This window comes from Hydra vulgaris, chromosome 04, assembly GCF_038396675.1.
Source record: "Hydra vulgaris chromosome 04, alternate assembly HydraT2T_AEP".
In the NCBI taxonomy this organism is placed as follows: domain Eukaryota; kingdom Metazoa; phylum Cnidaria; class Hydrozoa; order Anthoathecata; family Hydridae; genus Hydra; species Hydra vulgaris.
In genome coordinates, this window is record NC_088923.1 from 10,556,736 (window position 1) to 10,675,000 (window position 118,265).

At 27.8% G+C, this 118,265-nt stretch overlaps 2 protein-coding genes and 1 long non-coding RNA gene across 5 annotated transcripts in view; 2 read left to right on the top strand and 1 right to left on the bottom strand.

Moving 5' to 3' along the window:
- Positions 1–16,645: 16,645 nt before the first annotated feature.
- Positions 16,646–51,542, top strand: LOC100210084 (survival of motor neuron-related-splicing factor 30). The gene is made up of 10 exons (XR_010638023.1): positions 16,646–16,864; positions 17,541–17,606; positions 30,972–31,013; positions 31,624–31,712; positions 33,369–33,459; positions 33,552–33,628; positions 33,736–33,802; positions 37,267–37,335; positions 51,081–51,149; positions 51,224–51,542. It is a non-coding gene; the product is annotated as a survival of motor neuron-related-splicing factor 30 (long non-coding RNA).
- Positions 51,543–51,601: 59 nt separating this feature from the next.
- On the bottom strand, positions 51,602–80,477 carry LOC100211421 (dual specificity tyrosine-phosphorylation-regulated kinase 4). Of its 3 annotated transcripts, XM_065795416.1 has the most exons (20): positions 80,183–80,320; positions 67,471–67,508; positions 64,465–64,536; positions 61,760–61,804; positions 58,400–58,468; positions 57,544–57,584; positions 57,383–57,444; positions 56,943–57,074; positions 56,701–56,869; positions 55,644–55,698; positions 55,473–55,525; positions 54,703–54,735; positions 54,559–54,624; positions 53,997–54,151; positions 53,732–53,782; positions 53,532–53,653; positions 53,317–53,377; positions 52,919–53,048; positions 52,690–52,750; positions 51,602–52,209 (listed from the first exon to the last, which is right to left on the bottom strand). In XM_065795416.1, the coding sequence occupies exons 2-20, from the start codon at positions 67,498–67,500 to the stop codon at positions 51,784–51,786; spliced, it is 1,833 nt and encodes a 610-aa protein (XP_065651488.1). In that variant the 5' UTR covers positions 67,501–67,508; positions 80,183–80,320; the 3' UTR covers positions 51,602–51,783. The 3 variants fall into 3 exon arrangements, with proteins under 3 accessions (XP_065651488.1, XP_065651489.1, XP_065651490.1); XM_065795417.1 differs by lacking the exon at positions 61,760–61,804 and having other exon boundaries at positions 80,183–80,477; XM_065795418.1 differs by lacking the exons at positions 58,400–58,468; positions 61,760–61,804; positions 64,465–64,536; positions 67,471–67,508; positions 80,183–80,320 and adding an exon at positions 57,716–58,258.
- Positions 80,478–113,286: 32,809 nt separating this feature from the next.
- The window catches only part of LOC100200102 (E3 ubiquitin-protein ligase RNF19A), a 12,128-nt gene continuing 7,149 nt past the window's right edge, over positions 113,287–118,265 (top strand). Inside the window, exons 1-2 of the mRNA XM_065795422.1 lie at positions 113,287–113,545; positions 115,526–115,699. The gene's annotated coding sequence lies outside the window, so the exon portion shown is untranslated. The remainder of the gene's footprint in view (positions 113,546–115,525; positions 115,700–118,265) is intronic.

Below are 118,265 nucleotides of genomic sequence, written 5' to 3' on the forward strand. Positions count from 1 at the left end.
TTGTTGATTTTAGGTGCTCGATGATCAGCAACTAATTTATCATAATTACTACTCATAAATTCAACAGATTTTTTACGCTCGCCTGCTTTCTTTTTTAATTCCTTATTCTCGTCAATTACTGTATTTAATTTGTTTTCAAGTTTATCCATCCTATCATTAAATATCTTCATAAGAGTATTGTCATGAATTACCAATATGTCTTTTAATTGCGCAGATGAAAATATATATATATATGTATGTATATATATATATATATATATATATATATATATATATATATATATATATATATATATATATATATATATATATATATATATATATATATGTATATATATATATATATATATATATATATATATATATATATATAAATTACTTTAATTTAATTTATTATTGCTCTGTTCTTTTAGAACATCGAGCACTCTGTTTGTAGAAAACACTAACATAATTTATATATATATATATATATATATATATATATATATATATATATATATATATATATATATATATATATATATATATATATATATATATATATATAATATAGCCTGCTGCTACAAAGGAGTGCTACTACGTCCATTATCTTATAGCCTGCTGTTACAAGGGAGTGTTGTTACATCGATTATCTTATAGCCTGCTTCAACAAGGAAGTGCTACATTGACTGATACATTGACTGAGGATTTGGCATAGGGCAACAATCTTTTTTATTTTATTATTTCAATTAAAATTTCTCCCAAAACACTCCACTAACGAGAGCACAACAAGCAAAAAAATGAAATTATTTTGAGCGCTAAACTGTAGCTTAACCTAAAATTACATTGTATTTGTTAAGGATTTTGTATTTTTTACCTAAGTTTACCGATAGTTCTTCATTGCCCTGTAGGACAATGATTTTTTGATTTAATTTACACAGTCTGTGTCACATGTCTTAAATAAATAAAGTAAAAAATAAATTCCGGCATTCCGGCCTGAGATATTATAATTCAGACAGGAACCAGAATGGCCTGAAAGTCACAAATTCCGGTCGGAATTCAAACCGAAACGGAATTCCGGTATATCCTTATCACAAACTGACTTTAAAATATCTTTTCAAATAGGGCACTGGTTGTAGCCGAATACAAAACACCTTCCTTAACATTGACATTGATCTTTGAATTTGATAAATTGTTTTTTTATTATTCACCTGCTTCTTCTTTTTTCTTTTTCTCGTTTTCTTTTTCAGCTACCGCTTCTAAGACCTTTTCCCTCTCCATTGATCCATGAGTTACTTTTATGGTTTTTTTAAAGGTGTTTTTTGGGTAACCTTTGAATATGGTAGCAAATACGGAACATCTTTAATAGGTAATGGAGATTCAGTAAGATCATGGATAACTCAATATGGATTTTCAAGTTTTTTTCTGCAATATTCACGATCTTAGAACTTGTTCTAACATCGTGAGGGAAGAAAATAATTGGGACTTTTTGTACAGAGCATCGTTTTGGGGTCTGAGAAGAATGAATAGTTGCTATTCATCTTGCTATACTTCTTGCTGCTTGTTCAAATTTATCATTTTGCATCCAGTTAACATTTAGACCTGATTTTGCAATATTTCCAATTTTGTTTTTTGGTTAAAAAGTCTTTTGTTGTCCATGATGATCATATCTCTTCTAATATTTGCATAAACCCAGAACGATTAATTTTCATCATACTAGAAAATAGTTTACATTTACATCGGCGATAATGGTTGTGTAAACTATGATTTACGTAATCAAACATTTGTGTTACACCTGTTGTGTCTTGTGGACCAACAAAAACTTGTTTTTCACGACAATAATGAATAACACTTACGTCAAACTTTAAAGAATGACCATCTGTTAGTACTACCACAGTTCTCTCAACATTTTTCTCTGTTAATTTGCTATCAAAGAATTTATAGAAATTGAGTAGAGAATTGTGATCTTGTACTCTATGTTTTGTAGTTGATATAAGCAAATTCGTAATCTTTTCCACAGTGGATTTTGATGCCATTTTGCTTGTTATTTTCCATTACATGACAAATAAGTACATTCCCATAATATTACATGACAAATAAGTATATTCGTGGATCGTTTGTTCTATTTTTGTGGATCATTTGATAGCAACTGTCACCCTTTCCAGCAAACACCAATCCTGTTGCACTACAATCAACTCTAAAGTTTACAAACTGCGGAGTTTCATCATGATTAAACATCCGTTTAGTATCAAATATACCGTACCACACTTCTTCTGATTTTTTTCACTACCCTTCATTATACCTTCAATTTATATTTTTAGGATCAATATTATAACCACCTTGTTTAACAGATTTGTATCCTCGACAGTTTTTTTTTTTATAATAATCCACAGCATTTGCTAAAATGTTTTCGTTCAATTCTATTTCGTCTCTGTAAAAAGCTGCTTGATATTTTATTTTAGGTTTTAACCTAAGATTGAACTTTGGTCTCATTTTAATATACTTTGACTGTAAAAACAAAATTAAAAGGTATTATGAACAACTTAAAATATAACTTTTTAGTTCTTTAAAAAATCTTACCTGCATTTTAAGCGTAAATGTAACAAGTAGCCAAAGGGAATTTAAATGACTATAAGGTATGTTTAAATTCTGAAGATTAGTTTCAGCTATTGTAACAAAATAGCTGATTATGGCGATATGGGGAGACCGGGGCTAATTGGCTCGGTTTTTACTCTATGAGCTCTGTAGCCCTAACAGTCCATTTTTTTAAAAATATTAAAGTGTAGTCTTAAAGAGTATGGATTAGGGTATCTTATAAAATTTGCATTCATTTACAAAAAAAAAAATTCGTGGGGCCTTTCCGAACCCTCAAAAAAAAAAAAAAAATTGCGCCAACTTACCCCACCACGGGGTAAGTCGGCGCAAACTATAAAAATGATTATTAATGCACTATTAAGTGCAAAATTAATAGAAATTTTTTTTAAATTAATTTTTGCAATAATTTTATCCCAAAATTTAATATTACTTTTAGCTGGTACCAAATATTAGTCCGTATAAAAGCCAAACAGTAGCCCACCTTTTATCTGTGGAAAAAAAAACTAAAAATTTTTTTTTTTTAATTTTTTTGTAAGAATAAATATTTTCAATATTGTTAAAAATTAAAAAAATAATAATAATATTATAAAAATAAATATTTTTTTCCATAGTAAATGCTATGAGCCAACTTACCCCGTTAAAAATTTGTCAACTTACCCCGAAAACTTTTTTTTTTAAAAAAACAGTCTATAGATCCTGAAAAACGGCAGCTTTAAAAAAAAAGTCTGACTGGATATAGTAAACCAATTGTGACTGGAACTTTTACAATTTTTTTTTCATACGACTAAATATTTTCTTTGTAAAGTAAAAAGGAAGCGATGTTCTAAAAGTTACGTTTTTGTCCAAAAAACGCATAAATCTCAATATCTCCCATGCGCATGCACGAATCCTGACATTACTACAGTGAATGATAAAATGGTCAATGAGGAAGTTTCTGAGTAATTTTTGTCACTTTCTGATGAAAGGCTCTAAAGATAAACGCAGTTCGTCAACTTACCCCTGCGGCCAACTAGCCCCGGTCTCCCCTACACTGCCACCAGCAAATAATAAGGAAAATTTAGAAAGTTCTGTTAGGAAAACGTATTGCGACATTATGAAAGGAAATGAAGACATCATGTAAGGGTTTAATGTCCAATTTGAGCAAACAGCTTCATGTAAAAACTAATTTCATTTGCAATTTAACTTTGATTTTAAAGTTGATTTCTATCAAGCATCAAAATCTTTTTTTAATTAATCCCTTAAAATTAGTTTTGGTTCGTGCATCAATAAAAAAAACCAACCGTATAATTGACATTCTCAATAAACTTAAACCATGCTTTAAGTTCAGGTTCAAGTTCAAATGTAACAGGTTTAGAGCTTTGTGCAACATTTTTTTACAACAATTTTTGTGTCTTAGAGTTTTATGTTCTTTTGTGCTATATTTATTTACAGCAACTTCTGAAATTACCTAAGAAATGCAAGATATATCTTAGTATATACCGAATATTCAGTATTCGGCAAAATCACTATTTGTGATATCTCTAATAAAAACGTTCTTATTAAAAATATGCATTACCCCCAAAATTTAAGAAAATAAGAATTTAGTCATACTTATGCATACTTATGTTTACAAAAAATTCAGTAAACTTCTGAAATCCAGTGAACTTTGAGTAAAACAAATGAGTGCCGCAATGGAGTGCTGCAACATCGACTGGGCTGCGGCAGCAATTTTTTTTTTTTATTACTCTTCGTTTTTTTCTTCTTTTTTTAAAATCTAAATTTCGATTAAGCTATTTCGAGTTTATTTTTCTTACCAAATTTCGAAAAGATTTCTTCTTCAATGATTTTGAGATAAATCCCTAATTTCAAAACTGTTATCTAAATCAATGATTCGAGATAAATTATTATTGTAATTTTGAGAGGGAATGCTATAGCATTTATGCTATAGCACTATTATCATAAACGGTATAAAAGTTGCTACGTTTATACCGTTTATGATAATAGTATTACCATTTACAACGTTTATAAAATAATGGTGGTATACAAACGAATGGAATAGTTTACAAATGTTCATAACTTTTGTTTTAACATTTTTAGTATTAATACTTCAGGAATTGTTAAAATTTTAAATCTTTTTAAATAATAGTTAAAAAAAATTTTTTCAAAAATGTCTTCTCTATAATTCAAAAAAAAAATAAAGAGAAAATTTTTTTTTTTAATTTAAAAAAAAAAAACTATTTGGATAAATTCTAAAAACAAATAAGAGTGCGTAAATGATATTAAACTTGAAGTTGTAAAGTAGTCTCTGATATTATTGAAAAACCTCTTTTATTTTAAAAAAAAAACAATGTCTTTCCTAACTAATGAAAATTAACACAAATAATTCCTATATGTAAATGCACCATTGACTCATTAATCAATTTACAGACCAATATTTTCCAGCTTTTCCAAAATAGTAGAGCGTATTATGTATAACAGGCTGTATAACTATATTTAAAAAAAAATCTTTATTATAAACGTTTGCAATTAAAAAAAAAATATTACCGCGGAACATGAAATCAGGCCCGCAGGAAGCTTTTTTTGATGTTTTCGATAGCTAACTTCTAGACGTAGAGCGAATCCCAAACATTTCTATTTTTGTGTTTATGTCAAATTAAGTTGATTTGCAAAAAATTGCTATGATTGAAGTCTGGGAACAAGGTAAGCTCTAAATGCTTTACCCTCTTCTGCCCTTAACTTGTTAACGATTGGTTGCAATGACGTAAAAAATGATTTATATATGTCATTGCAATCTGTCCAGTTATATTTTAGACAAACAGTTGAGAAATTTTTTGTTTTTTTCTCAGAGTTTGCAGAATTAATAAAAAAAATCAGTAATTAAAAACTTAGTAACAATAGTTTTGATAGAAAACACAATTTAAAAAAAAAAAAAAATTTTAGGTTGTTAATCTTGGGAAATTTTTATTTATATCTCTTATAAAACTCCTAATAAAAGATTCTCAGTATTCAGAAGATTCATATTCAAATCATCTTATAAGTAAACAAATTTTTTTACGAGCCTTGTTTTTAAACAGAGGTTATCAAATGGAGTTTAATTACTATTTGGTGTTTTATATAAAGTTGAAACAAATGCAATTTTAGTTGTTTTATTAATTATTTCGATAAATGACTCACAATCCACGTCATTCGCTCGAGGTTTCAAGCTTAAAAGTCAGAGTTTTGAAAAAAATAGATACGCTCCAATCAATACCGTTTTCTCAATGCTGATGGATATATATCTTAATAACTAAAGGTTTAAATTTATCGTGTCTCTATGACACCATAAAATAAATTAATATTTTTTTATTAATTTATAGTAACTCCATAAGATAATTTTAAATTATCTTATACAATTACTATCAATTTATTTTATGAAATATATACATTCCATAAAATAAACTGATAGTAACTCTATAAGATAGTATATATTGATAGCATATAAATATATTGTATTGCATACTTTCTCGAATTGAGATTCAAAATTGCCGCAAAATGGCTTTTATGCTGCATATAGATAGTATTGCATACAAATAATATTGCATACAGATAGTATTGCATATAGATAGTATTGCATTTAGATAGAACTGCATATAGATAGTATTGATATATATAGTATTGCATATAGATAGTATTGCATATAGATAGTATTGCATATAGATATTATTGCATTTAGATAATATTGCATATAGATAGATATTGGTGTTATTTGAATAGCCGGTTAAGTATTTATTCTTATTTATTTAAAATTACAAGTAAAAAATTTTAGGAAATAAACTTTTGTTAATTTTGAATATAAAAATTGGAAGATGATAAATATTTATTTGGTAAATATTCAATATATATTTAATATTCAGAAATATAGAGTTCTTTCATATTATTTTTGGTTGATAATTTAATTCCTGCGCAGTAAGAACATCCCAGTTTTTTATAATTTGCGAAAAGACCATCATATTTTATTTGAATGATTCATGTTTCATTTTATTCCAACAATCATTAAAATTGTTTCCAGGAATATTGAATAATTTTGGTATCGATTATGTGACTATTATGGTATTTGAGACTAATAGTTGCTGCGAACTTGAGCTCAACTTTGCATTATTTTTAACTTTTTACAAAGAATGTAGAAGCTCATTCTTGCATGAAAAATTAAAAAATTCAACGTTTAAATTCAATCTTTAGTTGTAAAGATTTTGTTTGTGGGAAGTTTCATTTAATTCCTATATTATAAATAAAATCATATATTCTGATTTTATCTATAAATTACCATAGTTAATAAAATAGTGGTTGGGAACGTGTAAAACGGGTTCTATTGGATTTAATTTTTATTTGCGTGTTAATATATTAAAATTTTTTTTTTAATTTATTTTTATTGGTTTTGCACCAAGCATTTTTAGCGTTATTATGATAACAATGAGTAAAGAAGGAAGAGTTTTAAACAAAATGGATTTACAAGAGGTTTCGTTTTTCGTTTTTTTTTTAAAGATCGGCAAAAAAAAATTTTCTACACCTTACTTCGGCAAAAGACAAACAACCCCCCCCCCCTTCCGTCCCTCCTTTTAAGATCTCTTTTCATAAACTCTCCACATTACATTTTTGTCACGGAGTGATATATATCATATGTAATATGGTACGCCAAGTAATTTTAGTAAAGCTTCTCTTTCTATTTTGCAAATACAATACAAAGTTTTTGAACTTTTAAGGGAATATTGTTTTGTTCAAAATAGCGATGAAAAAAAGTGGGGTTCATTTTCGAAAATACAATTTTCAAAAATTTTCGACTAAAATTTTATAAAAAAAAAAAAATTATTTCGAATTCGATAAAAACTTTCGAAAAATATTGAATAGCCAAATTAAATTCGAAATATTAAGTTGAATTTTGAAAAGTGAAATTTTTTTTTTTTTCAGTGATCAAAAAAACAAATACAATAAATTTATTTATAGTTTGATAAAAAGGTGCTACAGCAGGCTCCTCATTGCTGACGAAAATAAAAATACAGAAGCTACAGACAAAGCAGCAATTGTGTCTCTAAAAGTTACTTTGTTATGCTGTCTTAGAAAGCATTAATTGATGGAGCGTTCACTGCTGCTTGGGAAAGTGCATTCCATGAGACAACAACTCTTTATGAAAAAAGGTTATGTCGTTCTTTTTAAGGTTATGTCGTTCTTTTTAAGGTTATGTCGTTCTTTTTAAGGTTATGTCGTTCTTTTTAAGGTTATGTCGTTCTTCCCAATTTCGTGCTAGCTGGCGTTCTAGTTTATGGTTTCGGGACAAAAAAATTGATTTTCATTGGACAGGTGTTTAATAGATTTTTTTTTTTGTTGCTCTATGTTGGATTTGCTCAAAGATGGCAATGTTGGACTTTAAATGCGGCGAGTACAGCAAACTGAAGATGGGGGGAATGTAAATGAGATACAGTGTTCGCCATTAATAAAAACTGTGACTGTGAAATATTTTTTGAGTCACTCTAGCATTCTATTTGCTATTGATATAACTGACTTTACTTGTGGTTGGAAGTTAAGGTCATTGGGGACCATCACACTAAAGTTTTGTTCGACTACAGTCTTTTCGAGTTAACAATGCATGCCGTCCACTATAGCCATTGAGCATTCGTGCGTCGACTTGTTATAAACGCGGCCATTATGCATAACTTTTCATATTTCAAAGATGAATGCATAACCAAATATGTGACCACTCCACTGCTCTGTCAATGTCAGCTTGGAGAGTGATGCAGTCCGATTCATTTTTACTGTCGTCGGCACAGTTTCCACTCATCTTAAGAAGCTGTCGTGCAGCTTCTTAAGATGAGTGGAACTTTTTGGAACCTGACAACTAATTTCGAAAAAAAAGTAATTTCAGTTTATCGAAATTAATTTAACTTTTTGATTTTTTGACTTTATTATTTATCAATTAATTTTTAATTTACTTTAACTTTTTTGTTATTTATTATTCATTAATTAGTTTTTAATTTAATAATTGATTTAATTTTTGGATTTATCAAAAAAATGATATTGGAAATATAATCATATAATTCAGTTATTCAGTATAATTGAAAATTATATTGAATTTAGAAAAGTTAAATTAGTTTTGAAAAAAAAAAAACTCTGAAAGTTTCGTAAAAAAATGTTCCCATAAACAACTTTTATTCAAAGTGAAAAGTAAATGCATCAACTTTCTGTGGGGGAGAATATGCAGGGAGTTTTCCTAAATCCATTTAATTTTTCGGCTTCGGTCGTTTTTTAGTCTTTATTTTAATCTTAAAAATAGTTCTAAATCTACAACAACTAATTTACTTGATTTAATAGAATTATGGGCTCAGATCTGAGCCCATAATTTAAGTGAAATAGTAAAATTAAAAAAAAAAGTAAAAGAGTTTTATTTTTAATTTAAATAAAATAAAGCGCTTTTAATTATTTCGGTGTAAAAAAGTTACTTTATAATGAAAAGTATTAAATATTTTATTAGAATTAAAAAAATTTTTAAAATATTGCATGCTTACATTTAAAAGCAAATTGTTTTTTTGAAAAATTATATATTACATCTAAAACTTAATGGCTTAAAGTAATTTTTAAAATTGCGTGAGTTTTATTTATCTAAGTAATTTATTTTAATGATTGAAAGTAAATAAAATATAGTTTTAATAAACAATTTCAATTTTTTTTACTTTAATACATTTTCATTAGTACTTATTTTTGGATTCGTATTGATTTTATTAGTTCTAATGTAATGTTACATTTAAATGCAGTGCCGTGGCTAGTGGGTCAGAGTTAGGGATGTACCGGGGTCTACTTTTAGATCAATTTGCTTCTGGCTGGAATTAATTTTTTTTTTTTTTTTTTTTTTATGACATGTTACACAGGCTGTGTAAATAAATCTAAAAATCATTATCCTACAGTGCAATAAAAAACTATCGGTAAACCTAGGTAAAAAATACACATGTAATTTTATTTGCAGAAATATTAGTACTGCAAATTCATCTGCAAAAACTACATTTGTATTTTTTACCTAGGTTTACATATAGTTCTTCATTGCTCTGTAGGATAATGATTTTTTGGTTTGTTTACACAGCCTGTGTCACGTCATAAAAAGAAAGTAAAAAAAAATTTAAAGTCAGAAGCGAATTGATCTAAAAGACATAAATTCCGGCCGGAATTCCGGTACATCCCTAGTCAGAGGCTCCCTCTGACTAGGAATGTACCGTAATCTTCCACTAGATATTAAAAAAAAAAAATGAAAAAAGATAAAAATAAAACAAGCTCTTTAAATTTGCAAAAGCTCCCTAAATTTAACCCCCCTTCCTCCTTCCCCTCTTAATTGGGGAGCGGGGTATTAAATGATTTAGTTTCAAAACTTTTTGTTATTACCGGAAAGCTTTTTTATTATAATTTTGATATATCTGAAGAAAACTTTTAAAGGTGTTTTGAATTTGAACTGTTTCTTCACAGTTTGTAGAATTAGAAACCCGGATATTAGAAAACCGAATTACGGATTTTAGAATTACGGATATTAGAAAAACGGAATTAGAAAACCCGTCTGTAGAAAACTATTATCCGCGTTTTGAATTTGTACAATTTTTTCACTGTTTGTAGAATTATTGAAAAATATTGAGAATTATTGAAAGATTTGTTTGTCACATACTAATTAGCTTCTCTTATGGGTAAAAAACATCCCGCCTTACCGGGATAGAAAAACAACCGAGTTCCCCCTCTCTTATAAATCTCATTTAATTTCAAAACTGCGTTTGGATGTAAAATTATTTACATCGTCTAAGCATGATCTTCCTTATGGACAACCGGGATCCCTCTCAGACGGAGTGAAAATTCTTCATACAAACGCAAGATAAAAACTAGCCCCCCTAGACTTGGCAGTTTGTTACTTTAATAAGAATTAATAAATTTAATAGAATGAAGCGATAATATTTTGTCTAAATGCTTTTTTCGCATTTATACTTATTTATAATTAACTACGAAAAAAAAAGTTAATTTTAAAATTTACACATAAGACAAGTTGAAAATTTTTTTATTACTGGTATTAGCTTTATCCCAGTTTTTTATTTGATACAAAGTTTATGCAACAAAATGAGTATTTATACTAAAAATAATATTGAATAATTAAAACTAACAAACAACAAGTTTTCTGCAAAAAGCTAATATAAACACAAGACGCTAGTTTGCGAAAAAACTAGAAAGTTAGTTAAAATAGTAGAAAATGATGTTGTCAGTTTTTGGCAGGTTTTACCTGGTGAAATAAAAATAAATTTTTGAAAAAAAAAATTTAGTGAAAAAGTAAATGTAGAAACTTATATTAAATTTATAACGCAAAACGAAGCGCCAATTGACAACTATTTTAACAGTAAATGAACCAATTATTAGCGAATGGACTCCAAAATTTTTTGCAATTTAAGTGAAGACGTTACCAAAAGTTCTAACAAAATAACACTAAAAACAGTAGGAGAAAAAAGGAACTTTAGTTAAACTAAATCTAGTCATCATATTCGATTCTGAAGAGCGTATTTAAAAAGGTGGTGGAGTGGACTAGTTTTTAGTATAATGTACATATCCGACATCTTTAATAAAAACCATTCATGATTTGCATAGGCATTGCTTGGGAACCCAGTTTTTTATTTAAAGTTTAAATTTTTTCAAAGATGAAGATGTTTTACAATCAATTGGGATGTATAGGCGCAATTTGTAATTTTACTTTGAAAATCTCACTGACTAAACAATGCAGATTTTTTGGTGTATAGTTAAAGTACTTTTTAATAAGAGAGTTTTAAAATGGGGATTCATAGTCTCTGTTGATAACTCTTAAAGCTCTCTCATTAATTCAAGTTATGCGCTTATTTAATTTCTAACTGTGAAGTATCCATATAAGTGGGCAGTATGTGAAGTTTGAAGTTATAAGTGCAGAAAGTATAAGTTTACGTTGGTTGAAAGACATATATGATGCAATTCTTGAAAGTCCATTTACTTTTCTGCAGGCATATTTGCATAAAGTGTTCACATGCTCTTCTAAAGAAAGTTTGTTGTTGAGTTTTATACCGAGTAATTTAACATTTTCAGATGTTTTTATTGTTAAATTAGAAATAGTAACTTCAAAGTTACTATGTTTGCTAATAGTAAGATGATTATTTTCAGGATTTGCCTTCATTCCATTATTTTTGAACCATATTAACAATTGATTTACAACTTTTTTGAGTTTAGTAGTTACAGAACTAACGTCTTTTCTTGTGCAGTATGGAGTATTGTTATCTGCATATCCAACAACTTCAACGTTAGGAAGGAAAATGAATAAATCACATAAAAAATGTTAAATAACAGAGATCCGAGAATCGAACCTTGCAGAAATCTGCATAGCATATCAGTGTAACAGCTAAATTCATAGTTTATTCTTACTCTTTGTTTTCTATTCATTAGGTAGGAAGTCATAAATATTATACTGTTTCGGCTAAAGCCAAAAGCATCTAGTTTGGCGGTTAGTAACGTATGATATATGCAATCAAAGGCTTTAGAGAGATTAGTTAGTAAAGCGCCAAAGCATGACTTGTGATCTAAGGCTTTTCTCCATTTTTCGGTCATTGCAACCAAACATTGTTGAGCACTATAAACTTTAAGAAACCCATATTGATGTCTAGATAAAATTGTTTCAAAGAAGCTAGCTATATCCCCATATATACATCTTTCATATACCTTAGATAGTTTGGATAGAATACTGATTGACCTGTAATTGCTTTTATCTGATTTGGAGTCTTTTTTGTGCATTTGAGTAATATCCGCGTTTTTTAATAGGTCTGGAAAGATGTTCTTTGAAATCGCGTAGTTATAGTCTTTACATATAAAATCAGAAAAAAAAAGTAATGCTATCTTTGACTATTCTAGTTGGTATATCGTTCTTTTGTTGTGCTTTAGATTTATTTGTCTAGAAATATGGTTAGCTTTTTGACGGTTGTTTGTTGAAAAGAAAAGGGTATTGAATTTTTATTAAAGGGTATTAAATTCTCAATCGAAATAATACTTGGATGTGATTTGTATTTAAATATTGAATTTTCTATGATCATGGATAAATGTTTTGATACTTTCAGGAATCAGTTTGATGCACGATTGCATTATAATGTCTTTATAGTATGCGTTAAAAATATCGGCCATAAGTTTATTATCTGATATCATAGAATAATTTCTCCTTAAAACATGGCTTCACAGTTTTCCAAAAAATTTTATTGTTGGTAACATTTTTAGTTTAAAGATTTTCAAAAAATAACGTTTTAGTATTTTTTAGGAGTCCTACACAATAATTTCTTTGACGGTTGTATGATTTTTTACTAGATTCCGTTCTATTCAAATGATAACGGTTTAGTAGTCTTGACCGATTTATTATAGAACTTTGAAACAAACGAAAATATAAATTAGTCTAGTGAGGAAGTTCACAGCCTTAATAAGTTTCTGAGCGATAAGACACTGCTAGAAAATGAATCAGTTAATTTTCAAGGGCGTAAGAATCGTGATTAAAGTATAATCAAAGAACACAGTACACAAAAATGTAAGGATCTAAAAGTTTGGTACACAAATGGAGAGTCATTGAATATTAAGATTGATAAATAAAGATTACAAATTGAAAATTATTAACCGAATGTTATTGTGTAACAAAAACTTGGTTTAAAGCAGAACCAGATGTAAACATTTTCAGAAACGATAGAAAGACTCATAAAGGAGGTATTTTTATTTATGTCATTTATATTCAATTGTTTTTTAGTTAGAGAATGGTTTAAACAACACAAATAAAAAGTATATATATATATATATTAATTTACATTTAAAAGCAATAACAGTTTCTAAAATTACACATATATAGTATAATATATTTGGTCTTAAAGTAAAACTGTTTTAAAAAAGGTATCTGGGGAGTTGCACGTAATCGTGACTTTAAGCAGGTTTTGTGGATAATCTTTAATGCTACTAAAAGCTTTGTATTCACTCTAGCAAAACTGTTTAAAATCATAATGTACAAATTTAGAAACCTGCGTAGACCAAAAATTTCATCTTTAAGTTTGAATTGGAATTTGACATAAGTAAAAGAAATTCACATGCATTTTTGATAAAAGTGTACATTTTCGGTAACACTCTTAGACCACTCTTAAACCATTTTCAATTCTATAAAATATATTGACCAAATTCATATTAAATATATAAATTCATATCTTTTAGTAGAGTACCGAAGAATGCTTTTTAAAGAGTGCTTTTTAGCTTAGAAGATGATGTGACGTCACATAATCTTCAAAACTAACGATAAACAACTTGTTTACGTCTCCATCTTTGTATTTTTCATTGCTTATTCTCCCCATAGCTAAAACTTTTATTTTGATTTGTCGCTTTTTCTATGTTATTTAAACAAATTTTTAAAATCCGCCTCCAACGTCAATCTCCACATTTAGAATTCACCATTAGAACCTTGACAATTTTATCTCTTTTATTACTGAAGTTTTTTTTAAAATGATTTTCGTTACATCAAAATAATCATCTAAAAACCTATTTTCTTAACTTAATTTACCTTTTACATAACATTCAAATAAGTCTCTTTTCTTTCAGTTTCTAAATATGTTGAGAACTTTGGCTCCGTGTCTGTTTCAATCCTCAAGTATTTGTAAACTTATTTATTTCCGAGATAGAAATTATTTCAACTGGAAAAAGCGCTTTTGCATAGCTTTTTGAGTGTTCAACAGCATGTGCTGCAACCCCGACCTAATATATGTCGTTATACCCATGCCTTGCCTGAAACTAATGACCTGCACTTTTACTAATTGATGGCTAACTTGCAGCTTGTAGCTAGCGATATTATTACTATATATCGATAGCTACAAATTGTACGTTTGTAGCTAACTACAAAATTACGACAAGTCTAAAGCTAGTTGATGGCTACATATTGTAGCTTTGTCCCTAATCACTACATAACGACAACTCTATGGCTACTATGTGACTATAACCACCAATCGCCAATGCAATATGTATATAGATTTTGTGAGTTTTTAGTTAGCCATTTTTAAACAATATGTTGGTAGCTATATATCGTTATTAAACTCTCTCAGCTATGGTAATGCAATCATTGACTTTGTATCCTTAAAAACATGGAAAGTACATTTTGTGCAAAAAGAATTGTAGATAAGCATTGTAGAAAATAATTTTAATTGAATAAACAGTAGATTTCAAGGGTTTGTAATTTTCAATGAATATGCGTGAATAAGATCAGTGGCGCAACGACACATTTGGTCGCCAGTAGACAAAACTCATCCTTTAAGCAACTTTTCTGTTATTTCTGCAACCTTTTTATAAAACCAGCTGGCCTAAATTTAGGGCTACCATATGAAATTTTGGAAAAATCAGGACATCATGTCTTTTTTAACCTGTCAAATCAGGACAAATATAAATAAGCAGAAAGTCTAAATCAGGACAAAAGCTCGTCACACTAAAAGTGAAAATGAAAAAAAATACAACATTAAAAACCAGCTTTATTTTACATTTTTGTAATGACTACAAGAATAATTTCTTTTCTTTGCTTTTAAACCAGTCATACTTTTCACTAGAGTGTACTTTTTTCAGGAACAACTGTCATTTTTTATCTTTTCATAGAACTGTGAGCAATTGAGATCAATATTTAACTTACAAAAAAGCAAACTTTTCACAGTAGAAACTAGCAAAGAACCTCTTTCAGGAGACCAAATATTGTTCATCATTGAAAACACCCTTTCCACAGCAGTGGAAGTTCCAGGAAGACTGAAAATGTATTCCAACACCAGTGAAAAATTTGCTACTGAAATGCCCTTTTCTCCAAAATGTTTCATCATCAGGACCCATTTTTCTTCACAACTCATATCATCAGATTTCCAAGTTTCAGAATTAGTTGACAAGTATACCTTGACCAAAACAACTTCATCAAATAGTTCATCAGTATTTATTGCTGTACGTCCAATTTTTCGGTTAATTCTTTCTGCAGCTTCTTCCAACTCTGGAAATGTTATTGCACTATTTTGAATCCACATAAACTTTTCAGCATCAGTAAAGCTATCTTTCCAAAGGTCAATATAAGAAAGACATCTCTCGTAAAAACCAGTAAATTCTTTTTTGACAGCAATTTCGTCAATAATTCCGTCTTCAAATAGTTTTGCAAATATCTTTTTAGCTTCCAGTGGAAAAAACTTATTCTCAAATCTCTCCTTCAGATTATTCTGCAATACTTTTATCTCATTAACAATATCACATGCACTTGCTCTTGTTTTTTCAATTCTCAGAATTGTTTTGTTGAATGTCTGAAGCATGCCTTATCATGTCTGCTACCACTGCCATCAGGACATTTTGGCACCTGATCAGGACAGTCAGGACAGACCCTTCAAATCAGGACAGTCCTGATGAAAATCAGGACTATGGTAGCCCTACCTAAATTCTATTATAGACTCTATAGCCCTCTGGACTTTGCCTACCATGTCTACCCTATTGCGACGCCTCTGAATAAGATGAAGAAACTCAATTAGTACTGCAGTCTTTAAATTGTTCAACATTGAAATAACTTGATATTAAAAACTGGGTTTTCTCATTGAAAGTAATTTGTTTAAATAATAAAACTTACCAAAACTAAAAGATAGTTTTGCTTTAGTTAAAGTACTCATTTGTTAAGTAATACTGACGTAACTTTTTTTTTTTCAAAAATTAATATTGTTTTTGTGCGAATAATAGATCAGCCCAAAAAAGCCATATATTCAGGTATTTCTCAAATATGTAGTATGTATATATATGCTCAAATATTGTCTTAGCATCAGCAAAACCAATGTAAAGACTTTAAAAGTAAATTGATTTGTTATTCATAAAAAAAAAAGTTAAAAGTTTCTCTTCCTCTAATATCAAGTTAACTCTATTATTTCTCAAAGTTAATATATTTTTCATTGGAGATTTAAGTAAATTGATTCATTATTCATTAAAAAAAGGTTGGAAGTTTTACCTCCTCTAATATTAAATTAACTAAATTATTTATCAAAGTTAATACATTTTTCATTAGAGAATTGAGTCCACTGGATTTAACCTCGTTTGGTCCCGTTAGTTTGTCCCGTTTATACGCCGCCATGTTAGTTCAAAAGCAGATTTGATTTTTATATAATTATAACTTATACTAGCACATCCAACACATATTTACTAAAAAATTTTAGCAGAGGGAGCAAATTAGATTTGGAAATAAAAAATGGACGACAATTTGTTAGAAAATCTAGAAAATTATAAAGCACAACTTAGTCAGGTCTTGAAACCAAAACTATACATTGTTTAGTATTATTGTTTAGTGTATATATATATAGTATATATAGTATATATATATATATATATATATATATATATATATATATATATATATATATATATATATATATATATATATATATAGTATATATATATATATATATATATAGTATATATATATATATATTAGTATATATATATATATATATATATATATATATATATATATATATATATATATATATATATATATATATATATATATATATATATATATGTATATATATATATATATATATATATATATATATATATATATATGTATATATATAGTATATATATATATATGTATATATATATATATATATATATATATATATATATATATATATATACATATATATACACACACACACACACACACACACACACACACACACACACACACACACACACACACACACACACACACACACACACACACACACACACACATATATATATATACATATATATGCATATATATATATATATATATATATATATATATATATATATATATATATATATATATATATATATATATATAGCTTTATTGGTATATATAAAAAAACAAGAAGTTTAGTAAATAAATTCTGCTTTGCATTTTATAAAAAAAGTTACATTTTTAATTTTAGGTAGAAGCTGCTCTTTTAATTGATTCTAGTGATGAGGATTTACTAAGGCTTCAAAAAGATCTTGAGGTTTTTTGTTTAAATTTTACTTTTCATTTTAAAAATAATTTTTTTTTTGTTATACTGAAAACTTTACTATATAAAATATAATAAAGCTTAAATTAACTTAAAACAGTGTTTTTTTAAATGGGTCAGAATTTATGGAAAATAATTTTTACATGTTTAAATATGTTTAAAGACATTATTTCAAAATATTATATCGCATTTAAATAAGAACTATGATTTTTATATGCACGAAGCATCTTTAAAATTATTGATTAGATTTTTGATGAAACTCAATGGATTGGTTTACATTAATAAGAAAAGCAATTCCTGGTAATCTCATCATTTAATTTTTTGTGGATCATGATATACAGTTATTTATTCTGATTTTTCTAAAAATAGAAACCAGTCGTAAAAATATATCATTTATACTTTAAAAAAATATTTTTAATACAAAACTTCGAAAAAGAAAACCTTGCTTTTTTATTAAATATCTCTAGACTTATGTTAAATATTTTATCCATTATGGCTACCCAAAAAAACTTAAAAAGTTAACTGCAAATCTAAAACTATATATATTATGTATTAATATACAAAATTAGCAATTAAAGTGACAAAATTCTTTTTTTTAATTTATATATATGTTAGGTTGGCTAATTTACTGACAATATACAATTCAGTAAGTAATTGTGGAGTTAAAATAACTCCAGCTCAAACTTATAAATTTATATTTACTTTAAAACACCTAAATCTAAGATTAACACTCACTTTATTATAGTGATATCAGGAGAAAAAAATTAGGCTGTTGATTTATATTTTGAAATTAAAAGTAATTTAAGTTTTATAAAAAAAAATTTTAACTAACAAAACATTAAATTGGTATTACAATGTTTGGTTTTTGACTTGATTTTGGTTGATTTTGAGTTTTGTGTAATTTGTGTTGTTAGTAATGTGTGAATTTTGTTTTACTTGTGCTCTGAATTATTAGCAATTTATCAATTATAAAATACAATAAAAAAAAAATAATCAATAATATTTTTAGATAAAAAAAAATTTGAATAAATAATGCTTAAATTACAATTTTTAGATTAACTAAAGTTATATTTGTGTATTGCATTGAAACAATAAGGCTTTAAGTCATTACTGCTTCTTTATTTGTGCTCTTGTCTAGTATAGTGTCCAGATCAGGGAAAGGGCAGCCATAAATACCTTTAGTTTTTCGAGAAATGACATAATTGGTTGCATCCTTACATGGGTCAGTAGGCAGGTTAAATTGACACTTTATATTCTTTAATAATTCTTTCAACCCTGATAGTTGAAAAATAGGGCTATTTAAAAATGCTGCTAATGTTGTTGTGATTATAACAAGTTTAATATGTTTGCATTTTCAGATAGTTAGAACTAATGGTCTTATATTGTTGTTAAACTTAGTTTAATACAGATCTCAAAATGACTGAAAATTGGACTCTGGAAAGCTCTATTGTGCATTAGATGGAAGCAGCGAGGCAAGGGCTATTGCTCTTAACATATTAAAGGCTTTTGATAAAGTCTGCCAAGGCAGTCTTCTCCGTAAACTCTTTATAATGTTTATCTGGGAAGTTTTTATTTCAGGAATTGTAAAATAGAAATTTAAAATGTAAAAAAATTGTTAAAGACAAGTTGTGAAAGTATAGTAGTATTAAACAAATTGTAAAAAAAAATCTTATTAAGAATGAAAGTCAATATCTTTTTTTTTGTCAACTTTTAACAAATAAAATGTAAAAAGCAACTTTTAACAAAGCTGATATAGATAACTTATAATAAATGAAATGTAGACACATGAAAGTTTCTTTAAAATATTTATTTAATGATAAAACTTTGAGTTTATAAAATGATTTTGTTACTTACTAGATGTATACTTACGATTTTTTTTCTCAAGGTGTTTAAAATACTTTTTAAATATTGTTTTTTTAAAGGTATGGCTGTTTACGAGAAGAAAGTTGTTTTTCATTGCAATTTAAATAAGTTTAAATAAATTATTTGTTGCTGTGGTCAAGTTGTTAACAGTAGAAATTATAGATTTTTTCAATTCCAACTGACTTTTTTTCATGGAAACGTATTTTAAAGTAGCTTTAATTCCATCAACAACTTCTTTTCCATGTATTGCAGTAAAGTAATGCCAGTGCATTTTGTACACTTTTCTTCCAAAATTTTCATTGATGTTAAAACATACTTTTTAAATTAGGATAATGAATTTTCACTAAAATTCACTAAAAGCTTTTGTTACATTTTCTGATAAGAGCTCAATAATAAATGTTTGCTATGACTTAATTTTGTATGATCATTTGAATTAGGCTTTTGCAAGAGATTTAATATGATGGTGTTGAATTGCACATATCAAAGTAGAAATTTGATTTTGACCAAAATGAGCTGCTTGTTTTTTCTGTTTTTTTTTTTAAAAAAACATAATTTTTTGCCAGTCAACAGCTTTAGTGGAGTCTTGAATTGCTGATTGTATATTAAACTTTGTTACAGACGTTTGAATGCTTTTGAAAATAGAAATAATAAAACTATGCACGCATTTTTTTAATGTGTGATAATAAAATTGAGATTGTTCCTTTTTTGTTTATGTATGGATTTGCTTAATGTTTCTGATATTGGCTATATAAAATCATATAATATGAAATATTGTATGATTTAAATTAGATTAATCATTTATCAAACAGAATTTTTTTTTTTAAAGTTGTTAAGGTGTTTCAAGGAGGTCTAATGATCTTATCACACAGCTCTAGGGAAAAGAATTTCACTAGGAAATTCATGCCCCCTTCTTAACCAATATTGTTTATCTAGCCAGAGCTGATATCAAACCTTAGATTTCTTAATTTGGAGCCAGAAGCTGCTTAAATCTAACCACTACACCATAGCAGCATTAATTAGATGCTAAACTAAATACTAACTGAATGGAAGTTGTATGGAGACTCTTTGAAGCTTAGTTTGAATGTTGTGCTGCTTCCATTTGATCCATCTGAAAATCCATCTGAACTGTGCAAAAGTGATTAAAGAGGGTAACAAATATTTTCGTATAACATGAATTTTTATGATACACATTGAACATAAGTTGATCTTGTTTTTATATCTGTTTACTTTGAATTAAACTCAAAAGCTTGTTTTAACGTATAAAGCAATTCGGATTTGAACTTTTTGCCTCCTATTATTGCAGAAGTATATTTGCAGTTCTGGGGCAACTGGACTTACTTCATCATCACAATAAAAGTTTTTAATAATCACAAAGTTGTTCTTTCTGAGACTTTTATTCAGTAAACAACACAAAAGTTCATTCTTCTGAAATGGACTTATACTAGAGAACTATTTAATTTTTTTCATAAACTTTCTTTTAACTTGAACATTTCTAAATGAAGACTAATTTGATTTGTCAGAAGAAATTGTTTTGCTGCTGTCAAGACTTCTTTCTAAACTTTGTATTCTTTCAGCTGCAATTTTTAGGAAATCTTGTTTTCATCTTTAGGATTTTTTTTTGATTCAAAGGTTTTCTTTTTTTAAACTTTGCTTTGATAAAAAGTAAGTACACATATATTTTATTAAATATTACATAAATATTTACACTATGCAAACATTTTTTTTTTAATTGGGTGAACATTTGTGGAGAGATTCCATAATTTTAAATTTGCTTTAATAATTTGCTACGCAATAGGAAGATTAGATGAATTCTATTGAACTATTTGATGCCTTTTTTTTTTTTTTTTTTGATTAGGGATCTTCCATAAATTACACATCGCTAAGTTTATTTTAAAAAAAGAAGTAAGAGATCTTAAGTTCTCTTACCCAGGAATTTTTATTAAATTTCATGCCCTTATTTGATTTTGATGTAACTTAAGGCTCTGTGAGGGAAAAATTTTGATCTTTTTTGTTTTATTTATTAGTAAAATTTAGCGTTGCGTTATTTATGGACAATAAGTAAAAATTAAAAATAAGTTAAAAATTAGATTTTTAAAAAAATTTAATTTTGAATTTTAAAAATATTTAAAAAAAAAGTGATAAAAAAATTTTGAATTCTTGATTTCACTTTTTTAAAACAAGATTTGTTTAATTAGAACTCTAGATATTATTTTTTCAAAGTTTCAGAAATTTTTTGAAGTGTAAGATCAGCGATGTATCCAGGTCGATTTTGATACTGGTATGGGCCCCCAAATTTCTGCCCAAACTCAATTTAAAACAGTTTTGTATTAGGGTAATTCCATGTCAATTGAGCCAGGCCATGTCACCATACATCTCAGATTTTGCTGAATTTTATACAGTTGAGAGTACTTAGTAAAACAAGAAATTCTTGAAAATTTTAGCTTCTAGCTTCAAGAGGATCCTGAAATATGATCATTTTACTTTCAAATGATCTTGGCCAGGCCCCTCTTGTCCTCTCAGAATTGAGAACTTAGTTTAAAGGTTCCAAGTCACATAGCTTTAAAAATATTTGATATTTTGACTTAAAAATTTGTACCTGACTATTTTCAGGGTTGAAGAATCCAATAAAATAATCAAAAATATAAAAAAATATTTTTAAGTACCTATTATTATCAATTAAAATAAATTTAGGCAATTTTTTATATACCTGATTTTGATGCTCAAGAAACCCATGTGGCCTTGATGATATCAAAAAATTTTTTTTACACATTATTCTAAATTTTATGATTTTTCACAAAACATAAGAATTTTGATCTGCAAGTATATGGATTTCCAAATATGAATAACGGGGCACAGGCCCCACTTTTTTGTAGCGGAATCTTGCAATACATTTTCCACTACCTTTCAGACTAGCTAGAGCTATGAAAATTTCTGTATTTTTTTAGTGTCGATAAATGAGCATTTTAAAATTAAAAAAGAGCCCAAGAAACTAGGGGAGGGGGGTGGGGGCATGTGCCCACTTTTTTGAGCAGAATCTTGAGATGGACTTTTCACTATCTTCCAGACAAGCTGCAGCTCTGAAACATTCAGCATTTGTGTAGTCCTGATGAACATGCGTTAAAATTGTTTCAGGTCAGACGACCAGATTGTCCATGGGGCTCGGGCACTTGGGACCATGCCCCTTTTTTTTTCTTAAAAAAATTTTTTTTAAAAAAAAAACTTATTTAAGATAACTTTAAAACTATGGTCTTCAAATTTATTTTTTAGATTTTCATTTTTAACAGCGTTAAACATTTCATATGTTTAACAATGTTATCAATGTTTCCTAAATTTTTGGGAAATATTGATAACATTGCTTCCCAAATTTTTGGGAAGCAATGTTATCAATATTGCTATAGAGAAGATGCCAGAGAAGAATTTATTTGGAGATCTGGAATAACAGATGATAAAATTTTAAAAATCTGTCTTCATCATGCAAAGATTTTTGGTACACACTTTGAAAAGAAGCACACAAAATGTTGTAATTTATTGGACAAGCATAAATCAAAAAGAAAAGCAATCAAAGGTAAATATTGTTGATAAAAAATTATTTTAAAATCTTTTTTGAATAATGAAATTAAAATCTACTAGTTTATAAAAGTTTGAAAAAAAGCTGATCTGGTTATGCATTATATATTGAAATAAGTACAAATAATTTTCATATTGATAGGTAATTACTAACATCAAATTGTTCTTTTCATTTCAGGGAGTCATGTAATAACATTAGACATGGCAAAACAATTAAGAATTAATTTTCCAAATGTTGTGCCTGGATATCAACTTTGTCGGAGCTGCTTTGATGCTATAATCAGTAAATTTCATGAACAAGATAATTGTGAACTTGAAGAAACTATTTCATGTGGTACTTCTGAAAAGTTACGAGAGGAATTAAATGTTAGTTTGGAAACAGTAGGTGTATCCCCATAAAACTTCATAGCATTCCAAAGCATCAACGGTTATCTGTTGCTAAACGTAAAGTTATAAAAACAATGTCAAAGTATGAAGAGCATATTTCAAAAGTATATAATGTTTGGGAAGAAGAACTGAAACATAAAATTCCTCATACGAAAATTATTGACAAAAGTAAATGCGATGATCTAGACAAACTAACAGCAGAAATAAAAGAAAAGTTAATTGTTTCTGACCAAAAAACTAAAATTCAGTTGTTAACATTTACACCCGAGTCTTGGTCAAGAAATTTTCCTGCAAGATATTTCAACGTCACTATATACCAAATTAAAGAAGCGCGCAAACTAAAGAAAATAAGTGGGATTTTTTCAGTTCCAGGCACTAAGAAAGGAAAAATATTTTCAGAAATAACATTAAATAGAGTCAACAATGTATACCATGATGACGAATTTACGAGACAAATGCCTGGTAAAAAAGATTACATAAGTATTGGTAGAAAACAACACATGCAAAAGCGCCTTATTTTATGTAATCTTAAAGAACTTTATATTTCTTTTAAAATTAAATATCCTCAAGAAGTTATTGGATTTTCTAAGTTTTGCAGTTTAAGACCAAAATGGTGTATAACTGTTGGAGCATCAGGCACTCATTCTGTTTGTGTATGTACCCTCCATCAAAATGCAATACTCTTGACCAATGCTATACAAATAAAATGTACTTACAAAGATCTGATGATAAAAGTTGTTTGTGATGTGACAAGTAATAAGTGCATGGTTCATCGATGTCCAAACTGTCCAGGTATAGTTTCTTTAAAGAAGTTTCTGGATGCACAACTAATTGACAATGACGAGGAGGTGTCATTCAATCAGTGGCAGAAAACAGACAGAACAACATTGATCTATCAGACAACAACAATGGAAAAATAAAAATTGATGCTATCAGAGGCAATAAACAAGTTAACAGCTCATTCCTACATTGCAAAATGTCAAGTAAGATATCTAAAGCAACAAAAGGAAAATTTAGCAAAAGACTGCTGTATTGTCTTAGGTGACTTTGCAGAAAACTTCACTTTTGTTATTCAAGATGAAATCCAAAGTTACCATTGGTGCAAAAGTCAATGCACATTGCACCTCGTTGCCGTCTATTTATTAAATGAAAATGACCAACTTGAAGAAAAATTGTTTTGCTTCATGTCAGAAGAGAATGAGCATGACACTGGTTTTGTGTATGAAGTTCAAACACAAATAGTTAACTATTTATAAGAATATCATTCTAAAATTTCAAAGATTCTTTATTTTTCTGATGGTTGTACTGCACAGTATAAAAATCACAAAAACCTTTATAATATCTGTCTCCATAAAAATGATTTTGACATTGATGCAGAGTGGACATTTTTTGCTACAAGGCATGGTAAGTCACCATATGATGGTATTGGTGGCACTGTAAAACGATTAACTACAAATGCAAGTCTACAAAGGCCCATAAATGACCAGATATTGAATTGTAACAAAATGTTTGACTACTGTACTAACAATATTAAAGGAATTATTTTTTTCAAGATTGAAAAAGAAAGACTGACAGAATAGCGCACCATTTTGAAAACACGTTTTGAGCTAAGTAGAACAATTCCTGGAACTAGGAGCTATCATCAATTTAAACCAGAATCTATAGATACTATTAGCTTTAAACGAACAAGTGAAGATGTTCATATAACAGGCATTTTTCTTTTTCTGGAATTCAAAGTTCTCAAAATGATCAGCAAATTAACATTGATGCCTTGAAATTGGGTGAATTCATTATGTGTAAATATGATATGTTTGATTGAATTGGTATGATCAATGAAATTGATAATATAGAGCAAGATGGTAACGTTCATGCACCCGCATGGTCCTTTTAATAAACTTTTCTGGCCATCTAGAGTAAATGAGTGTTGGGTGCCAATTACCAACATAACTTGTATAATTGATGCACCTGTAACAACAAATAGACGTTTTTATACTTTGACCGTCGATGCATCTAATCTAATCTTAACATTATCTTGACTTATTTTGTAAATAATGAAGTAAAACGGAACAAGTATAAAGCAATAAAAATTTTTGAATACAATATTTTCAAAGTTATCTTAAATTTAAGACACATTAATGTGTTTTTAAAAAAAAAAAAAAAATTTTTTGAGAAAAAAAGTGGGGCATGGTCCCAGTGCCCCAGCCCCATGGACAATCTGGTCGTCTGACCTGAAACAATTTTAACGCATGTTCATCAGGACTACACAAATGCTGAAAGTTTCAGAGCTGCAGCTTGTCTGGAAGATAGTGAAAAGTCCATCTCAAGATTCTGCTCAAAAAAGTGGGCACATGCCCCCACCCCCCTCCCCTAGTTTCTTGGGCTCTTTTTTAATTTTAAAATGCTCATTTATCGACACTAAAAAAATACAGAAATTTTCATAGCTCTAGCTAGTCTGAAAGGTAGTGGAAAATGTATTGCAAGATTCCGCTACAAAAAAGTGGGGCCTGTGCCCCGTTATTCATATTTGGAAATCCATATACTTGCAGATCAAAATTCTTATGTTTTGTGAAAAATCATAAAATTTAGAATAATGTGTAAAAAAAATTTTTTGATATCATCAAGGCCACATGGGTTTCTTGAGCATCAAAATCAGGTATATAAAAAATTGCCTAAATTTATTTTAATTGATAATAATAGGTACTTAAAAATATTTTTTTATATTTTTGATTATTTTATTGGATTCTTCAACCCTGAAAATAGTCAGGTACAAATTTTTAAGTCAAAATATCAAATATTTTTAAAGCTATGTGACTTGGAACCTTTAAACTAAGTTCTCAATTCTGAGAGGACAAGAGGGGCCTGGCCAAGATCATTTGAAAGTAAAATGATCATATTTCAGGATCCTCTTGAAGCTAGAAGCTAAAATTTTCAAGAATTTCTTGTTTTACTAAGTACTCTCAACTGTATAAAATTCAGCAAAATCTGAGATGTATGGTGACATGGCCTGGCTCAATTGACATGGAATACCCATTAGCATCAAGTTTGTGATAAAAAAGTTAAATAAAAAAATTCTTTATTGCTTATTGTGTTGCTATTTTGTAATATTAAAATTTTTTGTCATAATTACAAATATTCTGCAAAAGATCAAGGTTGGTTATGTAGTATTTGTGAAGAATATGGGGATATTGGAGAAGTGTGGAGAACTAAAGGCACGAAGCTTTTTGAACATCCACAAAGGACTTTTACTGCACATCAAAACTCAGAGAGACACTAGGATGCTGCCGAAAAACGTCAACAGGTCAAAAAAATACTTTTAACAAAAGAAACTATATAATCAGATGGTTGATGGCAGCTTGCAATACAGAATTGTGGGTAAATAGCGCAACTGTAATGCTATAAAAAAGTTTTTTAAAACTGTCTTTGTAATTAAAAAGAACTGGGTAGTCCGAGAAAACTTTAGTGATATTGTTGAATTTATTTGAGATCTTGGCGATAAGGAGATAGATTCACACTTTTAAATTGCTAGCAAACAAGCAACATACACATCGGCAACTAGTGTGGATCAGTTCGTCAAAATAATAAGTGATAAATTAGACATTGAGGCTTGCACAAAAATTATTTTGGTCCATGACTTTAGTGTTCTTGCTAATAAGACAAGCGATGTGGTGGATAGGACTGTCTTTTCTGTTTTAATTAGATATGTCAATTCTGATTCTCATACTATTGAAGAAATATTTTACTAGTTTTAAAATCTAAATCGATAGATATTCAGTAACTGCGCTTCCATGGCTTTGATGGAACTAACACTATGAGTGGGGTACGTAATGGTTTACAAGCTAAGCTAAAAAAAAATTCTCCCCACTCAATTTACATTAACTGTCATTGTTTAGCTCTTGTGTGTGTACACTTAATGAAAGAATTTAATGTCCTAGTTAGCATTGATGCTAATATCTTAGGAGTTTGGAAAGCTATGAAATATTCCAGCATAAAGGCCTCAATATTCGATGCAGCGCAAAATGCTGGCTGTTTAAAACCAGCAAAGTTACTTAAATCTGCTCCAACTCGTTATCTCATGGTGCTTCTTAAGTATGACTTGTTTCAAGATTTGAACAAGTTATAAACAGCCTTAATGCTATTGTTAATGAGAAGTATGATGCGGTCTAACATATCACATGCTTGTTCCTTATAATATACTATTTTTGCTTTTACTGGCTGATATTTTAGTCCCAATAAATAAATTTACAAAGTTTTTACAAATGTGAAACCTAGTATGCTCAAAGATAAACTTAAAATTAGACCTCTTAGAAAATGCGCTTAGCGATATAGCCAACAGTAAAAGTTCATTATTTAACACTCTTATTCAAATTAATTTTTCATTTTATCTAAAGAGCGTCAAGGACTAGTACGTTGATTAAGAAAAAATTTGTTTAATGCTATGTCAACAGCAAAAACAATTGATGAGTTTTTAAAGAAAATAAAAATTTATGAGGAGATTAAAAGAGGAAATTGATGCAGCAATGCGAATTAATGACGATGTATTTTTAGTGTTTTATGCATTTAATGCTACTGGTAAAAATCAAGATCCCAACAAATTTTCAGCTAACATTAGTAAACTTTCCCAATTTTATGGCTGTGCAAAACCTGTTTTCAATTGACGGGGGGAAAAATATTGCACCACCATTGATTAATCAAGATAATGAAGACAATATCCATCATTTTCTCTCTGATTATAGAGAAATCTTATTTAACCTTGAAATAAAAAGGAACCTAAAAATTCAAACTTGAGTAAAAGAAGGCAAGTTAAAGAGTAGTAACATCGATGTATATATAAGCATGAACACCCGATAACAAGCGATGCTATCTATACTGTTTTCCAAATGAGTTTGCATGTGAACAGTACTATGATATAATGAAGTTATTCAAATTGTCACTACTCATATAATCTAGCATTGCAAACGTTGAAAGAGGGTTCTCCATGATAAACTTAATACATTCTAAACAAAGAAATTGGTCTAGTATAATATCACTTGATCGCCATATGCAAATTTCTTTGGTTGGCCCAGGAAATTTAACAAATCAAACTTATGAACTGACATTTATCAAGACTCGGGCGAGAGACATTGATTTATAAAATGTCTACTCTTTCTATTATGCTTTAAATAAACTTGTTAGTTCATTTAAAAGAAATATATATGTATATATATATATATATATATATATATATATATATATATATATATATATAAATCTATTGTTTATTAAATGTTGCAGTTATAAAGCTTTTCTCGCAGGAGAAGCAGTAAGGAAATAAATTTGATCTCATTCTTTACATTAGTTAGCAAATATTTATAAGGTATTTGCTGACTAATATGTTAATAACGTATAAAGGAAAATATAGTATATGAATAACGTATAAAGGAAAATTAGCGGCAAATCGATGTTGGTGTTAAAGCCATTAATGTAACATTTCTAATTATGTTGGTTAGTTATTTCTATTTCTACTATTTAGAAAAACCAAAGTTAATTTTAAGATATTAAGTTATTAATATTGCTATATATTAAAAAAAAAAAAAAAGTCCTCAAAATGCAGACAGACTAGAATGCCCAAAAAACTTCTGGATACGTCACTGAAGATTAGCTTTATTGAAATGCCACTAAAATGTGTAAATTTAGTGAATTCTGTTATTTATATGTAGTGCAATAATATTTTCATTACAGAAGAGCAATCTAAGACTGAACAAAGGAAAGACTGTTTAAAAATGGCTGAAATATCAAAAACGATTTATTTATGGCTTTTGCTGTGTTTATGATTTAGTGAGAATCTTTAAACCATTTTGATGACTAGTATATCTGCTTGACTTCTATAAAAGCGGGATTGTCAATAAAAATGAATTTAGTTCAATAACTAAACCCTCTATCTGCTATTTAATCTAGTCTTTTTTTCAGATAGTTTACTATTACATTGTTATTTTATCTTAACACAATGAAGGAAGTGTAATATTTTTACATAATGACAGTGTGGAAGAAAAACCCAAAAAGGCTTCCACATCCCATGCATTGGATAAAAGGTTATATATCACACCAGCTGTGTCAAGTGATCTCATTTGAGAACTGGGCTTATCAAAGGAGAAAGTTGAACCTCTGGGTTCAAGATCACAACAAAAAAATCTTCAGCATGATGTCAAGGTCTCACATTACAGAGAGAGTCAGAGTTATCAGATTTTTTATTTATTTAAGATCTAACCACTCTTAAAGTGATCTAATTGTTTAATATGATGATAATGGCTTAATAAAATTTTGGAATTTGAACTAAGTTCTAACTGAATGGAGGCTATTTATAGACTTCTTGAAGCTCACTTTGAATGTTGTGTTGCATTACAATGGTAACTGTCTTTATTTCATGCAGTTGACATAAAGGAGACTTATATAAACATAATAAAAACATTGGATTTGATTGAGTTTTGGAAAGAAAAGAAATGCAAGCTTAGGAAACCATAAATGGAGTTATAGATGGGTTTTTAAAGGGAGTTACAGATAGATTTTCAGGAAACCTTTGAAGAGATTTATAGATGGATTTTTAGGCAAGTAGTAGATATAAGAACTGCAATCAGTTGGCAATTATGTTTCTAGAAAAAATCTATTAGGCTTTCCGCAATAGATAACAAAGGTATTAAACTTGAAGGAACCTACTTTTAATATCTTTGCTAAAATGCCTTGATGTTTATTTATAAGAAAATAAACACAAACTTTTTGCAACTAACTACCTTATAAGTATTCAGCGATCTAGAGCTTTTAGTGTTTAACTGACATCATGGTAGTTATAATTATCTTTATAAATGGTGTGTTAAGTTTTTGCTAATTAATTATTTATAATACTATTTATTTATTTTTTTACTAAATGAATTCATACGTTAATGTGTTGAGATAAATTCATTTATTTAATCATATTTAGTGGTAGGTGCTCAACTCGTTTCTCAGAAACTTGTTTAGACTTGTGTTAACGATTTAAAAAAATAAATAAGTAGCCTCCTCAGCTGTATTGAAGATGAATACAGTTAAAAGAAATATGTATATTCCAAAAATGTAAAATTTAACTAATGAAATAAAGAAATCCTAAAGTTCTTTTTTGTTTGCTAGCATTCCTAAAATTAGAATAAATGTTCCTTAACCTTGCATGAAAAGTAAAGCCTCCCTGCTTATTGTGGTCAATTTTGTGTTGACAAGACAATTTTTAACAGATAATTAAGTGAGAGCGCAAAATCTTTGAATAATGAAAAATAAAAAAGTAATCTTGGTTACAAAAATTATTTATTTCAAGTATTGCTACTATTTTAAAAAAATTTATGGTTTTAATTAATTTAAGCTAATAGGTTTATTAGCTATATTATAAGCTGATAGGTTTATCTTAAATTTATTGAAAAGTATTATTAACTGCAGTAAATATGTGTAAAATCTTTATCAAAATGTATATTCTTATCAAATTGTATATTTTATTTTCTTTCCTGTTAAAACAAATATATATATATTTTTTTATATGTTTAGGAGGTAATAGCTCTAACCAATGACCTAATCCAAATAAATGAGGTGAGTTAATCAAATAAATTATAAATTTTTTGTATTGTATTTTTATATTTGATTAATAAATATTTTCTTCTCGCATGTACTCATCACATTAACAAATATTTTTTTCTTGCAAACACACATCATTGTGTGTATACTGAATTGAGCATTATACAATTAAAATAATAGACATCTAAAATAAATTTATCATGGTATAACACAATTAGTATAAAATAAATTTGTCATGGTATAACACAATTAGTATAAAATAAATTTGTCATAGTATAACACAATTAGTATAAAATAAATTTGTCATAGTATAATAAAATTAGTATAAAATAAATTTGTCATGGTTATACAATTAGTATAAAATAAATTTGTCATAATATGACACAATTAGTATAAAATAAATTTGTCATAGTATAACACAATTAGTATAAAATAAATTTGTCATGGTTATACAATTAGTATAAAATAAATTCATCATGGTTACATCATTAGTATAAAATTAATTAAAATAATAGATATCTAAAATAAATTTATTATGGTTATACAATTAGTATAAAATAAATTTGTCAGGGTTACAGAAATAGTGTACATATAAAATAAAACAATGAGATTTTTTTAAAATCAGGCAGAGGGTATACCTGAGAAAGAAGCTACCTCAAAAGCAATATGGAAAGTTGGAGATCGTGTTCAAGTATATCGAAAAATTGATGGAATGTAAGTAACCTTTTCAGATTAAAATAAAAACATAATGCACGAAAAATTCTTCATGAAATCATTATTATCACTCCCCATTTTTACATCCTTCATGTTAAAGTTGGATAGTTTTCATTGCCTAAATCTCAGATGGTCTTGAGTCCTTTTTTAATATTTTTACTTTCCACTATAGTAATACAATAGAGGGTTCAATTTTCATTAAAATGTTTTAAATTTTTGCATAAAAATTTCAATAAATTTATGATGCTCCCCCTTTACTTGAAAGGTGTTTTCACCCATTCAAATTTATTTTTTGACCTTGAGTACTTTTGTAGTAATTGGTACATATTTTAATAAATCTTTAATTAAACACATGTGGTGTATATATATATATATATATATATATATATATATATATATATATATATATATATATATATATATATATATATATATATAATTGATGCTTAAATAATGACATTGTCACATTACATGCTTAAATAATACATTAGGATTAATAATATTTTTTTATCTGTTAGACCAGCATCAGTAATATTGCTAAAAAGTAATATTGGTTATTATTCATTGCTCATACATTTTCTAATCATTTTTTATCCATTCATTATTCTTGTATAATTTTTCTTATAAAGATATGATCTTTTAAAATGAAAAGAAAAAGTTTAAAAAAAAAATCCCAAATTTTTTAATAACAACATTAATTCAAGACTATAATAAAAAATGACATAAATTCAAGACATTAATCAAAATATCTGTTCATGTACATAGTAATATTAAATTTGCTTATATATTTTTGTCACTGATTTTTTTTTATTTCTAAATTGATCGTTTGGAAAGATATTTATATAAGGTAATAAATTTAGATTTAGTTTTTTTTTAAGTTAATTGCATTTAGTTATTTTTTGTAATTTTTTAATAAAATTTTAGTTTTTCCTTAAAATATTTTGCTTCCATTATATAAATTTTTAGGAAATTTAACCAAAATTTTCCCCAACCAAGTGTTTGCAAATGAAGTTTTTTTTTTTAAACATTTTTCATGAGTTTTCTTAGTTTTTATTTTAGGCTGAGTTGTGATAAAACTCGTTGAAACTCCGTAAGTAAAATCGTCAGAGTTTTTTTTTCAGGACAAATTATTTTAAAATCTTAACTCTTCCATTCCTTTTAAATTTCATTTTATTTTAAACTAAAAAGGTATAAAGTTTTATGGAATTTACTTCAATTATAATAACAGGCTAAATGAATTATGATAAATAAGTTATTTTCAGCAAAGCAGGCATTAGGACCACTGAACTTTGCGGTTGAAGATTTCATTGTTATTACAGTCCTGACAGAAATATAATTGTATTTTTAAGAACATATTTTAACATAGTTTAGGGTTTTTTAGAACTGGTGGTGTCTAAAAGCATGGCTTCAGAGAAATCTCCCATGATAAAGCTTATTATATTTTAATCAACATAAAAGGCAACATAATGGGTTGTATGTTGGAACTATTCTATTAGGTCAGTGTTCAATATTGAATTATTCTAATTATTCAATATTTACATAAATTATGTAACATTGACCATTGACCTAATAGAGATTTTTTTTAGGAAAATGTATTTTCATGTTTATAACAGTTTTAAAATATGATTCTTTTGACTGGTAATATTGTTTTACTAGGCTTCATACTGCAACTATTGATATGATTTCTGAGGATGGAGTTTCATGTACTGTAAAGTTTGACAACAGTGGATTGGTTGATTTAGTTAAAGTACTTCATCTTATTCAAACTTTAAAATTGTAAATCATGCAACATTGAAAGTTGGTTATAGAATAAATATTTGATATTTTATAAAAATTTAGGTATCATTGTTATCACGAATTGAAAAAGAAGATAAAAAAATTACAATAGGGACTAAGCCAGTAAATAAATTAACCAGGTAGGTCTTTAAATTATTAAATAAATTAACCAGGTAGGACCTTAAATATTACTTTGTTACTGTTTACTAATTTTTGATATTTTATATTGTTATTTTTGTTTATTAAGGGAAGAATTAGAAAAACGAAAAGAAATAAAAAAAAAAAAACTTATGAAAAAGAAGCAAAGAATGAAGGTTGAGCTTTTTATTTCCTTTTATTATTTTATGGTATAATATATTTTATTTTTCTTGTTCTATATAGTTTTAGTTATTTTATATACTTATTATTGTATTGTATATCAGCCCTCAGAATTAGGGTTGGCATTTACCAATGCTAACCTAATATTGTTTGAAGTTGGCTAAAAATTGCCAACCTTGTTTCTGTGCTTTATGATAAGACCTTTGTATCAACTTTTTTTTGCCAACCTGATGCAGACCAATCAAAAGATTGAGGTTGGCAAATTATTGCCAAAAATTTTTCTTAATTCCGAGGGTTAATATATTGTATTTACGTTCTTTATTTCTACTTTACCCATTATTATTTAATTTTACCATTTGTATTATATGAAAATTATTTTATTCACTTTACATGAAAATTATTTTATTCGTGTTCCATGAAATTTTTTAAAACAACTCATGGTTAATATATATAACAGATTGAAAATGATTTATAATTTTGTCAAAAAAGCAAACATTTTATAACATATTCAAACATTTATCAAAAATAGTTTAAATGCAGAAAACATAAAATTAGTAAATATTTTTTATATGATAGTCGATTAGAATTAGTAGATAACATAAAGAACATTGGTATTTATTATATGTAAAACAATTTATCAATTAATTTTGGACCTATTTAACTTAAGATTATTCATAATTAAAAATAAATTTGTAAAACAGTTTGTTAAAATTTATATGAGTATAAATTGTAAGTAAAAAATTCTGAATAACAAGTAGGAGCTGTACTAATAAATTATATTAATTATTAATATTTTATAGTGTGAAATTGTTAGTTGTTTGAATATTTTAAACCTAATACAGTGTTTTAAAATAATAAATGGCTTAGATATTATAAACTAGTGCAATAAAAAATTTTTTTTCTTTTCCAGATAAACAAAATAACTTCAACCTAGTTAAAAATCTAGAATAATGATAACTTCGAGAGTTTGGAGAGTTAACAAGGTCGTAACTTCAAGCTAGTTAGAGTTAGTTACAATAAACAGTATCATCAATTTTTTACAAGTTTGGTGAATAAATGGAATAAATACATTTTCAATGCATCATACATCTTAAAGTCATCTTTAAAACATCCTCAACTGTTTTACAGAACATTAAATAAATTTTTATAATCTAAAAAAATTTAAGCTACAAATCAAAAATGATTAGAAATGGTTTTAATTTTGTTCTTAATCAAGTAACTATGTTGGCTACTAAAACCAGAGAAAATAAGCTCTTGTTTGTTGTGGCAACTAATACTACTTCTAACACAAGCAAAAAATAACTGTTAATTAAAAACATATAAGAAAACTAAGGATAAATCAATTATAGTAAATAAAGAGTACATAAACTATGGATAAAAACATAAAAAAACACTAAAGAAAAGATGGTTGAAAAAAAACATTTTTTTAATCATTAATAATAATAATAGTAATTGCTGACTCAGACTGAATAAATTAAACGAAATACAATCAAATTCTATATATTTTATATTATTTTTTATTTTATTGTTTTCACATTAGAAACTTGTTACATAAGCTGAATAATTCTCAGTTGTTGTTTTGAAAATGAAAGTGTTCTCTTTAGACAGTTTTTTTTCAATGACAACCTAATGTGGCATCTCAAAACAAAACAAAATAAAAAATTAAAATATTAAGTTAATTTATCTAAAAGTTGAATCTAATTAAACATTAATTAATTCAAAGCTAAGTTATTTAATATAAATAAACTAAAAACAAATATCCGAGGATTAAGAGGTGGTGAATGGTTTAGCAATAGAGAGGTAGAAGATACATTTAAATGTTCACCACCACTTCAGGTATTAGGAAAGGTGAAATTGCTATCTCCATGTTCTGCTAAAACATTTGAATATTTTTTATAATGGAAAAGTCAAAAGAATTTGACTTAGTGAAGATATTGCAATTAAAACTATGAATGACTGTAGGTGGATGCTGAAATTGTGTACCATAATTAAGTTTCCGCATCAGATCTGCCAGACCATGAAGAAACTGAATTGGATATTGAAACAGAAACTGATGGGGAGACTAAAAGAGAATTGTTTATTAATTATTTGGAGGAAAAGATTGAATGTGAAGAAAATAACAAAAAAATTCTAAGAAACTTTAAATACTAATTAAGTTCTTGAAATATTCATTGTTTCAATATGAAGTTCTAAAAGAAACAAACATGAAATTCATGGATCTTTACATGACAAAAAACTCCTCAACAACTGCACAGTGTTTTGAAAAAAAGATTTTTGGATGTGTTTTTTTTATACAGCTTAAAAGATGTTAAAAAAAAAAAAATAAAACACTCAAGGAACTAAACATTTTAAATGACATTGACTTGGATTTGTTGAAATCACTGTCTGATTTATTGAAAGTCATTGCTGCTGATGCAGTTTGCTTGTAAAAATAAAATACAACATTTTTGGAGTGTGATATTGTTATGGAAGCATTAGTTAGCAAATTGAAAATTGTAGAAACTGACATCAGTTCTAAATATGTTGAGGCGTTAATCTCCAGATATGAAAGTCAAAAAAACATGTTAGTATCCGATTTTAAAAAATAAAAAAACCGTACATTTTTTAAAGCTTTTAAAAAAGTTATTCAGGTTTCTGCTGCAAAATTGTTTGATCAAATATTTTCAAAAAAAGAAAATTGTCTCCGACCAAAATTAGATGATCGCGCTAAAGGTAAACAAGGACAACCATCACAATCAGCATCCTTTTTTGCTAAAATTCACAAAGCTCTGAATCAAAATTAATCAACAGCTAAAAAGCCACAAAAAAATTAAAACCTTCACCGATCAGTTAAAAGAATGAAACAGCTGGTGTGAAATCTGTACAATTTTGAAATTTGAACTGTCCACAGAATTTGGATCCTTTATATATATATATATATATATATATATATATATATATATATATATATATATATATATATATATATATATATATATATATATATATATATATATATATATATATATATGTATATATATATATATGTATATATATATATATATATATATATATATATATATATATATATATATATATATATATATATATATATATATATATATATATATATATAGAGGCAATGAATAACATTCTGTAAATTTAATATATGTAAGAAATTAATTTTTAGAAGCATCTTTATGAGAGTTTGATCATTATCTTTTTGCACTTTTACAAGTTGAAAAAACACAATATACAGCATCAAGAATGCATATTACAACTTATGACTATATATAAGAATGCATATTACTACTTATAACTATATATAAGTGTGCATGTTACAACTTATAACTATATATAGGAATGTATATTACAACTTAAAACTATATTTAAGAGTGCCTTTTACAACTTATAACTATATAAGAGTGCATATTACAACTTATATCCATAACTGTGTAATAAGCATAATAATTATATTTAGGATTTTGAAGAAGCACGAGAAACTGGAAAACAAAAATGGCAGACATTCTTTAAAAAAGGAAACCTTAAAGTGAGTATTTAACACCATTAAAACACATATTTATTGTATATATTTAACAATAACATTTATTTATATAAAAAATAAGAAATCAATATAAAAGGACTGAGTCAGGTAAGGCATTTATGATACCTCGTCATCAAGTAAAAGTCAATTATTCAGCACCAGACCCTTCAATTTCAGGATACCTTTGAATATATCATCGCATATTTAATTGATATGGACTTTGAAATCTATCTAAAAATAACTTTGGTTACAAACTAGGGAGGTGGCTCAATAGTGTTATGTTCACTTGAGGAATACAGACTAAGTATGTATTCCTCAAGTGAAAACTATGTAAGTTAAAAACTTGAATAAACTCAAAAACAAAATGTTTAATCAAAGTTTAATTTAAAATTAATTTGTATTTAAAAATAAAGTAAAATCAACCAATATAAGCAAAATGAATAGCATAGCAAATGAAAAATAAAACATTTGCATTACTAATGGTGGTTTATTAAAGTTTAAACATCTTAAAAGTTAAAATACACTCTAAAAAACTTATAATTGTTCCTTCCTTCCTTGGATGTTCTATAAAATAATTCTCAAATTGTTGTTGGGATCCTTGACGAGCATGTACCTTTCACTTATAAAATATTATACATAACTAGAAAAGTTTTGTTATTTTTTGTGAAAAATGCAGGCATGATTCAAAATGATAATGTAAAGAAATCTTCCCTCAGTGTATTGGGATATAGGATTATGAGGGATATAAAATTTCTTTAAATTATCATTTTGAATCATGTCTGTGTTTTTCAAAAATACTATTTTAGTTATGTATGATAATTTTTTAGAGTTTCATTTTTTTTTATTAATAGTACCTAATTTTTTAGTAACATACAAACTTGTATTACCATATCTCATGTAAACTTAGCAATATACAAATATAATATAACTTGACAAATAATTTTTTGTGATAAAATGGTTGAAAGAGCTAACCTTCTATTTGTCAGACCTTCAGTCTTTGTGAAGACTGAATGAATTTTATAATTATTCATTAAACTCATATACCATGAAATCTGAAAAATTCTAAACACAGCTTATGGTGTGAACTTATCTTCGCCTTCAAATGTCAAGTAAAAATAACAATTAATATTTGGTCTAAAAGAAGGTTTTATATCAATCCTCTGTTTACAAACTGTAAATAACGCATCACTTCCAAATGTTTTGGAAAATTATAAAAGTAATGTCTGTTTTTGGAAAGACTTTTAATTATTTATTTAGTACATTTAAAAAATATCAATACAAAGTTTGGTACCCTTTACAAAATATAGTACTTTAAATATTGATTGTTTTAACAGAATCAGTATAAAAAAATGAAATAAAAAGAAATAGTGACACATTGGTAATTAATCACTATATTGTCCTTTTTCTCTTTTAGAGTGTGAAGAGATTCTATTGTATTCATGTTAAAAATTCAGTCAACTAATCAGAAATTGTATTTGTGAAGCTGAAAGCAGTTTTTTACTAAAACTGATAGTGGGAGAGGTACTTGACTTGGTTTTAAGATGGTTGCAAGATTTTTTTATCTTAGGTTTATAAGGTCTACATCCATCAGCTGAATTATCAGTGCAAAATGGTCTTTAATCGATATTGATTATTGATAATTTTCATTAATATTGGCTATTACAAATACTGTTATTTGAAATATTACGGACATTTTTCACATATGCTTTTGTTTGATACATTAGAAATGTCTTTTACAGATGCTATCATTTGATTTATTAAGAATGTTTTTCACAATTACTATTATTTGGTTCATTAAGAATGTCTTTCACAAATACTTTCATTTGATTTATTAAGAATGTTTTTCACAATTACTATTATTTGGTTCATTAAGAATGTCTTTCACAAATACTTTCATTTGATTTATTAAGAATGTTTTTCACAGGTACTATTGTTCAAATTGTTAGGAAGCACATATTTTAAGTTCAAATATCAGTTTTTCATCAAAAATGTTTTTATTATTTAGAATAAATATTGAGGTAATTACAGCATGTTGGGACAAAATGGTAAATTAATGCAATCAAAAGTCAAAATGTAAAATTATATATATATATATATATATATATATATATATATATATATTCATATTTATATTTATATATATATATATATATATATATATTATATATATATATATATATATATATATATATATATATATATATATATATATATATATATATATATATATATATATATATATATAACTGTTACAGATGTAATTCAATAGCTTAACTTTTAGAAACAGTCAATACTATAAAAATATATATACATGTATACACTAAGAAGATTTTCACTCATTGTGTTCATAAAATTATAAAGAAAATGTACATTTACAAAAATGAAGTTTTTTTATGGAATAGGTGAAAATCTTGATTGTTTTTGTTAACGTGACACTACACTTCTCACATTTAGAGCGTGAATATTCTGTTGGGTAAAAATAGCAACGTTTTTTTTTTCTTGCACATTCTGGAAAGTGGTCATAACCACCATAACAAGTATCACTTATGCACAAATGTATAGCTGCTGCATGACGTCTAATAGCTACTGGAGAAGGTGGGTCACTTTCTTCATTTAATGATAGTCTATCATGTTTTTTGCTAAAGAATTCAGGAACTTATAATAGTAAGTGCTGCTGATTGAAACTAACAGTTTAAAATCAAGGAGAGAGAGAACTTTTTTTTCTACTGCTCTGTCTATGTTACCCTGATATAAAAGCCAAGTATTTGTAAAGTCAAATCAAGCCAATAATCACTAGTCTGAGGTCTTTTTGATCTGATAAATAAAATGTTTGCTTATGCAAAATGTGAGTTTCTGAGTAAAAATTAGCCTAGAGTGGTAATTATAGCGTCAAATTTTTTTCAAAATTTTTTATTTCTCTGAAACAGTAAATTTAATTTGAGATAGAAAGATGATCTGATGCTGAGTGAGATTTTTTCTCAGGTTATAAATTAGTTAAGCAACGAATGTAATTTTAGATAAAAGTGAAATGAAAATATTTTTAGCATGGAACTAGTGGTTTTGTTGATTTTCATGACTTGTTAAATTTATGGAACATTTGAAGGAAAAGATATTTGTTTCGTTCTCCAACACTAGTTGTGGCTGATGATACAGATGTGGGTGTAATGCTTCTGTGGCTCTGATGATACAGATGTGGCTATAATGCTTCTGTGCCTCTGATGATACAGAAATGACTCTAATGTTTCTGTACCTCTCAAATAAGTGGCTATGCAATGATTTTTTTCAGGAACACTATAAGAAATAATGCAGAATAGAAAAAGCCAATAGAAGTTAAAAGTTGCAAAATATAAGGGTCATTTGCTTTTTATTCATATATGGAGTGGATGGATCTCCACCTCAGCAATACTTGGCATAAGAAAAGTTTTTAAATTCCATCAGGAAGTTAGAAAGTATGAGGAAGATATCTGACACTTTCATAGACTACTCAGTCAAAGCGTTCAAAGAAGTATAAAATGGACATCAAGAAGCATCATTATCCAAATTTAAAATTCTAAAAGTCTCAGCTTTCTCGATCTTTCGTTTTTTGCACATATAAAGTATTATGTAGCTCATGTAAGGTATTATAAGATTAGGTATATATACTACAAGATTTTAGCAAAATAAAAGTTTCAAAGCAATATTTAATTATTTGCCATTCTGAGACAACAGGGTACATCTTTCACCAGAAGTGTCTTTCCATTGCTTTTAAAGCTGCATTTGCAACTTGTGAATCATGTTTACAGTAATTCTTTTGAACATAGAAAGGTGCATTAAGTTTGCATATTGCTTCTAGTTTTTTGATCATGTTCTGGTCATGTCCTGTTAGGGAACTGAAAGCTAACATCTTTGTAGAATACGAAATTGATGGCATTCATCGACCATAATCCTGGTTTCATCCAATGCATTTTCTTTCAGATCTTTCACGGAGAAGTATCAATATCAGTTCAGCATATTCCTGATAATCAGCAGCAACAACAACAACAAGCTATTTAATTTCCATAAATCATTTTTACAATAGTTTTAATAATAATAATGATAACAATGAAAAAAAAAGAAAAGTAAAATAAATATTATAATGTTAGTTATAAGCATAATATTATTTATAACAATAAGTTAATGATTTATTAGGATGTTGTCACTCATACAGAAGTCTGATCAAAGAAGTGACACCAATTTTTAAATATAAGTATTAATTATATTTAATATAATAATAAATACAAAGACATTAAATCGTATAGAGCATACATTAAAAGTATTTTAGATTGTAGTTTTTTGAACTCATTCAAAACGCATACAAGGCTCCTGTTCCATTCACAGAGGCACTGATAGACAACCGTATACTTACCATACTTCTGGGTTTTATAAGATGGTACACATAAATTCCATTATATTTATTTATAATAGAGTAGAAATACACTAGTCTACTTTCTATGAACAAGCACAAGTTAGCATGTTCTTTTTTGTTAGAAAGTATTGTCTTCAGTGACTGTAAAAATTGTTTCGTATTTATTGTATTGGATAGTGTATGGATTTATTGTATTGGATAGTGTATGGGTTTATTGTATTGGATAGTGTATGGATTTATTGTATTGGATAGTGTATGGATTTGCAAACTTTTGTTTTTGAATTTCGTCCAAAAACAAGTTTCTGTATTAATATTAATGATATAAACACATATTATTGTAGTATTAATACTGGGCCATATCGAATCTCTGAATTCAATAAAGTTGGTGTTTTCAGGACCCGATGTTGCATCAAACAATTCTTTGTGAACAGAACTCTTTGATATATGTGATTTTGACCAGCCAGTATAAATAAATTTTTTGAACACTTTTTTTCAGTCGAATACTTTTATAAAAAAAAAGCTCCTTTTTTATACCCAGAGTTACTAAATGTCAAAAGCGATCTTATATTACCTGAAATGTGTAACTGAAATACTTCTTTCACGTTCACATGTGTGTAAAAAGTCAGTTATACAATCTCAGTTATACATTTTAGGTAAGATTTCACAATTCACGTAAGTTGAATTGTTCCTAATATTAAAAATTCTGCCCTTTTATTTGGAAAATCTCTCCTGTCAATATCTGTTTAAGTATCTGCAACAGTAGTAATATTTGACTGTTTTTTTTTTTTAAATAATTCCATAAATCTAACTCTGCATGTAGTGAAGTAAAATAACAGATAAGTAAAGATTTAAACATGAAAATCTGAACATAGTTTTCACTTGAATTCGTGTACAGTTAATTGAACTGCGACTAAACATTTTTTTATATTTTTATATAAAAAAAAACACTTTCTGGAAATCATTATCTTGCTCATTAATGATATATATATAAAAAGTTGTGTTTGAAATACTTACAATCTTAGAGATAATTATCCTGTTAAACCTGGGCATTGCACATACTAGGTCTCACCTCTAGGATATCAAGACTTGGCTAAATTCAGAGTAAAAGTGCACCATTCAGTGTGATATATATCAATTTAAAAACACTCTTGATAATAAATCAAAAGATTTATTATGAAGAGTTAAAGTGACGGCTGTAAAAAATCCATTTATTATTTTGTTTTAAAACTATACTTACAATAATAGAAAAATCTGTTATCAATTTAAAGAAAAAAGAGCATTTGGAAGCATTTTCACTGATGTATTACTTTTTGATTCATTTAATCTCATTTCTTCTATACCATGAAAGACATCTATGGCATATATATATCTTCATCTATAGCATGAAGGTATAAGATTTCAAAATAAACATTTAGACCTTCAGTTAACTTATTTTTAATGCCCGAATATTAAGTAAATGGGCTAGCCTTAGTTGCATTTAAAGCTAAAAAATTTGTTTCTATTTTAATTATATTTACATACACTGTAATATTATAATTACGTACACTGTAAAAACACTGATTTAGGACCCCCATCTCCTTGAACGCATCTGTATGCTTTCAACAACCACTCCCCCTTTGCGTACGTACGCATTCGCAATATTTATTACAAAATCACCCCGCATTAAATTTTCAAAAAAACAAAAAAACTTTTAGCTAATTCGACATTTCTGTTACATAAAATAATATTAATTTTTTAAATTCGTGAAATTCAACGATTTTGTTTTTAAAAAAAATCTAGTTTTACGAGAGATAATCAAACTGCGTTCTCAAGTCCTTTATACAGGGGGGGGGGGGGGAAATAAAAGAGTAGTTGGGAATTTTAGTCCAAATCTAATAAACCAGGGGGGGGGGATTTTTTTGTATTACAATATAAGTATTTTTTATAAAAAATTTCAGTTAATAAATCCAAAATAATATTTTTTACAAAACACGCATTAAACTATTTAAATCTACAGCTTGCGGTCAAACGCGCACTTTCTAACAACTTTTTTATAATAATTTCAATTGGATTTAATCACTGATCTCAAAATATAACTGGATAGCGGATTCTATTGTTTTTTCCGAAAAAAGTTGAAGCCAAAATCGGCCTCCCAAGATGGCGGCGATTTTGGTAGATTTACCTAGCGGTGAAGCCGATATACATTTTATATGGCTTTATCAAACTGCGAAAGAAAATAATTAAATGAGCTAATAAATTTGTTAAAAATAAAAGAAAACAAATGAATTTTATAAATGTTAGAGAAAAATAAAAAATTATTTTTTTGAATAATTGAATTTATTATTAAATGGCATTTACAAATTTTGTTAAGTCTTATGTATAATTTATGTACCTTTTAGTTCTTAGTTACCCAATGCTGTATGCTAGAAGGTTAATAACATAACAGCATGGTAAGCGGCAATCATTTCTACCTACAATTTTATATTCTCTATTTTTTGTAGCAAGATCCCATTTTGTACAAATGCTGCATTAATTGTTAACTGAGTGCTGTCAGTATACAAAAACTCAGGGGTTCCTTCTAAAATTATATTATACTTAAATTCTATTATTGCATAGACTATTTGAATAAAATATTCTAAAGTGTCACTTGTAGGGTAGGGTGGGGCAAGATGCCCCCCTTAACAAACTTTGGCGTATATAACATATACTTTTACATTTTCTAGTAATTTTTCTTTTTAATATCAAAGTTTACTTATAAGAGAAGATATTGGTAAGATAAAATAACTACTTTATTACTGGTGATAAACTTTAAAATTAAAAAAACTAATAATTGCGCAAGGAGACATCTTGCCCCAGCCGTGGGGCAAGATGCTCCAAAGAGTGCATCTTGCCCCAAACCTTTAAAACAGTGGTTAAAAATAACTATCAGTTAAAATAAAAGCTATTAATAGTTCTTTATAAAAACTCTTTACATTTTATTAAAATAACTGAAATATAAACACTGCAATTATTCTATGCAATTGTCTTGAAGATAAATAACTTTTTTTAATTTATATCACTAACATAAATGTTCAAATAACATATACATGATTATGATTCACAGTAGTAGCATAAGTCTGAATCATCTGGACAACATGAAAAGTGGTACCAAGGTGTACATTTACTACATTGTGTCCAATCATCAAATGGTGGCACATTGTATGGACAAGTGCATATGGTGCATAGAGTTGTATCAGTGATAAAACTTTTAGAGGCAGAAACCATATCTTTCTTCCTTTTCATTAGTTTCTTTATGCCATTAGGTCTTTCTGCTTTCTGCTTTTCAGGCTTTTTCACCTTTTTTGTCTTCAAACTTATTGATTTCATTTTTTGCTTGATCACCTTATTAAGTGCAGCTTTTTCTTTACGCAATATGACTGCTTGTTGCTTTTTTTTACATTGTTTTCATGCTCTTCTAGTCGCTTCTTGAAAGGTGAAGAAGTAAGGTTTTCAGCTGACTCTGTCTTTCTCTTTCGTTGTCTTAAAACAGGAATTTTAAGACGCGGAGAAATCTTTTCCAAAATATTTAAGGGAGAATTAAGGGCAAGATACTCATCAACAATTGGCAAAACTGCATCATCAACAGCCTTCAATTTTGCAGCAGTTGTTGTGCTCATGACATTTGCCAACTGTATAGGTGCAACAAGAGGCAAATTAGGCAATTCACTAGATTGCTGACAGATTTTCAATGGCTCAGCTTCATTAGTGAGCAAAGCTGCTTCAAAGGCTTCATCATTAAAAATAAGGTCATTTATTGGGTATAAACCAGAGCATCTAAAACCATTGATTGCTTTGTCAATGTTTGCAGTAAAGTTGTAGGCAGTTGCAAAAATACCTGCCATGTCAAAAAATGAAATTCTATGCCCCTGAAGTGATAACATCCAGTTGCTTGCTGCTGTATTGTAGCCAACTTTCAATGGTTTAAAAAATGTATGATCTAAAGGTTGCATCTTGTGTGTACAATGAGCTTGAAGGGTTATGAGATGGATCCCATTGTCATGACAAAAGTTAATGGCCTCAAGTGTTTTGTGACTGTGATGATCATCAAGTACAATTAATTGCTCATTAGTTTTAGATGCATGAGTCACAGCAACAAAATGTGTTAACCATTCAATGAATAAAGATGAATCAGTCCATCCACTAGAGCTAACTCTAATAATTGAGCCTGAAGGTGCACAAACAGCCAGCCTATCAGTCATTCGATTATGGGGAAATATAAATAAGGGTGGGACATAAGTGCCAGTTGCACTCATTGCACACACAACTGTCACAGTAGCACCTCTTTCTCCACTAGTTATTTTCGAAACTTGTCCTTTGCCTTTCGTTGCAATTATTTTTCCTGGCTTATGGACATTTGTGATTCCAGTTTCATCCATATTCCAGAGCTGTTTGGCTGAAAACTTATGTTCCTCAAATAATGACTTGTATACTGAAAAAAACTGATTTACTTTTGGTTTATTGAAGCAATGGCTCTGCTTATACTGGTGGCTTGTGGAGTTCGAATAGAAAGTTGTGGATTGCGAGACATGAATCCTCGCAGCCAATCCACTGCTGCCATTTTCGACTCTTTATTAAAAGGATTATCGATTCCCATTTGTTTAGCAAAATCATATGCTAGGCAACGCACATCTATTGTTGTCAAGCCAAATAATGCTGTTTCCATAATCTGAACTTGTGTAACAATCTTTAATTAAAATTCTTTACTAAAAACAGGAAATTTTCCACCCAGAGACAAACCACCAGCTACTTTTACTTTTCCATCTCGATGACGTTGTAATGTTTTTTTATTAATACTAAATTCTGATGCAACATTCTTTAGACTGCAGCCCATCTTTATTACATCTAATGCTGACTTTATTCTATCATTTGTTGCACCTCTTTGTGTTTTTCGTACATAATTTCTCTCCATTATTTGTAATATTTAAATATATATCTGAAGAAATATTAAAACCTTAAATTTTTAATTATATAAACATACAAACACATACACAGTATTATATAATTATTCAATACATTATTTTTTTATAAATTACATAACACCTATAAATTAACTCTCTTTGAGTTAAATAAGAACTTACTAAAGTTACATGTACATACAAAATTACTCAAGATTATTAACAATAACACGATGTTGCAATTATTAATATGATATTGCATGCTAAACACAGCTCTTTTTAGTAAAAATTGTATTATGCGCATGTAACAATATATGAAGTTGTATTAATACAACTTCATTCAGCTGAATGCGATGCTTATTTGTAAAAGTTTTACAAATATGTTTGAATTGCAAAAATAGCATGTGATACAGCTTCATTTTACTTAGCATATACATTATAACATTTACTTAATATATAAAATTATTTTAAAAAGCTATTTATAAATATGTATAATAGTTATCAACATATAAACCAACATATAAACATTTTCAATAACTAAATTAGAAGACGTTTTTATGTTCTAAACACACTTTAAAAATGGTAGAAATTCCGTAAAACCACGACGCAAGAAGCCCTTTGAGGGCATCTTACCCCACGTAATTGAGGACATCTTGCCTCATCTGTAGTGAGTGCAAGTTTAATACAAATAAAATTAATTTTAATGCTAAGTTATAAAATTTCTTGACAATATATTATTGTGGGATAAATTATCTATAAAACAACACATTTCTTACCTTAATCGCATAAGTATTGCCAATCCAATAAACATTCAAAATTAGAAGCAACTTACTAACAAAATACTCCAAAAAGTAATAAACCGATTTAAACCTCACCTACCAGCAATATTAAAAACATTTTTTATTCCACGATTTTGTTTTAACTTTATGAATAGTATTATAGAGGGATAAAACATTACCGTTCTATGATACTCTCACATAAGCAAAAAGACTTCTTGCCCCAAGAATCATCTTGCCCCACCCTACCCTACTGATAAAAAAAAACCAGGTCTGAATTATAGTTACTTATAACAACTTTTAAAACAAATTAAAAGTAAATAATAGTGTTTTATAGTTTGAAGGATAATCACTCAATACAATTATTTTTGGAGTTGATTCGCATAATATATTGATTATATGATATATTAAATTCAAGAAAACGATTTGCAAAAGGATACATATCATATCATTAGTCTTAAAGAGATTGCTAGTACACAAATGATCTTGTATAATCAAAAAACTGGTTTCATTGGATATTTGGCAGCAATTAAATCTGTTCAAGGTATATTTCTCGACTGGGTTGAAAAAGAAGGTTCACCATTAAATTATTTATTGACATCTAAACACAGTCAAAACCATTTAGAGCTCTTTTTTGGTGCTGTGAGATCTGCAGAAATGTTTAACAGCAATATCAATTGCCAACAATTCACAGCCACATATAAATGACTTTTGATGCAAAGTAGCGTTCAATGTTCAAATGAAAACTGAGTACAGAGATAAAACTCATATATAATATGTTTTAGACGATTCTTTTGCTGACTCCAGTACTAAAATATCTTTGACTGAAATTGAATTAATAAGAAAATATGGTTTGTTGGAGAGAGAACCAACTGTTAGTGATCACGATAATGCAGATATTCCAAACTGCAACAATCTACTTAAATACAAAAAAGCTTTGATCTCATATATTGCTAGATACGTAGCTAAAATGACTTCAAAAAATTAATTGGTTGCTTTAATAGATAGCCACTTTCCAAATGAAATAGGAATTCAAATTGCAATTGCAAGTGCTCTTTTGAGATCAGCCGATTTTTCGAAAATATTAATTGAACTAGCTCTTCATGTTTGACTCAGCTATAATTGATAACAATTTATTTTCCTTGGTTCAGCTCATTTGGCAGTTTGGCTGCCAAATTAACTAGAAAAACAAATATATATATATGTATATATATATATATGTATATATATATATATATATATATATATATATATATATATATATATATATATATATATATATATACATATATATATATATATATATATATATATATATATATATATATATATATATATATATATATATATATATAAAGTTCCAAATAAAATAAAGCACAAATAACTATATATATATAAAAATTCTAGAAGGAACCCCTGATTTGTGTGTACTCACAGAGCTCAGCTAATAGTTCATGCAGCATTTATAAATTTGTGATATCTATTTGAAAAACTAATTTCATAATAGTTTATTTTAAAAAGATATTCAGCTGCCTACCATGCAGTTGTGTTATTAACCTTCTAGCACACAGCATTGGGTAGTTAAGAACTAAAAGGTGCATAAATTGTATTATAAACAATGTTAAACAAATAATTTATAGTAAAACTAAGATTAAAAGAAAGTTAATAAATGAAAAATAAACAAAATATGAATAAAATTATTTCAGTTTTTCAAACTTAAGATAATTATTTGAAAGTTGTTTGGAAATTATTAACTTGGATAACTACTACTTTCTCATTTGTTCTTTACAAATGTTAAATAAACTAATTTTAATTAAAAAAAACTGAAATTTTTTATCTTATTTAATAACATTTATTTTTCTTTAAAAAAGCAAGATATTATATAAACATTTTGTTAAGAGTACATTTTGTTTAACATTACATAAGTTAGAAATTTACGTAAATATGTAATATTGCGTTTCTTTCAAAAATTATTGTTATGTAAAATCGAAAATTATATTTATATTTGCGGCTTGTACATTTAAATATATATATATATATATATATATATATATATATATATATATATATATATATATATATATATATATATATATATAAATGATATAAAAGTTCGTAACAAAAATTTCTTCATTTGTAAAAAACCAAAATCTTGGGAGGTCAAAACTGGTTTTAAAAAATTTGCCGTATACGCTATCCATTTATATTTTGAGATCAGTGGATTTAATATGTTAATATGAGTTTTATACTTTGGTGAGAAATAAATTAAAAGCTCGTTTTCGATTAATCAAGATTGGTCGGTGATTTTTAAAGCCTGTTTACACTGAAAAATTTTGTTTTTATCAGTGACTGAAATAATTTTTTAAGGCCAATTTTCACTGATTTTTTTTTTTTTATCAAGTAAAAATTAAAAACAAAGGGGGGTGGGGGGAATTTTCCAAAAATTAATTACCCCCCCCCCCCCCTCCCCTCCTCCTTCCTTTACTAGGGACTAGGGAGTACATACTTCCTATCTTCAACACACACACACACACTCTCCTTGTACGCACTCGTACTTTTTTGAGCAGCCTCCTTCCTATACCTGTGCACGTACTTTATGGAAAACCACTAACTTTAAAGTACGGACAATAGATAAAAAAATGAGTTTATGTTTAAATAGTTTTTTAGTTCCACACTTGAATCGTGGATTCTATTTTAATACATAGCTTCAGCCCTCGGAATTTTTGCCGACCTCAAAGTGTTTGAGGTCGGCAAAAAATTGCCGACCTCATTTCAATGTTTTATGGTAAGACCTTTGTATCAATTTTTTTATTGCCGACCTCATATTTCCTAATTCCGAGGGTTATAACATACGTGAAAGTGCGTCATATACTTAAGGAAAATTTTTAAAAGAAGCAGATGCTGATTCGTCGTGTGATATCAAAAAGAGTTTCAAAGTGTGAAGTAAAAAATTATGGTGCAATATTTTTAAGTGTAAAATTATGATGCAACGTTTTAAAGTGTAAAATTATGATGCGATATTTAAATTTTTTTTATTTTATATTTTTATCTGTAACATTTTATTTTTTCCTTATACAAACTTGTTTTAACTTGAACTTTCAAACCATTTAAAATGAAATCTTTTTCTTATTTTTTTAATATTTCATTGTGTAGATATATGAGTTAACATTCGTTAAATTTTAATAATTTTGATTTGTTTATGTAGATTGTTATAATGATAAAGGGTTTATTTATTGCATAATCGATTTAAAGCTCTTTCTCCTTTTATAAATCTATGATATAACTTTCTATCCGCTAAACGTCGGAAAATTTTTTATTATGAAAAAAAACATTTTTTTTTATAGACTGGTTGTTTTTCTTATTTATTGGAATAATGTATTGGATTTTCTAAATGATCCAATGATTGAGTTTAAATAATTCGTCAAATGATATAAATAAAAAGTTCTTAAAATAAGAAGGGCTGAGAAGTAAAAGTACTTAATTCAAAAAATAAATGTTTTGAGAAAATCTACTTGGATCAGATTTATAAAACTTTAAAATTAGGCTTTGAAATGGCTGATCAAAGTAGATTTTTTCAAAAAATTAACTTTGCGACCTATTCCTAAGTACCTATTCATCTCAGCTATTCATATACTAGTATAAAAACGTTCAAAATTAATACTTTATTTCTGTATTCAGGGAAAAAACAAAGTACGCGGTTTAAACAAGAAAAGTATTTTTGCATCTGCTGTGGACGGAAAAGGAAAGGTAGGTAATATAAGAAATAAAGACGAAGGAATGTCGTGGAGAGTTTTATCTTCTTTTTTTGTTGCTTTGTATAGATTGGCATTGGAACATGCGGTACCTCTGGAAAAGGAATGACTTCATTTACGCCTGCATCTCAATATATGTACAAAAAGTAGAACTCGTGCACATTTTGTAAGTTCTCGGAATTCTTATAAACGAATTAATTTTGGGGTACCAGACAATTCCGAATTTATCCGAAAATCCGCAATAATACATTCTGCATTTTACTCGGAAAAAACCACTTCGGTTTCAAAGAACTTTCCTTTTAAATATTACTTTAAAAGAAGGAACGTTATTAGCTTTCTCATTTCCATCGAACTGTATATTAGTGATTTTTATATAAAATTTAACCTATTTGAAGTCGTAATTATTTTATTTTACCAGACAAAATTTATTTAATTGGTAATATTAAATTTTCTTTTGGTTGGGTAAAATTTAGTATTGTCTAAAATTTGTAAAAAATATTTAAATTACAATTTTAAAAGATCAGTCTACTTGGAGAAGAAATATTTGATGAATCGTTTCGTAAAGCAAACCATATAAATCTATATTTTTCTCTTTTTTTAAGCTTGCTGTGCCTAAGTCGGTTACTACGTTATCTAATGGGTGGCAAAATGTTATCTTTATCTCGAATAGACCAATTAGATAAATTAATTTGATCGCTCATTGTCTTTAAAACATCTTTTTTAGTCACTTTGTCACTAGGGAGACAGCAGTCTACTGTATTAGAATTTAAAAAACTGAAATTTCTGAATTCATCAATTGATTGAAGGCTTTGAGTATGTCTAATAATACTATTACTTCTAAAAATGTTGCTTTCGTCATTTTCTGCTGATACATTACCATGACGATAGATAAGGTTTCGTCTTTGTACAGTATAATACGTCTTATACTCGTCTTTGGTACGAAGATTTAAAACATGCAACTTTTCACTTTCGGCTGAGTAAGCATTTAAATGGCTAGGCGACGATACGGTATTATATTTTAAACGGCAAGAAGTCGATACGGCGTTATATCCGACCTTAAACGTTACAGATTTAATAATTTAATACATTAGAAATAAGTAATTCTTGATTTAAATAAGACAATTTGTCAGCATTAACAACGGTTGTTCCTAATGTAACTAACCCTCGTTTGAATTTCGTCAAATATTAAACCGTCGTTTGAATTTCGTCAGATATTAAACCGTCGTTTGAATTTCGTCAAATAATAAACCGTCATTTGAATTTCGTCAAATACAATGTTATATCGTTATATCAAAATCCTAATGCGTCATAAAAATCGTTATGTAATAATTAAATATTTATGTTCAGTTAAAAATATAATCGCCTTATTTTCATAAATCATGTCGTCTTAGTTTCTCAATTTCGGATAATTGTCTTTGTTTCTGTACTGAAACGATTTAAGCAAGTGTTGAAATGTCATTGTAAAGCATAACGTTTTTCGTGATGAATGCATGCCTAGTATAATTTTTTTTTTATAAGTTTACAGATATACGTACATCTGACAACCAACTGTGCTGAAGTGCTTCGTCAGGATTCATGCGCTTCGAAGGATCCCATCTAAACAAAAATATCGTCTGTAAGATATTACTTGATATTTATAAAAATTTTCAAAATAGAATACAAATTTTATATTAAATTAATTCATATTCATTAAATTCAAATTGCACAATAAATTTTGGAATTTGCACTAATCAACAGCAACAAAAAATCCATAAAAACACTCACTCAAAACAACGCTGAATAAAATCTATAAAAAGAGGATCATTGGATTTTAACGACGAATTTAAATCTTTCGTTGAAGGCCATCTTTTTTTTCCTTTAGAGTTTGTAAAAGCACGAGGATTACCTTTCGAATCTAAATAATCAGAAAAAAAATATGGGGTTAGCAAAAAATATAGGGTTAACAAAAAAATATGGGGTTAACAGATGTGAAGAAGTAAAAATTGTTTTAATGTTTTTAATGCAAATTATTGATCACTATTGATATAAATCGACTTCTATTGTTATAAAAAAAAATGCATATTTAATGAACTTTATTATCTTCAAAAAATTACTGTTTATTAAAAAAACTTTATTACTATACTGCTCCAATAGTTTTATCAAGAAATAAATAAAGAAAATACCGAAAAAAAATCTTCTTCTCTGAGAGTTTTCAACTAAAGTTATTGGGGGCGATCCAAATATCTGAAAAAAATTAATTGGTCGTTTAAAATAAACAATATAGCGAAACAAAATTCACAAATAAAATAAAATACGTTTATAAGGCGGAACTTTAGAATTGTGGGACGACGCATATTAACCAAAATGCAATGTAATCACACGATGATTCAACTTTTACCTCCATAATGCAAGCCATCTGCTCGATCTCATTCTCACCTGGAAATATCGGTAAACCAGTGTGTAATTCAGCAAGTATACAACCAAGAGACCACATGTCAATAGCGGTAGAATACGAAATACCTAAAATTTGTTTTTATTTATGCTTTTTTTGAATTTAAATTAGAAATAAAAAATCTTTTAAAAACACTATTATCTCACCCAATATAACTTCTGGAGAGCGATAAAATCTACTTTGAATATAACTGTAAACTAAACAACACTTTAAATATTAATTATATTTTGCGTTGCGCACGTTAAAAAATTTTAAATAGTTTTTAACATAACCAAATGATCAACATATTTATTATTAGGTTAACTAACCAGGGTACTAAAAAAATATATTTACTTATTTTTATAGGTGAAATATAAAATCTAACTTAAAAATTCATATCATAACATTAGGTTACATGAAGCAGCGTGATACCTTTCTGATGTTCCAAGCAGCTTGAACCGAAATCGATCACCTTGACCGATGTCGATCCATGCTTTTCAAGCAGAATGTTTTCAGGTTTTAAATCACAGTGGATGATATGATTGTAATAAAGCAAACGAAGGCAAAGCAGTATAGAAACAGCAAATCTAAAAAAAGAAGAATTTTTCATAGGAAAAACTTAACTTGATAGGAGTAATTTAACGCAATAAATCGTAATGTAAATATAAAAATGAAACGTCGGTTAACACTTTCCAATAAAAATGCTGTTGGGAAATTAAAAAATAGATAAAGTTTCAAAATAAAAAATCGACAGAAAATTTATTTTTTGATTGTTAAAAAAAAATTTTTTTCTTCCAATTATAATTCAAAATCAATCATCAAATGACAAAAAATTTACTAATTTGAAAGTTTTCTTTTTTTTACATTATTTGATTTTAAACGGGAAAATTACGACAAGAGGTAATAAAGAGACGAGAGGTCTTCGTTTTGAGATACAATATTAAAAAAAAAGATAACGTATCGGTGAATATATAATAAACAATGTTTAACGTACTTTCGCACCAAATCTAGGCTGAATCCTTGAAAATTATTTTTCTTTAATAACTCGTAAAGGTTTATCCTATAAATTTGAAATAAATTTTTTTTTTTAATTTTAAAGTCTTAAAACAAAGAAAATAAGATTTCAAAATGTTTTTACCCAAGCAGTTCAAAAGAAATGCACAAATGATTTCTAAATAAAAACAAACAAAAGCATATATTAAATCATTGCTGGGTGTAACGCAATAAGATATTGTTATAGCATTTTTATAGTCTATACTATATTTTAACGTTTAAAAAAAAAAAAAATAATAAGATTAGCGTTGTGATTTTTGCTAAATTTTTTGCTAAAAAAAAAAAAATAAAGATTAACGTTTTTAGCTAAATTTTCAACTTTTTGCATATTTTATTTAAATTGAAAAATGAAAGAAATTTATTATTTCAATTTTTTATTAAGGGGTGTCTTTAATTTTAATAATTAACTCCTTCCTTTCCACGATCTGAAAAAATATCTAGACCCTTCCCTTCCACGATCTGAAATCTTGAACATCAAACAAGACTTTAGAATCACTGAGAGTGGTTTATTATACATTACAATATTGAAAAGTAGTGGCTCAAATTAAAATATAGATTACTTCGAAAAGAAAAAAAAATTTAATTTTTGTTTTAGGTGCCCCAAGAAGGCCTTACGGTCTTGTCAAAGAACACCGTAAAAGAGCATTTAAATAGGAAGTTTACGCCTCTTTTCTTACCGATGGCGCAAAATATGTACAGAGCTCCATCGAACCCTGGATCCCTTTTCTTATAAACCAAGGGCTCTAATCACCGGGACACGACCGCACAACTATTTATTTAAGACTTGCTAGTCATTGCGCTATCAAGAAGTGCTTAAGAAAAAAAGTAAATATTATAAAATGAAATATAACGTGCCTGAAGTAAAAGTAATCTTTCATATGAATAATATTATAAAGCATGTCAGGATCCTATAAGAAAAAAAAAATTAAACAATGTCGAAAACAATATTAAAAATTAGTAAATGCGCTTGCGCACGTAAAATTCGGTTATAAAACATTTTAACGTTTTAAGATGACAAATGCATACCTTTTTTCTCAATAAATCAAGTATCTTTACTTCAACTAAAGCTTGATGGTGAAACCTAATATAAAAATTGTGTGTGTGTTTTTATATATATATATATATATATATATATATATATATATATATATATATATATATATATATATATATATATATATATATATATATATATATATTAAATACTTGGTATATTTATATATTAAAATATTTGGTATATTTATATATTAAAATAAAATATATATACTTGTTAAAACAAGATTTTTTAAATTAACGATATTAAAATAAAAATGAAATAACGAATACCGTGTATTTGTAACCGGTATTTTACTAATGTAGTAGAGAGTGATACGGGAACTAAAGTACTCCTTATCCCCACTTCATCCCCATAAATAATTTTCCATTCTCATCAGGTTTGTCCTTATCCCCACCCGATACCCATCAAGTTTGTCTCCATCTCGATCGATAACGCAAATTTTATATTTCGCGATTTTTTATGTTTCTTAATTGGTGATTTTTCTTAATTATATTAAATATCATTTTTTTGCTGCAACACTAAACTTTTCTACACTAAACGTTTCTAAACTTTTACCGTCGAGAAATCTGAAAAACCCTTATATGAGCAATATAAATATACATTCACTAAGGTGAGCCAGATCAAATAGCCGCGCCAACAGCGTAATAGAAAAACCTTAAGAAAATGTTATTCAAAAAATTTTAGATTCTTTTTTTGTTTTGTTTGTTTGCTTCAATTTATACCAAAAAGTGTCATTAAAAATGCAGCGTTGTTTAATTAAAAAATTTGAACTTCGAGCATCTTATTTGTGATTAAAAAATAAAAAAAAAGTAATTATAAACTAAATGTTTACTTTTTCTTATTCTCATTTTGTTGCTTGATTAAGAAAATTTATGTAAATTATTAAAACGTTTAAAAATATTTTTAAGTAATCAACATAAATTTTCAATGTCTTAACAAGTTTAACTCAAATAAAGCAGAAAATAAAACGAAAATTTTATTGCTGACCATTTCCTCCTTAGAATTTAGGATTCTATTTACACTTACCGCTTTTTGTTTCGTATAACTTTAATAGCAACAAATTCTTTGCATTTGTGATCGTAAGCTTTAATAACTTGTCCAAAAGACCCTTTACCAACAGTATCAATAATTTCGTAACGATAAGAAATGTGATCTTTAATTACTCGTATAAAACCTCCTTGCTCGTCATCATATCCTAGATAACAACAGCATAATAGTTCAGAAAAATTTAATTAGGATAACAGCTATTATACAAAAATGATTTGTACCATTATTCATTAGTGCGCCGGAAACCCCTTCAATTTTTCTCGCTTCCAAACCTAAATACCATATCTCCGGATAATCGAGAATTTCAGTATGTTCGAATAAAGTTAACTGATTTCTGTACAACTTCATAGCCGCTTAATAAATAAAAGAATATTACTTTTTCTACGACTTACTATAATAAAATAATAGAAAAAAAAATCAAAATCGTTTGTTACGTTACTTTTATATTATTTTTGTAATTTATTGAGTTATATCCATAGATATAAAAACTATTATAAAATATATCCATATCATATATAAACATATAATAAAATATATCCATTTATGATAAATTATATCCATATATGGATACAATAAATACAATAAAAACAATAAATAAAAAATCTTAACCAAAATTATTAAATATAATATGCTTAGATTTGTCTTCTATAATTAAAAATACCTCCTGCAGTCAATGGCCATTTCTCTGCCTTATTTGATTTTTTTTCTTTAGAACTTTTTTCACTTAAAAAAAAAATATTAGCATCATCCAAACAATCTGAATAACACACCCATATCGAAACATAAATTTACTGGAAATATAAAAAATTAGCTGGCTTTTACCTATCAAATAATGAACTGCTGACGCGACCTTTACCCGCAACCTGAAAAAATAAATAAGCGAAGCTCAAAAACCTAAATTTCAAAAATAATTTCAAATGCATTTACTTTGGTAAAATATGCACATATAAAATTTAATTTTTTATCATTCAAATAATTTTTATGTTATTTTAACCTCCTCCGACCGAAGCTTTTCAAAAAAACCTCGTATATTCCACATAAGTCTTAAGTTTGCATGGCATTCCTAAACTTGCGTGGCATTGTTAAGATAAAAGCATTTAAAAATTTCAATTCAAAACTTCGTTGTTACATACGTTTCAACATAGAACATAATTCTAGAATATAATTCATCAGTGCACGTATGAGGAAATCGCTAAAAATATCGTCGAGAGAATAACACAAAAAACATCTGCTTTATCGTTCATCTCTTATCTCCACAATAAACAATCTTTGCTATGTTTTAAAATTCACTTACAAAAAAGCACAATGTGATAGCAAACATAAAATGGTTTAACGGATAAACGCCGAAACAAAAACTTGTGTACAGAACATTAAGAAATTAAATATTTAAATGTAATTTTAAAAATGTCATTATTATAAAAATGTTATTATTATACAACTTTCCAAGTACAAAATATATATTTATCAACTACTTTCTGTAAACAACCATTGTTTTTTAACTTTAAAGAAGCTATTTAGCGCAAAAACTAATTCAACTGATGTTGGATTTAAAGGTTTTAGTATCAATACTTGTACAAACGTATTATTAAATTATTGAAATTATAAATTAAATTGAAGCTATAACAAATCAAAAGATCTATTGCTGAACTTTTGCGTAAATAAAAAAACTATATTCTACCTTGAGCTGAATGGATGCTAATGAAAGCATGCTAGGGAATTTAACAAGTACACCATTTGCATAGCATCTCTAAAAGATAGAAGACAATAAAACCAATATAATATTTAGGATGGCTAGTATTTGAGATTTTTTTTCGTATTTATTTTTATAATATTATATATAATGTTGTGGTAATAAGGGCAATCTTCTTGGGCCACCAGTATTCCAAAGGTCACCAAAATAAACTATGTATATGAGGGGGAGCCAAACAATGCGCCGAAGTACGTGGTACAGCACCGTAGGCGCAGACGCATTGTTAACCACATATACAAGGGAAATGAAAACAGATTATAAGGTAACACAAGCAATGTATTAAATTAAAAAGAAAGAACGACTCAAACGTCTTGCGTCAAAATTTCTTATTTAATATACATATACAAAGTGGCGATAAAAAATCTTATTAACGTTTATTTTCATATCTAAAATCTATTACAAAAATCATAATTAACATTTAAAAATTTTTTCACATTGTATAAAATTGAATAAAAAAATAAAAAATTTAAACAAAGAAAATTCAACATATTAGTTATTTAGGACATTTAAAAAGATTCAGTTGAAAACCTATTAAAATAAAAAATTCCAAGGAAGCCGCATTTTGCACATTAAATAGTTTTTTATCAATACAATCATCTTTAAAAAAATAAAAGTTGATTCAAAAAAAAAAAAAGGCACAAAAGACTAATTTATCAAGAATGGTTAATCAAAACTGGTTTATTAATTTTCTGTCTATGAATAAAAGTCTTTTGAGGTAAAATTTACCAAACATTGTATATTGTACTCTTAAGTTTCCCATCAATTCTTCACCCGAATTCATTTTTGAACCAAAATTTTGAGCTTGAAAATGTCATGACAACACAAAAACAATTAAAAAAGATTTACATTACATTTACTTTCTACAGCACAAACTGATTTTCCACAAAATAAAACTTTAAAATTAAAAAAATTCTTATTATATATATATATATATATATATATATATATTTATATACACACACATTGTTGTTTTGTTTATTATCAGGGGGAGCATCTAATTTTGAATTTCTTTGTATGTATCTGTTTGCTTTTAATGACCCCTCCCATTCTGCAATATTTAACTATTGCATAATCTTCAAAAATGAAACAATATTTTTTCTGAGAACTCTTAAAGTAACTTTATATTGTTAATGCAATTTAAAGCCATACAAAAAATTGTCTCTAGAAGACATACTTTTAATGCAACCAGCTCTATTGCATAATATTTAAAAGAGCTATAATAAAACATCGTTTTATGGATAAAACTCGTTATATGTACAACTATTATAAACATTCATTGGCTAAAAATTATACAAATAAAGAGTTTAATGAATAATTATTATTATTAAAAAAATACACCCTTCAATCTGACTAAAAAGGAGAAAATATTTTTTCTATAAATAATATAAAAGAGTGGTCAGAAAAATGGTTAATCTAATTGAATGAGAGTAAATGTGTGGTTATGCATTGCGGTAAAAACAACATAAAATTTAATTACACAGTTAATGGATCAGAAATAACTAATTTGACAAATGAATGTGATGTTGGTGTAAAATTTGACACATCACTGAAATAGAAGAAACACATAGTAACATGTTCATCAAAAGCAAAAGCAATAATGGGGATGATAAAAAAACACCTTTATTCATATAGATCAGCGTCTTGTCAAGCAATTACACACAACTTTTGTTAGACCTCTGATTGAATTTTAAAAAAAAGTTTGGTCACCAAACTACAAAGGTGACATTGAAATATTAGAAAAAGCACAGCACAGAATGACATGGATGGCAAAGAACATAAAAAGTCTGCAGTATCAATACCGTTTACAGACACTAAATTTAACAACATTGTCAGAAAGAAGACAATAAGGAGATCTTATTCATGTATTTAAAATTTTCAATAAAATCGAAAAGTAGAACTTTTACAACAAACTCTCTCAAAATCGCACAAAGATCACAATAAGAAATACAGTAGAGAACAAACCAATGTTTTTCTAACATGAAAGAACAGTTACAGCAAAAGGATGCAACTTACCACATATACAAGTCACATAAGATTGGTTGGAACAAGTAATAATAACTTGCTTGAGCAGTGACCATGGTAGTATTTATAGAAAAGTGAAAAAGATGTAACCTTATGATAATGGGACAGGGGTTTTTAAATGAGAGTGGGCCTCATTAGAAGTGTCAACCTAAATATAATAAAAGTATTCCATTAATAGGATGAATATAGAGATAGAGATTGGGATCAGGAATAAGATAACGGCAAGCATGATAAAGAGAGACAACCTTAACAAATACTAAATTTGTAATGAATTGTATATATAGTTTCTATAAGAGGTCAAAAGTGAATAATAATCCAAGACACATAAAGTAAAGGGTAAAAACTACTTCAATCTACTGTTATCAAATAAATAGTTATTTTAATAATCAAATAATATTTTTTATTTGAAATTGTTTAAGTAGTTTTTTGGTTTTTTGAATAATTTAATGATAATTTTTGTGCACTAAACAGTTTTAAAAAATAAGAAAAACAAATTTTTTCATTTTTTTTCATTTGAGTTAATACACTTTGTTGACATTTTATTTTCGCTTGATCAGATTTTATTCTCACTTGATCAGCCAACAAAGTTAACTCATCGCTTCCCATGACTATAGTGTGACAACGTATTTTTTTTATTATAAAAGTAAACAAAATAATAAATTTACTTTTTCTGTCTATAAATTTTTATATAAAAGAATTAATAAATTTGTATTATAAGAAAATGGAAAAACAGTGTATTAACCAACTGAAAAATTAAATTCATTCAATTGATTTAATTGTCAAGTGCAAATATTGCTCTTTTCAAAATATTTCTCTTTTGCCATTTCAACTATAATCTAAAAGCTCAATGATTTATCATCTTGAAAAAAATCCTGAAATTAAAACTTTTTGAGTTTAAAGAAACAAAAATCAGTTGAGAAAAAGAGTAGTTACATTTACTGCTTTTCTTCAAACCAAGTTCACTTGTTACAGTTATTCTAGTCAGACTTGTTACAGTAGATCTTAAACCAATTTTTAAAAAGTATTGATATCAAAAATGGCATGGCATTCCAATGCAGTACTATTTTCAATATCAATACTTAAAAATTCCAGCAAATTAACATTTTTAATATCAATACTTAAAATTCCAACTAATAGACATAAAATGAAAGTATGCTTTTACAATATTGCAAAAAAAGTCCAAATTAGCTGATGACTTTGACAAGTTGAAAAAAGCTGACACTCGTTTTTCATCATCTTTAAATGAAAAAAAAATTATCAATATACCAGAATTCCTGCAGGGTCATTGGTAAAAAACAGGACTATAGAGATCTAAAAAATAGGATTTTTTTCAAAAAAACATTTTATGACAACATTTAAAAAATATATTTCAAAAAATCATAAATAAACACACAAAAATGTTTTATAAACAAAAACTGTATACCAAAAAAAAGCTAATAGGAAAAAAATATATATATATAAACTCTCTACAATAAATAAAAGAAACAAATGTGATGCTTTGTGCTTATAGTATCAAATTTTTTGTGGCTGATAGACAATTACATTTACAATGTGCTTTTGGATCTTATCTGAAAGTGAGAGAGTATTCGTCAATATAGGAATGTCAACAATATTGTGATAGTTGTTTGCAGTAACTAAGTTTTGTTGGAGTTAAAATTTACAAGTCACTGCTTGCCCCAAGCTGTTACGGAAGAGAGATCAGATTAAAGATCAGCTAGGCAGCTGATCTTTAATCTGATCTCTCTTGTTTTAAGCAGTCAATAAGTGAAGACAAAAGTATTAAGTTGAGTTGTCACCAAACTTTAATCACTTTAGATGTGAGATTGTCAGGAAGATTACTATTGTAGAGAAAGAAATGGTACAGGAACAAAAATAGAACCTAGCAGTATTCCTAATATTACTAGAAATAAAGAAGAGTGCAGGTTTTAGTACTACTATTAAAAAAAAATTTTAGTACTACTATTAAAAAAAAATAATTACAGAAAACACTTTTGTAAGACTATGATGAAAATGTTGTCTGAACCAAAAATTGTAGACACAGAGGATTATAATTGAGGATATACTTAAGCATCGGAAACCAAAGTGTTTTGGATGTCTAACAATAAGTTAATCTGTTTAACTGGAATGGCAGGAAGAGTATGGCTATTATATTCAAGAGTCAAATTAGAAGAAAAGTTCTTTACAAATAACTCTGCTTTTCTCTGGAGAAAGGTAATAAGATCAGACTCGTGAATTAGAGATGTAATGTTAGACTTACTTTAATTAATGACACTGTTAAAGATTTTCTAAAAATCTCTAAAACCTAACATCTGAAATAGATACAAGATTTAGAAAACTGAGAACAACGGAGCTTAGCATCAGACAGGACCTTTTTACATTGATTTATAATAATAAAAAGACATTTGTTCTCAATCGAGATGTTCTTGTAAATAAGACAAAAAAAATGAAAATGATTCAATATAGCAACTGCACTAGAAGGTGAAAAATGTTGACTCCAGTCAAATTTCAACCCTGTTCACTAATAAATACTACTAGAATCTTCTCATCTCATCTAACCAATTTTTCTACTAATTTTTTTTAATACTTCTCATCTAACCAATTTTTCTTTTTTAAAACAAAAAAAAAGTTTTTCATTAGTTTCACACATTTTAATTGGTTTCACATATTTTGATTGGTTTTAAACATTTTGATTGGTTTCTTGCATTTTGATTGGTTTCACATATTTTCATTGGTTTCACACATTTTGAATGATTTCATACATTTTGATTGGTTTCACACATTTTGAACGGTTTCACAAATTTTGATTGGTTTTGCACATTTTGATTGGTTTCACACATTTTAATCTGTGATAGTCTGTGCATTTACTACTGAATAGTCTGTGCATTTACTACTAAGCAAAAAAAAATTCTTTTTCATAAAAAAAAAATTCTTTTTCATAAAAAAAAAATTCTTTTTCATAAAAAAAAAATTAATTGCATAACTATCTTACATTTTTTTGAAAATTAATAAACAGGGAAGTCCTAAAAAATGCAAGTAAAAGCAGAAAAATTACTGAAAATTAACATTAAAAAACTCTTATTAAAAAATACTGCTTTGTTATTTTAATTGCTGAATGCAATGATATCTTAGAAACAAAAAATCTTATTAATCCATCCAAAACATTGAAAGCAGTCAGAAAATTATTGAATTTTATAGCTTTTTTTTTAATTTCAAATATAATTAATAAAAAAAAAAGAAAAAAATTGTGTTAAAATAAGATTTGAAATAAAACTAAATTTAAATTTTTTTAATTATCTTTGTAATTTTTTGCAAAAATAGTGCTGATGTGTGGTAGTTTTGGCCACTCATCAGGATTCAAATAAGTGTGAATCAACAGATTGCTCTGAAAGATGTTTTAATGATAATAAAAAAGAGGATCCGAGTTTATGCAAACTGACAGATTGCCATAACAAACTAGTGTGAATCAACAGATTGCTATAAAAGATGTTTTAATAATAAATAAAATGATGATCCAAGTTAATGTGAACCAACATATTGAAATATGAACCACATTAACAGATTGAAACAGATTGAAAGAAATTTTACAAAAAAATGACAAAAAAATAACAAAAAATCTAGAGGATCCAATAAATAATTAACTTTAAATTAGTGATGTTAACAAGAAATAAATAAAATATTAACATCTGATAATTTTTTATCATTATCTGATTGATCAGATTTTCTTTCTTTATCAATTATCTGATAAAGAAAGAAAACCTGATAATTTTTTGTTAGTTATTTTTATGGGTTATTTATATTTATCATATTAATATATATGTTTGCAACTGTTATTTATTTTTTATTAAATAGAGTAAATAAACTTAACCTTTCCAGCATTACCTTCGTTATCAGCAACGAAGAAATGTTTACCTATTGCTGATAATGGAGAAATGTTTTTTACCTTTTGCTGATGATAAAGAAATGTTATTTACCTTGGGCTGGTGATGCAGAAAAGTAGGCTGGAGAACAGCATAGGTTGCATTTTTTTGAATAAGTACATGATTCTAAAAACAAAAATAAAAGTGTCGAGTTTTAAATTAATGAAAAAAAAATAATATGTGAGTTATGTGCTTATGAAGTTGAAACTATTGATACAATCTAAGTTAATTTTAATACTTATAATATTTTTGATTCCAATATATTTTTTAATATATTGGAAAAAACTGCTTCTTGCATTATGTGTTGATTTACCACTTGGTCCTGTTATTTCAACCATCAAATCACAAACCTATTGGTTCTAGGCCAGAGCTTTAACCACTAGACCACAGCTGCTTTTTCATGATGCTACACAGTTGCTTTTTTTATATTTTATCATGTAAGCATCCTCTATTTTATAAATAATATATTTTGATTTTTGTTAAAGTGTGTATACAAAGCAGTTATTCTTTAAGTTTTTTTTGAGATGTTTATAATGTCTCTGTGACTCGTCTCTCATGTTTTCAAACTCTTGTGAAACGAATAATAGGTCAAAGCTTTTTAAAAGCACTTTTAATGTTGATAATAAGTTTGATATTAGTAAAACTTTGCTGAAATTTATTAATGTTAACTTTAATAAATTATATGAACAAATCAAGTTTTAGATTAGATTAGATTGTATTTATTAGAACAAATAATACATGTTATGAAGGGCACACAAGTCCATATTTTTGAACACTAACAGCATGCCCCAAAATAAAATTATATAACAGCATAAAATATTGAAATAAAACAAATAAAAAACTTATTTAACAAAACCATAAAATATACAATTAACACGAACATAATTATACTCATTGAATCAGTAAACTTTACTCTTAAAAATGTTGATATTAATGGCATTAACAACATCGAATGATAACGGATTCCAAATGTTAACAACTCAGTAAGAGAAACTGTATTTACAATCATCTAGTTGACATTTTTGTTTGCGCATCTTATATTTATAACCCCATATGTTGTTTTAGTCAATAAAAAAGAATATACATTTATCATTTGAGACCAAGTTATTCTTAAGCAAATCAATATTTTGAATGTTATATTAATATTTTAATAGTTATGTTTTAATCGCCTCAAGTGACTCTAAATCAAGAAACTGAAGTTAGCAATTGTAAGTTAAGTTACTTTAAAGCATTTTTTTGTGAAATGCTTTTGCAATCTTGACTGCTTTTATTAGTTCAATATGATAAAACTAAGGGGCAATATACTTATATTGGTCTAATATATGTAATGAAAGCTCTAACTAAGATACGAGGACAACAAGACTTGAAGCATTTTAAAATTAGGTATGTATTAGCTGCATGGCCAACATTTGAAATTTTTTTTTTAAATTAAGATGAGAGTCTAGAGTTAAACTGAGATCTTTTTGATTAGAAAACCAAGCTAAAACTTGATCTTCTAACTTTAAAATCAATACATTTTCTCAATGAAATGGGCGCAATCCCATGTACAAAACATTTACTGCTTGCAATAAGTAGTTATCATGTTTCTGACCATAGTGAACTTTTATAATGAACATTACTAAGTGGTGGCTATGATCCATATAGCAAGATGATACTGTGATGTCATCAGCATATAATCAACAATCTTGATTGCTTTAAAGAGCAATCAAAATTGTTAAATATAGCAGCTCAATCATTCGTATACAGAATAATAAAGTTGAACACACTAAAGTGAGAAACTCAGCTAACAACGCAGGGTTTGATAATGAACCTCTAACTTTAACTTATTGATATCTATTAGTAATAAATGTAGAATTTGTTAAACTACCTCTTATATTAAATAAAGCAAGTCTAAAACAAAGCAGAATCAAAGTTTTTGTAAGTCATTAATTTCTTTTGAAAGTTTTGAAAATTAATTTATTATGTATAATACTTTTGACTAAAATACAAGCAAAATAAATTTAAAAAATTAAAAGTTAAGTTTAATAAAAAAACTCAAATAAAAAAAATTTATTTTAATGATTTAGAAATGTTCAATTTATTTAAAGACATTTATTTATAAACTAAAAACAACTTTCAAATACATTTAAAACTTTTTAAGATAATAAATATAATAATAAATATTATAATGCACATAGAACATTTTTAATGCACATAAAAAATACCTGCAAACATAATAATACATATTGTAAATACTTTAAACTTCATTTACGCAACTTAAACAAATACTAAATATTAGTATTTGTATTTTGGTATAATTTTAGGCAGAAGATAAATATTTGTTAAACTTTGGTAATAAAGTTAAACACAGTTGCCATTCACTATTAGATTAATAAAAATACTATTTCCTGATGCTAAGTTCATAATTGTATTTATAGCACAGTAGCCCAGGTGTTTGCAAAAAGGTCAAACTTTAAGTTCATATATCAACTTTTTCAATCATTTGCATTCAATATGTATACCACAGTTTTGTAGTTTGCCATAATTTGATTTTAGTGTTTGTTGTACCACAGTGTTGTAGTTTATCGTAGTTTGATCTTAGTGTTTGTTGTACCACAGTGTTGTAGTTTATTGTAGTTTGATTTTAGTGTTTGTTGGACCACAGTGACCACAAGTGTTGTACCACAATGTTTTACCACAACACTATAGTATACAGGGGTCAAAAAAAGTGTCAGACATTGGCATCCCCTGGACTATTTTTGAGACCTGTTTGAGGCAGGCAACCAAACTGTGTTCATTTTTACTGAAAAGATGAACAATGATTTGTTACCCTCTTCTTGCAGGTCTCAAAAATTGTCCAAGAAGCGGCAATGTCTGACACCTATTTCTACCCCTGGTATAACGCATTTTAATACCTTAACAAACGCTTGGTAAAAAGATTGTCTGCCTCCACCTCCTCCCTCCCTTCTTCCCCGGTTGCTGTATGTTGTTAAAGGTTTGGCATATTATACACTAAAAATATTCATGTTCTCCAATATAGTGTCAGTTTAACGTCTTGACCAGGATTATTTATAATAATACCTCCTCAAAATGATTGTGTTGGGATGACATAGTACAACCTTAAAATAAACATAAAAAAGTTTTAAACAGTATTGCTTTCGAAATTTATTTTATTATAAAAGATTTAGAAATCGTCCATTACAAAAACAAAATTCATCTAAATAAATCTTTTTCTAAGGAAACAAAAAAATTAAAATAATTTATAAGTGAATGTTTAAATCTTAACTTTATTTTTATTTTCTCAATTTGTATGTAATTTGGAATAAAATCAAAACTTAGATCTAATATCTTTGGAGGTGTGTCTGCTTAACCAGTTTAAAAAACTTGTATCCATATATGTGTGTATCCAAACATATATGGATACACATTGATATACAACTTAAATAGATCCAATAAAAACTCAATTTTTTAAAATAAAAATAGTAAGATTATAAGAGTATTGATTAAAATTTATTACTGGTCAATATAATTTGTATTGATTACACATGCCAATTGGTATTTTGTATAAAATTTAATGTGTGCATATTTCTATATATGGTCAAACAGCTTACCGAGACCTGCTGGATTAATTGACTATTAAGTTTGTAATGTGCCAATAGACAACTAAGAGTTTTCTATTAGCACAGCCCTCAAATAACATTTTTGAAAAAAATCTGTAATTTTATTTTATTAATTTTTGACAACATCACTCGTTTCTTTTTTTAAAGTCCACACTCTTAGTATTAACTATACTATGAGATATAGTTAGGCATAATTTTCATAGAATGCAATATTGTATAAATCAATTTTAAGTTCTTTAATTTAGCATTTTCTGGTTGACATTATATATCATTATAGTGATAGAAAGTTTCTTTGACCATCAAAAAATAATACCATATATTTTCATTCATTATATTTCAACCAATGGCCTGTGGGACATTACTTCTAATTTTCTTTTTGCATATTATGTCCATTATGTAGATAGTTTAAATTTAAAATTTGCAGTGCTTTATTAATTTTAATTCCAACAAAACTCAGTTATTTACTGCAAACAACTATTGCAATACTCTCAACATTCCTATATTAATAAACAGCAACCCTCTCACTGAGCCCATTTCTTTACATCTTCTTGGATTATCATTCACTACTGACTCTTCATGGAAACCATATATATACAATCGATTGCAAAGTTAGCATCTGCTAAGATTGCTTCTTATTATCGTGCTTGACATTATCTTACTCCTGATGAGTAAGAACGGCAAGCACAAGGATAAGATTACCTTGGACCTGCTTAATCTGCCAAACTTGAGCCTCTCACCATTCATTGAAAAGTTGCATTTTCTCTTTTCTATAAATACTATCATGTTCGCTGCTCAAAGGAGCTACCATCTCTAGTTCCATCTACCAAAACTCATTCATTGATTGCATGATTAACTTATCATGTAATATCACTCATTGATACTACATGCTAAGTTAATCATGCATGTTGTAAAGGTTTATATTTTTGTTAAATGATTTAGAATTAAAAAGTAAACAATTTTAAGTAATAGTAAAAAGTTATATGATGTTTTAGTATTTTATGTTTTTATAAGGTGTAATACCTAGTTTTTTAAAGAAACAGTAAAAAATATTATTTAGTAATTTATTTTACTTATTTTGAATTTCTTTTACTCTTAATAAAAACTTTATTTTTAGTATTGAACTAAATTTAAATCTTTAATGGTACATCTATAAACATAATAGTTATAAACATGGTTATAGTTTACATGATCATTATGGTTATAACTTCCTTCTGGTAACGATTACTCCCAAGTCATATAGTCGGTATTCTGCATTTTTGTAAATGCAAATATATTGATTTATTTTTAGCTTAAATTGCTGTTGAAGAAAATCATTTGTTATGCAAAGAAGCATTTATTATTGACAAAACACTCAACAAAAAGTCACATGTCATAGTCAAGTTGAAGAGATTAAAAACACTAATAAACTTCAGCAAAAGAAAAATGGAAGATTTAATTGCATACTTAAATGCTATACAAAATCAGAACCTGATAGGCAGAGTTTTAGTTCATCATAGCTGCAGAAGGATGTATGTAGATCATAGAACTCTGCATACAAAAAAACAATCTAAATTGTTATGATCTTTGGTATCATCTTCTATTCATAGGAACTCTTTTGACTGTAAAAAAGATTGTTTTCTTTGCGAAAAAAATGATGACATTAAAAGAGGCTCTGTTATTAAAGTAACAACTTTACCGATTTGTGAAAAATTCTTAAATGTTTAGAAAGAAATGATGCGTCTGGAAAAAAAGTAATTGGACGTCTAAAAAGTTACATTGATCTCATCACAGTAGATGCAGTCTACCATAACACATGTATGGCAAAGTTTAAACTGCATGTGACATCAGAAAATATAAAAGGAAGATCCCTTGATCTATCTATGTCAGAATCATTTAAAAAAGTTTGTAATTGGTTAGAAGAGGACGCAGATAGTGAGTTGTGCACATTGAAGGAGCTTCATGAGAAGATGTACCAACTTAACAGAAACGATGAAAACATATATTCAATCAAATGGCTTAAGAAATTAAAAGATCATTACGGTAACCATATATTCTTTGCTGAGTTAAAAGGTTGAGCAGATGTGGTTTTATTTTAAAGATATGGCATCTTATCTTATTAATAAAATGAAGAAGACAATAAAAACAGTTGATGATCTAGTCAGAGCAACAGTAAAGATTATTAAATCAGATATAAGGGAAATCCCTTATAATAAAGATGAATACCCTAGTACAGATGATATAGTTATTTGCAAAGATGATCCAAAAACATGGGTTCCAAGCAGCTTAATGACATTTCTTTATTTGCTAATTCCATCTAAACTAAAACAAATAAGTGCTGGAAAATGTATCGTACAAGCTTCAAGACCTAAATCAATAGCATCTCTAATTCCGTTTGGAATTGATGTTGAATTAGACAAACCATTTGGTACTATCTGGCTAGTTGATCATCTTTCAAAACTTGGATTCTCTATCACATCAGATGGAATTCTTTGCTTCAAACAATCTGCCATTGAAGCAAATGACACTGTGAACCTACAAGAAAGGCTGCTATCTGTTGTTCAGCAGGTTGCTGATAATGTAGACCACAATACTGCCACATTATCTGGAGAAGGCACATTTCATGGGATGGGTATCATATCTGTTAACTTGGTATCTCAGGCTTGGCCGGGAAGCGGGTACGATTGCACTTGATTACTGACCATGAAAATAACATTTAGCTGTGACAACTTAATCATATTTATTTGATGTTTTGAGAACATTTTATGTATTTAAAAAATTTGGTTTTGCGGACATGCATGGAAACATGAACATGAACATTCTCAAAACATTTCGGTGTGGAATAAAGATAATTCACAAACAATAAAAACCTGCCAAATCTACAAACAAACAAATTCTATTGGTTCAAAAAATACGCTGACTATGCGAAATAATGTTATAGAGTATTCTGTCTTAAAGATAGTATTAAGTTTTTGTTGAGATTTCTAGCGTAAATTGTTTTTAAGAATATGTTATCAAACAAACTATTATTTTTATACTATTGCTCATTCATGGAGCCACATCTAAAAAGCCGTAAAGGTTTTAAACTTTTATTAATTGTTTACAAAAATAGTTTTAAATATATATTTTTTAAATTATCAAAGTTTTGTAAAGTTTACTATATATAATAGGTTTTAGTAGTACATTATTATTTTTTAATATAAAAAGTATGTATTTTTTAAGTAAATGTAATTTGATGTATGTGTTTTTTATGCTAATGTATTTCTTTTAAAGCGATTTGTACGATTGATTTTGTAAACAAAAAGACTTTTAACAACGACTGGGTTTTCAATGAAATTAATAACAATTATCAAAGTTAATAAAACTAATTATGAATAAACATACAAGAATAAACTTTTCAAACTACACAAAGCAATAAATAGTAATTACAAAATATTTACTTTTTCATTTATTAAACGATTCAACTAGCGCAAGTTTTATTAGAATTTTGTTGAAATTAAACAAAAGTAAATAAATAAAAGAAATTATTTGATACTGTTTGATAAATAGGTGAACATTTGTTTCTTTATTAAACAATCATTAATAGTAAGTTGTTACTTTATATAAAAAATGTTGCATAATTTTATAAAAAAGTTAAGAAAATATTAGTTCTAGACATAATTTATTTTGTTTAAAGTTTTTATTTTGCGTTAAAAACCATTCACCGTTCAATGACCATACCCCGAAGGGGGGGAGGTCCTTTTTTAAAAATAGTATTATACATATGATGTCCCGAGAAGCTATCACAAGGTTGCTTCAAGTGCACATTCTAGCAAAAAAGTGCCTTTAAAATTACACTGCTGGATATCCTTGTTAATGGTGGAGAGATTAACCTTTCCTTGTTTCAACTTATTTTTGAAAAAACAATCAAAAGTACTTTAAATGAAGACAAATTCAAGAAGTTTCTAGAAACAGAATAATTTATCATCGTTTCAATTTAAGTAGACAATTTCATCCAATCTCTGAAATCACAATCTAGAACTGCAGAACTCTGGCTTCAATATATGGAATATGTTACAATTGCAAAAAACTTCATTATTGCAGAGAGAACATCAAATTAGTCTTTTCACCTACATATAACAAAGCTTATGCTAAATTTATTTGCTGCAACTGGGTACATAAATTTTGCCAAGAGTACCAGAATTTATGTTCAGGAAATGGAATTCTGGTGTCTCAAATGTTCTTGGTTTAGTGACTGCTTTTTTAATTAAGGATCGTATGCTGTAAGAAGAACCAGTCGTTATTGGGTAGGGCTTTGGTCTGATTTGGTAATAGAACAAAGATTAATGTGTTCTGTAAAAAGTAGAGGCGGCTTAACTGGAGGACGTGGACTAACAGAAAGTGTCAGAACTTTTTGGGTACTTAGTTTAAACTCCAGCGTGGCTATAGATGAAGCCATGGCAACTTTAACAGGATGGGAGATAGAAACAAGCAAACAACACAAAGAAATAGGGTTAGCAAAACATTCAAGGGACTTTTTAGACTGCAAAAAATTTTTAAAGTGGTTAAGGAGACGAAATTTGTTTATGTATCAAACTTGCATTCTCTATTAACAGGTCTTGCTTTTTCAATTTATACCATCATTGGAAACGATGATATAAATTGTGAAAAAGCTGAGGAAATAGGATTGATTATCCATAACAAGTTAGACAACTTAGTTATCACCGAAGCTAAAATTGAGACCAAATAAAACCACTGGATGCATTGCATAATGTAATAAAACTGAATGAAGGCAGCTCTATACACATTAACCCAACCATTCTGTTCACAAGATTTGCTACAATTGCTCTAAGAGATGATAATATTAAACACTATTTTAGTTATGAGTTGACTACCACTACTCTTGCCTTATATAAAAAACGGATTGATGAGGAAACCAGATAAATCATCACTGCAGGAATTACTTTTACTTTAAGAGGCTCAATGATGAAACAAAAGCATAATTTGTAAGCATAATCGATGGTGGAGCTTTGATATATCGAGTAAGAGGATTAAATTTCGGTGAGATTTGCAAGTTGTACTTAACATACATCAAACACAATTATGTGTAGTAAGTATCGTTTTTGATAGATATAAAAATTTTTCACCTAAATTAAATGAGCATGCTAGAAGACATAAAGGAAAAAATTAATTTGATCATTGTGCATAATGATAACACATTACTGTTTGGCCAGGAGCACTTTTTATTATCCCAACAAAACAAAGTAGAGTTTATTAAACTACTAGCAAAACATCTTATGGCTGAAGGGAACAAAGTTTATGTATGCTTGGTGATGCTGATACAAAAATTGTTTCAACCACTTTACAGCTAGCATTAAATAGCAAAGTTGTAGTTGCAGCTGATGACACTGATATAGTTGTAGTATCATTGGTTAGGAAAACATGTATAATGTCTATTTTATGCCTTGAAAGGGTAATCATCTCTGGAGTATCAAAAAAGTGACTCACACAATAAGTGAGTTTAAAGAGCACTTATTATTTGTACAAGAATGCTCAGGGTGTGATACCACCCTGCTTCATACAGAAAAGGAAAACCCAGCTTTTTAGTCTTCTAAGAAAATCTAATGAGCTACAAGAAATATCACAATTAATGACAAACTTTTGGACAGATAAAGATGCAGTTAATAAAGCAGCAATTTTGGCATTAAAAATTATTTACAATGGAGCATTAGTTGAAACATTGAGAAAATTAAGGTTCATATACTTTTTACTATATGTTATAAATTTACATAATTTACAGTATATACCATGAAACTAAGATATTAACTATTACAGAGATATTCCACTAGCATTATATCCTATTGTACATCTTAAGTTGGTACTAGATTACTTTTTATAAAGTAGCTGCTAATTAATTCTATTCTGGTAGTTAAAAGTATGAAAAATAACTACAAACTAATTTTTCCATTGTAAATATCAAAAGTTTTTTGAAATGAGTTGCAAAGGTATAAGTGAACCTCATAAGTTACCAATTGAAAAAGCAGCATACTTACATGAGTTATGTGTTCATCTTTAAGTTATTGAATGGAAGTTACTTGATGAGCGTTTGAATCTTAATCCTAAAGACTTGGGATGGAAAAAAGAAAACAATGCTCTTATCCCAATAACAACTGATAACAATGTAGCACCTGAAAATGCAGGATGATAGTATCAACGATTTTGAATACTTTGATAACACTGATGACATTAGAAACATATTCGAAGATGTATTTGATAAATTTTTTATTCATAAGTTAACCATATTATTATAAACAACTTTTTTTTAGATTTTTTTTTTTTTTTTTTTTTTAAATAATTCACCTCCCCAAAGCCGAGAAGGCCACTACAGATGAGGAGGCTACTTGTGGTTATCACCCTCTCTCAACTCTATAACTCCGAAACACGAATCTTGACGAACAAGGCCGCTGCGCGGAGAAACAAGTTGAGCGCGGTACTACCAGGGACGTGGTGGGAATCGAACTTGGAACCTCTCGCTTACGAAGCGAGCGCTCTACCACTACACCACTACCGCATTTCATATCATGACATGTTTTTGTTATCATACTAAATTTTGTTATCATACTTTTAGTACATACTAAATAAATAATTAAAAACAATAAATACTGAAGAATCTTAATACTTAGTGTGTTTTTTATAATTTGTTTCATGGACATAATAAATCATATGCTCTATATAAATCGTTTTTAACCCAGTTCTTATATGAATCTGAATCATCATTAAATTATCTTCCCAACAGTGAAAAGTACATTTTTGAAAAAAAAATTTTGATCATAAAAGTTATTACCCTTTTTTAATTAGGCCTAAAAGAGCACCTTCCACTGCTCCAAATGACAGGGCTTTTTTCAGTGACATATATTTATGTTCACTTGTGCAAAGTTTCAGCTTTATAGTATTTTATTCCTGGTTGTATCAAAATTCTACCGGACTAATAATTTAGTACATAAATAGGACAGTAGGTTAAGGTATCAATGGCTGTGTCAAGTACAAGATGAATTAAACCATAATATCAATAATTTCATATTTTGTTTGGATAACTATTTTTTTTTTTTAATGTAAATGAGTTTCACAATATAAAAATTTCAGCTGTGTATAAAATTTACATATATATAGAAATCTTTAATGTTGAACTTTAATGTTCTTATAAAAGTTTAAAAAGAAAGTAATTAAGATTTATGTAACAAGAAAACTATAATTAATATGGTTAATCTTATATAATTAATATGGTAGAACTTTAATCTTATGGAAAACAAGTAAATATATGAGAAAATAGTTAATTATTTATGTTCATTGTGTCATGTCCTTGTTTTTGCAGGTGAGATTTATATTTAAGAAGTAAGTTCTCATAAGAATGTTTTAACATTGAAAATAACGTTTTTAGCAACTCATATTATGCAACCTATCAGAACTTTACTAGAAATGGATAAAAGAATCAAAGTCTAATGATATATAAAAGGTTGGATTGACATCGTTTGTTCTTTCAAGACCACAAAATTATGTATTTGCTGGAAAATCTGGCATCTTATTATTCCAAAAATCTGGCAACTCTTCATCTATTTGGATGTGTGTATCAATACACATTTAGCTTGACAATAATGAAGCAGAGTTTAGTTATGTTACAAAAGTTATACCAATTCTGAAAGAATACCCACAAGTTCAGAAGATCCATTATTTCACTGATGGTGCCAACAGCCAGTATAAAAAAAAAAAGCTAATTTTTTTATATACAATATTTAAAAAATTCTGATTAAGCAATTTTAACCAAACCATATTTGGCTTTTGAAATGATGTTTATCAAATTTGATAAAAAATTAATCATCACTTTCTGAAAACTTTTTCCTTATTGTATTTTTGGCTTAATTTAAAAACCATAAAAATGCATATTTGCTTTAAAAATCGGTAGTCTTTTTTTCATAAAAAAGACTGGTTTTAAAGCAGATTTGCATTTTCTTAGCACATGAAAAAAGTGCATATGATGGAGAGCACATAGAAAAAGTGCATATGATAGAGAGATGATATAAGTAAAAGAGTTATTAATAAACTGTACCGTTAAAGGCTAATTGATAATCAAATTTTTCCATCAAAAGACATGTTTATAGCTAGTACTTTCAGGTGTTTAATACAAGGGGGTGTGGGATTAAATTTTTTTTTTAATTCTGTGATGCTTTTTGTTGATAACAAGTAAAAATTAATAAACAGGGGATAGGGGGTCTTAATAGGCATAGGGTGGGTGGAGAAATTTATGAAAATTAAAAAAGCACCTCAGAGTAAAGAAAATTGTAAAAACATCAGGTATATAGCATTTTATTGTCTAAGTTTATATGTTTGATTTTTAAATAATTAATGTTTTGTATCCTGTCATAATAGACTTCTATTTAAAAATAATTATATTCTTCTTTGTTACTTTTTATTTTATAATAAAAATTTCAAAATTTAAAATTTTTGCTATAAATTTTTTTAAAAGAAAATTATATAAAAAATAAATCGTCAAATTTTTTAAACCAAGAATTGAAAGCGTTGTCGAAAGAAAAAAAGAAACCTTTGGTTAAAATGTAGAAGGAAGAAACTCAGGGACACTCATTTACTTGCCAAAAATAAGTTTGCAAAATACAAGTTGAACAAGATTTAAAAAAAGTTGAATCAAAGAACTAAAGATTTGATCTTTATATAAAAATATGATCCTGCTTTAAATTCAAAGTTTAACCCAGAGAAAGTTTATGCATATATTAATAATAAAACTAAAGACAATATAAAGTTAAAGACAATATAAAAGCAATTCAACTAAAAAATGGTAGCATCAAAACTGATTTAAAAGTAACTGCAAATACATTAAATGAATATTTTGCATTGGTATTCAACAAAACACAAGCTTCATCTGTTCCAATCATAAATATAGAACATCTGTTCCAATCATAAATATAGACACAAACAATCTGTAGGAATCCAGAGTTTAATGCCTCTTTTGTAGAGGAATACTTTATAAAGTTGGACATTAATAAGGAAAATGGAATAAACAAATCACTCTAAAGTTCTAAAGTAGCTAAACCACTATTAATAAAGTTTAATAAATTATTTGAAACAAGTAAACTCTCAAAGTTATGGTCATGTGTTAATATTACTCCACTATTTAAAAATAGCAACAAACTGGACCCAAAAAAAAGGGATTTTAAAGAACAGATTTCAAAGATTGGTGATAGGAAATAATGAATCAGAATGCAAAGCGGAGTGAACCACAGGAACTAGTGCTAAGATCACCATTGTTTGTAGCATATATTAATGATAACTCTTATAAAACACACCTTTAAATATTTTAATAAAAAGATGAGGAAACTCTAATTTATAGCCTTAGTTTGTCCACATTTGGAACACACTCTCATCAGGAATCCTTATTAGCAGTATGATATTACAGCTACCACCTGAAATCCTTATTAGCAGTATGATAAAGATAAACTAGAAAATATCCAACTGAGAGCTACTAGAATTGAAACTTTAAAAGGATACAGTTATGAAGAGAGAATTAAAAAGTTGGGTTTACTATTGCTGGAAAACAGAAGAGAAAGGGGTGATCTGATACATATCACCCCTTCTTCTTCTGTTAACTATTTGGTGATAAAAATAAAATTCTTTTTCTACTTAACTATTAGGTAATAAAAATAAAAATTAATTTTCAAAGGAAAACCAAAATGCTAGACAACAACTATAAAACAAAACAAGGCCATAATAGCAAACTGAGAAGGCAATTTACAGGAAATAAAAAACAACTTTCACCGGTAGAGAAGTAAACGTTTAAAATAATTTTAAACAAGAAACAATAGATGCAGCCAGTATAAATCAACTTGATGAACTTTTTAAATACTAACTTTTATCTGCATGTTTGTGTGTTATAATATGTTTGTATGTTTTAATTTAATAATAACATGTCTGTATGTCTTAATGTCTGTATGTTTGTGTGTTACAGTGGCTAAAGTTACAAACTTTTCGTAGTTTGGACTCCTAAAGTGTACAGTGCTGTTATATTATATTAAAATAAAATCGCACTATACGTCTTGAAAATTATATTTTCAGATTTATCTGATTTATGTGACTTTTTTCTTTAAGAATCTTAATTTATAAATTGTTCAGCATTATTTTTGGAAGATATCAAACATTTTGAGATACAATACTCCTTAATTGTGCAAATTGTGTTTAAAGTATCATATTTGAACGATAATGCAAGTCTCTAAATAGCTTTTGCCTTTTTACTTGTGCTCCTATCCACTATGAAGGCCAGATACCAGAGTATTTTTTATAAATTAGTGAAAAATTATACAAATGATTTTCTGATTGTTGGATAAAAAACACTTTGATATCTTTAAAAAAATCTACAATGTAGTCATATACTGAAACTGTTATGAATTGAATGCCCATGAAATAAATTATGCAGTCTGCAGATTGTGGCTTATATTATAAAGACTCAAGAAAAAAAAAATGAAGGCAAACTTTAACTAAAATGACAATTTTTGTTTTATTGATATGCGTTTTTAGTTTTAATCAAAAAAATTTAGCCCCAAAAAGTTTTTGAGCAATTTACTATCAGGGATGTGGTGGGGATCGAACTCAGAACTTCTCACTTATAAGGTGAGCACTCTACACTACACCGATACCACTTGGGAATCCCTTTAAAAGGGCACTGGTTTCTAATAATGTATTCAATCTTTGATATCAAAAAATAGGGTTTCTTAAAATTACTGCCATACAATATATAAAAATCAAGTAAATCAGAGATGGTATCCAACACGCCATAGGTTGAAATACAATGAATGAAAATATATTGTATCATTTTTCAATGGTTAAAGAAACCTTATATTACCATAATGATATATAATGTCAACCAGAAAATTTTAAATTAAAGTACTTAAAATTGATATATACAATATTGCATTCTATAAAAATTATTGCAGACTTAATCTCTCATAGTATAGTTAAAACTAGAAGTATGGACTTTAACTACACAAACAAGTAATGTTGTCAAAGATAAAATATACTAACATATTTTTTTCAAAAATGTTATTTTAAGAGTCAAACTAATAGAAAACATTCAAACTTCTTAGTTATCTATAGGTACAATACAAACTTAATAGTTTCTTATAATTTTGTCTAATAGTAGATCTATTTAAGTTGTATCCATATGTATGGATACATACTCATAAGTATGACACACACTTTTGATTGTGAACATGTTTGTTTTTTTTTGCTATTTATTTTTTATTGCTATTATTAATATTTTATATTAATACTAACAATGTTACACTTATTATTATTTTGATTTTGATTATATTAAAATTTTTGTTAAAAATTTAACTTTATTTTAATTATCATTGATAAAATCACTGTTGTTTGTTTTTTTCAAGTCCTCTGTTGTTTGTTTTCTTCAACTTTGAAGCTGCCTACACCTAATGTGTGTAAAAGCTTCACAGTTTTCATTACAAACAACATTAAAACAAAAAATAACTTTAAAAAAATATTAACTTTAATATGTAATAGATTTAAAAGATTTTGAGTGTATAGCAAAGATTAATAAAAACTTTAAAAAAAGCATGAAGCAATAGCTACATGTTAAATGTACCAAATGCATTGGAATAATTGGAACTTTTTATACACTTTTTAAATCTATTGCTTATCAGATAATCAATCTGATGTCATACTAAAATACTTTGCATTTGGGCTTTATCATGTTGTTTTTTTATTATTATCAATCATTTTTAGTATGAGATTGAATCGACCTTATTTGATAAGCAATAAATTAAAAAAAAATTTAGTATAGATAAATTTGAAAATAGTTATTGTTTCATTGATTTTTAAAAAACTATATATTTTATTTATTGGAATCATTTTCAGAAATAATTCTTAAAAAAAAAAAATTTAGATAATTTAGATTAATTTAGATAAACATTAGAATGCAATTTAGTGCAGAAGTTAATTTAACAAGTAATTAATGCTGAAATAATACAAAAGATATATGTTTTGTATTGTTTTTATTTTTTTAATATAAGATATAATTGTTATTAGTTTATAATTCAAAGATAAACACATATTTAGAAAACATAAAAATCGGGATGTGGAAATATTGAACAAATAATGGGACTATACACCCTTGTGTAAATGTAAAAATTTTAATATACCTCATTGTTGAGTAAAACCAATCACTTCATTGAAGAAATCACACAACTTAAATTTTCACATGTAACAACACACAACTATATTTATATGAATAACAAGTTTTATTAAAATGTTATTATTCTCGCAAATCATATTTTATTATTGCATCGTGAATACAAAAACAATGATCATGTTATATTAACAAAAACAAGATGAACAAATTGTTTTTGAACAAAGAAATAACTTAATTTAGAGTTAACGTTGCAGAAAAGCTTTTATTGTTTTTCTTATTAAAATCTGCGATAAAATCTTTGAAACGAAAAAGCGTAAATCATAAATTTATTTTAATATTCAAAATTACCAAATAAATATTATTTAAATAATATTTTATATTAACTAATTTTTTCTTAGAGACATTAAAGAAAAACTAGGGCAAAAGAATTTTATTTAATTGAACTTTTATTTAAGTTAATATCTCTTAAGAAAACTGAAAACATTTTATCAACGCACACAACATTTTTTATCCTCATTTTTTATAATTACAATAAATAATTTAGTTAAGACTATAAATCGTGATTTAAATAATGTTTTTAGCTAACTATTTTCTACAGTTTCTTATGATTTTAACGGTATAAAAAAATAAGTACTGAAATAAAAGATTCAAACGTTAATTTATGTTTGAAAGTGACCAAAAACAACTTTTTTCATCATTAAAATTTTATCAGTTTTAAATCTTGATTTTCTCCCTAAATACAAAACCTTTCAATTTAATTTTCTATATATACAAAGATAATAGATAACTTTATCTTAAATTACGAAAATATTTGAAATATGTATTTATACACGTTGTAAGAAATGCATTTAAAAATGCAATAGTAACGAGTTCAAACTGATTTAGAAACTAAAAAAGTTAGCTGCGCTAACTTGCCCCGTTTTGAAATAATGTGGTTTTAAAAAGCTCATTTTATAAAAAAATTAACAAATTATAGAAAAATTAGCAAACAAATTAACGTAAATGCTAATACGACGTAAACTACCTTTAACCTTTATGTTTTAAGAGTTTATCCTGACGTTTCTGAACAAAACTTTTTAGTGTGAATATATATATATATATATATATATATATATATATATATATATATATATATATATATATATATATATATATATATATATATATATATATATATATATATATATATATATATATATATATATATATATATATATATATGTATATATATATATTACGTCGTATTCGCTTTTACGTCGCTATTTTTTTTATAAAATGAGCTTTTTAAAACCACATTATTTCAAAACGGGGCAAGTTAGCGCAGCTAACTTTTTTAGTTTCTTATAGAATGATACAAACTCTCTTTAAAAAAAGAGTCAGCTTCGCGAAGGAAGTCTAAGGTAAAAAGTCCTAGCACTATAAAAATCAGTTTGAACTCGTTACTATTGCATTTTTAAATGCATTTCTTACAACGTGTATAAATACATATTTCAAATATTTTCGTAATTTAAGATAAAGTTATCTATTATCTTTGTATATATAGAAAATTAAATTGAAAGGTTTTGTATTTAGGGAGAAAATCAAGATTTAAAACTGATAAAATTTTAATGATGAAAAAAAGTTGTTTTTGGTCACTTTCAAACATAAATTAACGTTTGAATCTTTTATTTCAGTACTTATTTTTTTATACCGTTAAAATCATAAGAAACTGTAGAAAATAGTTAGCTAAAAACATTATTTAAATTGCGCTACTCAAAAAACTGTATTTAGGCCAAATTTTAAGTGTTTCTAAATCACTGTGCATTGGTCTGAAAATTTAAGAAAAGAGCTCTAATTTTGTATTAAAGTTTAAAAAGTTACACTAAGGACGCTTTTTGATATAATTCCATTAAATGCAAACTTTTTAACAGATAAGTTTTTTGCTATTGCTTATAAAAATCGGAACTCTTTTAAAATTTGGCCATGCTAAAAACATCAAAACTCAAAACATTTTATCTAATCCTGAGCCAAAATCTATGTACATTTAATTACGCATATCCTTACGTATCGGTTAATGTATGCATATTTAATTATCCCTATCCTTATGTGTCAATTGACGTATTTATATTTAATCTCTATTTGTCCGACGACGTACAAACTTTTACTTCAATGTAAGTCGTCGATTGTATATTAGTGTCATTTTTTAAAAAATATAATAAAAACCGGATTCTATGTTCACATCACTGGTGATTTAGTAACAAATCAATACTTATCGTAACTGGTGATTAAGTCCTAATTAAATGGTGGTTTTTTAAACTTTTTATCACTAGTGATTGAGTAGTGACTTATCACTAGTGAATAAGTTGCGGTAATCACCGCTGATTTAACGCTGATGCATTATTGATTTAGTAGTGGTTCGATACTAATTGTAAGCGGTGATTAAGTACTTAAATAACGGTGATTTTGTAAATTTTATTTTACAGTGATTGTGTGGTGATTAGTCACTAGTAAATAAGTAATGATAATCACTGCTGAATTAACACCGATACACTTTTGATTTAGTTGCAATTCAATACTCATTGCTAATAGTGATAAAGTACTTCTAATAAAGTGTTTTTTGCCAAATAAATAAGCTTTGATAAAATTATCGCATATAAGGAAATATTGATGATATTTTGAGGTAATATTCATTGATAAATAACTATTTGAACGCCAAATTTCAGTGGTTGCAGAAATTACAATTATTAACAAATTTAACAATAATCAGGACTATACCGAGCCAACTTTAAGCTTTTTTTGTTATTTTGTCTCAAACTGCCACATAATATGTATAAAATTGCTATAAAACACAAGGTTGCACTGGAATGGTTAGCTGTTTCTGCGGCCTCTCTGATAATCTTATCCACTCCAACATTTCTAAAATTGTGAATGGAAGCCTTCAATCACTTATTTTTTTGACAATTGAAATGTTTTTATACTAAAGCTGGTTGTTTCCCCGTCAATTAAAGGAAGAGTTTGACACCAGAAATAAAACAAACACACAAAAACTGAAATCAATTTGAATGATATATTTTTTGCACTGCAAACTGTGACAGCATTTGTAATTTCACCAAGGGATGAATTTTTTTTAACGGAATATGAGCAGCCGTGGCGCAGTGGTTAGAGTTCTGGCTCAGAACCCAGAGATCCGAGGTTCGATGCAAGCTCTAGCCCAACAAGCGACATTAGTACGGAAGGAGGCGTGAACTTCCTGTCAAATGCTCTCCCGCGGCGCTCTGTGATAAGACCGTAAGGACTTCCTGGGAGCACCTAAAATAACTTCAAAAATAATTATAATAATAATAACTTATTTTTTCTTCTTAAAAGTATTTCAACTTTATTGTCTAATGATGGGACTATCCCTATAGTATAACAGTGTCAAGTGGGTTGGAGGCGTTAGAGCCCAAACTTAAAAATTTTCCAATTAGTATAACTTAAAAAAAAAAAAACTCCTTAAATTTCAAAAAGAGTCCATCTAAATTTACAAATGGGCCTTCTAAAATTGCTGGGTTTCCTCAATTGAGGGTTTGGGGGCCCTAGGCACGGCGTTGAGTCTTGAAATATAACAAATATAAATAAAAGTAGTATTGACTTTTCTCCATAAAAAAAAGATAATTTTAAAAATATATATCAATTATGTTAATGTTAAAGAGCGCTCTGTTCAGTAAATGAGCTTTTTTAAGTTGGAGTTTATTTAATGAGGCACAATTTTTATTAATTTTCTTATCAACATCAAAGAAATGCCTTTAAAATTTGTTTTTAATGATAATTATTTTTCAATTTAAATTTTGGGGAATTTTGCGCCCTCCCAAGTTTGGAGCCTGAGGCCACGGCCCGGATGGACTCGCCCTTAGTAAGCTTACTAACAATTCAAAAATCTTAACTTGTTTTTAAAAAATTACTAAGTTATACTTCTGAAATTCCATTACTGAAATAATTTAAACAAACCAGTGATATTTTACAAAAAAGGATCAATTGATAAGCAATTTTCTAAAACAAAAATAAACTATAACAACAAATACTTTATTAACGTTTTCTTGAAACTAATTTTGATCATTTTTTAACAGGGTTGGTTTAACATACCAACTTGTTGTAGCTAATCTTTTATAAAACTGTGGAGTTAATTTTTTTGGTTACCATAATCTTTTAAATCATCTTGCTGATTCCTGACTGCATCTAAAAACAGATCATTGATGTAATTTTCTCGCTCCAAACAAAACTCCTTTTCTTTCAAAAATTTATTTATTAACTTGAATTCCACTCACGCTTACAAACGTTTTACATAAACTTATATAAAATAACTACCCACAAAACTCGATATTACAAAAACCTCTAAATACATAATTACAATATTACAATTAAAATAATCTAGAGGTGTATAATTGGATTTATAGATCATGAGTTAATCCTTTTTTTATAGATATACCTTTTATATGCGACATCTTTTGCAGCAATTTTGTTTCTATTCTTTTTTATTTACACTTTATTTCATAGTTTTGTTAGACCTCTTCTGAAGTCCCCACAAGCATAAGCTTGTGGGGACTTCAGATTGTGGGGACTTCAGAAGAAGTCCCCACAAGAAACAGCCACACAATACATTTAAAAAAACAACTACTTAAGCAGCTGTGGTACAGAGTTCTAGATTCAAAACTGAAGGTCCCTGATTCAATGCGAGCTCTTGCCAGATAAGCGGCGTTGGTAATGAAGGAGGCATGAACTTTCTGGTTAATTTCTCCCTCGTGTTTCTCTGTGATAAGTCTGATAGGGCTTCTTGAAGCACCTTATTAACTAAAAGCAAAACTTAATTTTTTGAGTTTATTTGGTTGTAACATTTTATATCTTAGCAGTAAACATTGAATGTTTCCTGCTATTAAATACCATTTATGCTATACAGCATAATTTATGATATATAGCATAATTTATGATAAATATCATAAAAGCAATAAATAGTTATCTTAAACTCAAAGGACAATAGTAGAGAAAAATCAAAACAAAATTTTGGAAATACATCTACATAATGAAGGTCCATTTGTTTTATACAGTTGGGTATACAGATCTCCAATCGTTTGTAATGAGAGACTTTATAGAAGACCATCTTTTTTTTTTTGCAATTACAACTATTTATTATATATATATATATATATATATATATATATATATATATATATATATATATATATATATATATATATATATATATATATATATATATATTTATTTATTTATTTATTTTATAGCAATTCACCTCCCCAAGGCCGAGAAGACCACTACAAATGAGGCGGCTACTCGTGGTTATAACCCTCTCCCAACTCTATAACTCCAAAACACGAACCTTGACGAACAAGGCCGCTGCGCGGAGAAACAAGTTGAGCGCGGTACTACCAGGGACATCGAACTAAGAACTTCTCGCTTATGAAGCGAGCGCTCTACCACTACACCACTACCGCATCAATTAATAACAAATAATCAAAAACTATATTTTTTTAAGAAACGACACAAAATTTAACAAAATAAAACAAATCTTAACCTATTGATGATGTATATAACATACTAGTATGTTTTATACTTTTATAATTGCTAACATTATTCTTATTTTTATCATAATTCTTCTTCTTATCACTATTTTTATTTTTAATGAATTTGACAGGTGTTTACCTCTTGTTAGTACTTATTGTTATTTATAAATATTTTTGATAATTTTGTTCAGAATATATATATTTGATTAGATTTTGATTTGATAAGACATTAATTTTAAAAATATCAAATTTCAAATAAATCATTTCAAAGCATATCAAAGCAAGATTTTGTTTGGGGAAATATTTAATAAATCAATGTATGAAGACTCATGTCACCAGTAATATATAGGCTTTTATTTTTTTAATTAATTTTTGTAACGGTTTTTTTAATAAAGCTTTTGAATTATTTAATTTTACTTGGTGGCCAATAAACGCACCCAAATAATATTTTCCTGCAGTTATTGTTAATAACTTCGATGAAAAGACTATAGTTAATAATTAATAAACATATTAATTATTTTATACTACAAGCACGTTTATCTAAGATATAAAACCCCAATTCTCCACATTTTTTTCTCACTGATTCTTACTTGGCCAAATAGTTTATAAGGTGGAAAACTATAGATAGAGTTTGAAACGTGTTTTGAATTGTGTCAAGTCTATGAAAGAGATATGAAGTCTAACGCGTAATTTAAAATGCTTAAAAATTCTTTTAATATTTTCAATTCCAACTCTATTATTTTTTGGAATGCTATTCAAAATAAGATACTCCTGCCATGCACAAACAGTATAATTATAGCATCTAATGCACGATAGAATTTTTTATTCACAGCGAGTTATCGGGAAAACTCGAAATAAGATGTTAGAAATTTGTTGACTCAAAGACCTTGCTAATAATAAAAAGAAGACTGATCGAAATATAATTGGAAGGGTTGGAGTGTTCTTCAGGAGTGTTCTTCAGAGTTTTAAAAAATTTGAAGTACAGACTACTTTTTCCAGCAAGTAAACAAGATTCAGTCAAGCACTAATTAAGTAAATTAAAGAGAAATGAAGAGAGTTCAACAATTTTGTAAGATTATGACAGGAATATTGTCAGGACCACAAGCCGTAGATAAGTTTATTTGAGAAATGGCTTTAGGAAGTTGTAGTGATTTGGATGTCTAACAATAGGTTAAGCTGTTTAACTGGAATGGCAGAAAGAGTATGGTTATTATATTCAAGAGTCAATTTAGAGAAAACTTTTTTTGCAAGTAGTTCTGCATTATCCTTGGGAGAGGTAATAAGATCAGACTTATGAGTTAGAGATGGAATGTTCGACTTGCCCTTGTTAATGACACAGTTTCCAAAAGTCTCTAGAGCCTTGAGAATAATAAAGATTAACATCGGACAGCACCTTCTTACTTTTATTTTTGTAATAATAAAAAAGTGTTTGTTCTCAAGAGAGTTGTTCTTGTAAAAAATACTTAAAAAATGATTGCGATTAAATATAGTACAAGAATAAAAAACTTAAATATAGTACAAGAATAAAAAACTTTTAGTTTTACCTTCTTGCTGCACAAGAAGGTAAAACTAAAGAGTAAAATTAGGCTTGAATTGAAATCGACGAGAAGATATATATATATATATTGATAAATGTTGTATACTGCTAAAAATACAACTCTCGTCTGAGTTTAAGAGTGATCAATATCTTTTTAAAAAAAATAGATCAAATAATATTAAAATATTTTAAATGAAAAATCGAAATATAAACTATTAAGTTGTATTTTTTCATTTAAAATATTTTAACATATATATATATATATATATATATATATATATATATATATATATATATATATATATATATAATTATATATTAGCTTGTCCCGGCTTTTTTGACAACCTCTCTCTCTCTCTCTCTCTCTCTCTCTCTCTCTCTCTCTATATATATATATATATATATATATATATATATATATATATATATATATATATATATATATATATATATATATATATATATATATATATATATATATTTTTTTTTTAAATAATTCACCTCCCCAAAACCGAGAAGGCCACTACAGATGAGGAGGCTACTTGTGGTTATCACCCTCTCTCAACTCTATAACTCCGAAACACGAACCTTGACGAACAAGGCCGCTGCGCGGAGAAACAAGTTGAGCGCGGTACTACCAGGGACGTGGTGGGAATCGAACTTGGAACCTCTCGATATATATATATATATATATATATATATATATATATATATATATATATATATATATATATATATATATATATATATATATATATATATAAAGGTTGTCAAAAGAGCAGGGACAAGCTATTTTGTTCATAACACTGTTAATATTCTGTTCATTACTGTTTATATGCATATGCAGAGGCGTTTTCAGCATATTTCAACGTTTTCAGTGTTTGAGACTGCAAACATTTATTTGTTTTAGAGGCCTCAACCTCACTAAGTGCTTTGACGAGAAAAAAGCATTTATGTTAAATGGAGCTAAACTATCGATGCTGTTATCTTCATTAGTTATAGGAGACAACATTAAACTTATAATAGGAAACCTTAACATAAACTCTTTACCTAACAAGTTTGAAGAACTTAAGTTAATATTTCAAAATAAAAAAGACATTCTGATACTTACAGAAACTAAACTAGATTCCTTCTGTCAAATATTGCAATTTTTGATTGAAAGTTAAGCCATTCTATATAGAAAAGACAAAACAAAAATGGAGGTGGAATACTTGTATATGTTAAACAAGACCTACAAAGAAGGATACTTTCTAATTTTAAGTTTAATGAAGACATTGAAAGCTTGTATATTAAAGTTAATATAAAGCAATTAAAATGGTTAATAATATTGATAGCAAAATCAACTCTCCAATCCAAGATGACAGTTTTTGTTATTTACTACACATTGGTCTTTCAATTAATTTTTTATTCTCTAAAATACGATAAGTTTATGCTTGTTAGTGATTTTAATGTGCAAGACTTAGAAAAACGTTTATCGTTGAATTTTTGAACTTTTGAAAATTTGAATTTTTGAAGAACTTGCAAAAATATGTCAATGTTAAGAATGCAAAAAATATTGCAATGAGTATTGTCAATGTTAAAACTTGTTTCAAAAACATAAATAATTCAAGCTGTAGAGACTTGATTATCACAAATAGCCTTCCTTATTTTCACAGTACACTTTCTATTGACCTATCGGATTTTCTTAAAATTGTCGTAAGAATTTTAAAATGTTCTTTTACACGAAAAAAAAACCTAATAAAAATAATAGATATACACAAAAAAAAAATCCGATAATTTCTTTTTCGAAGAAAAACTTGAAAATGAGTTAAAATGCAACAGATATTTAAGCTACACAAATTTTGAAAAATCATTTTTCAAAATTATAAATGAACATGCTCCGATAAAATCAAAAATGCTTCGAGCAAATCAAACGCCGTACACAACCAAAACACTTCGGAAAGCAATCATGGAACCATCAGAGTTAGAATCAAAGTACCACAAAACAAAGCAAGATATCGATAAGGTGCTATTCATGAAACGTTAAAATTTTTGCTGTAGGTTATATAAAAATGAGTGAAAATTGTCAGTAATATTTAAATAAATAACATTACTCATATCAAACTATTCTGGAAAACTATAAAACCATTTCTTTTCGCTAATAATTTTTAAATTAGATTGAATGGTGATTTGAAGATTGTTTCTTTTTAAAATTTGTGTTATATACTCTTTGATTTCATCCATCTGCTGACCATTTTTGTTCTTAAATACGGCAAGACCGTCGTCATGACATAGGCCAAAATTTTCTTTGTTATAATGCTGTGAAACTTGATACAGTATGAAAATACCTATTATACAGTATGAAAATGCCTATTAATTCGCAAATTTTAACACGATTTAATGCCACCATCTTTACATCGAACAATCCACCTCTTTTTTTAATCCATATCTTGTTGTTGTTAAAGATAAGGGATTTTCTTGCAAGTTTTATCAATGCTTTGTCTTTGCTTTTGATAACGATATGTTGGTCAGCAAAATTCATATCATTGTTGAGGGTGTTTTCATTTATATATATATATATATATATATATATATATATATATATATATATATATATATATATATATATATATATATATATATATATACATATATATATATATATATATATATATATATATATATATATATATATATATATATATATATATATATATATATAGTATTAGACAAAACATTTGCAACCAACATCGAACAATGCTAAAAAGTGTTCCTAATTTTACATGTCTTAAAAACGAAACGAACTATACTACCACAGCAAACAGTTCAGGAGTCTGGAGTCATAGCATGCCATTACATGAGCAATCAGCTGACAGTTGACAGCACACAGGCAGAATTTCGTTGACAAGTGCCATTTTGCAGCGGACAAAACAAGTGCAACTTTTTTGGTTTGTTTCATTTTCTTAAATCTGGTTCGTGTCAACGCCACGGAAGTTTTTTAATACTTAAACGAAGTATCCAGAAGTTTCCAGAAGCATGCAGAAACTTCCAGAAGTTTCCAGAAGAAGCATCTGGAAGCATCCAGTAGCATCCAGAAGTATCCAGAAGCATTCAGAAGCACCCAGACGCATCCAGAAGCTTCCAGAAGCATCGAAAAGAAGCATCTAGAATCTTCCAGAACAGGTTCACACAGGTTCATTTTACTATATAAGAGACATGTAAATCGACATGTAATTCAGTCAGTATATGGAAGTCAATCAGTCAGTATTATCAAGACAGTTTATCGAAGTGAGTTTTATCAAAGTGTTTTATCGAAGAACATCAATACAAGAAGTGAAATACAACAAGTGTTTCATTACATCAATACAGTCCACATCCAACCAAGACGTTGTGTTCCACAGAGCATTATTGTATCATCACAAGGTAAATGTAACACGGTAAGCCTTGAGAAGCGTGATTCCAAATATCGTTCTACGGGGTAGTTGGCAGCAGATAACAAAGGTGGAAGACCGCGTTCCACCACTTCTAGAGAGGATTCTATGATCGTCAGATCCGTCAAGAAGGATCCCTGGATATCATCAGTCGAGATACAAAAGCAATTAGAGCTGCTTGTATCGGACCTAACAATCCGACGACGTACTGTTGAAGCCGGATTGTTTTCTCGACGCCCTGCAAAGAAACCGCTGGTTTCACTAAAAAACCAGAAGAAAAGACTCCTGTTTGCTACATCTCATATTGACTGGAATGTGCAGAAATGGCAAACTGTCCTGTTCAGTGATGAATCGAAGTTCAACATGATTGGGAGCGATGGCATTTGCCGTGTACGTCGACCGGCCGGAAAACGCCTTGATTTACGTTACTGCCATAAGACCGTGAAGCATGGTGGAGGCAATGTAATGGTCGGGGGTGTTTTTCTGCTAACGTTCTAGGTCCTACACATCGAAACGATGGAATAATGGACCGTTTCATGTATAAAAATATCCTGAAAGATGTTATGTTACCTCGTGCTGAATAGAATATGCCAATAAAATGGGTTTTTCAATAAGACAACGATCCGAACACACTGCAAAAGTAGTCAAGCAGTGGTTTCAAGACAACCACCTATCGGTGATGGATTGGCCGCCTCAATCTCCGGATCTCAACCCTATTGAGAACCTGTGGGAGATCGTCAACCGCAGAATTAATCGTGAAGGTGTTCGTAATAAGGATCAACTGTTTGAACAAATCCAAAAGGACTGGGCAGCGATTCCACAAAGTTTCATTGATCACCTGATCGAATCTATGCCTCGAAGATGCAAGGCTGTGATCGATAACAAAGGATTATCCACGAAATATTGATAGCGAAATACAGCTTGGTCAACAATTTGTCGAGTTGCACTTGTTTTGTCCAGAAGGAAATCGACTTTTTTTAATACTTTTGGTTAATTTATTAATTTTCGTGTACAAATAATGAACTGAATAAAACTTGAAGAACTTTGTCTCTAAATAGTTACATAGTTGTTTCTCCAAATTGAAAAAATGCTGCACTTTTATATAAAGAAACTAAATTAGCATTATCTGGTTGCACTCGTTTTGTCCGATACTGTATATATATATATATATATATATATATATATATATATATATATATATATATATATATATATATATATATATATATATATATTCTTCCTGATGAACCTACTGGTGGTGAAACACAGTGTTGAAGTAATCAAAAATTAGATAAGTGTTTTTAGTAATTTATTATTGCTCTGTTCTTTTAGAACATTGAGCACTTTGTTTGTAGAATACACTAACATAATTTTTATATATATATATATATATATATATATATATATATATATATATATATATATATATATATATATATATATATATATATATATATATATATATATATATATATATATATAGCGCTCGAAGTGGAAAAAAAAGATAGCGGGATGTTTTTTAACATTTTCTACTCACCATCCCGCCTATCCTAATATTATAGATTTCGTATTTTGTGTAGATTAAATAAGGAAATACAAACCCCCATAGCTCAAAGGTTGAGGATCAATAGGAGCTTCATTAAAGTCACCAGCGGTAAAGTACTCACAAAACCCTTGGACAAACTTCATGTGATAAATGGGTAAAAGATCTTGGACAAAATCAATTACTGCTAACTCTAAATGATGGTTTCTACAATGCCATAAAATTAAATTAGAAAATTGATTCAAAAGTAACCGGGTCAAGTCTGCTTTTTTGTCAAGTATATTAGAAGCACAATCACTAGCAAAAGACACCAAATTACGTGTCAAACCAAGGTTACGTAAAGCACTTATAAAAGAGTTTGCAATAGATGAGATTTCTGTATTTTTAGTTCGATAAGGTCAAAAAATATACTTATTACAATATTTATTTTTGGAATGTTCACTTGCAAGCAAATTGACAGAGCAGACTTTTTGCTAATTGTGTTAGATTCGTCTATCAAGAATCCTACTTTACTATCGTTATGTGGTTACATATATAGTTAAAAAGCTTTGTGCGCATTTCATTTGAAATTTGATAAGCAATATCAGCACATGCATGATCAGATTGTATAAATGTCTAAACATTTTTCTACCTGTAATAATATTAGATCTTTCAAATCAGAAAATAGACGAGTCATTTTTGTAATGATATAAGCAGTGCAGAATATGCGATAGTTTCGTGCTGATTGATCTGAACTTTGAACTAAACATCTCTATAGTGTGTTTTTCGGACTGAGAAATAATTGCTTACAAAAATTTCGTGTGCCACTGATAGCTTATGACTTTAAAGCATTTTTCTCATTGATTTTTTTTTTTTTCTTGACGTTGACAAGCGTTGACTCGCTGGCCAATTTTAGTCCTTGAGTTTTTTGGCACCTAAATTATTCGCTGCCTTCATAACAGAAAAACTAAGACCTGGTATTGAAACTGTCAACTAGTCAAATGTCTATATTTTTCCTTCCACTGTACATCAGATCAGTATTCTGGAAAAAGTGTTGCATCGCGTTGAAGATAGGATAGGCAAGGTCCAATACTCGAAAACTCGGTCGTTTTTTTATTTATTTCAGTGTCGTTTTCAAAATTGCTTTTAGAACTATCACTGCTTGCTTTTTATTCTTCTTGTTATATATATATATATATATATATATAATATATATATATATATATATATATATATATATATATATATATATATATATATATATATATATATATATATATATATATATAAATGTATATATATATATATATATATATATATATATATATATATATATATACATTTATATATATATATATATATATATATATATATATATATATATATATATATATATATATATATATACATATATATATATATATAAATATATATATATATATATATATATATATATATATATATATATATATATATATATATATTTGGTTGGGGATTTTAACATCAACCTAATCAACTATGCTTCTAATAATAATGTTAAGAATTTTATAAACACTCTTTTAGGAAATAACTTTATTCCAACAATAAACAAATCAACAAGAGTTATAAAAAAGTCTTCTACCCTACTTGATAACATCATAACTAACACTTTTTATTAGCTAACATTTTTTATTAGCATTCTTAGCTACCAATAACATTTAAATTAACAATATTGCCACAAAGTCCACAATATTTCGGTGACAAATCAATGAAAACAAGTCATGCTAACAATGCTTATAACTTGTTTCTTAGTCAACTTTGCAAGCAATATGATGTAGCGTTTCCGAAAAAAGTAATAATCATAAATACCAAATCAGTTCAAAGTCCCTGGATGTCAAAAGGCTTAAAAAAATCTTTTAAAAATGAAATAAATTATAAAAATTATAAAAATATATTCAAAAAAACAAAAAGGTACTCAAAAAAGCTCCATTATGCTCAATTATTAAAAAATGCCAACGGAAACACTAAAAAAGTATGGAATTTAACTAAGGATTTAATTGGAAAAAATAGTTATAAAAAAAACACTCTGCCAAAAAATCTTTTGATTATTGGAAAATTAGTTTATGATAAATCTATTATAGCTGAAGAACTAAACAACTACTTTATTAATATTGATCCAAAATTTACCTTCGTTTCGTAATCGTTTAACTTCTTCCCAAAGCTTCTTTCTTTCTAACATCGTTTCTTTTGCATAATCTTCATTAATATAAATACCGCTTCCTTTAAGTTTATTTACTGAGCTTATTATTTTATTTTTATCATGATAATTCAAAAGCTTTAAAACGATTGATCTTGGTGTTTTATTATCTTTAACTGCACCGACTCGGTGCGCTCGTTCCACAACTACTTCACTTAATATATTTAGCTTTGTTTTAAAGATGTCTTTTACAGCCTTCTCACAATCACTCCAGTTTTCTTCAGGGTTTTCTTTTATGCCATCGATACGTAAGTTATTACGTCTCGATATTTTGTTTTTATATGAATAAGTTCATCCTTAGCTTTTTCTTCTTGGAAATTTAAGCTGACTTTTATTTCGTCAACTTCATTTTCAACTCTTCTGATATTTAACTTGTTATTGTTAATTTCAGCGTCCATTTTGTCTAACCTTGCTGTTATTATTTTGAAATTCGAACTTATTATTGTAGTGAAGTTTTTTTCATGATCTTTGAGTAATCTCTCCGTTTCTGTTAGTATACCTTTTTTTTTGTTCTTCTAGTTTGCTTGTGATAATTTTTTCTATATTTTTAATATTTATTTCCATTTTTATTGTAAATAAAGTTATGCTCAAAAAAAGAATACGTCTTACTCGTCTTGTGCCGCAAACGCAAAAAAAACATATATATAATATATATATATATATATATATATATATATATATATATATATATATATATATATATATATATATATATATATATATATATATATATATATATATATATATATATATATATATATATATATATATATGTATATATATATATATATATAAATTAATCTAGTATATTTTCAATAATCAAACTTTACAAAAATGTTATAAATTTTGACGAAGCTCGACGCAGGGCCTCGCTATGCTAATGAGTTTAATTCGTATTGTTGTATTATTTGCGAGTGTTCTGATGCTGCAACCGTGATTTGAAAGTAATGACAGATTTCGAGTTGATAGTGTTTCTGGAAAGCGCATTCTATGGTGCACCAACGAAATTTTTCAAAAAGTTGAGCCTCTCTTTACCGTTCATGACTCGTTGTGGTTGAAGAATATTCTGATAGTTCCGTCTTAAGTCATATGAAATTGATTTGGAAATAGGATAAAATTGTGGTACATAATAATCCACTTGTTCAAGGCTTAGATTTTGAATTATTCTATAAGACCCTCTTATTTCCTGGTGTTGTCAGTCCCAGTGCTTCTAATCTTTTTTCATGAGTATTGTGTCTCAGAGAGTTTATTAATTTTGTTTCGCGATGTTGAGTTTGCTCAACTTTGCACATATAATTTCCTGTTTGTTTTTGCTACTATTGCTGCATATACTTGTGATCTTAATTTCAAGTCATCAGACAAAAATCACGCTCAACTGCGACGCATTCTAATGGGTGACGAAATTTGTTTTGGCCTAACATTGTGTAGTTATGTGTTGATTTATTTTTTTGCGTCCAACCTACATAACCTTACACTTATCGAGATTAAAAAACATGCGCCAGTTTCTAGTCTATTCAACGGCTTGTTTTGCAAGAATAGCGCATCAGTTGGTGCTTTTATAATGTCATTATTTTTCTATCGTGCACATAAACTTTTATATAGTTGGAATTGTTGTCTGGTAGCTTATTTATATAAATCAAAAAATGTAAGAGGGTCTAAGACGGAATTGTTACAAATGTTACGAGATTCCAATAGATTTGATGTGCATCCTTTTCTTTTCACAAAACCATGCTGTGCTTTTGTAATTAGACCGTTGGTTGGCAAGTGATCAGAGATTGATTAGTGTATTAATCCCTCAAGTATTTTACACAGTATTGATGTTTTTGATACTGTTCTTAAGTTACAACAATTCAACTTACATCCCTTTTGGAATATTGGCGTAACCTTCGGCATATCTGGAACTTCTGTAGTTGCCATTGAGGAATTGAAGGTAAGTGTTAGGGGTACTGCTAAAACGTCTGAACAATTTTTTTTGGACTTTAGGATGTACTTTATCAGATCGTTTTGATTTGGTCACATCAAGGTTTATCCACCTGAATTTTACTTTTTTTTAATTGACAATCATATCTCTTTTGGTACATTCAATATTGGTTCGATTATGGAAATCTGGTATAAGATCTTTTGACTTATTCAATTTTTTCAATCTGTATTTCAAATACAGATTAAAAGTATTGGCTTAGAGTCGAACATATTACTTGTTGGTCTTCTGTAATGGTGTCTTGATCAAGATTGAGTGAGCAAATACCAGTCATATACAATGTATGAGGAGAGTACTTCATAATTGACTTTGCTCCATATAAAACGTGGTGTTAACAGCTTTTTTTAATTTTCAACAATTCCTGTCAATGTGAATGATCCAGTTAACAGGCAGTGTGCCTGCCTTGTTTGTATTTTTCTAAGTGGAACTCTAGAATGGCTTTTGGCTAGCCTGTGCATGAATTACGACAAGTTGGAAAAGTTACTAAGTGGTATAAGTGACTTTTATCAAAAACACTTTAAAATTGTATATCTGAAGCATAGTTATCATTAATACTTGCAACTGTCAAGACACTCCCTCCAACATCTAAACACTTGTAGTGCGTGTTGCAGATATAAAAATACCTGTAAATTAGTGTTGAAGTACATCCGAGTGGTTTTAGAGGTTGAGATGCAGTTTTTACAGATACATTTATCTGGTTTAGTAAATTTTGTCATCATTCAGAGGGTGACAAACACATTCTAACAATAGTGACTCGTTTCTGGTTTGTAAGATCAGCCATTTTTATTCAATGGGAGTAGAGTTGAGTTGTATTTGTTTGACATCAGTTGTTTTGATGGTTTTTTCAATGTTCATGGCTACTCCTCCATGTTTGTTAACTCTTATTTGATGATGGAGGTAGTATCTTGCTGTAGAAGTGTCTGATGTGTTAGTAAACCTAGAATCAACAATGATTATAATATGTGGTTGACGTTTTAGTATCATCAACGTGTGCCCTCAGTTCATCAAGCTTTTGGGGGTTTGGCGAACTAGTGTTGTCCAGAAACGCAATTTGACTGAGTTCAGATGTAGGTTTTGGAGTAAGAAAAGTAAGCTGAGGTGGTTTGGTCTGGGTTTTGAGTGAACGTTATCTCTTTAGTGTTTGTGATACTGATAGTCGGTTAGTTATTGCCAGCAGCACTGGCCATTCTTGTTTAAGCACTGTGATGTTATTTTACAGCTTTGACTGTCTCTCAAACTTCATTAGATTTAGCGAAAATAGTTGTTTTTAATTTCTAAATTACTTATAAATACTAATAAACAAATACTAAAAAGATAGATAATATTTCTTGTATATTTGAATATTTATTATCGTTCGATTAACACAACGTTGTCAGTTGCACAGATAACTTATAAACCAATCAAGCGTTACATTTTTTATCCCGTATTTTTTCTTTTTCTTTTATTAAGAAATCATGTTTAATTTTGTCGAAAAGTTTTGGATTGGTCTATAAAAGTTCCTATTACATCCCAGTGGGCACAGTACGTTTATCTAAAATTACATGTTCAGTTGAGTGTTGTGATTGAAAACCAAATTGCTTTTATTTTATTTATTTAATCTTTATTTTATTTATTTAAAAATTTGCTTTAAATTAGATATGGGGCCATCCTAATATTGTGTACGCAAAAATTAAAACTAATACCATAAATAATCTGAGAAATAAAACCCTAAACTCAAAGAATTTACAATAATTTCATCAAATTATGTTTATTATAAGTATTACAGAACAGAAATTAAGCTGTTTTCTATGTTACTAAGCAACTAAAATTCTGTTGCATTTTAATGTCGATCATTTCAGTTAATTTTCAGTTTAGTTTCCATCTGGCTCTGGCTCAACAGAGGCGGGTCACTCGCCAAAGAAGGGGGCTAAAAAGGTCTTAAAAAAAAAAAAATCATATTTGCATTTATAATTATGTTTTCATTTATAAGTATATTTTCATTTATAAATAACTTTCTTTTTAAATTTTTCAAGTTCATATACGTATAATTACGTATATTAGTCAATTCATTCGTCAGTATAATAGTCAATTCTGTATAATCGTCAATTTACAAAAGAATATTTCTGAAAAAAAAGTCCCAAGGTGGGGGGAGGGGGCTACTGCTCATTTCCCCCTCCCTCCTCTCTAACCTAAAACCCGCCATTGTGTCTCGAATGCAATTTTCAGCCACTCAAACAAGTTTCGAATAACTGGCATCTCTCTGTCCGGCTTATCAGCAGATGGCATCAGAACCATGTCATCAGCTTTGTCAGCTTTAGTATCGGATGTGGCAATAACGTGTGCGCTTGCATGAATGTGTCGGTGGTACTTCAAACTTGCCTGCAATCCATGATATATCCTGTACTCTGAGCAAGATTTTTTGAAGCTCATTTTTGGTTACTGATGGACAGTACATGTCAATTGGAGATTCCAGTGGCACTTTGGCTGACATAAATGCTACTTGTTGTGTAATAGAAGCAAAGTAAGGCTCGGTAATTGCAGATCCCATGCTTGCTTCTGGAATGCGCAACCCTTCATTTGAATGAAATTGTACCTCTAGCCCTGGAAGAAAGCGTTGTAAGAAATAAGTTTTCCATAGTTAACAACAACCACATTTTTTGCATTTTACAATTTGCATGAAGTACTAACTATCTAACATGAGTGGCCACCTACGTTGCACAAGGTTGATCTGTTGTTACTGCTGTATCATTTAGATATACATATTCAGCAAATACTTCCTGATTTTTAATCAATAACTACGACCATATTTCTGTTAGGTTTGTTCCCGTCTTCTCAAAATTTAGCTTCTCCAATTCTGCGTCCATCGTTTTCCCAGAGGCATCAAGATGTGAGTCAAAGTGGTCATGAGATAGTACCAGGCCCGCCAAATCACGACTAACAGTGAGATGCATTGGTACCGATCAAATATGCATCAAGGTTCCATGCTTTAAATCTGGCTATAACAACTATGGCAACTCCGACCCACCATCGCTTGCAACAATAAATATTGGTTTGACTTGACCATCAGATGTGGTCATGAACATCTTATAACTCTCAATGGATCTTTTTGCGCTGTTTAATCTTTATAACCTTAACAAGCCATAAACGTAAGCGACGTTCATATTTTATTAATGAGCTAGTGAATGTAAACTGCCACCTTAATCATTTGCGTTTGCGCGTACATACATTTGTTAAACTTGCCCCCCTCCCCCCATACGCACACGTATGCAAATTACTCAACTTGAGATAATCCCCCTCATTCCTCGGTGCATTCGTAATATATGGATAGCCTCTATTCATAAAATCTTTTGTAGATTATTCGTTCAAGTATTTTATAAAAAGTAGGTAGTAGTAAAATTGGTCTGTTGTTATTTATTAAAAATGTTTCACCGATTTAAAAAATTGGTATAGTTTTAGCTATTTTAAATTTATCTGGTACAGTTTCTGTTTTAGCTGATGATTTGAATACATTCAAAAATAGATTTGCATCTCTGAAAATTAACTACACTATTATCTCCGACTTAACAACAATATTACTGCAAATGTCATCTATACCAGTAGACTTTTTTATTTTAGAAAGTTTAATGCATTTTCGAGTTTATCAATTTTTAGTTCTTTAAATATTATTTCGTTGTTGACATTAGTCATATAAGTTTCAAATGGGTTCTTTAGGCTGTAGATTTTTGAAGCCAAACTTTAAAGAAAAAACCATATTATCTTATTTGCCATCTTGCCCCGTTTTTGCCTACCTCTAACAAAAGAAAGATTTTTGTTTTTTTTTGTAACCTTAATAGAATTAATAACAAAATGGAAGTTCTTTTTTGATCATTCACCTAATTATAAGTGAAAGTTTAAGGGGTAAAACGTACTTATTTTTAACGAAAAAAATTCCAAAAGTTACATATAAAATACAAAACAGGATCAATGAATTTTGATGAAATCTTTAAATATTACCTCTTTTTAAATATCTTTGTTTTTTACATTTTGCGCGTTAAATTGATCATAAAAAAAAGTCTTATTACGAAACCGCCATGACTCGTCAACATAAAATGCTAAAATAGTTTTATTATTTTTTGACCTGTTTCAGTTAAATGCATCCTTTAATATTTTAATATCGAATTTAATGCTGCTGTCTATACTCATTCGTACGTGTTTGCACAGAACATAAGACAGTCATTACATCCGAGTTAATGGCAAAAAAGAGTTGCAGTACTTTTTGTGTAAGAACAACAAAAACGAAAGTACATGCAAATATCTAATTTATGTAAACTTCAAACTTATGTTAAAACATAAATCAAGTTTTACTTTTATTTTGAAATTGAATTGTGGCAATATTTCCTTTCCTTTTGATATACAGCATTTATTTACCGTTTTATAAATTTATTCCGTCTTTTGTTTATGAAGTTGTGTTAAAAGTTGGTAGATTAGTGTACATTAGTGGCCGAAGTGGTTTGCTTGCTGCACTTCCGAAGTACAACGCGAGGTTCAAATTTTGTCACTTATTTTTTTATATATACTTTCCAAAATTAAAACATTTTTTAAGTTCTATTGATGTTATATACATAACATATATAAAAATATTATATACTATAACAAACAAAAGGGAGAGAGTTTTGAAAAAAGCTTTTCCAATAAACATCAAAACAGCGCACAGTATATCGCTTCATACAAGCTAGGTAGACAAAAATATTTTGTTTTGTAATTTCATTCCTAAGAATGTAGTTAACAATATTTTGGTGTTTTATTGATTAGTTATGCAGTAGGGTAACCTGGGGGAGGCAGGGGGCAATTACCCCGTGCGTTTAAGCTTAAAGGGGCGCCAAAAAGTCAATTTTACTATAAAAAGTATTATTTATTTTTTTTCAATTTTATTGTAAAAAAGGCGATATTTTAAGTACTTTTAAGTTTTTAGAATTTTTTGTCTTCAAAAAGGTAATTAAATAATAAAAAATAAATACTAAATTTCAACACATAAATAATGCAATAAAAATTTGCCTAGAATAAAAATATTCTTACTACAAATATACAAAATATAAAAATATACTCACTACACTACGTAAAATAAAAAAATATTTGATTAATAATTAATTATTATCGGATGAATCATTGTTATTTTCACTACCCGATGAATCGGACTCTAAATAATCTTCATCATCACACATAAATCTATTTTCAACAAGCTGTGGTGGTATTATAGGTGGGATAATTGAATTCAAAACTTCCAATGGTAGTTTACCAGTTTTCTTGACAATTGACAACTTGACAATTCTCTGTGTGAGTTGATGACAGGATCTGATGTTACCAAAAGCATATTGAGCAAATCTATATTTATGCAAATACGTGAATTTTTTCTTGAATGGTGTTCGCGGAATAGACGAAAATATTTATTGCGGGCTTCTTGAGACTCTTCCGACAGTTGTCCTATTGGAAGCAGGCATGTTTTTTTAACTTCCGTGCTATGTACAAGTATTTTGTGCACAGTAACAGGTATATAGTACCACGTATATAGATTAATATAAAGAGTTTTGGTTTTAGAACAAAGCTTTTCAAATTCATAATAGTTAATATCATAGCCAGAGGAAAGCGTTCTTTATAAAATACTGAAATTTTTAATGAGATTGATGTCTAAACGTATTCCGTATTCTTGCCACTCAACTCTGGCTTCATAAAAAACCTGCGAGCTGTGTTCCCATCATTTGTATTTCCAAAGCCAGGTTTTGGTTTATTTACAACAAAGCCCATATGATTTTTAAATTTTTGTTTGATATCTTCTAAACGTTTTTGGACACAAGATTTATCTTTATCGCATCTAACTTGCCACTTTTAAACGGTAATCTTTTAAATCTAAACGGTAGCTAATGTGTAGCATGCACTCAAAAAAACGAATCCACGCATGCAAAGAAGACAAACCAAAACCATAATATTCTTTTTTAACAACTAAGTCTTTTAGTTCACCGTTCATCATTTTAGGAGTCGCACCACATATGTAACATTTTTGTTGGGAACTTGTGTCAGTCAAGGCATTGCAAACTTTTTCATCCATCATTGATAGTATTAGGTCGTGTTTAACAGTAATTTGAGATTCGTTGAGTCTTATAGATGTTGGAACAAGTTGAGAAACTTCTTTTAAAACTTGGTTAGTTTCTGTTGTAGTTATAAGATTTGTTCCTTTTGAAAAAATAAATTTAATTAGTTGGCAATAAAGCGTGGATGAAGGTCGTGGATTTTGCCAAATAATATTTTGATCGTCACTCAGTCTCAACGGAACAAATGAAAATACAAACAGAAACTCATCAGTAGCATCAGATTTTTTAAATCTTTGTTTGTATGTGCTGTGACCGGAGCTCCCATCACATCCCCATTTTCTAATTAGTGTGAATGGCGTAGTAAAAGTAATACTTTTAAGAACTTTGCATTGGGCTTCAATTAGGCGTTCAGTAGTTTCATCAAGTATAGCTTGTAGGCTAATTTCAGCACGTGTTTCTGTAACAGAAATATGTTCATCTAATGGATAACATAACTTTTTCGACTGGCATAGACTATAATAAGATGGAAATAATATATGCTTTGCCTTTAAAGACCACTTTCTCCTCTGTTTAGAAGAATGACTTTTAGAGTCAATGCAATAAGCTAATGCCTCGTCACGATTTAACTGCTAGCCACCACAAATAAAGTCTTTTGATTTAATTTTTTCTGATGATTCCAGACTTTTTCTGATTAAAGTAGCTTGGTTTCTGTGCGCCAACACACGGCATGCTACGTCAGCAGCTGTGGTCAACTCAGTTGCACTTTGCAATTTTACTAAGTTTTCAACCCTTCGTTTTTTGGTTTTAAAGGACGAGTCTTCAAAGTTCTTTTTTGATTGTCCTTGAATATCTCCAGATGATGAAAAAATACATTGCTGGTATATACTTACTTGGTATATACCAAATTTTATTTTTGTTTAAAAAACGGTCCATCATCATATGTGCTGCAGACCATTTTATTGCGAATTTTGATGCCATACATGAAATTTTTAACTGCAAAGATCTCTCAGAATCTCTAGTTAAATCAATTACATCAGTAACACAAAATCTTTGCAAAATAAAATCCAATAAACGAGAATTTCTTTCTTCTTGATTATGTCTTCATCATTCTTCAAATAGCTCCATTTTTGAAAAAGAGCGCACTTGATCTAAATGAAATTTAATAACAAAAAATTGTGGATTTATTTGGTGAAATTTTTTTCTGTTGTACACCTTAGGACTTTAGCTATACACTGTTAATAAATTAGCTTGGATACATGTGGATACAAAATGTTGTATAAGTTTAAAAATTAAAAACCAAAAAATATTTTACAATTTTAACCTAGTTTTTAAACCATATTTTAACACATTGCTTAACTTTTAAATAAAATATTTAATGTAATTAAATAGTAGTTACCCTCAAAAGTAAAATCCATCGCTGCATTAAATTGATTGCTTTCTTTAATTCTTGTTAAATGTTAATGCAACCGTTGTAATTTTTTGATTAATTTTTTTCAAAAATGAAATTACATTTTAACACCTTTTTAATTGCTTATGACTCATTGCTCTGAAATGTTTTTCATAATTAACACCGCAAGTTATAACTAATGTAGGACTGTTATTGTGAAAATATTATCAATTAATCGATTTCTTGATATGACTTTTGTCCACCTAGCTTGTATGAAGCGCTACACTGCGCAGCGGTACAATTTTTTTTTGCGCAATATGTCACGAATAAGCACATAAGTAACTAAGGAGGTTTTTAAGTTATTAATAGGCCGGGTGAATAAAAACGAGCAAATGCTTTTATTTAGTAATTGGTCAGTTTTACGTAAACAAAAACTTTAAAAATTTAATTTAAGTTTTTATTCACGTAAAGCTGACCAATTACTTAGTAAAAGCAATTGCTCATTTTTATTCACCGAGCCTAACGTGCATAGGTATTTAGTTAAGTCTGCGGTTTTAAAACACATTAAAGAGACAACTTATTTTCTTATAGGAAAAAAAATTTTACATTCAAACTTTTATTTTCTTCAAAATTAATTAACGGGGCGAGGATCTTAATAAGCTGCGGATGGTCTGGAAAAAAATTTTAAAAAAACTCAATAGAACTTTGATAAAGAAAAAGATTTATTAATTTGTACCCGTTTTTTGTTTTTTTTAAAAGTTTAAAATTTTGTAATAAGAAGTTATAAAGTATTGAACATTAATTGTTTACTCAAAACAAAAATTTGACAGATTTTTATTTTCAATCATTTATTTTCTACTTATTAACTAAAAGTTATTGAAGTAAAAGACTAAATAAAGAATAAATGTCGAACTGGTTGGTGTTAAACAGACCTTCCATGACTCGTATTATACGGGTCATGACATTATTTTTGAATCTATATATTAATATTGATCCAAAAATAATATCATGACCCGTGAAACGCTTTGGTTAATTACATTCTGATTATTTACATGCTGCTAAATAGCGGTTTGCGCAACGACTACCAAAGCGTTTAAAGTTTGAATTATTTTTACATTCATAAATTTAAAAAAGTAGACAATATGTATAGATTTTCTACCGCTTACTAAAAATAATTGAAGTAAAGAATTAATAATACCATGACCCGTATTATACGGGACATGGTATTATTTTTGGATCTATATATCGGGTCATTTTTGAAGTCTAATTCCTAATGTTTTTAAAAAATTTTATACCGATTGTAATTGAAGTGCTTTTTTTTAAAAAGGTGTAAGTCAAACATTTTGTTAAAATGACGCTTTATGGTTTTTTGTTGTTTGAAAATAGAAGTTTCTAACGATACCCATAACGACACAATAAACTAGAAAACGTCTATGGTTTCTATAAATGAAGCGTAAGCCAATTATATATTTTTTTTAATTTTTTGATAAATTTGTGTTTTGTGAGTTATGCTCTTTCAAAAAAAACCGATTCAATTAATCAACTTATTTGAAACGGGTATTTTAAATATTATTTAGAATTCTCGCTTCGATTATTTATGTCCGAACCGCTGATAAATAGCGGTTCGCACAACGACTACCAAAGCGTTTAAAATTTAATTATGACTTAAACTATTTTTACATTTATAACTTTTAAAAAAGTAGACAATATGTATAGATTTTCTACCGCTTACTAAAAATAATTGAAGTAAAGAATAAGTGTAGAAATGGTCGAGGCAGATTAGACTTACTAAGGCTCGTATTTTACGGGTCTGGACAGTTAGCTGTCCGGACACGTAATGACCTTAGTAATGAAAACTAGCAGCTAGTTTTTTTTTTTTTTTTGTAATTTATTTCGTCACTACTTTATACACTATTTAATATACAATTAGCTTTAATACATTAATAAATTAGATAAGAATTAGAATAATGACAGGAGCAAGTAGAAGACTGTAGTCTTATCATCAAGCCCCCTTTCATTTGCAATTTTGCAATAAATTTTACGTGAGATTAGCGTGGCATTAAAAATTCTTAAGTAGAAATAAACCAATGATATAATCATCCATAAGTAGAATTCGAAAGTAGAAATAAACCATGGTATAATCATCGTTCGTAGTTATCTAAAAGGAGTAAATTCGCTTTAGTTAGTTATTATTGATTTGATCTTTTAAAATTGGAGAGTATGTTGAAGTTACTTAAGTTAAATAGGTGCTGTTTGACTGCTGCTTTAAAGAAATCTGATGACTTCATGTTTTTTATTTCCTCTTTTAGGATCGAATTCCATAGCCGCGGTCCTCGAGATGAGATAGAGAAGTCAGTTATTTTAACTAAAGTCTTCGGAATTTTAAAGTTTTGAAAAGAGTACTTCGCTGGGTATTTGTGATCAATGGAGAAAAATTGATTTTCAAAGTATTTTGGTAGCAAGTTGTTTTGCGATTGAAACTTAAATAATAAATTTTGGAGGAGATTCAGCTCATAAATATTTAGAGCTGGTTAGGCGTGGGTATATCTATTAGCGTTGCATACTATTCGACACGCCTGCTTTTGTTTAACGTATATTTTCTTTAGTATTGAAGAGTGAGTGCTTGCCCAAACGATATTGCAATAGTTGATATAACTGTGAATGGTCGAATAAAATATATTTATTAAGCAAGTTTTATTTAGAAGGTGTTTTATTTTATGCATGATGCCAATTGACTTGGAGATTTTGTTTTCGATGTGCAAAAATGATTTTTCCAACTAAAACTTTCTTGAAAAACTATTCCCAGGATTTCATAGAATGGTCTCTTTCTATATTAATGTTGTTGATCATAAGCTTGGGAAGTTGAAGTGGCAAGTTAACAGAGTTAGATGATTTGTGAAATAAAATACATTTAGTTTTAAGGATGTTTAAGGAAAGTTTATTAGCTTTGAACCACTCATTTAAGTTTTGCAGCTCGTAATTAACTGTAGAGAATATTGTTTTTATATTTGAGTGAGTAAAGAAAATATTCGTATCATCAGCAAATAGAGTAAAGTTTAGAATGTTCGAAGTTAAGAAGATGTCGTTTACATGGAGTAAAAATAGTAAAGGTCTAAGAATTGAGTCTTTGGGTACACCACAACTAATTGTTTGTAATCGTGTACATGCTGAGTTGTGCGACACTCCTTGTTTTCTGTTATTTAAGTAACATATGAACCAATTTAGATTGTTGTTTGTTACTCCATATATCTCTAGCTTGTGTAGGAGGATCTTGTGGTCAACTGTAACGAATGCTTTGATTAAATCAATAAACAAGGCTAGAGTATATTTATTATTTTCAAAACCATTTAAAGTTTTATTGACTGATTCAATTATTGCATGGTATGTTGAATGGCTCTTGCGAAAACCAAACTGTTTGCTGTACAAAATATTATTTATTTCAAGATAGTTATATAATCTATTATGCATGAGACGTTCAAGAAGTCTTGAAAAGCAAGAAAGAATTGATATAGGCCTATGTTGAAGGCTAAAGAGTCATTGCCATTCTTATGAATAGAGACTACTCTTGCTAATTTTAATTTGTCAGGAAAAACACCAGTTTTAAAGGATAAATTGAATATTGTTAAAAGAGGCGATTCGATAATATCAAATACTGATTTCAAAATAGTTGCATTGATTTCGTCGATGCCTGGACTTTTGTTGGTTTTTAGTAAATTTAAAGCTGTTCGAAGTTCATCCGAGGATATTTCAAACTCATTTATAACTGAGTGTGTTTTTTTTAAAAAGGACTTAAACGTTTTGCTTCCCGGATATTTTTTTTTCGGCTAAACTTTTACCCACGTTTATAAAGAATTCATTAAACATATCAGCAATTTTGTCTCTGTGAAAAACATTTGAGTTCATTTTTGTTTGTAAACGCTTTGGAAAAACAGTGTTTACGTTTAGTTTGTTTTTTTTCCAGTTACTTCTTTTATTATATCCCATTTTTTTCTACCATTTTCTATTGCATTTTTGAGCAGATTGGAGTAATAATTTTTTTTAATTTGTTTTTTTAATTTTTCAAAAGAATTTTTGTATTTAGTTTCATTTTTTAAAAGCTTTATTTTTTTTTTAAATTATCGTAGAGGCTTTGCTTTTTTTTGATGATTTTTAAGCCTTTTGTCATCCAAGGGTTACGCAGATTTTTTGAATGAATTGTTTTCTTGGTCTTTGGAAAAGCTTTTTCATATTGTTTAAAAAAATAAGCGTATAAAAAGATCATAGCATTATTATCAGATTATCAGAAAATTTGGAAAATGGTCACTTATATCGGATTTTATGATACCACTTTCGATATCACAAATCATGTTGTTATTTTTTATAAAAATATCAATCATTGAAGAAGTTAAAGGAGTTACACGCGTCGGTTTGTTTATTAGCGGTATAACACTGTGCTAAAGAAGTGTATTTACAAAGCGCCTAACGTTGGAATTGGAATTTGTATTTAAAAGATTTATCTTAAAGTCACCTGTTAAGTAAATGTTTTTACTTGTGTCAGGTAATATGCGCTTTAGATGTTTTTGAAATAGTTCGAAATTGCCATTGGGTGGTCTGTATAGAGCAGTAATGAAAGTATTTTTAGCTTTTTGATTGATTATTTCAATAGTTAACGACTCGCAATCTGTATTATTTATGCTAAGGTTTTCTATCTTTTTGAAAATATCTTAAACAAAAATACTCACTCCTCCACCGATGCACTTTTTCCTTGCTTGATGAATTGATTTATAACCCGATAAATAAAAATTTGAGTTTGAATCATTTCCATTTTGAAACCAGGTTTCTGTTAGGCATATTACACCAAAATTGTGGTTTAAATTTTCTAACATTATTTTTAAATTTTAAAAACTTTTATTCATACTCCGGATATTTAGGTTTAACAGCGAAAAAGAAGACGACGAAGAATTAAGAAAGCTAGAAGTCTCACTGACATTAAAATAATTAGTTTCGATTGAAAGTTTGTCAAAAAAGTTTACATCAGGATCAATTTCATTTGTTAAAAGTATATTATCTCTGTGAGACATATTTAAAATGTTTGATAACATGGCAGAAACCAATAGGTTTCTGCCATGTTAAATGTTAAAAATTGTCTTCTTACGGCTATTTCTGAGGTTGATCATGTTTTATTTTTTCTTAGTTTTACTAATAAGTTTTTCGTTATTTTTAATCTTTTTTGGACTTGAGTCAGCAATCTCTTTTTAATAATTGCGGTATCGAGCGAAAAATCTTTGTTTATATACATGTTTGTTCCTTTCAATTTGTGCAATTCTTAAAGATTTTGGCTAGATCTTTGTGTCTAAGTAAATTAATTAAAACTGTTCTTGGACGTCCATTCTATCTCAATCCGGTCCGATGAGCTTGCTCGATTTCGACTCCATTTCATTATTAATACAAGGAAACCATAACAACAAAATGAAGTACAATAATATGAAGCGTATAATTTTTAAAAACCTCTTTTTAATAAAAAAATTCGGTTACTTCCTGTAAAATTAAATATTGTCGAAAGAAAAGTTATTCAAAAGTATGTCAACCTGGGTCTCAAAAGAAGCGTATTTTCATAGAGATTTTAAAAATGTTATTCATTTGTAATAAAAATAAGTATTTTTTGTATTATTGCTGAATATCATTCTGTTGGTATTTTTAAAAGTCTTTATCATTTTTTCACATATTTTTTTTGTCAATAAATTTTAAGAAAAAATATTTATGTTTTCTATAATCTCTATGAAAATACGCTTCTTTTGAGACCCAGGTTGACATACTTTTGAATAACTTTTTTTTCGACAATATTAGGGACTTTACCCTAAATACTAAGGATTTGAACCTAAATAACTTTACAACTTGACGTGATGGTAAAAAAAGAGTTGCATATTTGAAATCAAAATGAGAAATGCTATGCAAAAAACAAATTGTTTGCTCGGCACCAGAAAAAATTTTTTTTTTTGTTGACCTGTATTATCAATTAATTTAGATAAAACAAAGTATTCTTTTTTCCATCGCTTTCATGAACGCGATAAAATCCCTTTAAAACTCCCAAAACTTTATATTGGCAGTCAATTTATAAAAAGAGAACAATCATTAAAATTTTTAGGAGTACTCCTTCACAAAAACGTTACTTGGACAAATCATATACATTATCTTGAAAGTAAAATCTCAAGAAATATTGGCCTACTTTATAAAACAAGGCCATTTTAAATCAAACAAGTTTAAAATTGTTATATTTCTCGTTTGTTCATAGTTATCTGAATTAAGCAAACATTGCTTGGTGTAGCACAAATCAAAACAAAATTAAAAAACTTTTTAATAAACAAAAACATGCAATGAGAATAATATCTAATGTAGGCCGTTTTATTCACTTCAAAGAACTATTTATAAAGCTGAATATACTCAATGTCTACCAAATAAATATTTTTCATCTTTTAATTTTCATGTATAAAGTTAATAAAAGAACAACACTAAACATTTTTAATTCGTTATTCAAAATAAATAAATATAGATAATAACCAGATACTCAAACAACCCCTACATTCAGCCCAAATGTTTTTATGCCGCAACTGAGTTTTCATTATCCACTAGAGGACTAATATGGAATAAGATTCTATCTAATAAACTTAAAACTCTTGAAACTCTTGACGAATTTAAAGTAAAATTGAAGCAAATGCTCCTAGTTAGTGATGGATTGCTTGACTTTTTCGGGTGACACAGATAAGATTTTTCGATTTAGTTTAAAGTTTATCTTTGTCAACCCTTTTATGGTTTTGGTTGAAGCATGCTTAAATACATATAAATATATATATATATATATATATATATATTTTTTTTTTTTTTATTGGAAAGGTTCAATTTCTTCTCAATTCTGTGTTTTATTAATAATTTTAGTATTTAATCTTAATTAATTGAAAAAAAAAAAAAAAAGTTGTTAAAAACCTTTTTTTTATTTTATTATTTATTGCAAGTTTTACTTTTTATATTAATCTTTATAGACTTATTTATTTAATATTTATTTCTAAGAATTTGTTATTTTACTTTTTATTGATTATTTTATTGCTTTAAAAGAATTTTTTTTTTAAACTTTTAAATTTTAAAAAAAAAAAAAAAAAAAAAATTCTTTATGACCCTGAACTTTTTGTTTTTGTTTTATCTTTTTAAAAATAAAGTCTTATTTTATATATATTGGTAACATTTATATACTCTATACGAAATTATTTATTTTTTACGGAATCAATCTCGGGGCTTGGCGATAAGAAAAATTGTGTCTTCTTCTTGCCCCGGCCATCAGTTTATTGGAAATATTGGTTGTATTTATATTTTTATACGGCAAAAAATGGAGAGAAAAAAAAAAAATAATAAATAAATAAATAATAGTGAAGATAGCTTTTTTGAACATTGACGATGATAGTATTTGTAGAAAAAAAGAAAGATTCGCAACCTTACAACAATGGGAGAGTGGTTTAAGCTTGGCTGATAAAGCAGGTCTAAATACATTAACAATGTGCTTTTAGACTTTGTTTGAAAGTAAGAGGGTTGTTATTCGTCTATATAGGAATGTCAACAATAATGCAATATTTTTTTGCTGTAAATAAATGACTTTTTTTACCTTAAAAAATTTAAATCTACAAGCCACTGCAAGTCTTTGGCTGTTAAAGAAGTGAGATTATTATTAAAATTACCGGCGCTTGTTCTAAGCAATCAAAAAGTGAAGTTTTTTTGTCAAGACAAGAGTATAAAGTTGGGTCCTTAGCTAATGGAGATACTTTAGATGTAAAATTTTCATGAAGATTGTTATTGTAGAAAAGAAACATTACAGGTGCAAAGATAGAACTTTGTGGTACCCTTAAAGTTACTTGAAATAAAGTGGATTGTAGTTATTCTATAAGAATAACTCTAATTTCGCAGTTAGAAAGAAATAATTTATTAATCTCAAAAACTTTATTTAAAGAAACTAATAACAGAGTGAAGATTAATTGTAGGATAGTTGGAGAGGTCAAAGTGTTTTCTAGAGTTTTGAAAAATTGGAACCACTTATTTAGCACTTTTTTAAAGTTAGAAAAAATTGAAGACAATTCTGGAGAACACTTTTTTAAGACTTTGATGGAAATCTTGTCTGGAGCACAAACTGTAGAAATATTCAACTGAGAATTAACTTTAGCATTAGAAGTCATAGTAATTTCCATGTTTAACCATTGGTTAATTTGTTTAACTGTTAGGAAGAGTATGGCCATTATATTCAAGGGTCAAATTAGAGTAGGATTTTTTTTGCAAAAAACTCTACCTTATTTTGCGGAGAAGTAAAAAGTCAGACCAATGAATTAGAGATTAAATGTTAGGCTTACTTTTGTTAATGACACTGTTGAAGACTTACCAAAAGTCTTTAGATCCTAACATCTGAGATAAAAAACAAGATTTAGTAAACTGAGAATAATAGAGCTAAACATCTGGCAGGGCTTTTTTACTTTGGCTTCTTGGAATAATAAAAGGACATTTGATTATAAGAGAGATGTTCTTGTAAAAAAGATGAAAAAAATGATTACTGTTTAATAAACCAACTGCTCAAGATGGTAAAAAATGCAGAGTATAATGAGGTTTGACTTAATAATAAAGAGACGGAATAGAAGCTTCCAAGCTTTTATTCCAGAAGGAATAAAAATTAGAGAAACAGCATAAAAGAGGAAGGCTATAGCCTGATGATGACGACGAAAATGATGATGACGATGATTATGATGATGATGCTAATGATGATGATGATAATGATGATTATGATCATGGTGGTTTTTTTTGTTCTGTTATCGTTGTTTTTACAAGTACAAAAATAAAAATATTGTAAAAGGATAAATAAAAGTCGCCAGTATTATAATAAATATAGATAGAATAAATATAAGTAAACCAACAAACTTAATATTTAACGTATTAGAGTTTAAGCAATAAAACACTATATTGTTTAAAAAAAACTTTCTTTAAAGAAAACAACGAATTCTATTGTTTAATATATTTTGATGATTATGATGATCATGTTGATCATAATGATGTTTATATATGCATATATATACACAATATAACATGAATTTTGAATTAAATAAATATACTTTAGGATATATAATTGTTTATGCAGCTTCGGTCACAAACCCGGCCCCGGCTAAATTTTATCAAACCCGGCCCCGGCCCCAGCCCCGGTTAAATATCAACCCCGGTCGTTTACTATCTACCGTGCGCCTCTTTATGCTAAAGTAATTAATCAATTAAATTCATAAAATAAAAAAAATAAATTCAACTTAAATTAAATTGCATTTTTAAAATAAATTTTTTCTGAATTTTATACGTGTTAAAAATAAAAATTATTTATCTTTTAAGAAATGATTCGCACTCAGTTTACTCTCAAATTTGAATTTTTGCGTCTATTCGGCAGGATTTTTTCTTTGAATATTTTTTTGAAGTCATAAAATTTACAATTAAGAATATTTATTGTTAAAACAAAATATTTAGTTTTTGGTTGTTTTTTTTCAAGCAACTTTTTTTTTATAAACTGATTTTAAATTTGATACAAAATATGTTTTATATTGTAATGCAAATTCATAAACACGATTTTTTGTGTTATTGATAACTACGCGCCGTTTGTTGCCATGATCACTGACCCGATTTGTTCAAACAAAAATTTCAAAAACAAGCAAACACTGTCTTTCTTTTATATTTAAAAGGTTTGTATTTATTATTTTTTATTATTTATTACTATTATTATTTATTATATAGTTATTACAGGGTTATTTTTTACACTTATTTCTTTTCTTTTCAATTTTTTTTTTTCAAAATTTTCTGAAGCCCTTACATTTTCCGTAAAATTTTAACATATTATTGAGAACTTTTTTTAACAAAAAGCAAAATAATACTTAATATTTGGCCAGCCCTAAATTAAATAGTTCTCCTCTGCCTCCTTTACCACAACGCAAAGCAAAATTTATTTATGCTGCATGATTAAATAGTATAAAGTTATCTAATTTTGATATAAAATGATTAAAAATTAGTATATATATACTCAATAAAACCAATAAATTATTAATTAATTAAATTATTAATTTTCAATTTAATATTTTACAGATCAAACAACAATTTTATCATAACTTGATTAATTTTTTAACAAAAAAATTTGCGTTTAAAATATTTCAAGTTTCTAATCTATTCAAGTATTTCTATTCAAGTCTTTTGGTTATTTAAAATTCTTAAGCATGTTCTTTCCCATGTGCCATAGACCCTTTCTTTATTATAATATAATAGAATAGAAAGCTGTTCAAAAAGTAAGAGTGAAAATTAATAATAAATTAACTTGGTGTCATCTGCAAAGAGCCTAGGGTGTTCTAAATACTCTGGTAAATCGTTGATCTACATAATGAACAACAAAGTTTCTAATATATGTGTAATAAATATAACAGTAACAAACTGTTTTTAGCATAATGTAAATATAGTTTAATATGAAAAAAAAAACTGTTTTTAGCATAATGTAAATATAGTTTAATATGAAATAATGTACAGTACAATACAATGTATTCAGTATTTGTTATTTATACATGCAAAAATACTTGAGAATTTTAAGTAAATTTGCTCTCTAAAAGAACAAATATTGAACTAAAAAAACTAAACATATGGTTTAATACAAATAAATTATCAATAAATACAGACAAAACGAAATACATACTATTTTTGTCTAATCAACAAATAATAAAATACTCCAAATATAATGCAAAAAATAGGTAACCATTTCAAAAAAAACAACCCAGATTTAACTTATGCTCAACCCTAATCGGAACAAATGAAAGCACTATATATCTTTCAAAACAAATATTCAACAAATATACTTTTAATGTATAAACTAAACTAGATCTGGTGCCAGAGCATTTTAACTAGACAAATATAATACATGAGTGACCAAAAAAATTTAAGTAACCATTTTAAACTAAAAAAACTTTCAAGGTTCCTGATTTCGTATCGAGGTCCCTATTTATACAATACCGATATATTTATACATTTATCGAGGTCCCTATTTATACAATAAAATATTGTCTAAAAACGAACTATTAATAAATTTGAATAATAAAAGTTTTTCGAAAAAAGTATTTAAAAATATAATTATTAAACTAAAGAAATGTAAGGAATTTTTTTTAAACTACTTTTATTCAAAACAAAAATCGAAACAAAAATTTTTCGTAAAAATATTTAAAAAAAAAATATTTTTACGAAAAATTTTTTTAAAAAATATTATATACTTCAATTGCAAAGGGCAAAAATTAAATATTACAAATTATTTTAACTGTAACAATATAGAGATATGTTTATCAGAACTTTATATATTTATATTATACTATTGTAGTATCATCTTATTATATTCATTTCATTATATATCAAAATTATAATCGACTGTTTTTTGGATATTTTGACTTTTGTACTAATTTTTTGGATACTTTTGCTTTTGTATATATTTATACCATCAATCTGTTATTTTGGAATGGTTTCATGTTAATGGTTTCATAAATATATATATATATATATATATATATATATATATATATATATATATATATATATATTATAATAATAATAATAGCAACAATAATAATAATAATTTTATGACTTTTGAGAGTTTTTTTTTTATTGTTATTTTTTTGTTCTGTTATTTCTAATTTTAGTAAAATTTTTACATGCGAGCTTACGAGAGAAAACCTAAAAATGGACTCTTCCCATCAACAATGGTAATAGAGGCAGCAAACCATGTCATTGATGGAAAAGTAACTTCAATTTGAGCAATTCAATTGGCTTTTGTGAAATATTGCATAATAAATATTCCATGAAAATACTTTTAGGTTTGTAGATATTTTCTTTATTATAAATATAAATATTTAAGTGAACAATATAGAAGAAACTAGAAAAAAACTTTGCAAGGCTTATAATTTCATAGTGTTGTGTTGCAACCAAATCTGTTCACTTTTGTAACTTGTCCTGGAGCGGGGCAATTTTTTTTTTAATTTTTGTCAATGATATCATTGATAGATGAAATGCAAAACTTAGTTATTCGGCAATAACTTCATTATTGCGGAATAACTATTACATCTGCCAATGTTTAATCAATACGTCAGAAGGATCAAGCATTTTTGCATACGTGTATGTTTTGAACTCATTAATCTCAATTATTTTAATAGCATTTAGCGTTTTAGTTAGATAACTGAAATGCAATGCAAAAAATTTAATTGGATTTTTATATATATATGAAAATCCAATTAATCTTTTTTTTACGGCGCGTCTAAGAGTTATTTTGATTAATTTTTTAAACTCTGTCTTGTCTATAAAACATAAAACTTTATTTGATCTTTAAAACGCACTTACCACACGTACTCACTTTACTTGATCTTTAAAAAAAATGCCCCTTCCTCGGAGCAATTGTACAGTAATTAAAACGTTTTTATGTGACAGAAAATATAGATATTCAAAACGAAGTCTTTTTAACATTTTTGAAGTCGTTTAAGGCTTCTAAACTATTTATTATATTTATATTATCGATCCATAATAATAAGGTTTACATTATTATTATGAAGAGATAATGTTATTAAACGCTAAACAAAATATTTAAACTGCTTTCATTGTTTTTACTTTCGATTTCTATATTAAAGACTTTTTTTTGTCATAGGCTATTAGAATCCAATGACGACAAATAACTCTTGTTTATAAAACACGTTCAATATGCGTTCCTATGGATTTTACAAAACTTACTATTATATCATCATCATAAAGTATATTTTAGCTTTTACCATAGACATGATATAATATATCATGTTCTTGACAATAAAGTATAACAAATATAAATAGTAAATATAAAACCTAATAAAAGTATATTACAAAACCTAATTAGTATATTACTAGGCTCAAAAAGATATTTCCATATTTTGTTAGTTTTTTTTTTTTTGTTATGTAGGATTGTTTACTTTTTGTTGTTTACGTTTAGTTTAATTTTCTGTCACTTTTTTGTTTGTTTCCGATGACGAATATTAAATAAAAATTCCATTAAATAATGTTTAAAATCTGATGAAGGTATATTAAATTTTAATGATATAAATTAATAAAATATTAATTGATTTATCTGTTGTAACTTATATGTCATTTTTGGAGACCTACCTTATTGTAAATTATCTTAACAAAATAATTTTTTTTGCTACAAAAAGGTCACGCCAAAAAGAGTTTTGCTTAAATTGTCAACGTTTCCCAAACTACTGTAAAAAGGATGTATACAAACTTATCTTGGGAGTTAAATAAGAAGTACGGAGAACAAGCTGCTGTAATCAAAAAAGTTAATAAATGCTAGAGATAATAGAAAAATCAAGAATTTTTTCAAACAAAATTTTAAGGTGCTGGAAAGAGTAATGAAAACATAAATGAAGGCATGCAACATTTCACTTTAATCATTAAAAAGAAGTTACCAACTAGGATTTATATGTAAAAAACTACTGAAGAAGAAAATCTTTTACTTGTGTTAAGAATCTCTCTGCTTTTTCTCAAGATGATTGGAGTAAACTAAATTGCTTTTCTGCTCTCGACACTTACGTTTTTTACTATATTTTAGTATTGCGAGTCTACAAAAGAAGGAATTGCTTTGAATAATATTTTACCCATACTGATTTTTCAGTATTTGAAAAACTATTAACATTAATTACTTTGTTCATGGTGCACATAGAAACTAACCAAGATTTAAGATTTTGGTATACAAAACCAGATTTTTGCGTTTCCAGGAGAACAAAACAAGTCAGAATGATTTTTATGCTACTATACTCCGTTCCATACTAAAAAAAATTATGAAAACGCTCCTTGCTAGTGAAACTTCTTACTACTTGATTGGCCTGGTAATTATTCAGATTTGAACCCTATTGAAATTTATGTGAACATATCTTATAAGTCATAAGACGTAACAACCAGTAAACAGAACCCAACAGTAAGACCGACGCGAAGGGGGTGTGCGGAAGGGTGTGACACCCTTATCAATGAATTTTTTGTGCATTTAGCCGGCAAATTTAACCCTTTAGACAAGTCAGTCGGCAAATTTCAAAAAGTTGAGGACCTTTTTTTTTGTCGGCTGTTTTGAAAAATTGAAATAGCATCCCCCCCCCCTCCTCACGTGACACTCGCGCCGGCCCTGCCTAACAGAACGACTTATTAAAATATCGTATGGTGTTAAACATTAACCTTTTAGAGCTTGAATAATATACTACGGCATATCAAAGCTCTTTTGATTTAATTTTATGTAGTTTTAATAAATTATATGTATTTATATATAATAATTATGTGTATATATAATATATATACATATATATATATATATATATATATATATATATATATATATATATATATATATATATATATATATATATATATGTATAT

Excerpts from the sequence above, each read along its gene's own strand:
- LOC100211421 (XM_065795416.1), bottom strand. The coding sequence starts at position 67,500 with ATGTCATCCCAACACAATCATTTTGAGGAG. Across the intron at positions 57,585-58,399 it reads TAGCATCCATTCAGCTCAAG|GTTGCGGGTAAAGGTCGCGT; the intron begins GTAGAATATAGT and ends TTATTTTTTCAG. Across the intron at positions 53,783-53,996 it reads CTGCTTGGAACATCAGAAAG|TTTACAGTTATATTCAAAGT; the intron begins GTATCACGCTGC and ends AGTGTTGTTTAG.